This window comes from Emys orbicularis, chromosome 8, assembly GCF_028017835.1.
Source record: "Emys orbicularis isolate rEmyOrb1 chromosome 8, rEmyOrb1.hap1, whole genome shotgun sequence".
Lineage (NCBI taxonomy): Eukaryota > Metazoa > Chordata > Testudines > Emydidae > Emys > Emys orbicularis.
Genome location: NC_088690.1, coordinates 38,789,879 through 38,934,057, shown reverse-complemented (window position 1 = coordinate 38,934,057; position 144,179 = coordinate 38,789,879). Strand labels below are relative to the sequence as shown.

Sequence of the window (144,179 nt, the reverse complement as noted above, 5' to 3'; positions counted from 1 at the left end):
AAGTAGGTGAGGTAATACCTTTTACTGAGCTACACAGAGCTCTTCTGATCTGGTGAAGGAAACTGAGCTAAATGCAAGTTGGGACACATTGTGAAGCAGAAGGGGTAACACATGTTGGAGGTGGTCACTTGAAATGAAGTGGGAAATTGGGGGTTAGATGTTATGCATAGACCCCAATTGCCCACTTCATTTCAAGTGACTGCCTCCAAGTTCCAACATGTGTTACCCCTTCTACTTAACAATATGTATCATCTTGTATTTAGCTCAGCCACTCTGCTTCCTTCCCCAGAGCTCTGTGTACCTCAAAAGCTTGTACCTTCCACCAACTGACGTTGGTCCACCCACCCTGTCTCTCTCATAGTCTGAGACCAACACAGCTACGACAACACTGTAAATTGCTTGTTTTAGTATGTTATGAGTTGGAGGATTCTCACCCATTGTTGAAATTTGCTTCCTCTTTTAAGGATGGAGAGAGAGAAAGTCATACATTTTTTAACTTTCCAAAATGCAAAATTTCTTCAAGTTCCAACCATCCCTAGAGAAGGTGGAGAAGAGCTTAAACCACCTCTGGGTCTTCAATAAAAGGCTGCTGTTGATCACTGTCTGGAAAAAGGAATAATGTCAACTACATCCCAAAGTTGGTCTACACAAGAATAAGATCCTAACTATAGGGCTGGGTGAAAAATTTCCACCTAAATAGTTTTTTAACAACACATTTTTTAACTAAAAGTGTTTTTTAACCAAAAGTTTTTGTTTAAAAAATGAAGACTATAAATTTTTTTTGGCAATAACTGAAAACTTTCAGCCCCAAACTTTTGGTTTTCAGCCATAAAGTTTGTTTTTCAACAAGTCAAAAAAAATTGTGAAAAGACACCCATTTTCTAATCAGATCTAATCATGATCAAACCAACACATCAAGTTAAAATAAATTAATGGACTGAGGCAAAGAGACACTTCACATATTAAGTTGATTGGGCTGTTCGTTTTACAGTAATTTAGGTTAAGGCTTGTCTGACCTCATGTCTAATAATGTATTTAATCAAAGAGTATTCACCAGTGACCTCAGTGTAAGACAAATTAATACTTACCAATGTGCAACAGCGGATTTGGAGGAAACTTCTTACTCTGCTTCTTTCTCAGGCTTTCTCGTCTCTTCCCAATTTTCAGACTCTAATGAGGCAAACTCACTGCTTTTGGGTTTGGGATAGAAAGTAGGTAAGTATATTGGTTGGTTAAGGTGGACACCACCTTAGGGAGAAACTTAGGATGTGGTCTCACGGTGACTTTGTCTTTGTAGAAGATTGTGTAGGGAGGATAGGCCATCAGGTCGCTTATGAGGAGAAGCTGAGGTAACTGGGATTATTTAGTCTGCAGAAGAGAAGAACGAGGGGGGATTTGATAGCTGCTTTCAACTACCTGAAAGGGGGTTCCAAAGAGGATGGATCTAGACTGTTCTCAGTGGTACCAGATGATAGAACAAGAAGTAATGGTCTCAAGTTGCAGTGGGGGAGGTTTAGGTTGGATATTAGGAAAAACTTTTTCACTAGGAGGGTGGTGAAGCACTGGAATGGGTTACCTAGGAAGGTGGTGGAATCTCCTTCCTTAGAGGTTTTTAAGGTCAGGGTTGACAAAGTCCTGGCTGGGATTAGTTAGTGAGCAGGGGGTTGGACTAGATGACCTCCTGAGTCCCTTCCAGCCCTGATATTCTATGATTCTATGATAGACATCCTAATTTCCAGTCCTGTGGCTTAACCATGGATACATGTTTCCTATAATGAACAAGGAAATGTTTATGAACAGTGAATTGTAGCTACAGCCGGAAGACAGAAGCTGCCGCCGAATTGCCGCCGCGGGCAGCTGAACGCAGAAGCTGCCACCGAATTGCCACCGCCGCGGAAACGCACGTGCCGCCCTAATGGCACACGGACTGCCCCCGCCGTCCACGGCGGCAATTCGGCGCACTGCTTGGGGCAGCAAAAACACATGGACTGCCGCCCCTTGCAGATTGTCGCCCCAAGCACCTGTTTGGAATGCTGGTGCCTGGAGCCGGCCCTGCCCACATCTCTCTTCATGCCTCCTTCCCCAACCCTCATCCCTCTCAAACCCTGAATTGAGCCCTAAACCACTAACCTCTCCTCCCTTAAATCCCTGCTCAAGTAGGGTTGCCAACTTTCTACTTGCACAAAACCGAACACCTTGCACCGCCCCCTGCTCTGCCCCTCCCGAGGCCCAGCCCCTTGTCCGAGGCCCCACCCTCGCTCACTCCATCCCCCTCTCACTCTGTTGCTCGTTCTCCCCACCCTCACTCACTCGCTCATTTTCACTGGGCTGGCTCAGGGGGTTGGGGTGTAGGAGAGGGTGAGGGCTCCAGCTGGGGGTGCGGGCTTTGGAGTGGGGCTGAGGATGAGGGGTTTGAGGTGCAGGAGGGTGCTCCGGGCTGGGACTGGGTTCGGAGGGCTGTAGGGGGATCAGGGCTGGGGTAGGGGGTTGGGGGATGGGAGGGGATCAGGGGTGCAGGCTCTGGGAGGCACTTACCTCAAGCAGCTCCTGGAAGCAGCAACATGTCCCCCCTCCAGCTCCTATGCGGAGGCGTGGCCAGGTGGATGTGTGCACTGCTCCATCCTCAGGCGCTGCCCCTGCAGCTCCCATTGGCCATGGTTCCTGGCCAATGGAAGCTGCGGAGCCAGCACTTGGGGTGGGGGCAGTGTGCAGAGCCCCCTGGCTGCCTCTCCACATAGGAGCCAGAGTGGGTACATGCCGCTGCTTCTGGGAGCAGCGCGGAGCCTGCCTTAGCCCTGCTGCACCGCTGACCAGACTTTTAATAGCCCGCTCAGCCGTGCTGACCGGAGCCACCAGGTCCCTTTTTGACTGGGCGTTCCAGTCAAAAACCAGACACCTGGCAATCCTATGCCCAAGACACACTTCTCTTATCATTCCTATAAGAAATCCATCAGAAAATGTTGGAGAGACTTGTGCATGGGATGCACATGTACATATTTTATATAAATGTGAACAGCCCTTCATAGTCTCTATGAGGGCTCTGAGATTCTGGAACAAACTACCTCCCTTGTTCTGAAGTAGGCCGAATTTGGGCATGCTCCAAAAGACACCTGATTGATAGGGTTTTTGGAGAGGGTTGAGGGTGTGCTCCCCACCAGGATGAATGGGCAGAAGGGAATTTCTGTAGGTGTCTGGCTGGCGGGTTCCTGTTGACATTATTATTTGAATAACACTAGGATTAATTGAATCGTATAATTAATGAATGTGTTTGGGTGCCTTGAGTCTTAGATAGGCATCTTTTTTATCATTTTAAATCTAAATAAATAAAATATGATGTATGTCTTCTCAGACTGTAAGCTCTTTGGGCAAAGACCATATCTACCTGTGTTTTTGTACAATGTCTAGCACAACAGGGCACTGATCCTGCATGGGGCTTTTGAGCACTACTCAAATAGTAATAATGCCGAGAAAGGGGAAAGTACTGCAGAAGATTCAGAAGGGTGGTACCCTGTTTCAAGCAGTACTACAGTAACACACACCAGGGAACTTTTATTGCTAACCTCCTTGGCATGCAGCAATTATTACCAAACCAGAAGGTTTGATCTGCCGCATTCCACAGGTAATAATCCCTCTCCCTCCTCCTCTGTTTAGCCAGAGGAGAGGGAGGAGGAGATGGCTGGGTGCTGTTACTGTCCTCAGCACAGTCGGCCCAGCTGCAGATTCCTATTGGAAGAGTGAAGACAGAGGCAGCCAGATGTTGCTAACTATTGAGTGGGGGAGTGAAAAGCTCTCCATAGGTGAGGGAAGAGAAAGTGGCAGGGCAAGATCTGAAAGCCAGGTTACAGCATCCCCCTGCTGTAGGAATTGTACATACAGCCCTCATACAATGTTTGTAAGAGCTGTACATAATGAGATAATGAAGACAGTTACTGGCACAAGTTAATTGCGTCCCATGACACACTTGAGGTCCTGTGTTCTAGAGTGGACTTTGGTATTCTCAGAAGGGTTGCTCAAGCCAAGATTTCCTTCCATTTTCTGATTAATATTTGTAGACTCATGGCTGGATGCTACACACCCCAATGATAATTATTTGTTGCTTCCCTCCCCATAAGGAAGTGTTGTTTTTCTAAAGCTATGTAATGGTACCTCCATACATTGATATAGGTGTGACAGATATTGCAACCCTGTGCAATATCTTTGGGGACTGTATTGCATTCACTTTATGAATGGTTTATGTATCACTGTGAGCCAGGGATTGTATGCAGTTCCAGCGGGGAGGGTTACCACAGCTCCTCTAAGAACCAAAAACAGTGGGGGGATGATTAAGGTGAATCGCTTAGGTTGTATTCCTCTCTAGAGAGGTACCATCCCTGGGAAGGCTTGCATATTCTGGTTCAAATTGGGTCTTCCAGAGACCCACAGAAAAAGAAAGGGATTTTGATATAAAAAGGCTGGAGTTAAATTGACTCAGGACCTTCTTTCTAATCCAGAAAATGGACAGTACCTTCTTGTGGAAGGGTTGCAAAGACTTTGGCCTACTCAGGCCCCATAAGACTGATGGTCAACTCTTGCTATGTTGAGTGTGTGTTTAAATCTGTTTATTGTTTTTATGTTTTCTGTGTAATGCTTTTACCTTAAGAATAAATATGCTTGCTTAGTAACTCCTGACTGCTGGCAATACACTGGTCATAGCCCTTAGAGATAGAAAGCAATGCACAGGCACTAGCTGTTAGGCAGACTGGCTTTCTGGGGACATCACAGTGTAAGGCAAGGTGCTATGCAGCCAGTCAGAAGGGAATGGGACAAGGGTCCCTGCCCAGATACAGGTGATGGCTGGAGACCTGAACGGCATTTGTGGAGTGGACCATGGAGGGGGCCGGGGGATACACATGCAGTTATCCTGAGACTATGACAGTAGGCACCTTAGAAATGCTAATAATACAAATAAAATAATCACTATCTCATTTTCATGGGTGGAAGGTGGAACTTTACAATGGGTCTGTTCTTTAGGGCAGAGACTGATAAGTGATGCCCAGACACAGGAGATTTCTTCTTATTTTTTAAAAAAATCAGTCACATGAACACACATTCTGTTCACCCTCACAAAGATGGCAAACAGCAGCAAATCTGCACACCAGCTGTTCTACTTTCTAATCCAGCCAAAACACCTATATCCCAGCCCTTCATCAGCAGCTTCACAATCTGATTCTGGGTCTGGATCCTGCTTCCAACATTTCTGATCCTGTGTCTTACTTGTCTGTATCTCAGTCACCACCAAATACACACACACTAAGGAAACCGTCTGGCCTAGCACTTAATTTTCACATAGGGTCATGGATGCGTTGCGTAAGTTGGTTTTCCCAGTTCTCTTGGGTCAGTGCTGGTTCACCTAGGTCGTCTTGCTGACAAAGAAGGACCCATGTCAATCTTTAAGGCACTGCCTGCACTAGCCTTTTCCTCCTGAATTTCCTACTGTTGCTATGACTTGTGGACTTGAACTAGTGTAAACAAGGAGCTGCCATTATATCACCATATCATCGAATACCATTCAGAGCAGGTCTAGATAACATGTATATAACAGGGCTCTCATTCAGGGAGCTCAAATGGTGGTAGCAAAAAGTGGGGATTGTTCTGGCAAGAAATGTAGCATAGTCAAAGCCATCCAACATAAAGGCCTTTGTACATATTTTTGCCAATAGGTTTGGCCATTAATACAAGTAACAAGCACTCCACCCAGTACCCTGAATGACCCCCTTGATGACTGCTGTGGCCAGGTCATCTTGATTCTGAGGTAAGCTTGTCAAACCCTTTTATGGAGCACTTCATACCAACTATTCATCTAATACACCAAGTCAATGGCTCAAACTTTGATGTGATCTGCATTATGAAAGAAAGATTGTTTGTGGACACCTCCCCTCCCATTCATGAGTACATAACATAACCACAACAATAACTTATACTGAAAAACGGCATTAGGAAAATAACTAATGCATCTTTTAATTAGAAATAGCAGCTGGAAACAAGTTGGAGACCTAACACCAAAGTGACCAGCTGGCTAGCTGGCAACCACCACCAAGTATGCTGTTGACCCTCCGTGGTTCACAGACCAGGGGTTTGGGAACCATTGCAATAACTCCAGAAAATACATTTCATTACCACATTGGCCATAACAATATAATAGTATTGTTTGCACAGCCTACATCTAAGGATGTTTTGGCACTTTTATTATATTCTCCTTTATTTTCAAAGGATCAAACAATGGTGACATACACAGTCCAGACTATGAGTAGGTGTGGCTCAGCATGGGTTATTGCAACCATTCATTCAAATAGAGTACCACAACTGGATGGAAAAAACAATAACAGCAATTATAACTGTAGCCATAAGTCTGAGACGAGGGGCATGACAAATGCATCTATACTGTGCAAATGTGGGCCAAATTACTGGATATGTAGAAAAATCACGATCCGTACTTCTCCCGAAACAGTAACAAAATTCTCAAAGAAAAAACTGAATATAATTCTGTGTTTCATGTAAGAAAGAAGTGAGTGAAAATGTGCACATGTCCCATAATTTAGCATTCCTGAGAACTCAGCTTTGGGATCAGCTGCATTCAATTCAGATTTGGGTTAGTGGAAAGGCATCTTACTTCTTGGATTTTAGGCCTCTGTCACCTTCATAGTTCTATTCCTTTCCCCTGATTGTAGGCATAAAGCAACATCATTTGGGATCATTTAAAAATTCATTTTTTCTTGGCATGGAAATTAGAAGTACGGTGCTTTTGTTTTTAAAGAACTACACATTATAAACTTGTTCTTTAGATATTTGGATAACACCACAAACCTACTATTTGGCTAAAAAAAATAATACAGTGGTAGAGACACAAGATGCGGGAGGTAATTTCTTTTATTGGACCAGCTTCTGTTGGTGAGAGAGAGAAGCTTTCGAGCTTACACAGAGCTCTTCTTCAGGTACTTACCCAGAGCTCTGTGTAAACTCAAAAGCTTGTCTCTCTCACCAACAGAAGTTGGTCCAATAAAGGATAATACATCACCCACCTTGTCTCTCTCATATCCTGGGACCAACATGGCTACAACAACACTGCATAAAACAGTTGTATGCAGTGATATTGCTTTATTATCTCAGCAGTGACAAAAGGGATAATATATTATTGCATAAAAGCTGCAATCCTATACATTCCATAAAGCCATTTTTCATCCAAAGGCCTATAGCACGATAATCAATGGGTTCTTCTAAGTCTAAGGTACATTGTGCCATTCTTTTGATAACTGTTTTTAATATCTTAAGTGTTATAAATATATTTCACCAAAAATTCAAAAGTATCCATCATGGGCCAAATCCCATTGAAGTTCAGTGGGACCATTCATATGAGGCAGGTGAGCAGAATTTGGGCCCTATATACATTCTATCCAGTAGATGACTATATAATATGGCTTTACACAACTGAAGGTTATGGACTAGTTAGCCTGTTTTGAAACCTGCTTTATTATTCATCATATGTACATTGCATTATAAAACTACAATCAAATATAATTAATAAAAAAGAAGCTTATATAGAGTACATCATGGGTTCTGGGACCTTTACAATTTTCAAAACATAGCTACATTTTAAAGTTTCATTGTGTAATCTCATGTTCCTATTTTCAGACTAAAAAAGAAAGTTATGAACATTTGAAAACAGGGAATTATATTAGAAATACCCATTAAATCTGAACAAGCATGAACACAGCCAGGCACTGACTATAGGTCGGATCCTGCACCATGTAAGTCAGAGGGAGTTTTTTGGTTGACATCAATGGGAACAGAAGCCTACAGTAGTCTGGGAATATGTCTGCACGGGAGCTGGAAGGTATAAATTCCAGCTCAAGGAGACTTAGCTAAGCTAGCTCTGAGTAAGCTAGCATGCTAAAAAAAGAAGTATGGCCACTGTGGCATGAGAGCGGCATGGGCTAGGTGCCTCAAGTACGATCCTGTCCAAGACCATATGTATGTACTCAGTGTGGCTACCTTGTTCTGCTGCTTGTGCTGCCATGACGACGCTTCTGTTTTTTTGAGTGCTAGCTTGATCAGAGACAGCATAGGTCTATCTCCTTGAGCTGGAATTACACCTTCCAGCTCCTGTGTAGACATGCTCTGTGGCCCTGACCTTGTACTGGGAACCTTGCCGATGGACCTCTGAGCCTGCACTGAGCCTCACTGAAATCCTGAAGCCAACAGGACTCTGGTGGGCACAGAGATTTGCCTGTGCAGTTCTCAGTCTAAATTAGTCATATGAAAATCAGGTCCTCAACTTTCTTTTCTCTACTCAAACAAATCCTCTCTTGTTAAAGATGGAAACATCGACAAAGGTTAGAAAGGAGTGTAATATGAAACAACTGTGAACACCTAGCATTTATATATTGCCTTCTTACCTTTCACGTCAGAAATAATTATCTGCATCATACTATACTGTGTAGAACATCTCCAATAAGTAGCTAATGGAATCTCATTTATAAAAATTATTTTCAATTATTGTGTAGAAAATGATAATGTGTCAATTAGAGAACCTAAAATATTATTTATAAACAAACAAAATTAAAAACTTGCTAAAACATCTATTCAGTGTTCATTGTTTCTTTGTATTTACTCTAGAAGTGTCTCAAGATAGGAATAATCTTCATTCCTCCAAGATAAATTCCGTCCATTTTAGGATTTTCCAATTCCCACAAGCAGTGCTATTAAAAATGCCAGGTTTCCACATGTATATATTAAAAATAGAACCATTTCATTTTTTATCTAGAAAGGATAAAAACATTAAAAGAGCGTTATTAAAAGAAATATAAAATTAAATTCTATTTGTACATCAGTTTTAGTAACAGCCCAAGTACGTACTAAGCAGCTGTATCAGTTTTCTATTTGTTGAAAATTAAATAGAATTGATAAGTTCAATACACACTTGGCAACACTAGAAGGAATTTAGAGAAGGAGTCACTCTGAAGAAGACTGGGAAAAGAGAAAAGAGCAGAAGCTGTGTGTCTAATTGAAAATGCTTGAGGGTTTTAAGTACAGGTAACCAGATTGTAATTATCCAAATTAGAATTTGAACAGGGTACTGGGGTTAGAAACTCTACACTTGCAAAAAGTTTCAAGGGATATTTTGGGATCACATCACAGTTTGCCTCTCATCTGAAAGAGAGCACCTCCAGCAACAGTGTCCCCAGCTCTCATCACTGTCACTTATTCAGTGCCACTTCACTGCCACCAATTGAAAACTCAACCCAAAGAGAAAGTTAAGAGGTGACCTGACCACAGTCTATAAGTACCTATATGGAGAAGATTTATGATAGTAGAGTGCTCTTTAGTCTAGCAGACAAGATATAACAAGATCCAATGGTTGAAATGTAAAGCTAGACACATTAAGACTGAAAATAAGGTGTAAATTTGTAAAAGTGATTGTAATTAATTAATGGAGCAACTTACCAAGTGATGTGAAGGATTCTACATCACTTGAAGTCTTTAAATCAAGATTGGAGGTCTTTTGAAAATATGCACTAAGGGCCTGACGTAGGAGGCTAAACTAGGTGATCATAATTCAGGCCTTAAAAAAATAAATCTATGAATTCATCTTCCTGCAGCACCCTGGGTTTTGTGTGGTGGTTTCCCATTTGAGTATTGACTCAGCTTTACTCCAGTTAACTCAAGAGATCTGACAAGATCACATCCCAAAGTGATGCAAAACGTATTTTCAGCGGTATGAAAAATAAAACATTTTACACCTCATTAATGTTTTAAAATGTGTGATATCAACATTACCTTCCTATGTGAATCTTCATATTTCTCTGAAAAATATAACCAAGAAAATTGTGAGTCTTCATTTTACTTCTTGCCTTTGCTAAAAGAAAAACATTTCTTCATATGAACTGTGGCTGATCTTTACCTTTCTTTTTCAACCAAGCATTTGCATCAAGCATTATGTACACTAATGCCTCCCATCCTACAAATCCTCCCATAGTTTTGACCATCCATCGGCTGGGAGAGGGGTCAAGCATCTGCAGTCCCAGAAATATGACAGCAACTAAAGAGCAACAAAACAAAGCAACACACACTTGATATAAAACCATTGATCATTATGGACTCCATTCACAATTTCAATAGACATTTTCATTTTTTAAGTGTGATTGTTTGATCTGGAAATACTATTCAGAAGCTTGGAAAGCAGCATTAATAATGGTGATGTAACCCACTAGTAGGTGGCCAATCTACAGAGGATATGAATCAGGTACAGCTCAAGCTGTAGAAACTTCTGCCCCCGGCCCCCATTTAATTCCCTGTGTGTCAGCCAAGATGATATGCCGTAAAAGCAGATAGTTAGCTCCTGACCTCAGTGCTTTGATCCTATGGAGATTGGGTAAGTGAATGCCACAAGTGGAGTGGCAGGGCATTGCACTTGGAAGAAAGAGAGAAGAGCTGATGGGAGTCTCTTCTTCATTCAGGAAAGCACTTAACCACTAAGTGCTCTGAGTGCAGCATGTGGAGCCAGGGCATGGGGAGTAGGAAGGGTGCTTATTCAGCATTTCAGAAGTGCCCAGAGGCCCCCCCGTCACACACAGATAATAATGACGCTTCTATTTCCAGTTCATGGCACTCCCTACCACTCCTGACTCTCTGTAATGGCCCTGTGAGGATGACGTGTACTGGTTACTGTTAGAAAAGTAATCACTTCCATATGTAAAAGCATCCATATGCTCCAGTTTCATGCCAATGCAATATTTGGTAAAACACAAATTCAATTAATGTTCTAAAAATGTTTAAGGTGTTATAGTTTCTTTACTTTTGCTGTGTTTTTTGTGCTTAAAAATTCATGACTCAAGTTGAATCCGTGCATTACCTGTACGTTCAAAATATAATTAAGGCAAATAAAATAGAGAATGCTAAGAATTAACTTTAGATGACACAAGAACCCACACTAATTATTAGTCATAATTATAATCATCATCATCATCATCATCATCATATTTTTCACTATTATTGCACTTTACATCGGAAGACCTTTCAATGCTAATTAAGTTTAAATACTTGTGAAGTAAGAGCTTGATATAGCACCCATTGTCTTTCAATTGACCTCAGTGGACTCTGAATCAGGCTCTTTGTAATATTTTAAGCAATTTGCAATGGGGCAACTGAGAACAGAGAAATTAAGACACTTGCTCAAGGTAACACAGCAAATTGGTGGGAGAGCTGGGAATAGAATGCAGGAATCCTGACAAATGGACATCCCTCCTCTCCCATGGAAAATGTCAATGTAAATGACAAAAATTGTTTTCGTTGAAATTTTCCACTAATAGTTTTGACCTACTGGTAAAAAACTGAAAACTGGCTGAAAACCACAATAGTTTAATTTGGAAATGCACACCTCACTGAAGTTGTACTTTAAGTTCTTCATGTCCCCATTCTCCTCTCCAGACAGGATTCTTTGGTCAGACTGCATCTCCTGTGATGCACCAAAATCTCTCATCTTGATGCATCAGTGGAGTCCCATGTCTGTGGTGTACCATGGGAGATGTAGTCAAGTTTGGGAGCTTGGCTGAAAGAGGAAAATGGGGACATTAGGTAACTGAACTACAACTCTGATGAGAACTGTGGTAGCATTTCTCAATTGAATTATTTCATATTTTAGCCAAAACTGACAACTGAAAACTTTCAAAGTGTTTAAATGAAAATTTTTCTGTAGGAAGCAGATACTTTTCACAAAAAAGTTTAATAAAAAAAACAAAACAATTTTCTGTCAAACACAGTTTTGATGACATTTTTTCAACCAGTCCTTATCCTGACTCCCAGACCTGCCTCCTCTGAAAAATTGATCAATAAGATGAATAATATTAAAAATGGAATTGTAAACTCAGTTCAATAGTTCTAGTCTGAATATATGGGCACTCCAAAGGGGAATCTGTAGTAGTTATATCAACATTATTTAAATATTAAAACAACAACTCACCAGCCAGGACTTTTATGACAAAGGCATTTAGAGCATGAAACCAGTTAAAAATAAATCTCCTGTTGGTACAATAGAAATGATGTGTTAAATATTATTGTTCTTTTATGTGACAGTAGTGCGACGTAGTAAAATTTTACTTCAAAAACACAGACAGTGAATAATATGCCAGACTAGTTTTTCAAAACTCTTAAGAGATAATAAATCCCTCAAGGAAACACTCTAGGTTCTTAAGGGTATCAGATGCCTTTAGATCATTTTTCAGCTGAACGCCAGGAAAGAAATGGCAGATGGCTCACACAGGAGGGATTTCCCTGTAGAGAACTGCAAAAGGCACTTCTCATTAAAAAAAAAATTGTTTTTGCAGTCTGTTACTGAATGCTTATTATGCTGTACACAAGAAGTAGCCTTTTCAAGATCCTCTCATCTTCTCCCACTTTCTGCAGTTTCCTCCTGCTGCCCTCCTCATCCTTCCAGACACACTCACGCTCTCTCTCTTTACCTCCCAAAGATTGCCCACTTGCCTTTTACAATCGGATTCCAAATTATAGTTCTTATCTGGTAGGTACCGGTAGAGAATGTCCAGAGTCTGATAAATCCATCACATATTACTTGTTGTGACCCTAAAACTTCCCAAGACTCATTGTTCTTTCAAATGCATGAAAAAAAATTAACACTCCCCAAATTTCAAGGGTGTCTGAATACGGAGTTTTGTCTCTGACTCATCTGTAGTAGAAAGATGTATTAGCAAGAGTGGACTGGAAGAGAGCTAATGCAATGAAGTGAGATGTCAATTTTTTGTAAGTGAAAATACAAGACCTGATGAATCTGAGCTATCATTCCAATTTGTGGTTTAAGTGAACGAGCCAATCAACACACTTGAGTCAAAATCTTTTATGGATAACAAATAAGTTGTTGCAGATCCTAAAAGGCTCACAGAGCATTTTTGGTCTAAATGAAAACTAATATGACCTTGTATCCAAAGGTAGGTACACCGATGACTACTTCAGCTACCACCCATTAGCATTGCTTAAAACAGTGACATCAAAATCTTGGGTAAGCTGCTTTCCTAACATCCAGAAGCAATCATCAGTCATGCAATAGCTTGTTAATTCTGCATGGGTTGGATTTATCAGAAGAAGGCCATGGGCAGATCATGTGCACCAGCTTGTCGAAGTGCGCCACTTGTTCTAGGGAGAGGCCACTGTAGTAGCAATCTGGGTTTAGGGGTTATGTTCCCACAGCTCTTATCTGGTCATGTAGAAGGGTAAGGGAGAGTCAGACCCACCTTAATCCTCTGTCATATTGAGACTCTGGCCACATTGGAGTGGCCAAGTCCCATTGGGGGGGGCAGGGTGAGCCTTCTGATATTGATAAGCAAGCAGGCATGGAGGAGCGGAAAGGTACACAGAATGGGACAAGCCACACTCACCAGACAGTGTGGTGGAGAGGAAGATCATCCTCAAATAGGGGGAAGTATCTTATTGCCACCACACAGACCCTGGGTGGAGCAGGGAGGATATTTTTAATTGGACTGGTTTCCTTTCCTTTCTTTTTAATATAGAAAGAAGGCTGGTAAGACTTAGTATTTGTTTCTGCTGCTTGGCTTTTAGGGTTATTTTGTTTGTTTACCATGTGCTAAGTCTAGCTTGCCCCCCTAGTTTGCTGGAGGACCTCCAGGCTGTATATGGAAAGGATTGGATTGTTGCATCTTTAACAAAGTCTCTCTTTCTCCAGAATAGTGAATTAATCGTTGAGTTCTGTAGGTCTTCACAAAACCAAACAATAAGAGTTTTAAACAGTCTCAGTGAAAATCTCTTCCTTCCCTCATTGACTCTTGTGATAGCACCATTCCACTAGTTCTCCATTCAGTCTTCCAGCATAGACAGGATGTGAATTTCTAATAGCAAAAAGTAGCAGAAAACACCCACCAAACCCCAAGCATACAAAACTCTTATGTAGATCACCTTTAAAAGTGAGTGGAAGCCATAGTGACTACACTTATTTTTCTATTTTGTTGCAAAGAAGCCCTACATAAATCCCAGAAGTGAGCAGCTGGATTCAAAGGACTGTCTCCTCATGCCGTTGCACGCTTCTTTGCTCCAACTAACTTCCAGCAAATCATCACCTCATGATTTGGCTTTAAAAATCCTACATACAATATGTGCTCCAACTTGACATATCTACAGTATGACAACTTTGTAAGTCTTTTTAATAAATGACCAGGTTTAAAAGTCCATTCTGTTGGATCGCTTAGATGTACATACCTTTTACTTTGAGGAGAAGGCCGAAAAAAAGCTATCACTGGTTGAAAGAAAGAAAGAATCATGACAATGCATCCGATGACAGCATGGGCTTCTGCATCCTGTGGAAGAGAACAGCACATAGCATTGATGTCTGGGATTTGGTTTCTTAATCGCTACTTTTAAAGATGCTTCCTGACAGCTTAGGGCCGAATCATGCTCTCAGTTATACCAGAATAAAACTGGAATGACTCCACTGAAGTCAAAGAAGTCACTCCAGATTTATTCTGGTCCAACTGGAAGTAGAATCTGGCCCTTAAATTTCACTGTAAATCCATCAAAGGGCCAGTGTATAGTAATGAATCTTTAAATTTATTTTTCCTTGCAGAAATCTATAGTTTTAGCTCCACATTATGTAAAGTATTGAAATAAGTTCCACTCTCCCCCACAAAGATGGGGAAACAAAGCAGACTGATAATGTAAGTAATAATAATAATAATCAGAATAACAATCAGAACCTCTTATCCTAACCCTTTTCCTCCAAACTTTAGGTAATACTGGTTATGCGGAGCAGCATTTTTTGTTAAAGGAAAACTGTGTTTTGATAGGAAAAAGTAAAAATAGGGTCATGTGTTACAGTATGTTACATGGTGAGATAAGAAAAACATTACAGACAGGGAGTTAGGTAAGTAGCTATATGGCCCTGATCCTGTAAAGGGATCTGCACGTGCACACCTTTACTCCCACAGCAGTCCCATTGCCATCAGTGGCACTCTGCTCAGGAGTAAGGAGTGAAGTAATCCCTTTGCAGGATCAGGACCTGTAATTGCAACATGAATTACACAACCTGGATTCCAGATCTGAAGCTTCCCAAGGTTGTGAGAAGTTCTGATTCAGGGTAATTACATAGATAGCCCCGTCATAGATGTGACGTTTGGACAGAAACTTTCCAAAAGTTTCAGGGTTTCAGAGGGTTTGGCTCTAAGCCTCTGATTCAGGCTGATCTCTGACAAGAATAAGGGAAGCAGATTTCCATGATAGGGAAAGAAGGCATGTATATAGCTGAGATGTGAAACAAACAAGGAGAGATAAGAGGTGAAATGTTGAAGACAGAACAGGTAGAGAAATTACTTCATCAGTTACTCAGTACATCATAATGGCAAGAAATAAAGGGGATCATAGAATCATAGGGTTAGAAGATACCACCAGGGTCATCTAGTCTAACCCCCTGCCAAAATGCAGGATGTGTTGTGTCTAGAATAACATGACAAGAGAGATTATATTGCATAAGAACAATTTTCTTAAACTAGCAAAAGGGCATAACAATCTAACAGCAGTGGGTTGTACACTGGAAGGTCTTAGTGAACACTCAGTTCTGTGTTTACATTTGAAGGCACAAAAATGAGAAGGAAATGTTTTCTATAATGTGTTAACCAAGAAAGTTGGTGGGGAGAAACTGGGTAAAACTTACACTAGCCCATCCCATTACTTCTACAAAGGCCAGTACGAAGGCAGTTATTGTTTCTGCGACAGTTATCACCATCAGAGACAAATGAATCTAAGTAAAAACAGATTACAGGTTATTAAACTCATCCATAGTATATATTAATGTGTTTGTTATTTTGTTGCAATAGTACAAGTTGAAGAATTTTTGTTAGTATACAACTGAAAAAGTTCACAGTTTGTTAGATATTGGAAATTTGTAAGATGTTGTAAACCTGTTAACCTTAATATGTATGGTTAGAGACAAAGTTGGTTAAGGTTCACTTAAAGAGGTGAAAAATATTATTCTACTTTTGCCTTTGATTATCCATTGATTCATGCAGCTTCACATATCTGTGTGTCTTGTCTGAACATAGAATTTCTTTCATTTTTTAATGGCACCACTAAAAGACAGTGTATTGGTTAGTGTTTGACAACTAGCTTCTTTATAAACAGTTTGCAAAATGTCTATCTGCAGGTCAATGAATTAACTCCTTTTATTGCCAATATTTGAATTTCTAAAAAACTCTCCCATACAGCAGGTCACACGATTAAGTAGCAGAAATGGAATTTTTGGGTTTACCAGCCTATCCCAAACTATTAAAATAGCTGTAACTAACATACTTCTTATCAAACCAAGGGCTTACATTTAGTTAATTAATAATTTCAGAAATCTACACAAAGCAAAAGGAGAGAATTTTGCCTCTGAGGAGGAAGTAAAGATACTAAAAATGGTCAGCCTACTTTCTATGGAGACTTCCATTATGAGCAAAGGGGAAAAGAGAAAATAAAACTCTATGCCATGGAGTATGTTACATTCAAAACTAAGGTCAACATTTTCAGATCAATGGGAGTTGTGGAAGATCAATTTTGAACCTCTGAAAATTGGGTCAGTAATTATGCGATAGATCCATAGCTGGTGTAAATTGTCGCAGCTCCTTTGATTTCAGTGGAGCTCTGATAATTTTCACCAGCTGAAGAACTGCCCCAAGATGTCCAACTTTGGGTACCAAAGGGCCCCACGGATTGTATACCCTCATGCCAAAGTCACTGGGACCATCTGGGTTGGTGCTTTCCTGGGTGAGTAAGGGTTGTACAATCTAGCCCCAAATTAGAACATTTTGCTTTAAGTGATCTCTGTGAAACTGAAAACTGTAGTGTGAGAAACCAAACAGCTTAGTCCAGCTGGTGAGAAGATAATCCCCAGCTGCTGGGAGACAGGGAGGAATGGGGTACAGTTCAGCTGCTATGGTACTCTTTGTAAAGTTTATATATTCTCTGTCTCCATCTGCTGGTAGCACTATGTAACAACAACACCCTTGGTTAGCATATCAGGTTCTGAGGCAATTCAGTCTACTCAGCAAAAAATATAGCTAATGACGCTATACAACAGGGGTGGGCAAACTTTTTGGCCTGAGGGCCGCATCGGGTTTTGGAAATTGTGTGGAGGGCTGGTTAGGGGAGGCTGTGCCTCCTGCAACAGCCAGGCATGGCCCGACCCCTGCTCCCTATCCCCTCCCCCGCTTCTCGCCCCCTGGGACTCCTGCTCCATCCAACCCCCCCGTTCCCTGATGCCCCCCCCCCCCAGGACCCCTGCCTCATCCATCCCCCCCGCTCCGTCCCCTGACTGCCCCTGAAACACCCACCCCTGACTGCCCCCTGCCGCCCCATCCAACCCCCCCCTTCCTGACTGCCCCCCAGGACCCCTGCACCCATTCAACCCCCCGTTCCCCGCCCTCTGACCACCCTGACCCTTATCCACACCCCCACCCCAAACTTCCCTGCCCTCTATCCAACCCCCCCCTGCTCCCTGTCCCCTGACTGCCCCCCACCGCCCCATCCAATCCCCCCTCCTTCCTGACTGCCCCCCCGGAATCCCTGCCCCCATTCAACCCCCCTGTTCCCTGCTCTCTGACCACCCCAACCCCTATCCACACCCCGAACTCCCCTGCTCCCTGTCCCCTTACCGCGCTGCCTGGAGCACCGGTGGCTGGTGGTGCTACAGCCGCACCGCCTGGCTGGAGCCAGCCACGCCACAGCACAGCACAGAGCACCGGGTCAGGCCGGGCTCTGCAGCTGCGCTGCCCGGCCGCCCAGAGCATTGTGCCGGCGGCGCGGCAGGCTGAGGCTGTGGGGGAGGGGAAACAGCGGGGGAGGGCCTGAGGGCTAGCCTCCCGGGCCAGGAGCTCAGGGGCCGGGCAGGAGAGTCCCGCGTGCTGGATGTGGCCCGCGGGCCGTAGTTTGCCCACCTCTGCCATACAATGTTCAAATTATCATCTTCATCTCCCTGTTCACACCATGTCATACATATATACCCCAAGCAATGCACCTTTATGGTTTCAAGATGTGTATGGTTTTCTAACCAGAGAAACACTTTTTGACTGCTATGTCAACTGCACGAAAATAAGCATATTTCTGTCTGCACCATTTTCCAAAAAAGGGAAAAATCTGGTTCCAATACACAGTAATAGCATGTAGAACGGAAGTGTCACATTCATTATACAAAGAATTATGTTTAACTGTGCTCCACAGCAAGAGCCTACAAATTTAGGGTGATATATTGGCCTTGACTCACGGCAGAACTCCCACTGATGACAACTGACCACTTGGGTGTGCAATCGCTCAATTTCTATGACAATCATGGTAACTACATGTCCAAATTAGGCATGAGATGGCATGGCTACATTTGAAAAATATGGCCCTTAAGTGCCATTGTTAAGCTTCAGAATCAACATAAGTTAAATAAATAAGGCAGTTCATGCCTGTCTTAGCTGCCATTTCAGGCTGACTAGAACAGCACTACATTGTTCTGCACTGGGAAGGCTATCTTCTCAACCACATGGACTTGGGCTGGGACTTCCATAGACTCCTTTGAAAAATCCCAGGTTATGAACTTTTTTTTTTTAATGAAAGCTTCCATTCTCAAGAATCTGAATCTACCATGAACATCAAATAAATACATTCAATGGTCAAGAGTCTGACCAACCCCCCTGGGATTAAGAGATCCTCCAGGATAACAGCTTCTTGTGAATTATGTCAAGTAAATGCATCACTCTGAACACTCCGGGCAGCACAGTCACTGTGTATTAATTTTACTACACAGAGGTCTATTGCACCGAGGAGGAGACTTTCAATGAGACTTCCCATAGAACTGCGTGACAAACTTTTGATAGCAGTACCTTCCATTGAAGAGTTGTGAATAGCCATAACTTAGACACATGAAATACAAAAGAACTTATAACAATTCAGCTAATAGTTGTGGTCGAACCACCAAATTAAGGCAATAAATTCAGAGCTTGTTCTTAACTTCCATGCTTGCGACGAGGCATTACAAGTCATGTGGTGTCTAAGATGACCCTCTTTAATTTCTTTAGTAATAGTGTGGAAATTCACACAAAGTTTTTGTTAACAGTGATTATTTTACAACTTCTTCGATCCAAGCTTGGCGCCACTGCAGGAAGGGGAGGCAAAGGTGGTTCTAAGCTACCTGTTATACCTTCTCTAACCCTGAGACCATATGGGTGCAAAAATGGTTCCCCAGCAAAAATTAGAGCAGCCACAGGGGTGCTAGAGTGCACTGTCATCCAGCTCTACCCCCTCACACTACTGACATGCCTCTTCCTTACCCTGGAATAAACCCTACAAAAAGAGGAGAGCAAGAGGTGTAAACTGGCATTCTTTACATCATGCAAGAACTTTCCTGTGTTGGCCTTTTATTTCCTATAGCGTATTGATCTCATTTTCTCCTTCTTGTTGTTAACCAAAACAATGTCATTCATATGATTGTGATGTTCTGTAGTATTCAACATTGTTTAAATACTCTCTTCAAACATTAGAGCTGGTCAAACTATTCATAATGAATAATATTTGCTACACATTTAGTCTCTTTGTAGGCTAGTGAATCATTCTACTTTGTTTTGAGTGCTACCAACCCTGGTTTTTGTTAATATAGTCATTGTTCATAACCATTTACTGAATATAAAAGTTCCAGATGTTTTTTCTAATACATGGGATGTCCTATGCATTTTGTGAGTGTGTGTGTACACATACTTCCCTTTGATCAGTTATTGTTTAGAAACGGCTTCTCCATTTCCACTGCAAAATGATAGAAGAAATAGAGAAAACAATCTTATCAGAGTTTTTCTTTTTACTCGTTTGCCCATTGTATCATTTCATTTTGCCAGTGATGCTGTTATAGTCATTGATAAAAACAACGAGGCGTCCTTGTAGCACCGTAGAGACTAACAAATTTATTTGGGCATAAGTTTTCGTGGGCTAGAACCCACTTCATCAGATGAATGAAGAGAAAAATACACTCTGAAACTAGTAATTGATAGTTTTTGTTCCATTTATTTACATACCTGAAACCAAATATCTTTGCCAAGGAGAGTTTTTCCGATAGCATTCTTCAAATACCTAGCAAATATCATTCCTATACTTCCTGTGGTCATCCAGGCTATCAGCATCAGGGCCCCTTATGAAAAAGCAAGACAATGAATAGATGATATGTTCAAATTCTAAACAGTAATTCCAATCCACTCCAAATTTAAAAAAATCGAAATCATACCTTCAGGCAGTACTAAGCAAGTAGAAAACACGGGCAAGTGTATTTGTGTTAGCACAACAATAATGCTGCACTTCAAGCTTACAAGGTGCTGAGCACTCTGGCCACAATCCAGCAAAGCCTCAAGAACGTGCTTAACTAGAAGCATGTAGGTAATTCCATTGACTTCAATGAGACTGCTCAAGTTTTCAAGTGCTTTGTTGGATAGAAGCCAGACTACTTAGGTCTTTCCCTAAAGGATTCTTTCTTTTAGTGTAATTAAGCTAGTGTGCTAACATTCTCTCTCTCTCTTTCTTTCAAACTAAATAATAAACACTTGCTTTTCATTGCTAAGAGGGAAGCTCCACAGTTCTGTTTCTTCCAGCAATAACACGATAGTACACCTCTACCCCGATATAACGCGACCCGATATAACACGAATTCAGATATAACGCGGTAAAGCAGCGCTCTGTGTGTGTGTGGGGGGGGGCTGCGCGCTCCAGCGGATCAAAGCAAGTTCGATATAACGCGGTTTCACCTATAACGCGGTAAGATTTTTTGGCTCCCGAAGACAGCGTTATATCGGGGTAGAGGTGTATTACTAAGGCTGTTAGAGAGAGGTGTGTAACAGAACAAACTTTATTTTAAATGCTAATAATATTCCTTTAACACTGAAACTCTCACACTAGGGGTTGTCTACACAAACAATTAGACTTCAGAAAGCTGTGGTTTGACTCTAGCCCTCACTAACCTGTACAGTGTAACTTTGTCTACCCTGGGGATGCATGTTAACAATTCGTTAGAGCACTTTGATCTAGTCTTCTTTGAAACAGAACTAAATCAAAGCACATAGACAGATTGTTAGTTCCCATCAGCAGGGTGCACACGAACAGTTACACTGCAGCAGGCTAGTGCAGCTAATGTCTCACCCCAGCTTGGAGTGAACTAAACATTTGCATAGACAAGCCAGAGGTCAGATGCAGATAAAAATGAGGCTTTACAAATTGTCAAAAACTCTAGTTCCTTTAGGCTGCACTTGTAGCCAAATGGCTTATTTTGCAAAAGTGGAAACACAGTTCATCTCTAGAAGTCAGAGACTGGTATAAAACGTATCAGAAATTGCAGCCCTTGAAAAACTCATACAAATGGCAAGAACTCAAAAAGTTGCAGGACTGATGCACTTTCTTTTAGTTACAGACTTTGCTATGTAATTGTATTTTATATACAAGTCTTTACTTTTGGGGGAATTCTGCGCCACTGCGCAATGCAGAATTTTGCAGAAATTAATGTTGTGCACGCAGAATTTCCTTTTCCCCACAGAAATGGGCTGCAGTGCTGCTGGCTGCCACTAGGGACTACTGGACCCAGCAGAGCCCAGCTGGCACGTAGAAGACACTGCCAGGGGGGGGGGAGGGAGCTAGAGGGTTCCTGACAGCTGCAGTTCCCAGCACACCCTGAGGGAAGGAGACAGCGGTGCGCAGGAAACTCTGTGCAAGCCTGGGACCGAGCATCAGGCTGTTTCTCCCTCTGGATCCCTGGGCTCTGGAGGGTGGCAGTGAGGAGGGTGAGTGTCTGGGCTGGGGGGGCCTTGGCTGGGCTCTGGGGTGTGTGTGGATATCTGGGCAAAGGGGGGCCCATGGCTGGGCTCTGTGGGGGGGGTGCGGGTATCTGGCCTGGGAGGCCCCTGCGACTGGGCTCTGGATGGGGAGGGGGTTCAGGTTTATTGGCTGGGGGGGGGTGTCACATGGCTGGGCTCTGGGGGGGAGGAGTTGTGGGTGTCTGGCCCCCTAGCTGGGCTCTGGGGGTGGAAGTGGGGTGAAGGGGGCAGAGAAACAGGAGTTGTCATAGGGGTTTCTTTAACTCTCTACTCCTGGGGGAATTTTTGTGTGTTTCTGCATTGTTACAGACATACTTTTTGACAGGTATTTTGAAATAACTTACCAAGATAAATATTATGTAGCATTATTTTGACAAATAAAATTTGCAGAATTTTTAATTTTTTCGCACAGAACTTTTAATTTTTGGGTGCACAATGCCCCCAGGAGTAACAAGTATAAGTGATAAATAAGTCACCTACTGGGTCATTATACATTTCTAACCTCTCTCTTTCTCTCTCTCTCTCAGTTCTTTTCTCTAAACCTGTTTCTGAGCCTGAGTCTCTGTAGGGGGATCTCTCTCCTCTCCCTGGTACTCTCTTCTTTTCTAAGCCTCTCTTTATAGCCATCTTCTTTCCTACACTAGACATACACAGCAGTGATTTTTACTTGACAATGTCACAAAATGTGTCTCTTTGTTACTCTGTAAAAATGAAGAAAGATTTAATAACAAAAATCGAGGTGATTAATATGACCAGGTACATTATCATGAAAGAACCATGTAATTTTCCTGAATTTAAATCCAGATGTACAGTTAATGTCTAGAACTGTGCCATTCCTAGGAAACAGTTAGATATCTTTTGTTGTAAATCTGTTATTGTCATATATTGTAACATACTGAAGATATTCTGTATAGAGAAATCCAAGTTGTCAAGATCAAAGCTCTCTGTGGAGCATAAACCAGAAAAAACAAATGTTCAAATATATGGATTTTAGATATTCCAAAATCTATTTCTATTTTGTATCTTTTAGTTAAAGATTAATCTTCTTTTTATCTTTAATGACTGCAACTGATCTTCCTTGAAACAGACTGGAAGTGTATTATATACACCCTTTAAAAACTACTGTGCTCTATATTACAAAATACTTCTCCCAGAACTAAAACTATCATGTTATTTTTGAAAGATCACACAAGAAAGATCAGATTATGAATGAGCTCTGGAAAATTAAAGGTAATCTGTTGTGTGGTGGAAAATCAATTTTCAAATTTTCTAGATCACTGTAAAATAACTCATAATTGATACAGAGGATTATCAACTATATAATATGAATTCTCTTCTCTAAGTTTCTTGTACGAGTTCCTGCTCAACTTTATTATTATTTAGCCTTTTTTACTGTGTCAGCTACAGAAGATAATTACTTCCCATAATATAGACACAGAACTTCAATAAAGCCATGCTAATTTACATCTGCTCAGGATCTGGTTCACTACATATGTGTGTGTGTGCAGTTTATACGCCCCCCCCCAAACATGTGGAGATAAATACCCATGTGATAAATTAGAGAATCATATGATCAGTTGCAGAACAATATAATAAATAAATTCATCGTGCACCTTTGGCTTCCTCTCCTATCCCCTTACCCCCAACTCAGTAATCCATCTACTCTAAGACTTATTCTAGTAGTCCAATCCACTGAGCAACTTTAAAAAATGGCAGCGGTTTGATGTCCTCCTTCTCCCAAATGTGGAATTTCCCCATCCCACCCCTCTAAGATGGGTACAATTCAGCACCAGTGACCGATTTTCTATACATAAAAATAAATGACTTTAAAGTCCAATATGATTTGAATCTGCAGGACTAGAAATGGGAGCCTTATTTCATAAGAAAGGATGTGAGTGTGAGCATATCTATGAAAAACCATACACTTTCCCCCTTACAAGGAAGGAATGGATAGTTGAGTCATCCAGTTACTTTCTTTAAAATATTCTTACCGTGAGCCTTAATAATAGAAGGTGTAGAACTGGTGCCACCTACTGCTTCATAGCTTGAAATGTTCACTTTCTGAGGAGTGATAAGGGGTGTCCTAGGATGCTTCTGTATCTGTCCTGAAAACATTAAGCAACCATTATTCAAGCTATTGGCTCTTTAAGTAAATTAAATTAATGGAGATATCCTATCTCCTAGAACTGGAAGGGACCTTGAAAGGTCATTGAGTCCAGCCCCCTGCCTTCACTAGCAGGACCAAGTACTGATTTTGCCCCAGATCCCTAAGTGGCCCCCTCAAGGATTGAACTCACAACCTTGGGTTTAGCAGGCCAATGCTCAATAAAGAAATAAAAAAAAGATTATTCACTGGCCAAAAGTAAGCAGTAAGTATTGAATTTGCCACAATACATGCTGGCACATCCCAGGAACCAAGAATGTGTGGCACAACAGCAGCTTAATATTTTTGTTTTGGCATGTCTCCTACAACAGATACCTCAAGATGAGGCTTTTAGTTTCAGGTTTAGATTTTCTTTTGAATGTTTGTCCACAGAATGCTAGGAGAGCCAGAAATCAGTTTCATGTCTACGGGTTCACCTCAGATGTGCTACTTCCAAATAATTATTATTCAGACACTTACCGTCATCTCTGGCATTTGCAGAACATGTAGCCCGTGCTATCAGAATTGTTAAACATTTTATCATTTGTTCTTTGCATATAGAGCACTTAGACCAACATTTACAAACTTGGATGCTTAAAGTTAGGCTTCTAAATCCATATTTATGGAATTAAACAAATAGCTTAATTTTCAGAGGTGCTGAACCCCTGAAAATACCATTGTAGATTAGGGCATTGGCCACCCTGCAGGATCAGACCCTAAATTCATATTCAAACTAAAGTACTTTGGACTGGATTTAATGTTGATTTAGGGTGGCCAAATAAATGTCTATAGTGATCTTTTGGAGTCACTGAGGGTATGTCTACACTACGGGAGTACTTCAATTTTAGTTAATTCGACTATGTGGAATCGATATTACAAAGTCGAACGTGTGTGTCCACACTAAGGACAGTAATTCGACTTTGTGAGACTTTGTGAGTCCACACTAACGGGGCAAGCGTCGACATTGGAAGCGGTGCACTGTGGGCAGCTATCCCACAGTTCCCGCAGTCCCCGCTGCCCATTGGAATTCTGGGTCGAGCCCCAAATGCCTTCTGGGTAAAAAAATGTGTCGAGGGTGCTTTTGGGCGCCTGTCATCATCCGTCCGTCACTCCCGCCCTCCCTCCCTCCCTCCCTGAAAGCGCCGGCGGGAAATCAGTTCGCGCGCTTTTCTGATTACTGACAGCGCGGACGCCACAGCAGTGCGAGCATGGATCCGGCTGCGACCATCGCTGCAGTTGTGGCAGTTCTCAACGCCTCGCAGCTTCTCCTCCACCTGTACCAGAGGCAGCTGCACATAAATCAGGAGAGGAGGCTACGGCACCACCGTGACGGCATGAAGTCGGACACTAGCTCCGACCTCTCAGAGAACATGAGACCCAGCGCCCAGGACATCTCGCTGTCACTGGGTCTTGTGGATACTGTTGAACGGCGATTCTGGGCCCGTGAAACAAGCACGGACTGGTGGGACCGCATAGTGCTGCAGGTCTGGGATGAATCCCAGTGGCTGCGCAACTTTCGCATGCGGAAGGGGACTTTCCTCGAACTGTGTGAGTTGCTGTCCCCTGCCCTGAAGCGAAAGGACACCCGGATGCGAGCAGCCCTGACTGTCCAGAAGCGAGTGGCCATAGCCCTCTGGAAGCTTGCAACGCCAGACAGCTACCGGTCAGTCGCTAACAACTTTGGTGTGGGCAAGTCTACCGTGGGGGTTGCTGTCATGCAAGTAGCCAAGGCAATCGTCAAGCTACTGCTATCTAAGGTAGTGACCCTGGGAAACGTGGAGCTCATCATAGATGGCTTTGCCGAGATGGGATTCCCAAACTGCGGTGGGGCTATAGATGGGACTCACATCCCTATCCTGGGACCGGACCACCAGGCCAGCCAGTACATCAACAGAAAGGGATACTTTTCCATGGTGCTGCAAGCACTGGTGGACCATCGGGGACGTTTTACTAATATCAACGTTGGATGGCCTGGCAAGGTTCATGACGCTCGGGTTTTCAGGAACTCTGGTCTGTTTAGACGGCTGCAGGAAGGTATTTACTTCCCGGACCACAAAGTAACTGTTGGGGATGTGGAGATGCCTACAGTCATCCTCGGGGACCCTGCATACCCGCTAATGCCCTGGCTCATGAAGCCCTACACTGGCGCACTGGACTCAGGGAAAGAACTATTCAACTACCGGCTCAGCAAGTGCAGAATGGTGGTGGAGTGTGCTTTTGGCCGTCTCAAGGGGAGATGGAGAAGTCTACTCACTCGCTGTGATCTCAGCGAGACCAATATCCCCATTGTGATAGCTGCTTGCTGTGTGCTCCACAATCTGTGTGAGAGCAAGGGGGAGACCTTTATGGCGGGGTGGGAGGTTGAGGCAAATAGCCTGGCTTCTGATTACGCCCAGCCAGACAGCCGGGCGATTAGAAGATCCCAGCGGGACGCGCTGTGCATCAGGGAGGCTTTGAAAGCCAGGTTCCTGACTGAGCAGGGTCTCCAGTGACTGTTTACTTTGTGGACACAGATGCTGAACCTGCCCCCGTTTCTTTACCCAGTTACTGTGGACTATCCTTCCAAGTTACATACCCCCTTCACCACCTTCCCAACAAATAAAATCTGTTCCGTTTTGTTAATGAACAAGGTTCTCTTTCTTACTGTTTTCGCGGGAATATTTTAAACCCGGGACGCAGACTGTGGCGGGGGGCGGGGGGCGGGTTTAGTGTTCTGATGCAAATGATGCTTCTAAACTCCGGGAATGACAGGCTCCGCAGTGCTGGATTGGTTGTTTCAACGCAGCCTGCCAGCAGTCCTGGGCGGGACTGCGTGTATGTGTCGGCCAAGTGACTTTCTGGCAGGGGGCGGAGGGTAACAAGACCCCCTGCTGCGTGGCTCTGTGATCCAGGATAAGGACCGCGGCATAAGATCTCTAACTGCCCTCCCCCGCCACAAAGTCACAGATCAACCCCCTCGCACCACAGAACATGAAAACCGCCTCCCAGACTGACCAGGGTAACTGGTGACTGCACTGTGTATGTGTCCTGATGCTGGACCTGCCCCCGCCTCTGTAGCCTGCTAAAGGTGACTGTCCTGTCCCAGTAACAAACCCCTTCCCCCCCTTCAGACAGAATCCCCTCTAAAAGACACTCTCGGAAACAGTACTTAACAGAAACAGATGTTTTATTATGAACCGCACATGAAAAGGGGGGGGAGGAAACTTGGACGTGGGCTAGTGTGAGATGGGTAGGAAAGGACTTTTCAAACTTTGTGGAACGAGAGCCTTCCATTGCTGCAGCAGTGTGCAGGGGCTGACTGAAAGTTTTAACGGCCCTTGCCGCCCCTCCTTCTTTGGACTTTTGGTGAGGGGGGTGTGGGACTTGGTGGCGGGGGAGGGCGGTTAGACATAGACAGCAGCAGGGCTCTGTCCTCCTGCCTCCGGTCTTGCAGAACATCCACTAGGCGCCGGAGCGTCTCCGTTTGCTCCCTCATTAGTCCAAGCAGGGTTTGAGTAGCCTGCTGGTCCTCCTGGCGCCACCTCTCCTCCCGTTCCATGACTGCTCTGTGCATTTGTGACAAGTTCTCCCTCCACTGTGTCGTCTGGGCTGCCTGCTCTCGTGAGCAGTCCATAAGTTCATAAAACATGTCTTCACGCGTCTTCCTCTTCCTTCTCCTAATCTGCACTATCCTCTGGGAGTGTGATGCCAGGCTGGGTTGGGAGACAGTCGCAGATGTGTCTGTGGGAATGGGAAAAAGGGAGTGAATTCCTGAGACAGATAAATGAAGTTGCTAACAAAGACCATAGTCTTTCTCTGTGAACAACACCATGCACTGGACCTTTCACATGCGCACTCAGGACAAGGTCGAATTTTCGGCCCTCGCCTTCAGTGCCTGGGGTCTTGCATTTGCGATCAGAGAAGCGTGGCAGGACACCTCTACTTTTGTTGCAGGAAAACATGGTAAGCCGTAGACTTGTGGCAGCTTAAAAATGTAATAGTAGCACTGGGCTCCTTTCGCACTGAATGCAAGGCCACTCTCTGCTGGCAGCAATCAGGGAAGCATGAGCTCTGCCCCTGTCCCACCACCTCGCGGCTGTCCCCGGGAAAGCTCCCTGTATGCTGCCCCTCTGCCGCCTCCACCGCGTGGCTGCAAAGCAGTCCCAATACTAACATTCCCCTCCCTAATTTAAAGCAGGGCGTCATGTGCGATATAACTCTGATGAGGATCTCGGAGACCGAGAGGGGAAGGATGCTTCGGGAGACCATGCAGAGGCCAGGGCCGTATGCCGCCATGCTGTGCCGTGCCATGATCCCGGACTACTTAATGGACTCATGGCGTGGGAACGTGTGTTACCACGGTGGACCGAACAAGATCGCCCTGCCACGGAACCTGATGCGCATGCTTGAGCGGTACCTCCAGGAGAGCTATGCCGAGCTATCCCAGGAGGACTCTCTGTCCATTCCCGGGCACATTGACCGTCTTTTCCTTTAAGTGCAGTATAAGGGACTACAGAGTGGAGCGTCCTGTAGTGGCCTAATCATGAATATCCGGACATTTTTTGATTTTTTATACATAGTTAGGACTCAATAGTTGACTAAGGCAAATAAATCATGAACACCAAATTGCTAATATAGTTAATATTCCTGTTTTGTTATAAATAAAAGTTTCTATGTTTAAATGAGTGAATGAAAAGCCCATTCTTAACAATATAAATATTCCAGTTATGTTAAAATGAAATGTTTAGATGTTTAAAGCACTCACTGCTTGATCCTTCCCCTGATTCGGTGTCCGGGGTAACGGCTGTGGACGGTTGGTAGGGGATCTCGGTAAGGGTGATGAAGAGCTCCTGGCTGTCGGGGAAATCAGCGGTGCAAGCACTGTCGACTGCCTCCTCCTCCTCCTCTCCTTCCTCATCTTCCCCGTCCGCTAACATTTCCGACGAGGAACCGGCCGTGGACAATATCCCATCCTCAGAGTCCACGGTCAGTGGTGGGGTAGTGGTGGCGGCCGCACCTAGGATGGAATGCAGTGCCTCGTAGAAACGTGATGTGTGGGGCTGGGATCCGGAGCGTCGGTTTGCCTCTTTGGTTTTTTGGTAGCCTTGTCTCAGCTCCTTGATTTTCACGCGGCACTGCGTTGCATCCCGGCTGTATCCTCTCTCTGCCATGGCTTTAGAGATCTTCTCGTAGATCTTTGCATTCCTTCTTTTGGAGCGCAGCTCTGAAAGCACGGACTCATCGCCCCACACAGCGATGAGATCCAAGACTTCCCGATCAGTCCATGCTGGGGCCCTCTTTCTATTAGATTGCACGGCCATCTCTGCTGGAGAGCTCTGCATCGTTGCCAGTGCTGCTGAGCTCGCCACGATGTCCAAACAGAAAATGAGATTCAAACTGGCCAGACAGGAAATGGAATTCAAATTTTCCCGGGGCTTTTCCTGTGTGGCTGGTCAGAGCATCCGAGCTCGAAGTGCTGTCCAGAGCGTCAACAGAGTGGTGCACTGTGGGATAGCTCCCGGAGCTATTACCGTCGATTTCCATCCACACCTAGCCTAATTCGATATTGCCATTTCAAATTTAGCGCTACTCCTCTCGTTTTCGAGGAGTACAGAAGTCGAATTTAAGAGAGCTCTATGTCGAACTAAATAGCTTCGTGGTGTGGACGGGTGCGGGGTTAATTCGATGTAACGGCACTAAATTCGATATAAACTCCTAGTGTAGACCAGGCCTGAGTCACAGTTTCTACTGCAAATGCAATGTCATTTGTTCTAATTTGTCACTGTTTCTTGGGGTTTAACTACAAAATTACTTTTTATTTTAATACAAAAATTAGAGATTTAATAAGGACTACAGGAAAGCGAAAGGATCCATGTTGGTTGATTCACTTGCAGAGTTGGAATCTTAGGAGTCTATATGGTGGGGTAATGTGCACTACAGGGGTGTGATTTCTGAAGCGCACTAATGTGTTGGGCATTAATTTGTCCACATAGTCTCTGCTGGTGTACACTGAATGGTCCCTATGGCACTTTGATGTAGTAGTGTTTCAAACAGCACTATGTTAAAGTGCATTAGGAAACTTTTAGTGCACACCAGCAGGGTCTACACAGACAAGTGAGTGTGCAACACGTTAGTATGCTTTAGAAATCACACCCCCTGAAGTGCACATCACTGCACCAAATAGATAAGTGCACAGTGGCAAACCTTAAACAGACTGTAACAAACCTTTCCCCAATCCGCAGCACAAATATTTTAACAGACTGTATTAATCATGATGGTAACAGAATGAGCCAAATCCCGGACCATGCCAGAGCTGAATTTAGCACAGCTCAAAAAGGTGGGCACAAAAGGTACCTTAAAGCCTCCTTTACATCCCTATTTCTGTCCTGTCCTGGTGCCAGGTTGTCCCCTCAACACGGCAGCCTCTGAGCTGTTTTAAGTTACACCTACCTGTGCACGGTCTTAAAGGGACGTTCTATTAGCTGGGATAATAGAAGTGCAGGGCTCCTTTCCCCAGCCATGACCCCTATATGCCAAGGGGTAAAGAGGAAGGGAGCATAGGGTCACCATGGGAGCTCTAACAAACCTGGGGATTTTCCTGTACCCCAGAGGATTGCTGAGTGGAGCCAGCTAAGCCAGCCTTCCAATTGCTTTGCATTGCCTGAGTGGCACAAAGTCCCTGGAGTGTAGGTAGGGTGACCAGACAGTAAATGTGAAAAATCAGGACAGGGGGTGGGGGGTAATAGGAACCTATATAAGAAAAAGACCCAAAAATCGGGACTGTCCCTATAAAATCGGGACATCTGGTCACCCTAAGTGTAGGAAAGGGTTGGGACAATATTTCTTTATATTTTTGTACATATTTTAACTCAGTAGCATGACCCAGTATGTACGGCCATGGAATGGGACTCAGGAGTCCTGGGTTCTATTCCTAGCTCTGCCACTGATTTGCTGTGTGACCTTTGGTAAGCTACCAACTTCTATTTCCTCTCCCACCCTGTCTTGTTTATTTAGACTGTAAGCTCTTTGATGCAGAGACTGTCTGTTCAATGCCTATCACCATGGGGCTGTCATCTTGGAGGTGGTCTCTTTGTGTTGCTCTTATACAAGCAATAAAAAAAAAAAGACAAATACACTTGGAAAGAATATATTTCTTTCCAATAGCGTAAGCTTCACATGTATCAAGCTGCTGCCATCACGTCAGCATGTTATCTTCTCAGACCAAAAAAGATTTGTTATCCTGATCACATTTCAAACCTCTCATTCTCTGTGCCTCCTCTCCTCCACAAAATATATATGTGTGTGTGTGTGCACGTATGTATGTATATATGCGCACACCTCCGCAATTGTTAGTCTTCCATTTGGACATTGCATGATAAGGCAACACTCACCAGCTGATGATGGTCCCTGGGCCAGAAATATGAAGTACAAATTGCTGGCAGCTTTTGACTGAGTCGATATGGGATTTCTTGTAATGAAAGAGCAGTTGATGATTCCATTGTTAAAGGAAGTCATTATGCTCTGAACATCACCCTAAAACCAGAATATCTGTAATTATTACATAGAACAGGGGTCAGCAACCTTTGGCACATGGCTCACCAGGGTAAGCACCCTGGCGGACTGGGCCGGTTTGTTTACCTGCCGCGTCCACAGGTTCGGCCGATTGCAGCTCCCACTGGCCGCGGTTCGCCGTCCCAGGCCAATGGGGGCTGCGGGAAGCGGCGCGGGCCGAGGGATGTGCTGGCTGCCACTTCCCGCCGCCCCCATTGGCCTAGAGCAGCGAACCGCGGCCAGTGGGAGCTGCGATTGGCTGAACCTGAGGACGCAGCAGGTAAACAAACCGGCCCGGCCTGTTAGGGTGCTTACCCTGGCGAGCCGCGTGCCAAAGGTTGCCGACCCCTGACATAGAACATTCATCATACAGCAATAAACAAACAGTATTCTTGCCAGCAAGTTAAAGAAGTATGGGCTGGATGAATGGACTATAAGGTGGATAGAAAGCTGGCTAGATCATCGGGCTCAATGGGTAGTGATCAATGGCTCCATGTCTAGTTGGCAGCCGGTATCAAGCGGAGTGCCCCAAGGGTCAGTCCTGGGGCCGGTTTTGTTCAATATCTTCATTAATGATCTGGAGGATGGCGTGGATTGCACCCTCAGCAAGTTTGCAGATGACACTAAACTGGGAGGAGTGGTAGATATGCTGGAGGGTAGGGATAGGATACAGAGGGACCTAGACAAATTAGAGGATTGGGCCAAAAGAAATCTGATAAGGTTCAACAAGGACAAGTGCAGAGTCCTGCACTTAGGACGGAAGAATCTCATGCACTGCTACAGACTAGGGACCGAGTGGCTAGGCAGCAGTTCTGCAGAAAAGGACCTAAGGGTTACGGTGGACAAGAAGCTGGATATGAGTCAACAGTGTGCCCTTGTTGCCAAAAAGGCTGTCGGCATTTTGGGCTGTATAAGTAGGGGCATTGCCAGCAGATTGAGGGATGTGATCATTCCCCTCTATTCGGCATTGGTGAGGCCTCATCTGGAGTACTGTGTCCAGTTTTGGGCCCCACACTACAAGAAGGATGTGGAAAAATTGGAAAGAGTCCAGCGGAGGGCAACAAAATGATTAGGGGGCTGGAGCACATGACTTATGAGGAGAGGCTGAGGGAACTGGGATTATTTAGTCTGCAGAAGAGAAGAATGAGGGGGGATTTGATAGCTGCTTTCAACTACCTGAAAGGGGGTTCCAAAGAGGATGGATCTAGACTGTTCTCAGTGGTACCAGATGATAGAACAAGGAGTAATGGTCTCAAGTTGCAGTGGGAGAGGTTTAGGTTGGATATTAGGAAAAACTTCACCTAGGAGGGTGGTGAAGCACTGGAATGGGTTACCTAGGGAGGTGGTGGAATCTCCTTCCTTAAAGGTTTTTAAGGTCAGGCTTGACGAAGCTCTGGCTGGGATGATTTAGTTGGGGATTAGGTCCTGCTTTGAGCAGGGGGTTGGACTAGATGACCTCCTTAGGTCCCTTCCAACTCTGATATTCTATGATTCTATGTTCAGCAGAAATAGCATCTACCTCATCAATTGCTAATTACAAAATTATGTGCTATTAGTAAAGAGTCATTTATGGATTTGCACCACGTTACAACTTTAAGTAAACAGTGATTCAACAATGCTGGGTTTTTAGTTTTTCTTTACTAGTGCTCAAGGGCCTTATTCTGAATACATGCACCTGAGAAATTTTAATCAAGGGAGAAATCCCATTCTCTTCATTGGAAATACCCATGTGAATATGGGATTACTCATGTGAGCAGGTATTCACATGCACAAATATGTGCAGGATTAGACCCAAAACTATATGATCATTTAGTTAAAATGTGTCATTTCTTTAACTTGCCACAAATAAAATATGTATATTGCTCTTCCCCAATGTGTTAACTATGACATCAGAGCTTAGAGCAGTGGCGGGCAACCTGCGGCCCATGGTCCGCAGATTGGCCCATCCGGGTAATCCACTGGCGGGCCGCAAGACAATTTGTTTCCATTGACCATCCACAGGCACGGCCGCCCGCAGCTCCCAATGGCTGTGGTTCGTCAGTCCCAACCAATGGGAACTGCGGGAAGCGGCGTGGGCTGCAGGGGCATGCTGGCCGCTGCTTCCCGCAGCTCCCATTGGCTGGGAATGGTGAACCGTGGCAACTGGGAGCTGCGGGTGGCCATGCCTGCGGACGGTCAATGTAAACAAACTGTCTCGCGGTCTGCTAGCAGATTACCCTGATGGGCCATGTGCGCCCGTGGGCTGCCCACCACTGGCTTAGGGTCTCATTCCCCTGGACACTCATATCAATGTAAATTAGGAGTAACTAGAAAGAAGTCAGTGGGGTCAACTAGAGTATAGTTAATAGTAGATATTCATAACTGATATACAAAAGCATGACATCTCTGATGTAGCATATTCCAGAAGATATATTGATTATTCCTTTGCTAATAATTTTTTTTCTGATATAAGTACTAAAAAAGTAAAACCAACATTTATACACTTGTCTTAATTTTTTTTTAAATGTACTTTTTCCCACTCTGCTGCAGGAGGCATAAACAACATGATTCTGTTTACTAGGCTTACATTTTTGATTAGTTAAATGTTTAGCAGAATATTACTTGATTTAAGTTTTACTGCATAAATCAATGGCTGATCCACTTTTTTTTCTCTCCTGTCTATCTTGGTCTCTGACTAGCTATTAGTCTTTGCTAATACCAACTCAGAGCAGAGCCAGGAGAAAAGCTAATGTAGATGAAAATATGTAGATGGTCCAAATCAATTTTAAGGGATAAACTCTGTTCAGAGCAAAGTTATACTGCTAGCTTTCGATACGATAGTTCACAGTTTGATGATCTTATCATCCTGTCTGGAATTCAGCACTGATATTGTAGCTCAGCAACAACTCTGGAATAAAAAGCATGCAACAGTAAAAAATATGAAATAGCGTTATTCTACACATACATACAACATAATCTGGAATTAAATTACCAGAGACAAACCACTGGGACTAGTTCGTCCAGTTGAAAAGGCATGTTGAACTTCTATTTGTCCTGTTGCATTCTTACCACAGATATAAATGTCGTCATTCCCCTGTAAAAGCACAGATTTGCCCATGTCAGTGGTGATTGAGTAAAGCTGCATGCAGATCTTACACAGGGAACTCTCACACAAACTTTGACTGGAGTTTCAGGTGCACCAAGACTATGGAACTGAGCACCATCATAGTAATAAAATCAAAACCCAAACGATATTTGAGGGTACCGCTACATTAGAGACAATTGGCATATGGTCCAGTAGCTTTGCACCTTAAATATAATCTTCCATTCAGTTTCTTGCAAAGGAGCAATAGTTAGAGCATGTGTATAGCATGTTCCACTCTCATCACACAAGCCTTTTTTCCACTGTAGCTCTAAAGAAGCCACTGCAACAATGATCTCCCTTTACAAATAACCTTTCATTCCAATCTAAGGCACCTATGCTTTAAAAGATCTCTGTAACTAAGGCCTGGTCTACACTACGAGTTTAGGTCGACTTTAGCAGCGTTAAATCGAATTAAGCCTGGACACGTTCACACGAAGAAGCCCTTTCTTTCGACTTAAAGGGCCCTTTAAACCGGTTTCTTTACTCCACCTCCGACGAGGGGATTAGCGATAAAATCGGCCTTAGCGGGTCGGAATTGGGGTAGTGTGGATGGACTTCGACGTTATTGGCCTCCGGGAGCTATCCCACAGTGCTTCATTGTGACCGCTCTGGACAGCATTCTCAACTCAGATGCACTGACCAGGTAGACAGGAAAAGGCCCGAGAACGTTTGAATTTCATTTCCTGTTTGCTCAGCGTGGAGAGCACAGGTGACCACGCAGAGCTCATCAGCACAGGTAACCGTGATGGAGTCCCAGGATCGCAAAAGAGCTCCAGCATGGACAGAACGGGAGGTACGGGATCTGCTCGCCATATGGGGAGATGAATCAGTGCTAGCTGAACTCCGAAGCAGTAAACGAAATGGCAAAATATTAGAAAAGGTCTCCAAGGCCATGAAGGACAGAGGCCATAACAGGGACGCACAGCAGTGCCGCGTGAAAATTAAGGAGCTACGGCAAGCCTACCACAAAGCCAGAGAAGCAAACGGAAGGTCCGGGGCAGAGCTGCAAACATGCCGCTTCTACGTGGAGCTGCATGCCATGCTCCACGTAGAAGGGTGCAGCCACCACTACCCCAACCCTGTGCTTTGACTCCATCAATGGAGAATCACGCAACACGGAAGTGGGTTTGGGGGACGAGGAAGATGAGGATGGAGATAATCCTCCAAGGAAGCGGAGAAACCGGTTTCCCCAACAGCCAGGATATGTTTATCACCCTGGACCTGGAACCAGTAACCCCCGAACTCACCCAAGGCGTGCTCCCAGACCCTGAGGGCACACAGGGGACCTCTGGTGAGTGTACCTTTGTAAATATTACACATGGTTTAAAAGCAAGCGTGTTTAATGATTAATGATTAATTTGCCCTGGTAATCGCAGCCAGTACAGCTACTGGAAAAGTCTGTTAACGTGTATGGGGATGGAGCAGAAATCCTCCAGGGACATCTCCAGAAAACTCTCCTTCATGTACTCCCAAAGCCTTTGCAAAAGATTTCTGGGGAGAACTGCCTTATCCCGTCCGCCATGGTAGGACACTTTACCACGCCAGGCCAGTAGCACGTAGTCTGGAATCATTGCATAACAAAGCATGGCAGCGTATGGTCCCGGTGTTTGCTGGCATGCAGACAACATCCATTCCTTATCGCTCTTTGTTATCCTCAGGAGAGTGATATCATTCACGGTCATCTGGTTGAAATGGGGCGATTTTATTAAGGGGACATTCAGAGGTGCCCCTTCCTGCTCTGCTGAACAGAAATATTCCCCGCTGTTAGCCACGCGGTGGGGGGGAGGGGTGAAGTGATCATCCCAGAGAACTGGGTGTGGGGGGGGAGGGGAGTTAGTTGGGTTTGTGCTGCATGTTAACCCGGAAACCGCAGCCCCTCCTTTTACATTGCAAACCCATTTTAAATGGCCAACCCAACGGGTGCTTGGTATGGGAAATGAGAGCGCTACATGTTAAGAAGGTTAAAAAAGCCAAAAGACTGTGTCTTACCGTGGCTGCCTGCAAGCCAGAATCTGTTGCCTGGCACTGCGTGAGTGATCTCTCACACCAAACTGGCAGGCCCTCAATATAAGAGGAAAAATGCGACCTTGTAACGAAAGCACATGTGCTGTGTAATGTGAACAGCAAAATTTAACGTGAAAGAGTGTACCCATTGTTCTCTAAAATGTGTCTTTTTTAACCACCTCTCCCTTCTCCTCCACCAGCTGCAAATGTTTCTCCTTCACAGAGGCTAGTGAAGATTAGAAGGAGAAAACGGAGGACGCGGGACGATATGTTCACGGAGCTCCAGATGTCCTCCCACGCTGACAGAGCACAGCAGAATGCATGGAGGCAGTCAATGTCAGACTACAGAAAAGCACAATATGAACGAGAGGAGAGGTGGCGGGCTGAATCGCGGGATGAACAGAGCAAGTGGCGGGCTGAAGATGATAGGTGGCGTCAGCTTGCAGACAGAAGGCAAGAGTCGATGCTCCGGCTGCTGGAGCATCAAACTGATATGCTCCAGCATATGGTTGAGCTGCAGGAAAGGCAGCAGGAGCAGAGACCGCCGCTACAGCCCCTGTGTAACCAACAGCCCTCCTCCCCAAGTTCCATAGCCTCCTCACCCAGACGCCCAAGAACACGGTGGGGGGGCCTCCGGCCACCCAGTCACTCCACCCCAGATGATTGCCCGAGCATCAGAAGGCTGGCCTTCAATAAGAGTTAAAGTTTTAAACTGCAGTGTGTTCTTTTCCTTCCCTCCTCCCGCACCCATCCCGGCTACCTTGGCAATTATCCCCCTAGTTGTGTGATGAATTAATAAAGAATGCATGAATGTGAAGTAACAATGACTTTATTGCCTCTGCAAGCGGTGCTCGAAGGGGGGAGGGGAGGGTGGGGTGGTTGGTTTACAGGGAAGTAGACTGAACCGGGTGGGTGGGGGCGGAGGGTTCATCAAGGAGAAACAAACAGAAGTTTCACACCGTAGCCTGGCCAGTCACAAAACTCGTTTTCAAAGCTTCTCTGATGCGCACCGTGCACCGTTTTAAGGTCACCAGCCTGACCTTAAAAACCTTTAAGGAAGGAGATTCCACCACCTCCCAGCACCGTGCCCTGCTGTGCTCCTCTAACCGCCCTGGTGTCTGGCTGCGCGTAATCAGCGGCCAGGCGATTTGCCTCAACCTCCCACCCCGCCATAAATGTCTCCCCCTTACATATTGTGGAGCGCACAGCAAGCAGCAATAACAATGGGGATATTCTTTTCGCTGAGGTCTGAGCGAGTCAGTAAGCTGCGCCAGCGCGCTTTTAAACGTCCAAATGCACATTCCACCACCATTCGGCACTTGCTCAGCCTGTAGTTGAACAGGTCCTGACTCCTGTCCAGGCTGCCTGTGTACGGCTTCATGAGCCATGGCATTAAGGGGTAGGCTGGGTCCCCAAGGATCACGATAGGCATTTCAACATCCCCAACGGTTACTTTCTGGTCCCTTCCTCCAGCTTTCGAAACAGAGCAGAGTGCCTGAAGACGCGAGCATCATGTACCTTTCCCGGCCATCCCATGTTGATGTTGGTGAAACGTCCCTTGTGATCCACCAGGGCTTGCAGCACCATTGAAAAGTACCCCTTGCGGTTTATGTACTCGGTGGCTTGGTGCTCCGGTGACAAGATAGGGATATAGGTTCCGTCTATGGCCCCACCACAGTTTGGGAATCCCATTGCAGCAAAGCCATCCACTATGGCCTGCACGTTTCCCAGAGTCACTACCCTTGATATCACCAGGTCTTTCATTGCCCTGGCAACTTGGATCACAGCAGCCCCCACAGTAGATTTGCCCACTCCAAATTGATTCCCGACTGACCGGTAGCTGTCTGGCGTTGCAAGCTTCCACAGGGCTATCGCCACTCGCTTCTCAACTGTGAGGGCTGCTCTCATCCTGGTATTCTGGCGCTTCAGGGCAGGGGAAAGCAAGTCACAAAGTTCCATGAAAGTGCCCGTACGCATGCGAAAGTTTCGCAGCCACTGGGAATCGTCCCACACCTGCAGCACGATGCAGTCCCACCAGTCTGTGCTTGTTTCCCGGGCCCAGAATCGGCGTTCCACGGCATGAACCTGCCCCAGTAACACCATGATTTCCACATTGCTGGGGCCTGTGCCTTGTGAGAAGTCTATGTCCATGTCAATTTCCTCATCACTCTCGTCGCCGCGCTGCAATCGCCTCCTCGGCTGGTCCTGGTTTTGCTTTGGCATGTCCTGGCTTTGCATATACTCCAGGACAATGCGCGTGGTGTTCATAGTGCTCATAATTGCCGCGGTGATCTGAGCGGGCTCCATGATCCCAGTGCTAGCTATGGCGTCTGGTCTGAAAAAAGGCGTGAAACTAGTATTTGACGGACCAGGGGAAGGAGGGAGGAAGGGAGGGGCGAGTGACGACATGGCGTACAGGTACAGGGAATTAAAATCAACAAAGGTGGCTGTGCATCAGGGAGAAACACAAACAACCGTCACACAGAATGGCCCCCCCCAAAGATTGAACTCAAAACCCTGGGTTTAGCAGGCCGTTGATTTCACGGAGGGAGGGAGAAGCAAATGAATACAGAACAAATCTATTTTTTACATCTTAAGCTGGCAGCCGACGGTGCAGCATGACTGATAGCCACTGCAGTACGATGACGATGGATACCAGTCGTAATATACCATCTTCTACCAAAAGGCAAGGGGCTGCTGCTGTGTAGCAATGCAGCCCCACGTCTGCCAGCCCCACGTCTGCCAGAACCCAGATCGCCCTCGGCCTCTTCTGGGTGCTTAGCAGAAAATACTGGGCGCTTGGCAGAAAATAGCATACTACGACTGATAGCCATCATCGTCAAGACAGTTCAATAGGACTGAGCATGTCTGCCCAGGTGCCTCTGATTGAACCGCAATATGACGACGATGGATACCAGTCGTAATATACCATCTACTGCCAAAAGGCAAAAGGCAAGGGGCTGGTGCAATGCAGCCCTACGGCTGCCAGCCCCACTACCAGTCATGCTGCACCGTCTACCGCCAAAAGGCAGTTAGCTGCTGCTGCTGTGTAGCAATGCAGTACCACGTCTGCCGGCACCCAGATGACATATGGTGACGGTGAGCTGAGCTGAGCGGGCTCCATGGTTGCCGTGGTATGTTGTCTGCACAGGTAACCCAGGTAAAAAGGCGCGAATCTATTGTCTGCCGTTGCTCTGACGGAGGGGGAGGGGCCTGACGACATGTACCCAGAACCCTCCGCGACACTGTTTTGCATCATTCAGGCATTGGGATCTCAACCCAGAATTCCAATGGGCGGCGGAGACTGCGGGAACTGTGGGATAGCTACCCATAGTGCAATGCTCCGGAAGTCGACGCTAGCCTCGGTACTGTGGACGCGGTCCGCCGACTAGAGCACTTAGAGCATTTTATGTGGGGACACACACAATCGGCTGTATACAACCGATTTCTATAAAACCAGCTTCTATAAATTCGACCTAATTTCGTAGTGTAGACATACCCTAAAGTAAGTCAGTGTACCTGGAGGAACTACATCATCAGCTTTTCATTTTGGGGGAAAAAATGCCAAAAAGATGTTTTTATATTTTTTTCCACCACTTTTCACATGTCTGTGTTAAAAATGCAATTTATTGATCAAGGCCAGATTTTAAACCATGGAAGCTTAAAGTTAGGTTCCTAAATCCATATGTTGGTACTTATATAAATGGCCAAGCACCCAATGAATTCAATGGGAGGCAGCTCAGAACTTCTGAAAATTTGTCTACTCAGAACGTGATTTAGCAAAACACTTGAGCATGTTAACTTAAGTGCTTTGCTAAATTGGAGTCTTATTTAGGTGCATAACTTTAGACTCCTATTTTTGAAAATCTTGTCCCGCAGCTGTTTGAGTTGCAGATGTCCATAACACTATACTTTAACAAAAAAAGAAAAAAAAAAGATTATTGGGATGTATCACTTAAAGGATGTAGTTCCACGTCAGCACACAGCAAGCACAATGGTAATCAAGTTCCCTAATAGTAAGATATGAGTTACGTTTAAAGGCCAAATGCTGTATTGACTCAGACTGATACCCCATTCAAATTGACTTCAGAGTGTAAGTGCTGAATTGGGTGATAGAATTATAACTATGGAGCAGAAAAAATATCAAGAAAAATGAAATCTCATAAACAATGCCAGTTAACTGGAATTTGTATCTGGGGTGCACAGAACTGTAATATTATAACAGTGTTTGTTATTCAGGTAATGTGCTTACCGTGCTTCATGATTTCTTAGAATTTTGAAATATTATAGATGACAATTTCCTAACTCAAAAAAAGTGATGCATCCAACATGGGGGAATTCCATACTAGACCTTATAATGACACATAAAGAGGAACTGATCACAGAATTAAAAATTAATGGTAGCATAGGTACAAGTGATCATAAGTTGATCACATTAATAATGTGAAAAAAGAATAAAGTACAGACCAATAATATATATACTTGGTACTTTAAAAAGGCCAATTTCACAAAGTTGAAAGCAATTATGGGCCAAATCAGCTAGGAAGAAGAATGTTATCAGAAAAAGGTAAATGATAATTGGGAATTATCTGGATTAGAGGGGAAGTGAAGGCAGCTATAAAATCTAAAACAAATGGAAGAAAGGGGAAGTTGATAGTAATGAATATAAATCAAAAGCAAGGAATTATACAACACTGAAAAGGGAAACAAAGGGACACAGAAAAATATGTAGCCATTAGAGTTAAGGATAATAAGGTGTTTCGTAATTGAATTAGGAACAAAAAGAATCCTAACAATGATATTTTCCCATTGCTAGATGGAAATGGTAGAATTATCATTAATAATGCAGAAAAGGCAGAAGTGTTCAATAAACATTTCTGTTCTGTATTTGGGGAAAGAATAGCTGATGCAGTTATATTAGATGATGATGACGATGATAATAATAACACTCTTTCCATTCCATTGGTATCTAATGAGGATGCTAACAGAAGCTACTAAAGTTATACATTTTAAAATCAGCATGCCCAGATAACTCGCACCCAAGAGTTTTAAAAGAGTTGGCTGAGAACCCTGCTGGACCATTAATGTTGATTTTCAATAAGTCTTGGATCACTGGGAAGTTCCAGAAGCCTGGAAGAAAGCTGGTGTTGTGCCAATATTTAAAAAGTGTAAATAGTATAACCCCAGTAATTATAGGTCTATCAGTCTGACACAATCCAATGACTAGACAAATTGAGACTGGAAATAAAGTATAAATTTTAGGTTAATTAACCACTGGAACAATTTACCAAGTGTCATGGCGGATCCTTCATCATTGACATCTTTTAAATCAAGATGGAATGTTTTTCTAAATGATATGTTCTAGGAATTAATTTAAGGAAATTCTATGCCCTGTGTTATACAGGAGGGCAGAAGAGATGATCAGATAGGTCCATTCTGGCCTTGGAATCTGAATAATCAACACTCTTACAAGCTTTGCTAAACATAGTGGAACTCTCCTGCTCTACAGGTCTCCCCTTTCTCTCCACTGTAATCACTGAATAGTTTGTTGTCAAGTTTCCGCAGTTTGCAAAACAGAACTTTGTTGTTGTTCCAATAGTGTATTCAGTGATAGTATCTTACCATTTGTGTATCATCAGAAAACCCAATGGCTATATATCCATCAGAAAGGCCGCTCATTTCAAATTTAAAAGCGTCACCACCTAGTGACTCAGAAGACATGAAATAACAATTTGGATCATCCAGATTACACCCAGTGGGACTGATGAAACAGAACTTCTGTGTGCCACAGCCTTCACGTCCAGAGGTCTGTAATTTGTAACAACATGAAAAACTATTAGATTGTAAATTAATTTACCAATATTAATTAGGCAATATTATCTAAATGAAGTTACAGTCTCCTATTTACCAAACCAAAACCTCACTTTCAACTCTTCAGCTGTTAGGAGAAAGAAAATAGGTGGATCTATATGTAGAACTGTTGCCACCTTAAAGAACATTAAATACCACCATATCCCCCTATGCTTATGCTTGGGGGGGAATAGCTCAGTGGTTTGAGCATTAGCCTGCTAAACCCAGGGTTGTGAGTTCAATTCTTGAGAGGGCCACTTAGGAATCTGGGGCAAAATCAAAATTGGTCCTGCTAGTGAAGGCAGGGGGCTGGACTCAATGATCTTTCAAGGTCCCTTCCAGTTCCAGGAGATGGGATATCTCCATTAATTTATTTTAATTTATTTAATAGGGAGTAACTGTGTATCTCAGATATTTTGTTGTTGTAACTCTGGGGAGATGCTGGCTTGTGGATTGCCACCAACTCTTCAGCTGTTTGGAACATTTCCCTCTTTTTTATTCTCTTCTTCCTTGCCACTTCCTTATTCAGGGTTGGCATGACCATATCTATTGGACAAGCTCCATGTTTTATGGAAATATGCTTATGAGTGTGAATATAATGTAACTGGAATATGCTTTATGCAAAAGGTATCTTGTAAGGTATCATTACAAAGCTTATAATCTACTGAGTGTGTTCATCCTATTGGTAGGTATGTATCATTCTTGTATCTGAAGCTAGAAATATGAAGTATAACTCTGAAGTCCTATTGTAATTATGCAAAGCATGGGCCATTAATAGTGGTTTGGAAGCTTGATACAACCAATTGTCCTAGTCAATGGGAGCTAAATGGCTCTGTTTAGTTGCAAACCTCCCTGGGTACATGCGGGCCAGCCCTGGAAGAATGAGGTCTCACAGGATATGTGACCAGGTCACAGGATACCGGAATCCATCTTAAACCTGGTCCTTTTCCATTTAGAAGGAGGGGCAGGGATCCAGAGAGACAAAGGGTTCCTGCCTTGTGCCAAAGCTATAAAAGGGGGTGGAGCAGAACAAGGGGGGCTGCCAGTCATGAGAAAACCCCTAGTGACCACCTGAGCTGGAACTAACAAGGACTGTACCAGGGGAAAGGATTGGACCCAGACTAGGAAGGACTCTAGTCTGTGAAAGAAGCTTACTGGAACATCTCTGAGGGTGGGATTTACCTGTAACCAGTTTCTTAATGTATTAGGCTTAGATTTGCGTGCTTTTGCTTTATTTTGCTTGTGACTTACTTTGTTCTGTCTGTTATTACTTGAACCATTTAAATCCTACTTTTTATACTTAATAAAATAACTTTTGTTTATTAATTAACCCAGATTAAGTGATTAATACCTGGGGGAGCAAACAGCTGTACATATCTCTCTCTCAGTGCTATAGAGGGCGGACAATTTATGAGTTTACCCTGTATAAGCTTTATATAGAATAAAATGGATTTATTTGGGGTTTGGATCCCATTGGAAACTGGGTGTCTGGGTGCTGGAGATAGGTGACCTGCTGAGCAGTTTTTGGTTAAAGTCTGCAGTTTTGGGTGCGTGGACCAGACCTGGATCTGTGTTGCAACAGGCTAGTGTGTCTGGCTCAACAAGGCAGGGTTCCGGAGTCCCAAGCTGGCAGGGGAAACAGGCTCAGAGGTAACTTCAGCACGACAGGTGACAGTCCCAAGGGGGTCTCTGTGACCGAACCCGTCACACAACCATATTTCCCTATGCTTAGAATAGGGAGAAACTGTGTATCTCAGATATTTTGTTGTTGTAACTCTGGGGAGATGCTGGCTTTTGGATTGCCTGCAACTCTGCAGCTGTTTGGAACATTTTCCTCTTTTATCCTCTTCTTCTTCCTTGCCACTTCCTTATTCAGGGTTGGCGTGACCATATCTATTGGACAAGCTTTCCAGGTTGGCTGTTCAAGCCTGACATCCTTGGTATGAAACTGGAGTTTCCCTGCTCCTAGGTGAGCTGCCTACCAAACTCCACTTGCCCCAGCAAGACTTGTTTTCAGGCAGTCTTTATTTGCCTTGATGTCTTCGTCATGGGACCTCTGTGGCATTTTATAGAGGTAGCCCCGGCACCAGTCACCTCACCACACCCTGTTCAGAGATGCTGCCAGTTGGTCTGCAACTGCTTATTGGATATTTGCATCTGTCCTGCATCTACAGGATGTTCCCCTAACTGCTACCTGGGGACATGCCTGATGGGAGATGATTGCTCCTTCACAGGTTCCTACATTCTATCCGTAACCCCTAAAACAAATAATTTTTAGACAAGAATTTAACACGCTAGAAGTGGTTTTGATACACCTTTTAGTTTATGCTATAGATTTCAGTCTTGGCAAGGGGCAGGCATGGGCCAGGAGCAGGCTGTCACAGCCTGCCAAAGAGCAATGCAGGCTCAAGAGCACCTCCATGCCCAATGCCTGCAGGATGGAAGGGGTTCCTGAAATAGAAGGCAGAGCCTATGAACCAGCTGCTAAGCCAGGCTACATCCTCTGGAACCCATCTACCCCCTGCCCTGGTAGAGGGGAATGGTTCTAGTCCTCCTTTAAATGAGGAAGGCTAATGGATCCAGGGGAGATGGTTCCCCACTCCCTTCCTTAATTTTTATTTCTTATTTTTAAAAGTATAAACATAAAAAGTTGTTAAATAGTAATGTGAATATTCATGTTAGTTTTATTTGTCTGTTGTTCTTTGGGGCCTACAGTATTGCCAACCCCAAATGTTCAAAAATCATGAATCAGGCTCATCAAAAATCATGAGATTGGCTTTAAAATCACAAGATTACATAAAAATGATAGATCTGGAGTTCTTTTTATTTTCCTTCTGCTTTTTGAGTCTTTAGGGTGCACTGGGATCACATTACTCCATAGCCAAAAGAGCTAGAAGCAGGGCCGGTGCTACCATTTAGGTCACCTAGGCGGTTGCCTAGGGCGCCAAGATTTGGGGGTGCCAAAAAGCGGTGCCCCCATTTTTTTTTTTTTACAGTGGCCGCTGCACTGGGAGGGAGAGGGAGTCTGAGCCGCCGGCAGGCAGCCCAGGGGTTCCCCGGGTCAGAGCTGCCGCACAGATCCCCGGGCTGGGGGGTGGGGAGCTGCCACACGGCTCCCCAGGCTGGGGAGGGGAGCTGCCGCAGGGGGGCGCCTCAGGGCAGGGGGTGGAGCTGCCACGGGGGGGCGCCTCAGGGTGGAGGGGGGGCGGGGAGCTGCCGCAGGGCTGGGGGGGGGGGCGCAAGGTGGAAGTTTCGCCTAGGGCGTGAAACTTTCTTGCACCGGCCCGGGCTAGAAGCTTACTTTTTCTTTAAGAATGAAGGCTGAAATAATCAGAACTGGGGCTTTAAAGAAAATAATTATCATGAGACTTGACAAAATCATGAGAGTTGGCAACACTGGGCCTAGAACACCATCTCCAACATAATTGCCCTGCATTACTAGAGTATGAAGATGGCTCTTAGCCACACACATTACAACTCTGTGTGGCTTCCATGTATAAACAACACTGCTGCCACATGGCTCATTTAGCATCCTGCAGAGGCCTCCTTTCTGCTCCCTAACACTGTGTGATGCTGCTGCTGACTCCTGACTGCATACAGTATTCACTTGCATTGTGTGTGTGATATTACTGACACCCACAACTGCTACACTTTGCTTAGAGTCTTTTCCTCCTGCTTTGGCCCGTGGGGGCAGGTGTTCCCAATCCCTGCTCATCACTCCTTCATTATGCCCCCAAAAACAACTTAATGAAACTGTTCTAGAGCCAACCTCTCATTTTAAACACACCTTTGTTTTATTTAGGAAACTGATTTCTAAAACAACAAATGGGAAATTTCAACCATAAATTCTACTATTGATCATGGGCTCGTACAGGTGATCCAAAATCCTCCCAGTACATTGCACCCACCTACTCTGGGGTTTCTACACTGAAACCAGTGCCAGACCAGATGTGAGAGAAATTAAAAAAAACTGTGTTGACTTGTTCTATGACAGGCACTCACTGACTAATTTACTAATCTAATCTAGTGGGATCCGACCCATGTGTGGTTTTCAGATTCACTTTGTTTTTTAAATACAGTAACTCCTCACTTAACGTTGTAGTTATGTTCCTGAAAAATGCAACTTTAAGTGAAACGATGTTAAACTAATCCAATTTTCCCATAAGATTTAATGTAAATGCGGGGGGTTAGGTTCCAAGAACAAATTTTTTGGGGGCAGACAAAAGGCATTATATACTGTACAGTACTGTACTGTGGTGGGGAGGTGCCCCTGGCTTACCCCTGGGGCTCAGGGCTGGGGGTGCAGGGTCTGGGAGGGAGTTAGGGTGCGGGAGGGCGCTCAGGGTGCGGGTGCGGGAGGAGGCTCAGGGCTGGAGCAGGCAGGAGGTGCAGAGCACTTACTTGGGGCAGCTCCTGTTTGGTGCAGGGGGTGTGCAGGTGGCTCTGCCCAGCGCAGCACCGCCCCCATGGCCATGATTCTGGGAGCTGTCCCCTCCTCCCTGTCAGGCAGGGCCACCCGGAATGCAGGGGCTTTAGGGGCTGCAGGGCCCTGGGCTAAGGGGGCCCCGGGGCCCTGGCCTGCAGCTCTAAAACCCCTTTCGGAATGCAGCCCTGCAAGCACGGGCCGGAGGACTCAGGAGGAGCAGGGGCAGCCACGCAGCCAGCGGCCGGAGAGAAGTGGCTCTTTTCCCTCAGGGTCTCCCCATCAGGATGTGCTTCTGGGGAAGCCAGTTTCTATTCACTTGGATGAATGATAGTCTCTCCTCATTCCCTGGGGAGAGTCGTGTACCTGTCAGAGACTATACTGCCCGGTGCACTAAAGAGGTGCTCCAAATGCCGGCGTGATGGTGGATAGGAGAGGTGGGCGACAGCCAGCTGATGCAATGCTGGTCGCACATCCCTCTTCAACTGCCAGCAGTGAAGAGTGTCGGAGCCTCCTGGTGGGGATGATGCTGTGGCCTATGTTTTGGAGAGCCACAAGCAATGACTTCAGCCACCATGCTTCCCAGGTGATTTTTAAAGTAGGTTATGGCTGCCTCAGCATCCCTGTTATCTGAGATGAAGGAAGCCATGGTGCTTTCAATCAGGGGTTGAGACATGTTGCCATCAAATACTGCTGCTTCTCCTTGATGGCTTGGAGATGGCAATTACCCAGAAGAGCAGACAGCACGACTCCCCAGTGCTTTTGCTCTGTTGATGGAAGAGGGTCTCCATGTGTCAGTTCTCTCTCCAGCAGGCACAGCAAGGGAATTTCTTGGCTGATTCCCACATCACTCCCTCTGACCAGCTATATAGCCTCACCAAAATGCCATTGGATGTTGATTAGCTTCTAGAGCAGTCAGCAGAAGGGTGACAAGTGGAGGCTGGTCTCTGTCTATGCTTGTGTGGGCCCATGGATGTACAACACTTGCACAGCTTCTCAGTGCTTAAAAGTTGGGGGAGGTTGCCAGGGGTCAGTCCCTCGGCCAAAAATAAATAAGTAAATACAAATTGAGCCAGGCCACTTGAAGCACAGTCTTACCAAAACTGCTGCTCCCAGATTGTGATGACTCCCCACTTTTAGCATGGCTTTTCTCTCTGCCCATACAGATATTCTAGCAGGTAAAAGATGGCGTTCCATCTGGTCACCACCTCCTGCTTCATCTGGTGGCCTGGCAGAAAGAGTGAGCCTGTGGCTGTGTAAGGTTGTGTCACACTTCCCAGAATCGGCTGATGTGGCTGCAGATCTTCCTGGTTGTTGAGAGCAGTGCCTGGACTGGGCATCCTCTTTCAGAAATTCCCTTACGAACCAGACTGAGGCAGAGAGCAAGGCAAGGAACATGCTGGAAACTAAAATCATGCACAGCCTTTGTGATATTTAATTCACTGTTTGCTGCCACAACTTCAGCAGAGAGAGCGAGGGGCCTTAGCCACTCCTCTGAGAGAGCACACAGGTTCTCCATGTCCCTGCAAGTGTGCGGCTGTTCAAAATCACCCCCCTACAGTGAGGTATGCTGCTGACTGAGGGCATACCTGTTGCCTGTGCTGCTGCTGCTTCTGCTAACATAGTCAGTTGCCTGACCACCGGTCCACATATCAATGGTGAGATGCAACCCCCTACCTTCAGAATTACCCAGGACATGCTGCACTAAAAAAAAAAACAATGGAGACAGATGACTTGAAGCTTTAAAATTCAGCTGGTGCGACTATATGGTCACACTAAGTCCTGTATGTTTGATTGCCTTCTGAGGATTAGAGAGAGAGTAGAGACAGAAGAGCCTTTAGCAGGGCCCGCTAATCTAGTTCTGTACTGAATGGATGGCATTGGTAGAAATGGACTGGAGGTTCCGCACATCAGCTCTGAGTATTAAGGCAGCAGTTTAAAGAATAGACCCTCCAGGTGGACTGTGACAGCGACAGAAATCTGAGGGAATGCCATGAGTGCAGACAGGAGGGTTTCTGTACATGAAAAGCTAATTTAATTGGTTTGAGATAGGTCTGGTTCAGACAGAGGCTATACAATCTTTCCTCATGTAGCTCTATCAAATCACCTCAATCCTGGTCTACAACATCTTTGCTATTACCCTTCTCGGTCTCTCTTAAATTAAGACCGACAATTGCAGATTTTGCCCAAGAGGCAACTGCTATAATAGTTATATTTACAATTAAGTAAAACTACCATCATTATCATAAAGGTATTTAAAATGGACTAAAAGCAAATTAAACATCTAAGTTTAAATATAGTTTACAGTATTTGATTAGAAAACATAATAATCTTTGAAGGAGTTTAGCTCTAATAAAACCTCTCACCAAAAGTTTCCTGGAAAAATTGCCCCAAATTCATTCATATGATTCACTGTTATGTATATTTGTGAAACAATATATTCACAATAATATCAAAATGAAACAACTTACTGAGTCAACGGAGGAACTGGAAGACACAAGAGTTTGACTTCTGACATTAGCCCAGAAAACACTCACATTCTGAACAACAGTTGCTCTGGAAACAAAACAAAACAAACACCACACACATCGTTTTGAACCATTATTTGGGGAAATGTTCTGATAAGGCACCAGTAATGTTTCTAGATATATGATAGACATCTTGCTGGCAGTAATCAAGACTGACTTTTTCAAATAGATAGAGGCATTTACCTTCAGAGATGGAAGTGGGATTTAATTTTAAGGGTGTTCATTGTTTGGGAAAACATTGTTCAGTAACTACTTATGATAAGACAAAACTATGAAAAGATGAAACCTCATCTTGCCAGCATATCTTAAAAGTATTAGAAATGAAACATAAAGGCCAGGAGGTACTAAAAATGATGGGCAAATCTCAAATCACTGTCAGTACAATATTGCTAAGGGTAAGTCCTTTGCAAAATCTAACAGATTTTATTCCTTCTGCAAATTAATTTGTTTATGAAATGTTAGTATATTAGGAATCATAAATGTACCTGAATTGTACATTTCCTGTGCCTGATGGTGCTACCCAAATTGCTGTTACATTTTGCTTGCTGTTGCGATCTGTGTGACTCATTGAAGAATTCTGCAATTAAAAACCAAGGCGAATGCTCAAATGAAAGAAAGTAATGCACTTTTCCCCCTGAAATATCATGAGGTCCTCCTCTCATTGAAGCAGTGATCCAGGATATTAACTGGTTCAAGCTGGCTGACTTTTAGAGCTTCCACTCATCCTTTCATTCTGAGCCAGCTATTCCCTTTGAACAGTACAGTGTTCTTCCCATAGGGGGACCAGACAGCAAGTATGAAAAATCGGGACGGGGGAGGGGGGGGGGAGGGAAGGGGAAGGCAGGCAGTTTCCTCTGACACCATTATATTGCTGAGTGAGCAGCAGCTATTGGGCTGGAAAGAAAAATACAAAGTCCCCTGTCCAGTGGCCAGAGGGGCAAGAATCCTACAGTGGCTCCCAAACATTTATCTCCTCCCTTGACAGTAAAAACATCTAACCCAAACTGCCTTCTCTTTGAAGATAATCCTTAAACTCTTTCAATTGCAATTGCCTGAAATCAAAGATAAGTAGGTGGAATCACAGGGGTATGTTCCCCATTAATGCTGTAACACCTAGACCTGGTAGCTAAGTTCAAAGAAGCACTTTGAATCTGAATGGAGGCCATAGTGCTAGAAAACAAGACTAGCTACATACCTAGTAATTGTGCTTTTTCACAGAAATAGGAAATAACATGCATGATTTTAATATGCAATTGTTTACACTCACTCTGAAACATGACAAAAAAAAATACTCCGCTTGGTTCTCTGGGCCCAGATGATTTGCAAAGCTGGCTGTTAGAACAAACTAGGCACATTTGATGCAGAAATCACTGAGACACAAATCTGGATCCCCAAGATGCAGTTCTCAGGGCTTGTCTACACTTAGGGTACGTCTATACTTACCTCCGGGTTCGGCGGTAAGCAATCGATCTTCTGGGATCGATTTATCGCGTCTTGTCTAGACGCGATAAATTGATCCCGGAAGTGCTCGCTGTCGACACCGGTACTCCTGCTCCGCGAGAGGAGTACACGGAGTCGATGGGGAGCCTGCCTGCCGTGTGTGGACCCACGGTAAGTACCTTGTAGTTCGAACTAAGATACTTCGACTTCAGCTACGTTATTCACGTAGCTGAAGTTGCGTATCTTAGTTCGAACTGGGGGCTTAGTGTGGACCAGCCCATAGAGTAATTATTCCTGAAAAACTCCACGGGTCAAGTTTTTTCAACAATGACAAAAGGCTTTTCAAAGGCAAATACCAAAAGAATTTTTTGATTAAATGAAAAAAAAAATAGTTTTGTTTTAAATCAAATAGTTTTGTACTTTGGTTTCATTTTCAACCCTCCCCCCATCAGTTTTTTTGTTAGTTTGTTTTTTCCCCTGTCCCCTTTTTTCCTCTTATAAGGGAAACAAAAAAGGGAGAGGGGGAAACCAAGAAAGAGGAGTGGGGGAGCACTCAAACCCAGAAACTTTCCTGCTTTTCAAAAACTGAAATTTCTGTTTTAAAATTTTGAAATATTTTGAAAACATTTAAAAAGTATTTCCCACAAAAACTGTTACCTTTGCAAACCAGCCCTATTTGTTATTACTTTCACAGACATTAGTCTACATCACAGAAAAACTAGCATATATCTTTTATTTTTAAAGTGATTTAGCACAATTAAACACTTTTTAGAAAACATGAAGCTGCCTCCAGATCACATTTAGTGTCACCTCTAATGCAAAAAGAAAATATTTATCATGTCTTTTACACAATGCAAGGAAAATAACTTATGAGTTCAACAAACTAGTTTAAAATGTGACCACATACCTGAACTTGGTTACACAAAAGACCTTGCGTGTTTGGATCTATGATTTGAAAAGTACCAACAATACCATCTCCGCTAACTGCTCGGGCCTGCAGTAAAAATCCTTTAAAAGTGGAATTGTCAATTCCTTGTAGAGTCACTGAGGGAAAAAGATATGGAAGTTACTTAAAATAATCAATTTAAATATTAGCTACTTGTCACTCACTCTCTGTCATGTCATTGTCTAATAATGATGATGACCTGAAGAAGAGCTCTGTGTAAACTCAAAAGCGTGTCTCTCTCAGCAACAGAAATTGATCCAAAGATATTACCTCACCAACCTTGTCTCTCTAATATCCTGGGACTGACATGGCTGCAACAACACTGCATACAACGTAAGACAGTGACAGTAATAACCACTTATAGCATCGTTCAGCTTCGTATCACCTTTCTAAGAAACAGTATGGCTTGCTTCCACACCTCTTACTAGACAGACAGACGGTTTGATTCTAGCTGAATTTTGTATTGTTTGTGAAAATGTGTATTGCATTCTGAACATATGAACCTTGATAATGAAGGAAATAAGAATTGCAGACTGAGGATTGGACCCCTTAATTCTGTATTATCAGTTACCTACAATAGCAGATTTCCTGCAAGCAGAATGTTTGTAATTTTGTGATCTACAAATACAAAGAACTATATATAAAGGCCGAGAGAGAGCTATGTGCTTTTACTTTAGTTATGTAAATACACCTAAAGACCATGAAAGGCACATTTTAAACCTATCTAAAACCAAAAGCAATAAAATAGGACACATGGCTAAATCAAACAGAGATTAACTAGAGGCTTGCAGGAGGTTGTTCCCCTGTGAACAGGGCTCAGTCTTGTCCCATGTTGTTGGAATTCTGAAGGCTAGACTACTGGGGGAGAGCACAAGACATTGTAAAAACTACAGTGGTATTCTGGTTCTGCACAGCACAATGTAATATCACTGAAACAGCCACAGTCAGTGAGCTGAAATAACGAGTCTCTTTGATATTTCTTTAAAAATTTTACATTCATTTAAATCCCATCCAGACACTCCAAATTATTCAAAGTTCTAATTTACCTGTGATCTTGTTTCCTGGGTCAAATGAAGTGCTGGATATGGAGATCCTGTAAGGTGCTGAGGTAGTTTGTGAAACAAAGTAACCATGACTAGGTAACATAGAATCACAAGCTGGGTTGATTTTTCCATCTGGAAAACCAAGGACTCTTGCAGAAAACACCGCACAAAAAAGAGAGAGACAGTAAACCCAGTCTTCCATCTGTAGGGAAGAAGAAAACAATTAAAAAACAAACAAACACAGGTACTTGCTAAAACAACAAGGAGTCTGGTGGCACCTTAAAGACTAATAGATTTATTTGGGCATAAGCTTTCGTGAGTAAAAACCTCACTTCTTCGGATGCATAGAGTGAAAGTTACAGATGCAGGCATTATATACTGACACATGGAGAGCAGGGAGTTACTTCGCAAGTGGAGAACCAGTGTTGACAGGGCCAATTCAATCAGGGTGGATGTAGTCCACTCCCAATAATAGATGAGGAGGTGTCAATTCCAGGAGAGGAAAAGCTGCTTCTGTAATGAGCCAGCCACTCCCAGTCCCTATTCAAGCCCAGATTAATGGTGTTGAATTTGCAAATGAATTTTAGTTCTGCTGTTTCTCTTTGAAGTCTGTTTCTGAAGTTTTTTTGTTCAATGATAGTGACTTTTAAATCTGTAATAGAATGACCAGGGAGATTGAAGTGTTCACTTACTGGCTTATGTATGTTACCATTCCTGATGTCCGATTTGTGTCCATTTATTCTTTTGCGGAGGGACTGTCCGGTTTGGCCAATGTACATGGCAGAGGGGGCATTGCTGGCACATGATGGCATATATAACATTAGTGGATGTGCAGGTGAATGAGCCCTTGATGGTGTGGCTGATGTGGTTGGGTCCTCTGATGCTGTTGCCAGAGTAGATATGGGGACAGAGTAGGCAACGAGGTACTTGCTGAAAATCTACTTGCACACCAGTAGTCGCATTGCAATCCATAGGAATTTTGCATGTGCATCACTTGCTTTTAATGGAAGTCATTAAGAGTTTCATATTAAGCAAAAAACCCAACTTAATAACATTTTATCAATTTTTCACTCCTAGGTGGCTTCAGACTTCTGATCCTACCTAAATAGGACAAACCTGGAAACACTTCCATCTCACAAGATGTGAGACAATATAGGACAATATTTTTAAACGATTAAAAATCATTATTCTAGAAAGGAATACAATTACAATAATAATACGAATATAAACTTGTTGAAGCAAGACCTTTACACCAACTAGATATCTCATTTCCAAAGTAGGCTTGGTAACACTCTTCAGTCTATATCCGCATTCTCAAACAACCACTGAATACTATAATTGGTCCATCAGTTTGGTCAGAAACATATTCTACAGAAAAAACCAACCAACCAATATTCTGTAAGCAGTCCTAAGTGAAGTGGTTTTTGTGACGAAGTGGGGGATTTTCTTATCTTTTCGTGGTTTTCCAATGGTTTGCATGCAGAGGGAGTGGGACTGAGCCCCGGGGTGTTACTGGTTTAACGAGGTGAGGGGAGAGGGAGTTTGTTGTTGCAGAGGACCGGAGAGGGAACTTGGGACCCCAGCCGATGGCCTAGAGGAGGGACACCCCAGCGACGACCCTCACCGGAGACCCAGCTCAGGAGTCGCAGCCAGTTCTGACCAGTGGGAGGACAATGGGCTTCGAAGAGAGGACCCCATGACCTAACCAGCCGGTTCCAGCCAGAGGGGGGCGGAGAGGAGAGGAGGCCCAGAGGACCCTGTTTATCTGGAAAGAAGACAATGGACAGAGGCGGGACCTGGGGCCGATGATATCAGATGCCCAGCTGGGAAGCAGGGGGGCTCTGGGCTGGAGAGGGGGAGCAGGCAGAACCCACCTGGATGCAGGGGAGACTGGGATGTGCTGTGCTGAGGGAGGCCAGGCCTGAGGGTCAGAGAGTTTCCTGTGCTGTGTTCAGTCGCTCAATAAACCCTCCTGTTTTACGCTGGCTGAGAGTCACTCCGGTCTAGAGAACAGGGTTGCATCAACCCCTTCAGGGGGTGGAGGCCCCGGGGGTCCAGAGCGAGTGGACTCCCTGAGGGGGCCCCCGGCGAGAGACAGGTGTGCTAAGGCTCAGAGAGGTGTGGCTCAAGGAGGTGAAGGGGCCTGACCCCGAGAGAGAGTGGACTCCCGAGAAGGGCTGTCTCACTGAAAGGGGCACCCCCCACGGACTGCATGGGGCCAAGAGTGGGCATGATCTATAAGTCCATGACAGTTTTAAAGAAAAAAGGACACACTTGTAGTTAAATCAGCCCCACCGGGGGAGCAGATACACTACTGGATGTTTTGTTAGCAGCTTAATTCCAATGCAGATCACAGTGTCTTTGAAAAGACTGGTTTCAGTGGTAGCCGTGTTAGTCTGTATCAGCAAAAAAACCAAGGAGTCCTTGTGAAACAAATTTATTTGGGCCTAAGCTTTCATGGACTAGAACCCACTTCATCAGATGTATGAAGTAAAAAATACAGGAGCAGGTATAAATACATGAAAGGATGGGGGTGCCATTAATTTCACACTATCCGGGGCTCGTTCACCTGCACATCTACCAATGTGATATATGCCATCATGTGCCAGCAATGCCCCTCTGCCATGTACATTGGCCAAACCAGACAGTCTCTACCCAAAAGAATAAATGGACACAAATCTGACATCAGGAATCATAACATTCAAAAACCAGTAGGAGAACACTTCAAACTCTCTGGTCACTCAATAACAGACCTCAAAGTGGCAATTCTTCAACAAAAAAACTTCAAAAACAGACTCCAACGTGAAGCTGCAAAACTGGAATTAATTTGCAAACTAGATACCATCAGATTAGGCCTGAATAAAGACTGGGAGTGGTTGAGTCATTACAAAACCTAAACTTAATTTCCCCAGTACTAATTTCTCCCTACTGTTACTCACACCTTCTTGTCAACTGTCTGTAATGAAACACTCTCTTACCACTTCAAAAGTTATTTTTCCTCTCTTGGTATCCTGCTGTTAATTGATTTATCTCGTTAGACTGACCTAACACTTGGTAAAGCACCCCCACCCGTTCATGTATTTATAGCTCCTCCTGTATTTTTTACTTCATACATCTGATGAAGTGGGTTTTAGCCCACGAAAGCTTATGCCCAAATAAATTTGTTAGTCTCTATGGGTATGTCTACATTACGGGATTACTCCGAATTTACAGAATTCAATTTTTGGCAACCGATTGTATAAAGTCGAGTGCACACGGCCACACTAAGCACATTAATTCGGCGGTGTGCGTCCATGTACTGAGGCTAGCGTCGACTTCCGGAGCGTTGCACTGTGGGTAGCTATCCCTTAGCTATCCCATAGTTCCCTCAGTCTCCCCCGCCCATTGGAATTCTGGGTTGAGATCCCTGTACCTGATGGGGCCAAAAATTTGTCACGGGTGGTTATGGGTAAATGTCGTCAGTCAATCCTCCCTCCGTGAAAGCAACGGCAGACAATCATTTTGCGCCCTTTTCCCTGGATTGCCCAGGCAGACGCCATAGCACGGCAACCGTGGAGCCCGTTCAGCCTTTTTCCACTGTCACTGTATGTGTACTGGATGCTGCTGACAGAAACGGTACTGCAGCGCTACACAGCAGCATCCCCTTGCCTTTGCAAGTTAGCAAAGACGGTTACCAGCCATACTGTACCATCTGCTACTTTGCAAGTTGGCAAAGACGGTTACCAGCCGTACTGTACCGTCTGCTGCTTTGCAAGTTGGCAAAGACGGTTACCAGTCATACTGTACCGTCTGCTGCTGTCATGGATGCTCCTGGCTGGCCTCAGTGAGGTCAGTCAGGAGCGCTTGGACAAAATTGGGAATGACTCCCCAGGTCATTCTCTTCTTTAAGTTTTGTCTAATGGAGAGTCAGTCCTGCCTAGAATATCAGGCAAGCCTACTAAAGAACCAGAGAGGCAAACGGCCGCTCTGGGTCAGAGCCCCAGACATCTCGCAGAAATGATGAGCTGCATGCCATTCTAGGGGGTGCCCCCACAACAACCCCACCCGTTGCTTCCCTCCTCCCCCACCCCTCCCGGGCTACCTTGGCAGTTATCCCGCTATTTGTGTGATGAAGTAATAAAGAATGCATGAATTTGAAACAACACTGACTTTATTGCCTCTGCAAGCAGAGATCAAAGGGGGGGAGGGGAGGGCGGTTGGCTTACAGCGAAGTCGAGTGAACTACCATTCTGCACTTGCTCAGCCTATAGCTGAAAATGGGAATCTGTGATAAGCACAGGCAGGACTGAATCTCCATTTGAGTGTGGGCTTTGGTTGACACTGGTAAAATACAAAATGTCCCAGGATATGTATGTTGGGGGACAGTTCTAAATGGCAGCTTTATTTTTTTATTTGCAGCAAAATGTAGAGGTCTAAGTATCTGATTGTGAGCCCTGGGAGCAAGGGGTAGGCTGGGGTAGGTGCGACCGCGTGGTGCTGCCGACTGGGAGAGCAGTCTCAGGCAGAAGCCTCCAGCTGGCATGATATTCCAGGTAGGACTGAATCTCCATTACACAAAACTTAAAGAAGAGAATGACCTGGAGTCATTCCCATTTTTGTCCAGGCGCCCCCGACCAACCTCACCAAGGCCAGCCAGGAGCACACATGTCTGCCCAGGCGCCCCCAACCGACCTCACCGAGGCCAGCCAGGAGCACCCACGGGACGACGATGACGGTTACCAGTCATACTGCACCGTCTGCCGTCCACAAGGCAAGGCAAGGGGATGCTGCTGTGTAGCACTGCAGCACCGCGTCTGCCAGCAGCATCCAGTAGACATACAGCGACAGTGAAAAAAGGCAAGAAACGATTTTTTTCCTTTTGCTTTCACAGGGGGCGGGGAGGTGCCTGACGACATATACCCTGAACCACCCGCGACAATGTTTTTGACCCTTCTGGCTTTGGGAGCTCAACCCAGAATTCAAATGGTTTTCGGAGAGTGCGGGAACTGTGGGATAGCTACAGTCGTCAGTCGCCCTTCCCTCCGTGAGCGTCCATTTGATTCTTTGGCTTTCTGGTACGCTTATCTCAGCTTCTTAAGTTTCACGCAGCACTGTGTTGAGTCCCTGTTGTGGCCTCTGTCCATCATGGCCTTGGAGATTTTTTCAAATGTTTTGGCATTTCGTCTTTTGGAACGGAGTTCTGATAGAACAGATTCATCTCCCCATACAGAGATCAGATTCAGTATCTCCCGTACGGTCCATGCTGGAGCTCTTTTTTGATTCTGGGACTGCATGGTCACCTGTGCTGATGAGCTCTGCATGGTAACCTGTGCTGATCAGCGCTCCACGCTGGGCAAACAGGAAATGAAATTCAAAAGTTCACAGGGCTTTTCCTGTCTATCTGGCCAGTGCATCTGAGTTCAGATTGCTGTCCAGAGCGGTCACAATGGTGCACTGTGGGATGGCTCCCGGAGGCCAATACCGTCGAATTGTGTCCATACTAACCCTACTTCGAACCGGCAATGTCGATTTCAGCACTACTCCCCTCGTCAGGGAGGAGTACAGAAATTGATTTTAAGAGCCCTTTATGTCGACAAAAATGGCTTCATTGTGTGGACGGGTGCAGGGTTAATTCGATTTAACGCTGCTAAATTCGACCTAAACTCATAGTGTAGACCAGGCCTAAGGTGCCACAAGGACTCCTCGTTGTTGTTTTTTTAAAAGACTTCTTCCTTCCCTTTTCGATTTTGGGAAGATATTATCTAAAGAGAAAATTGAATTAAAAAATAAAATCTTCTCATAGTGCTAAGTAGTTTAAATTGTATGTGCATATAGTCTCTGCAAAACAAACATTGGCTGCAGTATTTTATTCATGGTTCATGGAAGCAGAAATTTTAAAACAAAGGTACAATGTGCCTATCGAGCATGTTGTTGTACACTAAAACAACAGATAGCATGACCAGTTGCTGAAGAGTAATATAGGATTACTCTTCAACCTTCCCTTCACAGATCTGCATATTGTTACCACAGTCCTGAAATTCCCAATCCAATTATTGTCTCAGTGTCTGAAATTATTAGAGAATGTAAAACAGTGTTTGTACTTAATTTAAAAATATAAATGATTTTTTAATGTTCTTTTCTGTAAGGCTCCATTTCTCTAGGATACCGTCCACTACAATGTAAATGGGCTATGTACCTTATGATGGCACCTGTATAAGAACATAGTTTGTCAAATTTTGTCTCCCTTGCTTTTCTTCCCACTATGTCTCTCCTGACAGCCCAAGATCTCCATTCTCAAATGTATTTCACTAGCTCTAGATTTCCTTATACTTCCTCTTCACAAAAAGATTAGAAGAACGTATTCTGACATTCCTCCCAGGTTCCGAAATACCAGAGTCCTGCTCAATTTCACCTCCATTCTAGATTCAACCTGCAAATTTTAACTCTCTCTTAGGTGCCAATTTCTCAGTAATGCTTCTCCAAACTAGAATGTCAACTTACCCGCTCTCTAGAACTGCTTTTCATTAGAAAATGTGAATTCTTCTGTGTTAAAACATTCTTAATGACAATATTTCACAAGTTCCTTTTTGATTTCATGATTTCTCAGTTCAGCCTAGCTAATCTTGCAGCAAAGTTTGTAAGATACACATTTGTAATATACTCCACTACAATCCTAAACAGCTGCTAAATAGGACACAAATACAGCTCATCGCACACACGTCATACACAACTTAGACATGGCTTCACTCCTTGAGACTAATGCAGCCATCCCAAACTCAGATCAATTATATGGTGGAGGGGACAAAGAGTCGATTCCAACAATGACCTTGATCCCGTGACCTACATTTACATTGCTATGTCTCAAAATAATTACTTAAATAACACAATAAACTAGAGGATCTCAATGCGTCACTTCTCCAGGCCGAGCTTATTGCACAAACCAGGGGCTCCTTGCACACCCCACAAGCTGCATCCACAACCCTCCCATCCCCCTCTATTTCAGGGACTCCTTGCAGCTCCCCCATGTCAGATGTTCTGTTTTGTCTCCCATTCTTCCCTCATCCCCTACCAGGGTCCCCCATTTTCGCCTGTATGCTAGTGGCTCAGTGTGCACCCCCACAATTCCTGCGGTGCCCTCCATTTCCCTCTCCTGAATCCAAAAGAAGGGGTTTTATGTTCCTTCCCACCTTCTCCCCCCATGCCAGGGGCTCTGTGTGTCCCCCATTCCCTCTTCTGTGTATCAAGGTCCCACATTTCCTCTTACCATGAGTATTTGTCTGGGAGATAAGTCATTCAAGGTGTCAACATGCTAAACTCTATTGGATGATGAACAGGGATATTGTTATGTTGGAAGGTGTTAATAGGTGCATTCAAGCGGTTGTTTATCTGTAGACAATTTCAGGGGTGCCTGAAGCTGTGGCTGTGCTAAACAGATGGCAGAGGCTCCATATGCCCCCCCCCGCCCCCATTTTGCCTCTTTCAGTTTTCCTCAAAGTCAACGAAGTTGTACACACTGATGCATAGAACATTCCCTGAAATTTTGCAATTGATCAGATGCAGTGTTCAGAAGTTATTGCAATTACAGACAGAGAGAGAAATGCCAACAAGCTGAACGTAAGCCAATAATTAAGCCTTATAGGTGTGCATGTATAAATACACCTCAAACTGATTACCGATCTGTGTTTTCATAAAACACTTTTGTAGTATGTGTATTATTAGCAATAATATAAATATTTAACTTGCTATATCTCTAGGCTTGGTAGGATTAGAATTTTATGGTAAATGTCAGGAAACATCAATTTCACCGTACATACACACAGTGATGAAAAAACATTTCCACCAGTAATAATCAAAATGTACATATAGATAAAATAATGCTGCTTGAGAACTTACTAGAGTTTGATTTAAGGATATTTACTTTGTATATCTTGATATGGGATGTTGACAAGTTACTTTACTAGTTATAAAGCTTTCTCTTTTTGAATCTCAGTGTCTACTGTTAATAATTATTGTGTGATCCCCATAATTTTGCATAATTGTGAAAATTTTAAATCAATAAAAAATAAAAATTGCTCAAAAATAAACATTATTTATAATTTTGACTGATAATATCAAAAATTGAATTCTGCCAACCCCCCATATTTCCTTGTGCTTTTGGTCTGTTTCCTTTTCCCCTGCACTTTTCCTTTCCCTTGTTTTTATATCTTTGGTAGCTTTTCCTACATTAGTGTCTATATTTCTGCTTTCTAGTTTATCTATTTTTAAAATGGTTTCTTTCCCTACCATCATTGTCTTCAGAAAACGTTTGCCCCATTCAGTATCTCTCTTTCTATTTTCCTGATTTTCTTCTTTTTTCCTTTCCCCCTCTTGAGTCTCATTGATCTCATTTCACTTCTTTTTCCAACCCACAAGCCAGAGGGGAAAAGGGGGCTCTAGCCCCTCCCCGAGTTTTGTACCTGAGGTCTGCTCACAGCACACATCCTAGCCCCACCCAGAGCTCTTAACTACAACACAGCTTGAGTGTGATATGTGATGAGTTCTGTGCTGCTCCCAGCTTCTGCCTTTGGGGCAGGGAGTTTGTTTATAAACAGGTTTCAGAGTGGTAGCTGTGTTAGGGTATGTCTACACTACGAGAGTAGTTCGATTTTACTTAAATTGAATATGTGGAATCGATATTACAAAGTCGAACGTGTGTATCCACACTAAGGACAGTAATTTGACTTTGTGAGTCCACACTAACGGGGCAAGCGTCGACACTGGAAGCGGTGCACTGTGGGCAGCTATCCCACAGTTCCCGCAGTCCCCGCTGCCCATTGGAATTCTGGGTCGAGCCCCCAATGCCTTCTGGGGAAAAAAATGTGTCGAGGGTGGTTTTGGGTAACTGTCGTCATCCAACCGTCACTCCCGCCCTCCCTCCCTGAAAGCGCCGGCGGGAAATCAGTTCGCGCACTTTTCTGGTCAGTGACAGCGCGGATGCCACAGCACTGCGAGCATGGAGCCCGCTGCGACCATCGCTGCAGTTATGGCCATTGTCAACACCTCGCACCTTATCATCCACCTTTCCCAGAGGCAGATGCTGAGAAATCGGGCGAGGAGGCTACGGCAGCGCGGTGAGGACCTGAAGTCTGAGAGTGGCACAGACTTGTCACAAAGCACGGGACCCCGCGCCGAGGACATCATGGTGGCAATGGGTCATGTTGATGTTGTGGAACGCGATTCTGGGCCCGGGAAACAAGCACGGACTGGTGGGACCGCATAGTGCTGCAGGTCTGGGATGAATCCCAGTGGCTGCGAAACTTTCGCATGCGGAAGGGGACTTTCCTGGAACTTTGTGAGTTGCTGTCCCCTGCCCTGAAGCGCAAGGACACCCGGATGCGAGCAGCCCTGACTGTCCAGAAGCGAGTGGCCATAGCCCTCTGGAAGCTTGCAACGCCAGACAGCTACCGGTCAGTCGCGAACCACTTTGGCGTGGGCAAATCTACCGTGGGGGTTGTTGTCATGCAAGTAGCCAACGCAATCGTTGAGCTACTGCTCTCAAAGGTAGTGACCCTGGGAAACGTGCAGGTCATCATAGATGGCTTCGCAGCGATGGGATTCCCAAACTGCGGTGGGGCTATAGATGGAACTCACATCCCTATCCTGGGACCGGACCACCAGGCCAGCCAGTACATTAACCGAAAGGGCTACTTTTCAATGGTGCTGCAAGCACTGGTGGACCATAGGGGACGTTTTACAAACATCAACGTCGGATGGCCGGGCAAGGTTCATGACGCTCGTGTTTTCAGGAACTCTGGTCTGTTTAGACGGCTGCAGGAAGGTATTTACTTCCCGGACCACAAAATAACTCTTGGGGATGTGGAGATGCCTATAGTGATCCTCGGGGACCCAGCCTACCCGCTAATGCCCTGGCTCATGAAGCCCTATACAGGCGCCCTGGACAGTGAAAAAGAACTCTTCAACTACCGGCTGAGCAAGTGCAGAATGGTGGTGGAGTGTGCTTCTGGACGTCTCAAGGGGAGATGGAGAAGCTTACTGACTCGCTCTGATCTCAGAGAAACCAATATCCCCATTGTTATTGCAGCTTGCTGTGTGCTCCACAATCTGTGTGAGAGCAAGGGGGAGACCTTTATGGCGGGGTGGGAGGTTGAGGCAAATAGCCTGGCTGCTGATTACGCCCAGCCAGACAGCCGAGCGATTAGAAGAGCCCAGTGGGACGCGCTGTGCATCCGGGAGGCTTTGAAAGCTAGGTTCCTGAGTGAGCAGGGTAACCTGTGACTATTAAGTTTGTTTACAGAGAAGCTGAACCTGGCCCCGTTTCTTTACCCAGTGAATGTTCACTATCCTCTCCAGTTACATACCCCGTTCACCCCGTTCCCCCCCTTCCAACACACGTTTAAAAATAAAATCACTTGAAATTTGTTAATGAACACCGTTTTCTTTATTACTGTTTTCACGGTAAAGTGTTGAACCTGGGACGCAGACTGTGGTGGGGAGCGGGTGTAGTGTAGTGATGCAAAGGACGCTTCTAAACTCGAGGAATGACAGGCTCCGCACTGGTGGACTGGTTGTTTCAACGGAGCCTGACATCCCTCCTGTTTGGGACTCTGTGTGTGGGGGCTATGTGACTTTGTGGCAGTGGGAGGACGGTTACAGATCCCCTGCTGCGTGGCTCTGTGATCCAGGATAAGGACCGCTGCATATGATCTCTAACCGCCCTCCCCCGCCACAAAGTCACATAGCCCCCCCCCACACACACAGAGAACATGAAAACCACCTCCCAGACTGACCAGGGTAACTAGTGACTGCAATGTGTGTGTGCCCTGCTGCTGAACCTGCCCCCGCGTCTGTACCCTGGTAAAGGTGACTGTCCTGTCCAATTACCAACCCCCTTCCCCCCCTTCAAACAGACTCTCCTCTAAAAGAACATGATGGAAACACTAATTAACAGAAACGTATTTTTTATTAGCAACTACACATGAAACTGGGGGATGAAACTGGGACGGGGGCTTGGGTGAGGCGGGAAGGAAAGGACTTATCAAATTTTGGGGAATGAGAGCCTTCTGGTACTTGAGCGGTCTACAGGGGTGGAGTGAGAGTTTTCACGGACTCTGTCGCCCCTCCTTCTTGGGACTTTGGGTGAGGGTGGTATGGGACTTTGTGGCGGGGGAGGGTGGTTAGAGATAGACTGCAGCGGGGGTCTGTCCTCCTGCCTCCGGTCCTGCAGAACATCCACAAGGCGCCGGAGCGTGTCCGTTTGCTCCCTCATTAGTCCAAGCAGCGTTTGAGTCGCCTGCTGGTCTTCCTGCCACCACCTCTCCTCCCGTTCCATGTGTGATCGGTGGATTTGGGACAAGTTCTCCCTCCACTAGGTCTGCTGGGCTGCCTGGGCTCGGGAGCAGCCCATAAGTTCCGAGAACATGTCCTCCCGTGTCCTCTTCTTCCTACGCCTAATCTGCGCTAGCCTCTGGGAGTGTGATGCCAGGGTAGTTCGGGAGACAGTCGCAGCTGTGGGATGGGAAAAAGGGAGTGAATTCCTCAGAAAGATAAATTTTTGGGTGAACAAAGAACATAGTCTTTCTCTGTGAACAAGACCATGCACAGCACCTATCACATGCGCACTCAGGACAAGGTCGAATTTTCGGCCTTCGCATTCAGTGCCTGGGGTCTTGCAGTGCAGATCAGACAAGCGGGGCAGGACAGCGGAATTTGGGTAACAGGCTGACATGGTAAGCTGTAGACTTGTGGCTGCTTAAAACTTTAATAATAGCACTGGCCTCCTTTCACGTTCAAAGCAATGCCAGTCCCTGCTGCCAGCAATCCGGCAAGCATGAACTCTGCCCCTATCCCACCCCCTCGCGGCTGTCCCAGGGAAAGATCCCTTTATGCTGCTCCTCTCCCGCCTCCACCGCGTGGCTGTAAACCGCCGGTTACAGTTCTGTAAAGGAACAGGCAAGCAGTCCCAATACTAACATTCCCCTACCTAATTCAAAGCAGGTCACCATGAGCGACATCACTCTGATGAGGATTTCAGAGACGGAGAAAGAAAGGATGCTTCGGGAAAGCCTGCAAAGACCAGGGCCGTATGCCGCCATGCTCTGCAAGGCAATGATACCCGAGTACTTGATTGTCTCCTGGCGCGGAAACGTTTCCTACCACAGAGGACCCAATAAGGCTGCTCTCCCCAGGAACCTGATGCAAAGGCTTTCCAATTACCTCCAGGAGAGCTTCGTGGAGATGTCCCAGGAGGATTTCTGCTCTATCCCCGGACATATAGACCGGATTTTACTGTAGCTGCACTGGCAGGGACTAAACAGTAGAGCGCCTAGGGCAAACCAATCATGCTAAACCGGACATTGTTAGATTTTTTTTCAGTAGTTGCACTGCCAAGGACTGAAATGTTAAGCGCCTAGGGCAAACTAATCATGAAAAACCCATTGTTAATATTGTTAATATTCCTGTTCTGTTAAAAATAAATGTTTACATGTTTAAAACACTTACTGACTGATCCTTCCCCCGATTCTGCGTCCGGGTTAACGCCTGGGGACGGTTGGTAGGGGATCTCTGTAAGGGTGATGAAGAGATCCTGGCTGTCGGGGAAATCAGCGTTGTAAGTGCTGTCGACTGCCTCATCCTCCTCATCTCCTTCCTCATCTTCCCCGTCCGCTAACATCTCCGAGGAACCGGCCGTCGACAATATCCCATCCTCAGAGTCCACGGTCAGTGGTGGGGTAGTGGTGGCAGCCGCACCTAGGATGGAATGCAGTGCCTCGTAGAAACGGGATGTCTGGGGCTGGGATCCGGAGCGTCCGTTTGCCTCTTTGGTCTTCTGGTAGCTTTGTCTCAGCTCCTTGATTTTCACGCGGCACTGCGTTGCATCCCGGCTGTATCCTCTCTCTGCCATGGCTTTTGAGATCTTCTTGTAGATCTTTGCATTCCGTCTTTTCGATCGCAGCTCGGAAAGCACGGACTCATCGCCCCACACAGCGATCAGATCCAAGACTTCCCGATCAGTCCATGCTGGGGCCCTCTTTCTATTCTGAGATTGCATGGCCATCTCTGCTGGAGAGCTCTGCATCGTTGCCAGTGCTGCTGAGCTCGCCACGATGTCCAAACAGGAAATGAGATTCAAACTGCCCAGACAGGAAAAGGAATTCAAATTTTCCCGGGGCTTTTCCTGTGTGGCTGGTCAGAGCATCCGAGCTCGGACTGCTGTCCAGAGCATCAACAGAGTGGTGCACTGTGAGATAGCTCCCGGAGCTATTACCGTCGATTTCCATCCACACCTAGCCTAATTCGACATGGCCATGTCGAATTTAGCGCTACTCCCCTCGTTGGGGAGGAGTACAGAAGTCGAATTTAAGAGACCTCTATGTCGAACTAAATAGCTTCGTTGTGTGGACGGGTGCAGAGTTAATTCGATGTAACGGTGCTAAATTCGACATAAACTCCTAGTGTAGACCAGGCCTTAGTCTGTAACAGCAAAAAGAACAAGGAGTACTTGTGGCACCTTAGAGACTAACAAAACAGAAGTGGGTTTTAGCCCACGAAAGCTTATGCTCAAATAAATTTGTTAGTCTCTAAGGTGCCACAAGTACTCTTTGGTCTTTTTGTTTATAAACAGAAGCAGGGTGATTAAGATAACAAAAGGCTTGTCATTAAATTAAATTAAGGATCATTAGATGATCCTGAAAGCATTGCCAGGCACTCCAGTTAAAAGGTAGGAAACAAAGGGTAGGAATAAATGGTGAGAATGGAGAGAGGTAAATAGGGGTGTTCCTCAAGAGTCTGTACTGGCACCAGTGCTGGTCAACACATTCATAAATAGGATGACCATATTTCCCTATCCTGAATACGGGACACCGGGTAAAATTACTCATATTCAAGCAAGTTCAACAGCAATCAATCAGAACTATGCAGTACAAAAGTTCAAATTAACATCAAGTTGACTGAGCCCGTTAAAAAGAAATACTGAGTGTGATGTTCCCCTGGTGTTATCTGGACCGGTGATCTACTAGGTCACTCTAATCTTCGATTCTAGGAGCCAGCATTACCCTGCTCTGCGGTGAGAACCCCCACTCCCGGGCTGTTCACGCACAGCCTCTAGCATGTAAGCTGCTCCCAGCTACGTGAGTGAGCACTTTTAGCCAGCTGCTGCTTGGATTATGCAACTGAATGGCACTAGCCAATATCTCCAGTCCCAGACACAACCCTAGGAACCTCTGTCTTGCAGTGTCCAGTTATGCCCACTGGACGCTGCAAGCTTATATGAGTTCGTCAATTTAACAAAGAAATTTATATGTACCAAACTTGTTATCTCAAGGGGAGTCTCTGACACACTTCAAACCAAATGCACTGCTTCAGGTAGAATAAACAAACAAATTTATTAACTATAAAAGATAGATTTTAAGTGATTATAGGTCAAAGTGCAACCAGTCAGAGGTGGTCCAATGAAATAAAAGCAAAACGCATTCTAAGCTGATCTTAATACTTTCAGTGCCCTTACAAACTTAGATGCATCTCACCACAGGCTGGCTGGTTGCCCTTCAGTCAGGCTCTCCCCTTTGATCAGCGCTTCAGTCACTTGGTGGTGGTATCTGTAGATGGAGATGGCAAACGTCTCTCCCTTTTATCATGTTCTTTCTTCCCTCTTGGCTTTGCCCCCCACCCCTTCAGAGTCAGGTGAGCATTACCTCATCGTAGTCCCAAACTGACCAAGGGAAGGGGGATGACTCACTCAAGAGTCCAACAGATCCTTTGTTGCTGTCTAGGCCCATGTCCTTTGTTCCTGTGAGGCTGGGCTGGGTTTGTCCCATACATGCCCTGATGAGGTGTGAACTGCCCCTCTGATCCTGGAGAGTTTTGCCTGGGCTTGTTTTAAGCCATGAGGACACAATTTCAGCCTCATAATTTACATAAATTACAACCTATAGCATTACTATAACAGTGCATCATGAGCCTTCCGAAGACACCCGACATGACAAACTTTGCATTGGATACCACACAATCATATTATAAGGATGAACATGGGGGTGAAGGGTATTCCCCTGAGGTAAAGAGTGTCACACTGAGTAGTTGGATTCTTTTTATTTACCTTATCTTTTTATCTTTAAGGTTTTAGGGTTCACACGGGGAGGGGTGACACACACACACACACACCTCTTTCACACGGGGGGGCTGACCGACTGACCCTCCCCTCCCTTCCCAGCACTTTCCACCCTCCATGCCTGCCTGGGCCCCTGGGACGGACCCATCTCTCCTGTCTTCCCGAGGCAACGTGTGTGTGTGTGTGTGTGTGTGTGTGTGTGTGTGTGTGTGCGCGCGCATGCGCACATGCAGGATCACATGCCCCCTCCCCAGATTTCTGTCAGGTTCAAACCAGAATGTCGCCAGCAGCAGCCTTTTGGCACTGTGTGGGAGGGAAGGGACAGGAGCTGCTTCCAGCTGCAGGGGAGGAGGAGGTGGAAGGGATGACCTGGCTCGTGTCTTTGCAGAGCTCATCTCCCCCCCGTGGCTGGATGCAGCTTGTCCCTTCCTGCCCACACAGTGTGGAAAGGCAGGTAACCCCTCCAGGGTGCTGCTGATCATCTCCTGTCCCCCAGCTATAGCATGGGCAGGAAAGGGTTAAGCCCTAAGGATGCATTGTACACTAGGGCTCAGGGAACCTGACTGCAGGGGCTTCAGTGAACTGGGCCAGAGAGATGGCTCAGCAGGTGAGGGTGCCTAGGGGTTGGAGCAGCCCCATGCTCCCTGGAGGGCAGGACCCGGGGGGGGGGGGAGGGGCGGGTGAAGAGGGTGCTAAGCCCCTGCCCAGGGGCCTGCTGTGGAGCTTGCAAGTTCAGGGCATGAACAGGCTGGAAATCGCCCCTCCCCACCCGTCACTCCAGAACTTAGCTGAGGGGTTGAGAGGCTTCCCTGTGCCAGCGCTGTGTGGGGTTTGGCACATGCAGGGCTCGCCCCCTCCTGGCCAAAGGGTCTTGGGCTTTCCTGGGGTGTAAGCCCAGCCAGAGGCAGTGGAGGAAGGAAGGAAGGAGCATGCCAGCCAGGCTGTTGGTGAGCTGAGCACTCCGACCAGGGGCCGGTTCTCTGCACAGCACTGGGAGCGGGATACGGTCCACCTGTTGGCGGGGGCGGAGGGGATATGGAGGAGCAGCAGGGCTGGTAGGGGGGAAGGGGCAAAACAGGGAGAGGACAGCGAGAGGGGGAGCATGTAAAGGGCCAATGAGTGGGCAGCAGAGACGACATGTAACTGGCCCGCTGCCTGGTGCCTGCCCGCACTCATCAGCCACCGCAGCTCACAGCACGCAGCCAGTGCCGGCTGGAAACAGGACAGTGGTCAGGGCCCTGCTGGCCAACAGCCGGCACGCAGCGGGGGCTGCGCTGACAGACCAGCATGGGGGAGCGGCCAGCCCTATGCGCTGCATCTTCGCCCCACCACTAGCCTTGCACACCCACCCCCATCAGCATCCACTGGACCCCCCCACACACACACTCATTGCTAGTGGGCTGGTGAGCAGGGATCCAGCAAGTAGCAGGATGCTCCAGTACTGATGGAGGGAGACAGAAAATACAGGACAAGTTGCCTGTTTTTAAGAAAGTTAGGACACCTGCAGGAGGGCTTAAATAAAGGACAGTCCCTTTAAAAATGGGACATCTGATCACCCTATTCATAAATTATCTGGAAAAAGGGGTAAACAGTGAATTGGCAAAATTTGCAGGTGATACAAAATTGTTCAAAATAGTTTAATCCAAAACTGACTGCAAAGAGTTACAAAGGGATCTCACAAAACTAGGTGACTGGGCAACACAATGGCAGATGAAATTCAATGTTCATAAATGCAAAGTAATGCACATTGGAAAATATAATCCCAACTATACATATAAAATGACAGGGTCTAAATTACCTGTTACCAATCAAGAAAGAGATCTTGGAGTCATTGTGGATAGTTCTCTGAAAACATCTGCTCAATGTGCAGTGGCAATCAAAAAAGCTAACAGAATATTGGGAATCATTAGGAAAGGGATAGATAATAAGACAGAAAATATCATATATTGCCTCTATATAAATCCATGGTATGCCAACATATTGAATACTGCATGCAGATTTGGTCACCTCATCTCAAAAAAGATATATTGCATTTAGAAAAGGCACAGAGAAGGGCAACACAAATGATTAGGGGTATGGAACACCTTCTGTATGAGGAAAGATTAAAGAGACTGGGACTTTTCACCTTGGAAGAGATGACTAAGGAGGAGGATCTGATAGAGGTCTATAAAATCAAGAATGGCGTGGAAAAATTGAATAGGGAAATGTTGTTTACTCCTTCACATAACCCAAAAACCAGGAGTCACCCAATGAAAGTAATAGGCAGCAGATTTAAAACAAACAAAAAATATTTCTTCGCAGTCAACCTGTGGAACTCCTTGCCAAGGGATGTTGTGAAGGTCAAAACTATAACAGGGTTCCAATAAGAACTAGATACGTTCATGGAGGATAGGTCCATCAATGGCTGTTAGCCAGGATGGGCAGGTATGCAACACCATGTTTTGCGTGTCCCTAGCCTCTGTTTGCCAGAAGCTGGGAGTGGGCGACGGGATGAATCATTTGATGATTCCCTGCTCTGTTCTTTCCCTCTGAGGCACTTGGTATTGGCCACTTTGTGCTAGATGTGCCATTGGTCTTACCCAGTATGGCCATTATGATGTTCTTATATAGAACCCAGATTTATCTGCCTTCTCCCCCTCCTCCCCTTCCCCGACTGTAACCCGCTAGACCCCACTCCCCTACCAGAGCTGAGAGAGACCCCAGGAGTCCTGATGGGGTCTCTCTCTCTCTCTCTCTCTCTCTCTCTCCAGAGTTATTAACAAAATAAGAATATACATTAACATTTTAAACCTAACCAGTGTCCCTTAAGTGACTTGCCACAAGATGTCAGAACATGGTAGTATTAGAGCTGAGTGGGTCTAATATTTATTTATTTTTCTTTCTTTTATATAGGAATTAGATACAGTGCTCCTATCAGCTAATTGCTAAGTTATCTGCCAAAAAACTAGAGTTTTCAAGTGCCTAAAAGTATCCCCTGGAATCATGGTTAAAGTCTCCCTCCCCCCAAATCTGAAATGGCATCCCTGCCACAAGCCCTCTCCACTTTCACCTTTCAAAAGAAACGGAGTCATGCATGGATTTGCAAAACTGCAAGTGACCCCTGAAGAGACAGCATCAAAACAGCTCTTAGGGTCAATCCAACAACAACCAAAGCTGTTCAGGAGCCCAGTTTCCCCCCCTCAGTATTGCTCCCACAGTGATTTTCCCACTTGCTATCAGCAAGTTTGCTTCCTTGCTTGTTCTGTTGTGTACTTGAACTTGCCTTGTGTGACATCCTGGTTACTAAAGTGAACAATATAAAAGTTATAATTAGCCGGAAGCACCTGTACCTTACACCCAAGTAGTGTTTTAAAATTAATCTTTTTTTTTCCCCATTAGAAGTGGACTTTGCCACATTGTGAGACGAGTTTATTCCTTTGATCTCTGATGCACACAACTGCACTTGGATATACAAACTGGAGACTCAACCAACCCATACACACACTTCAGTTTTAACATTTTAGTGAGCACAGGCCTGATCCTGAGGTACTGGGCACACTCAAGTCCCACTAAAGTCAACAGGTAAGGAGCGCCCTCACCTTCCAAGAGCCACTCAGGACCTCCCAGGATAGAGCTCTCAAGCATTCAGAGGAAAAGCCCACAAGCTCTGAAGCTGGCATCACAACACAAGACAAACCCAGCTCCCCATCCTCGAGGTTTAAACAAGACAAGCTGCATCTGCTTTCCTCACAGACCCGAAATGAGTCTCTGGCTGACAAGCACCTAGCCCGCTGCTGCTGCCTAAGCACACAACGCGTGCTCAGATCTACACCGGTTCATGGACTTGCGTTCAAACCGGCCGGTCTAGATGCGAATCCAGATGGGTGGACCGCTACTCATTCAGATCCCTGCTCTCTTCAGGAGCCCTCAGATACCACAGCTGTGAGGGATGGATAGACAGACCCCACTGGGTCTTAGCAGCCCCGTATAGTGCTGGACTGGCACTAACCGCTGGGGTTGCCACCAGCAGCCCCTCTCCTGCCCGGGGCTGGCCCCGCGCCTCTTACCGCTGCCCGGCTGCGTCTCTCCCCTTGGTTGCCGCGGGCTGCAGCCTGGCACCGCCCGTCTTGGGAGGACAGACGAGGGGCCCCAGGGCGGCGGAAGCTCCGCGAGCGACAGGCGTGGCCGGAGCCGGCGGAGCCGCATTCCAGCCGGTGAGGTACTGCCCCGCCCGGCCGCAGGGACCGCAAGGAGCCGCGCCTCGTCGGCACAGGCAGTTCGGGGGTGAAGGGCGCGGAGCATCGCGCCTTACCCCAGCCCAGCACGCCCAGGCCCGGGGAGGCGGGAACACCGGGCTGCTGGGCGCAGCGTCAGCCCCGCAGGGGCAAATGTGGACCCGAGTCCCCCGCTTGGCGCGGGGAGAGATACAAAACCTCTAACCGGAGGGGAAGGGGATAGGCTGACCAGACAGCAAGTGTGAAAAATGGGGACAGGGTGGGGGATAATAGGCACGTATATAAGACAAAGCCCCAAATATCGGGACTGTCCCTATAAAATTGGGATATCTGGTCACCCTAGCCAGGGAGCCAAGGAGGGGTGGGGGGGAACCAGTCTACCCCCACCGCGGCAGAAAACCCTCCTGCACCGTAGTGCTGCCGCATGGGGGCGCCACCACCCAGGGTAGGACTAAGAGCTAGGAGGAGGAAAGCACAACGCTAGTGCAGAGGCCCTGTCCTCCAGCCAGAGGGGGCCCCTGCTGCGTTCGTTCCAGGGGGCAGGGGAGGACCCCTCCCTTCCGGCCAGACAACCAGGCTGGGGATATAAAGGAAGGGAATGGATGCCACATACTAGTACAATACAAACAAAAGGGAAAACGCCTTAAGCTAACCTTGCCTCAGATTACAGTCCGCAACCTCGAGGATAGACAATAGGAACGAATGATTAGAAAGGTCATTTCTTTAGGGAACTTGTTATAACACATTTGTTAGAATTTACATGGACAAAATTGCTCAATACTAAACCTAGCCATTATTTTGATGTTTATTACAAATTTAGCAGGAGCTGGACTATACAAAAATGATCTTTGCTCTAATCCCAGTTCCCCTCTTTGCTCCATCTGAGCCAAGTACTCTTATCAAGTACTATTAAGATAATAGGCAAACACTTTGAAACAGAATAGTTGATTAGTATCTATTTATGAACTATGCCAGATTTTTCAGGCACCTATTTTCAGATTGCTATAAACCTGCAAAAGGTTTAGGAGTGCTGCCGCTAGTCAAGGTATAGCCTACAATAACTTAATGACAAGAGCTGGATAGACAGTTTTCTGATGGAAGATATTTAAAAGGGTAAGCATTCCACTGGAATGTGACAATTTTGTGAAAACCTGATGGGAACTAGGCAAGGTTTCCCTGCACACCTGCTAGGAGTCTGGGGTAGCATAGGGAGACTCAGAAAAGTTTCAGAAAGGTCAAAAAGTGGCACTGGCTTTTTCCAAAACAAAATTTTGAGATTTCATTCCAATTTGGAACTATTGTTTCTGAAGTTTCAGAATTTCTCAAGGAACAGGAATCCCAGTTTCTGCCTGCTCTATTAGTGACACTTTGTAAAGTAGAAAGGCAAACTCAGTTTGCTTAAAGCAATTGCTTCAGTACAGTTAGAAAAGACTGAAAAAAAATCACCTTTATGAATTCACACGGAGGGGGCAGAGTCTAAATAAAAACCTTGAGATATTGAGGCAGGCTCTATGTAAGTCAAAACTATCCACAGTATGAAATTTCCCTTATCAAGACATGCAGGGGAATAAAATCTATTCCCATGTCTGTGTTTCAATGCGAAGGCCACAATTTTAGGGTACGTTAACACCCCTTCCCCTGGCCCCCCGCCAGGGAAAAAAAAAACCAACCCTCCAGGCATTAGCACTATCTGTAAAATGTGGGTAATGATACCTTCTTTGGAGGAGTACCTGTACTTTGAGATCTACTATTACATATATTTAGGTCCACTGTGCTGTTAAAAGTCTCCATGTCAAATAACCAATCTTCAGGGTTGGCCTTTCAGCCTAATGCCAAGGATTGAGCCCAACATTACAAAATTTTGGTAGCTGAGCAACGGCACTGGAGAGGCGGTGGGAGGGAGAAATCACACCGAACTCAGATAGGTATGTTGGCAAAAATCCTTATGTTGGCACAGCTTATAGCAGCAGGAATCTTTGTGCTGGCATAGGTTAGGGTAGTTGGGGAGATGATTTAACTACACCAAATAATTCTTGCTGCTGGTATAAGCTGAATCTACACTAAGGGTTTTTGGCAGTAGAGCTGTACTGAAAACTAGTGATTGGTCAGACCACAGCATCTTAGAAACAGCTCAAACTATGTCTCGATTATTCAAGTGGGAGAGTGGGGCAACAACCACAACAGAATGGCTGCTGCCTCCCCTGAGGGCATAATATACAAGAATGGGGCATGAGTAGGGCCCTACCAAATTCACAGCCATGAAAAACATCAGAGAATGAAATCTAGTCTTTTGGGTACTTTTATCCTATACTATACAGATTTCACCGAAGGAGACCAGTGTTTCTCAAATTGGCAGTCCTGACCCAAAAGAGTTGCAGGAGGGCCACAAGGTTATTTTAAGGGGTCACGGTCTTGCCACCCTACTACTGTAGGGGTATGCTTCCCCCCCCCACAAAAACCTTGTGACCCCCCCACTCCTTTTTGGGTCAGGACCCCTATAATTACAACACTGACCTTTCAGATTTAAATAGGTGAAATTGTGAAATTTACCATTTAAAAAATCCTTTGACCGTGAAATTGACCAAAATGGACCCTGAAGTTGGTAGGGATCTAGGTATATCAACTCTTCTCTCCCTCTTCCAACAGCCTCGTCATAGGTGGTCTTTCCCCTGCTGGTCCAGCTGAACATTCCCCCCAGCTGAAATGGGGGGAGGGGGGAAGAAGGTAATAGGCACGTATATAAGACAAAGCCCCAAATATCGGGACTGTCCCTATAAAATCGGGACATCTGGTCACCCTAGCCGGGGAGCCAAGGAGGGTGGTGTGGGGGGAAAACCAGTCTACCCCCACCGCGGCAGAAAACCCTCCTGCACCGTAGTGCTGCCGCATGGGGGCGCCACCACCCAGGGTAGAACCGCCCCTAGGGCTAAGAGCTAGTAGGAGGAAAGCGCAACGCTAGTGCAGAGGCCCTGTCCTCCAGCCAGAGGGGGCCCCTGCTGCGTTCGTTCCAGGGGGCAGGGGAGGACCCCTCCCTTTCGGCCAGACAACCAGGCTGGGGATATAAAGGAAGGGAAGGGATGCCACATACTAGTACAATACGAACAAAAGGGAAAATGCCTTAAGCTAACCTTGCCTCAGATTACAGTCCGCAACCTCGAGGATAGACAATAGGAACGAATGATTAGAAAGGTCATTTCTTTAGGGAACTTGTTATAACACATTTGTTAGAATTTACATGGACAAAATTGCTCAATACTAAACCTAGCCATTATTTTGATGTTTATTACAAACTTAGCAGGAGCTGGACTATACAAAAATGATCTTTGCTCTAATCCCAGTTCCCCTCTTTGCTCCATCTGAGCCAAGTACTCTTATCAAGTACTATTAAGATAATAGGCAAACACTTTGAAATAGAATAGTTGATTAGTAGCTATTTATGAACTATGCCAGATTTTTCAGGCACCTATTTTCAGATTGCTATAAGCCTGCAAAAGGTTTAGGAGTGCTGCCGCTAGTCAAGGTATAGCCTACAATAACTTAATGACAAGAGCTGGATAGACAGTTTTCTGATGGAAGATATTTAAAAGGGTAAGCATTCCACTGGAATGTGACAATTTTGTGAAAACCTGATGGGAACTAGGCAAGGTTTCCCTGCACACCTGCTAGGAGTCTGGGGTAGCATAGGGAGACTCAGAAAAGTTTCAGAAAGGTCAAAAAGTGGCACTGGCTTTTTCCAAAACAAAATTTTGAGATTTCATTCCAATTTGGAACTATTGTTTCTGAAGTTTCAGAATTTCCCAAGGAACAGGAATTCCAGTTTCTGCCTGCTCTATTAGTGACACTTTGTAAAGTAGAAAGGCAAACTCAGTTTGCTTAAAGCAATTGCTTCAGTACAGTTAGAAAAGACTGAAAAAAAATCACCTTTATGAATTCACACGGAGGGGGCAGAGTCTAAATAAAAACCTTGAGATATTGAGGCAGGCTCTATGTAAGTCAAAACTATCCACAGTATGAAATTTCCCTTATCAAGACATGCAGGGGAATAAAATCTATTCCCATGTCTGTGTTTCAATGCGAAGGCCACAATTTTAGGGTACGTTAACACCCCTTCCCCTGGCCCCCCGCCAGGGAAAAAAAAAAAAACCCTCCAGGCATTAGCACTATCTGTAAAATGTGGGTAATGATACCTTCTTTGGAGGAGTACCTGTACTTTGAGATCTACTATTACATATATTTAGGTCCACTGTGCTGTTAAAAGTCTCCATGTCAAATAACCAATCTTCAGGGTTGGCCTTTCAACCTAATGCCAAGGATTGAGCCCAACATTACAAAATTTTGGTAGCTGAGCAACGGCACTGGAGAGGCGGTGGGAGGGAGAAATCACACCGAACTCAGATAGGTATGTTGGCAAAAATCCTTATGTTGGCACAGCTTATAGCAGCAGGAATCTTTGTGCTGGCATAGGTTAGGGTAGTTGGGGAGATGATTTAACTACACCAAATAATTCTTGCTGCTGGTATAAGCTGAATCTACACTAAGGGTTTTTGGCAGTAGAGCTGTACTGAAAACTAGTGATTGGTCAGACCACAGCATCTTAGAAACAGCTCAAACTATGTCTCGATTATTCAAGTGGGAGAGTGGGGCAACAACCACAACAGAATGGCTGCTGCTTCCCCTGAGGGCATAATATACAAGAATGGGGCATGAGTAGGGCCCTACCAAATTCACAGCCATGAAAAACATCAGAGAATGAAATCTAGTCTTTTGGGTACTTTTATCCTATACTATACAGATTTCACCGAAGGAGACCAGTGTTTCTCAAATTGGCAGTCCTGACCCAAAAGAGTTGCAGGAGGGCCACAAGGTTATTTTAGGGGGTCACGGTCTTGCCACCCTACTACTGTAGGGGTATGCTTCCCCCCCCCCACAAAAACCTTGTGACCCCCCCACTCCTTTTTGGGTCAGGACCCCTATAATTACAACACTGACCTTTCAGATTTAAATAGGTGAAATTGTGAAATTTACCATTTAAAAAATCCTTTGACCGTGAAATTGACCAAAATGGACCCTGAAGTTGGTAGGGATCTAGGTATATCAACTCTTCTCTCCCCCTTCCAACAGCCTCGTCATAGGTGGTCTTTCCCCTGCTGGTCCAGCTGAACATCCCCCCCAGCTGAAATGGGGGGAGAGGGGGAGAATGTATTGTCAAATGAAAGAGTGCTAAATAAACCAGGTCACACAGACTTCGAAAACTTTTCACTGAAACATCAAAAAGCTGGTTGAAACCCCCCCCAGCGAATTCAATTTGACTAGCTTTAACAGTAACAGGAATGTCACATGATTTACGTTAACACTGAATTTTTGGTGTTTTATAGGTAAGATTTTGATGGAAAGACTACTGAGTTCAACATCATCACAATAGCATCCAGTGCTTACTAAAAGTAAAGACCTCACTATTTATAGGGAGATCGTGAACATATTAAGGCCTGCACAGGGGTTCTGTGGGGAACTGTTTTCTTGATCTTTTTGCAGGATTGGAGGCTTAGCTGAGTAGAATTACTTTTGCAGCGCTGAGTGTTTTCAAGATTCCAGTCATCCATTCAGAAGTGGTCCTATTCTTACTTGAAGTTATTCCTTGCATGTGTCCTCTGTTTAGACTGCAAAGTGATATTATTTATGAAACACTATTTTCCAACAGATATACTGCAGGTCTGTAGTGAATGCAATAATAAAAAAGTTGTAATATGAAATGGTCAGCACATCGGAATGAGTTAAGGCTGCAATAACCTTATTCTTATCCCTATTACTCTTGCCTTTGCAGCATGCTTATATTTTGACTTTACAATGTATCCGTTTACATTGTCTCACTGCAAAGGTACACAATAAAATATGAATTTTAGTTGATCGGTTTCTATTAAGACAAAGATTTTCACAAGATAGGGATCTTAAAGATGTTCTCTCAGGGAGAGAAAGCACAGCTAACTACACCTATTGCCATAGTCAGTGGATGCGGAGATACACAAAACATATACAAATGTTTCATCATGGAAAACAAAGTACTAACCCTGGTTTGAGTTTATGGTATAAGCGTGTAATCGCATGAGCATTTAAAGTGAACTACAGAGTGGCATATTTCACATTGCTTACTAACAGAACATGTAAACGAAAAAGATCTCTAGTATTTATAGCTGATACCTAATCTCGTTTGTATCTGTTTTTTGTTTTTGTTTTTTTGCCTCTCCAAAAGAAAGTACTCGCGGCAAAGCTTTTGCCATGCCATACAATTTTTCCATCATTAAGGACCAAAGAATAATATTTTTACATTTGGTTCTAATTATAGTCACTTACATATTATGTATACTGTAAGCCACTCTCAACCACTACCTGTATATTCAAATGTGCAATAAAAAGTTATCTGCCCTTATGAGTAGTATGCCCAAACTTTAGTCAACAATACAAAACTTACACATATAATCAATTGTACACATTGTATTTTTTTTTTTGAAGGGCAGAGGGGTATTTTGTTGAAGGGTGTAGGGGGGCAAAGAGGGAAAAGGGAGAAGGAGAAATACAAAATTCAATGGTCAAATTTTTTTAAATAAATTATATCTATTGCGTGCCCTTCAAGCAAAAGACAAAGTGAGAGGCAAATACTCTCAGAAGCAAATGGTCATTTGTGCTATCTTCCAGAAGAACTGCGAAATATAGTTAAAGAAACCAATGCACAGCATCTAGCAGGATACAGTTCACAGGTTGGGAAATATTCAAGAAAGGAAGTACATTTACTGGACAATGCCTAAAGGTGATACAACTAAGTCTGCATAGATGGCTCAAAAATAATAATAAAAAAAAAAGAAAAAGAAAAGACAAAACCCTCTTGATATTTAGCTTCAGTCAGGAACCAAAACTGTGAGGTTCTCATCAACCTTAAAAAGGGATTCTGCTTCCATTCCTTTGCCTCTCCACTTCTCTGTTAGAGTTTACTAAATGGAGATAGTGACTTTTACCTCACAAAGCTTTGGAAAACCATCTTTCTGATGGGCTGAGAAATAAGGCTGAAATGCAAGATAAACCAATGGCACATGTTTCATGTAGGCTTATTTCCATTTACTTGTGATTTAGGATTTGAATCACAAGTTTCTATATATGAAAAGACTAGTTAATAATTGTGCTCTTTTGAAAAACTATTAGTAACTGGACACCAATTCATACACAGTAATATGTTTTGACTATTGGTATAAGACTATTGTACAATATTTCCTGGATTCTCACATTCTAGCAGAAGTCATGATATAAAGAAAACTGTCTCCCAATTTAGCTTAATTACCGTATGGTAATCTTGCTTAGTTTTAGGGAAAGACCTCAGAAGGTTCATCTAACCTGTATCAGAAACAAAAACCCAAAGAGAAATTAGTTTCACCAACCACACAATTCCTACACTTCATTTTAGTGGAAATCTTCTTTTCTTTAGGTCAAAAGCTTATGTGACTGGGTATTTTCTTCCTTGGCAAAAGAACCTGAAGTTCAACACCTTCATTTACCATTTGAGACTTCACACAGCAACTTACATGGTGAAGATGTGTCCATTAAAGGGTTTTACAACAGCGTATGTGACAGACTGCTATCCTCATTGTTTTTTGGTAATTTGTAATAGTGTTGTTTCAACTTAGATATTTGGATTCAGACTTAATGCACTTAAGCACATAGGCATAATGGGTCATCATTAGCTAGATATTCATACGTAGCTATGTGTGAAAAAAGTGAACTACAGAATGATGCTTTATATCTTCAGCTTAAACAATGGAAATAAGCAGTTCATTTCTGCTGTTAAGTAAGAGGATTTCAAGATTTTCAAACAGCAACAATTGTAAAAAAGATTTTCCATTAACAGTTTAAGATCTAAAAATTACTGTTGTGGAACTCCAGTGACAAAGTAAGAAAAACACAACTTTGTTAAATACTTTTATTTTATGCTCTTCACAGACAAATGAAGAATTACATTTTTCTAAATTCAGTAGTTGCTATGCTAGACAGACTCAATCTTTTTATTTTATATTACAACATGCAGTACTAGAATGATTCCTTGTTTTAAATATTTTCTCAAATTATCCATTTTTGATCAGTAAAAATCTATTAAAAGAATGAAAACATTAGAAATAATGCACATTACTTGAATTGACAAAAAAGATCTGGTGAAGCAATGCCAGTAGGTCTCTGCTCCATAGCATACAGACCAAGAAACAGATTGGTACATGGTAGAGGTACAAAGTTCACATTCAGTTTACCTACAAAAATAAGTATTTAACTGACCGTAAGTTTGAGTGATTAAGTTTTACAGTATATTATACCACGGTGTTAGTGTCACTATGGTTCAGGATCAGTCAACATTTCTACATTACAACCAGCTATTTTTAAAGGTGTTTATAACTTGGCTGTATACAGTATCAGGGGGTAGACGTGTTAGTCTGTATCCACAAAAACAACAAGGAGTCCAGTAGCACCTTAAAGACAAACAGTTTTATTTGGGCATAAGCTTTTGTAGGTAAAAAACCTCACTGCATCTGAAGTGAGGTTTTTTACCCACGAAAGCTTATGCCCAAATAAATCTGTTTGTCTTTAAGGTGCCACCGGACTCCTTGTTGTTTTTTGGGCTGTATACAGTTTACTTGGTGCTGAAGCCCAACAAAATAAAATGTTAGATCAACAGTTCTTCTCTCTTCCCTCTACCCCCCAAAATTAAATATAAGTCATACACTATTCATTTTTAATATGTTCAGAGGAAAATTCAAGAAATGTTGCCTATGACTTCCTCACTTCATTCTTAAGTTGTCCAGTCTGACCAAAAGCATCGAAAGTGTTTGAGATCAAAGCAAGAAGGATTGAATAGTAATTTAAAATCTAAATGTTCTTGTTTCCATGGGCAAAACCAGCCCATAATATATAATTTTACCTACTTTATTCTTAAAAGTATATATGTCACTAGAATTACATTTAGTTAATCAGTGCAGAAATAGCATTTTAAACATGCATCTATTTGCAAAATTCATAATTAGCATAATGTATATATCTGTGTACATCTCTGTGATTTCTCTTTTTAAATATTTTAATATTAAGTTAAAAATAAACTAGCAATGAGAAATGTGTATTATGTTCATGTCAACAGTGCAATTCACAAAACTTTTTAAAGTTAGCCATGATAGAATGGAAAGTTTTGAAGCATCATTTCTCCCAGATATTTCTTACATTTAGAGATTGTTATTGCAGTTAATATAATCCCAATCTATTTACAACAATAATAGCTCTTCAAACTTCTTTCCAATTTCAAGAGAGCCTTACTGAATAAATCCTCCTCTCCCAAAGTTATCCCACTGTACACTTTCCAATTCTACCCAGAGTAATGAAGAGCTAAACTAGAAATAAACCCATAATTTTATGGGAAAGCAGTAACTTCTTACGTTCCTTATGTATCATTATTAAATGTTTCAATAATAAAACTGTCTGAATTTCCTCAAATGCACACAGAAACACGTAAAATAGCATGCTGATTTATGACTGCATATAAATGTTCCTTTACTGGGCTGTTGCTGACTTTTCAACAAATACAGTTAGTCAAAAAACTGTATTTGAGAATGAAAATAATCTGGATCCTAATTTTGAAATCCTGATTACGAAAGGTATAAAGAAAGAGATATTCTTTAAATAAACAGAACAATGAATCATTTTCCTTTCAACTTACATTTTTGTCTCATCTCTTATGCAATCTGTCAGGCTAGAAGACAGTTTCCTAAAGAATCCATTTCAAACTGCTCACAACCTGAGCACAATAGAAAATCTGAACGAGAAATTTCCTTTAAGCATCACTTCCAATTATTTGAACCCATATTAAGGAAAGTCAATTATATAAAAATTTAAGAACACCACACTAATAATACAGAGTGACCTATAACCAATTACTAAACTATGAGTTCTATTCAACTAAAAACTCTATATCGGGAAAGCATGATATTGCCTCATGTACCCGAACTAGCATGTCACACAAATAAAAAACAGTGGTTAGATTAAAGAAGTGAATATGACCAAGTGATCTGAGTAGTGCAACTGTAACCAATGAAGTACCATAAATTTAAATGATAACCTGAACAAAATTAAACTCTGGCTTCTAGAAAATAAATCTCTGAAATCCATCACAAATAAAACTGCACTGGACTTTTAGCTTTAATCCGCTTGCCTAAATGCTTCTCTCAGCAGTTTGTTCTTAAATACACCTGTAACTGTATATTCTCATGAAGTAAGTAGATATGTGCAACACCACATTTTAAATGTGTTGGGTAAATTTTAAAACATGAATGTAAACTATATATGAATGACAGAACAATAAGAAGTAGGGCAGGTTTGTATTTTCAATCTGTATTGTCAGCCCATTTCTTCTACAATGTAATGCTGTACTTCCTTTTGTGATGTTGAGGACATTACTGGTCAATCTAGCTGTTGTCTATTCATTATTTTAGGGACCGACAGAAGATTCAAATGGATACATTTCCCACTCCATCCATGTACCCAAATTTTTGAAAAGGTTGGATTGAGATCAGGTAAAGGTATTTGTGTGTCTATATATTACAGAACAAATGCTTTTATGGAAGTAACATTCAAGGGAAGAATAGCAACAGGCAGCTGTCAGTACCCTTGCTCTTATTAGCATCGCATCCGAAGACTTTGGAATCAGACTGCCCCCTTTCTGCAACTGGGGTGAAACCCTGACCCCGCTGAAGTCAAAAGGAGTTTTTCAATTGACTTCAGTAGAGCCAGAATTTCACCCCCCAGGGAAGAAGACTACTCGAAGCAACGGCTGAAATAAATTTACAATTCTTTCAAATTCATCATTAAGTCAGCACCCAACCTGTGGGCTCCTGGATCCTTTGACCTCACCTGATACATGTACAGGCCATTGCATGATAAAGTGTTTCTTCTGGTTTCCTACTGGTGGAACAAATTTGTTGACAGATGTACATTATTTTAAACCAAATTAAATTCAAGAAATACAATTTGGCCATACGGTCCACAACACAAAAAATAACCTATAAAGTATCTCACACAGGATACATCCACGTCATTGCTCAGAATTACAGTCTTCAAATTTCATTTAAAGTTTGTGAAGATATTAATTTACTACCATTATCTGTAAAGAGTGAAAACTTTATTTTTTTAATGGAGTGTTCAGTTGAACATGGAAGAGAAGAAATTGTTAGGAAAAGCCACACAGTTCATCACAGAGGGACAAAACACTAATGAAAGTGCAATCTATGAAATGCATGACTGTGGCAGAAAACACATCATACTACCTATACCTGTACAATCTATTCTCCCCCATGATGAGCGTGCATAGCATCTACTGACTAAGAGAAAATATGGAAAAGAGAACCCCATGAGTTTAAACTCAGATTTTTGGAACCACTTGGCATTCATATTCTAATTTGGAACTAGACTATTCTTCTAACATCTTGCTATACAGGATATAGTTTAATTTAGTATGTCTACAAATCAAAAGCTATTTTAAATGCATTTGTGTACATTCTCCAAGTTGCTGCTTTATAAGCTTTTCTGTATCAAGTGTATATATATTCATACTAATGACCTGATTTTCAGAAGTGCTGAGCAGCACTCTTAAATACCTCTTCTGTGAATGGGAGATACAGATACTAAGCACCTTTGAAAAAAAATCAGACCATAGTTATTTAAGTGACTGTGCAAAACATTTTCACTACAGTATGAGCAAACTGTTCATTTGTACCTTTTGAATACAAGTACATAGCAAATTTTACCAAGTAATTAAAGCCAACTTTTACAAATCATAAAGAACCTCAAGGATAACAGCAATTGACCAGGCTTGTGATTCACAGCTGAAAGGACAATATTGCCCATTTTCATTTGTCAGCTCTGGAAGCCCCTTCCAGGATGACCTGACCAAAAAAAAAAAAAAAAAAAAAAAAAAAATTAAAAAATCCCAGTGTAAAATATGATTAATACTATATTTCATAACAAATTAAAAGAACATTTCTCTTGTAGGATTATACTTCTAACATGTTTTAAAAGTATGAGTCAATTAAGCCAAGTGTACAAAAGAAGAAATGCCAAACACAATGAAATAAAAATAAGAGAGCATTAACATATGACAAGGTACACGGTAATACTAAAACATGCGTATGTTGCAGGAGCTTCCTGAGACTCCAGGCGGGGGAGCCTTCAATAACCTGAGAAGTACAGATTATCTTTGCAGTGCGACTGAAATAATACCATCAGCATGATTTTGTGCATGCACATAAGGTTCTTACTAGCCTGACTGGTGTTTTTATCCATGCTATTTATGAAAGTGTATTTCAAGCTGTTATAAGATTTCCAAATTAAATGGTAAGTCTAGTTGTTTTAAATAAACTTCTATTTTTCACTTCTCCCTTCAGTTTTTCATTAACTGAATGAAATAAAGCAGGGGTCGGCAACCTTTCAGCAGTGGTGTACCGAATCTTCATTTATACACTCTAATTTAAGGCTTCGCGTTCCGGTAATACATTTTAACGCTTTTTAGAAGGTCTCTCTATAAGTCTATAATATATAACCAAACTACTGTTATATTTAAAGTAAACAAGGTTTTCAAAACGTTTCAGAAGCTTTATTTAAAATTAAATTAAAATGCAGATCTTATCAGTTTAGTGTGATCCTTGCCCTTGCTTTTCCTTGCTGAGTTTTCCAATATCTGGCACGTATTTGGATACTTTAAACTGCACACAGGCTTCTGAGTGATCAGTTGTTAACCGGCTTCGAGAGGGACAGAGGACAGATTTCAAGTGTGAAAATACCTGTTCACACAGGTATGTGGATCCAAATGCTGAAAGCATTGCAAATGCAATTTTCTTCAAACAGTTAAATTTCACTGGCAGGGACGTCCAGCAGGTCAGAATAGAGGCCCCATGATCTCTCTCGGTAGCTTCAAGTGCGTTCCACAGATCCACAAACTTTGATGTCCACAATTCTGAGCTTTTTAACTGAGTGAGTTGCATTTCGAAATCTTCAACACCCATCCACTGAAATACAGACAAATCCAAGTCGCTTTCGTTGAACTTTTCAGGTTTAATTAGAAAAGAAAGCATTGGGCCAAATCGCTGGAAATCTTGAAATCTGTCAGAAAATTCTGATTCCAGTTCTTGCATGTACTTTCCAATCTCATCGACACTGACAGTGCAACGTGTCTATAGCTCTTTTATGTGTTGGAAGTAGCAGAAAGTAGAAGTTTGAATATCCCTAGAAAAAACTGCTAGTTTCACTACAAATGCTTTCCAGGCTTCATAAAGATCCAGAACTGTTTGCCCTGCACCCTGGAGACAGAGGTTGAGTTCGTTCAGGTGAGCAGTGATATCAGTTAGGAACATGAGCTTACACAGCCATTAGTCATCATCCAGTTCGGGGTAGTTTTGTTCTTTTTCCGACAAAAAGGCCTTGATTGCCTCAAAACAGTTTACAAAGCGCATCAAAACCTTGCCACGACTTAGCCACCGAATGTTGCTGTGAAGTGGGATGTCATTATAAGCACTGTCCATCTCTTCTAGCAGTGCTTGAAATTGTCTGAGTCAAAGCAGATCGAGCAACAAGGAAATTCACAATTCGCACCACTGTATTCATCACATTATTAAGCTCTGAATTAGAAATTTTTGCACACAGGTTTTCTTGATGGATGATACAGTGAAATTTGACTGTTGGATGGCCAATTTGATCTTCAAGTCACTTTACAAATCCCTTCTGTTTTCCAACCATGGCAGGAGCACCATCTGTTGTCACACAAAATATTTTTCTGATGTCAACTCCTCGTTCTTCAAAAAGGTTTACAAAACTTTCCAGTATATCTTCCCCCTTTGTTGTGCCATGCAGGGATTTTAGGCAACAAAGTTCCTCTTGGATTTCATCGGAAGCAAAGTATCTTGCAACAATTGCCAAACGTGGAACGTCATTTGTATCCACGCTCTCATCAACTGCAACACTAAACACTGCTGTGTCTTTCAATGCAGTCGTCTGCTTTTCCTTAATGTTTTCTGCCATTTCACTTATGCGTCTCTCAACTGTTCTGGCAGAGACGGGCAGTTCTTTTATTCTAGATATGATTGTATCTTTATTTGGCAAATAATTGAATAAAATCTCTGAACGGCTGAGAAAATTTTTTTATATATTCCCCATCTGTAAACGGCTTTCCGTTTTTTGCAATGCACTGTGCAATCTTGTAACTTCCTTCTGTAGCTTGATTTTTACTTACACTTAAGCTTTTAAAAACACTGCTTTGCTTCTCATAGGCTGCTACTGCCTTTTTGATTGATTCAGTCTTGTCTGCTTCATCAAGAAAGGTTTTCTCGTGCTTCGTTTCAAAATGTCGTCGAACACTTGATGTGCGACAAACAACACTTTCATAACAGAAAGCACAAATAGCACTTCTTTTCAATAAATCCAAATGCATCTGTCCAAGCAGGCTGAAATGATCGGACATCTAGCTTTGCTTTCTTAGGAGCTGCCATTTTGTCAAATGTTCCCTTCAACTCTCAATGGGAAAAAAAATGGCAATAGAAGGCAGGCACAAGGTCCAAGGCAGTGTGGTCTAAGATAAGCAATTTTAAGATGGGGTGCTGAGCTGCACCCTCTCTTGCCTGGCGTGCAACCCTCACTGTCCCAGGCTGGGGACAGTGGGCCACAGCAGGGAGGCTGAAAAGGACTGATCCAAGGCCAGGAGCAGATCCCAGGGTGGCCTGCTGGGACTCCAGGCCCGAAAGCAGGCTGAGCAAGGGCTGGAAACCAAGATTGGAAGCTGAGGTGAGTGGAGTAGGTGGCTGGTAGGCCTGAGCAGGGCTGGAGGCCTGGACCCTGCCTGCAAGGGAGCCTCCAACCGGAAGCAAGGTGAGTGGAGCTGCGCGGTAGGGACCCCTGCTGGCGAGGGGCCAGCAGCCAGAACCCTAGAGCAGCGACTGGCTCGGCCTGCCGCCACTCTGGGGTTTCTGCCCCCAGCTCCTGCCAGCTGAGGTCTCAGCCCGCTACCAGCCTGGGGTTCCTTCACCCAGGCCGGCAGCGGGTGCTGAGTTGGACCCGCGGCGGGACCCCAACTGGCAGGAGCCGGCAGCGGGAACTCCAGAGCGGGGCGGGCTGAGCGGCTCAGCCCACCGCAGCTCTGGGATTTTCACCAGCGGCTCCTGCCAGCTGGGGTCTCAGCCCGCTGCCAGCTTGGGGTTCCTTCCCCCCAGGCCAGCAGCGGGTGCTGAGTTGAACCCGCAGCGGGTCCCGCAGGAGCCGGCAGGGAACTCCAGAGTGGGCGGCTCAGCCCACACCGCGTGCCAGGAAAAATCGGCTCGCATGCCAACTTTGGCACGCGTACCGTAGGTTGCCGACCCCTGAAATAAAGTATCTGAGAACCAAAGGAAATGTTGAGAGCTGCTTTTAGACATTAACGATAACACAGGAAAATAAAACTATAGATTGCCCATCATAGACATCCCAAGGCCACAAGTTTCGGCACTACCAATTCTACTTTTTGTTTGGTCATTGGATTTTGAGGTTGAGGATGGTGCTGGTCCTTTTGGCCTTTCATCTGCACTGGACGCTAGCCGTAAACTATGATGAATTAACCATTCCTACAAATTCCTAATATTAGATTTTTTAGGTGCTATTCCTATGTAACCTAACTGCCATCATGATGCTATGAAAAAAAACTTCCTAGGCCTCAGCTAATTTGGCCCCAATGTGAAAAATTGCTTCCTTCTCCCTAACACAGGCAATTGGTCAGACCCACAGGATCCTCAAACACAGTTCTTATACTACTATATGCTTCTATATAACTACAGGAAGGAAGAGTGGGTTCAAATAAAATGGAGTAAGAGGCTTGAGAAACCCCATGCAAGGGTTTGAATTGATAATGGTCGGGAGCAAGGAGTCAGTTAACTCCCATCTCCCTCTGGCTGGCCAATGGGTGGCAGAGCACACATGGGGAGGGAGAACACTCCCCCCATTTTATTCTAAAACTGTCCAGAATGTTGCAGGTCCAATCAAGTCTCCCACCCATTAAACTGGGTGGGTGGCATATTGAAGGATCGCTGTATATCTAGAAATGCTTTGCGAGGGGTGAAAATGGGAATTATTCAGAATTATAGTGGAGAAGAAGAAGTGTATAGAGAAAAAACATTGCAGGAAGAACAGGGAAGGACTAAAGAGCGGACAAGAGAATAAAAGACCAGGGGAAAGATTAGAGAAGGCCATATGCACTGTAGGAGAGTAAATGCCTTTGTTTTCTTAATGAAGTAATATTTCCATTGTGCAGTGAAGTGATGAGTTTCTGAAATGCAGTTCTATAGTAATGATTAATTGGCACATTCACGTGACCTACCCAATCAACTTCAGAAGTTATGTAATCCCATTTTATACAATTTAACGGTTATTTCCTTACATTATTTAACCTGTTGTGATCAGCCCTCAGACTGTTGAAAAATATAGCTCGAGCAGTTTTGAAAGTACACATCCATATTTTTTCTTCTGCATCACATTTTTTGTAAGTAGTCTTGCAATTTAGACCTCAAATTCTGTTTTCTCTTAATAAATATTTTCTATTTATTCTTCTCCATGACTGATTTTAAAATTGCTCTCACTTTGTGATAGGGCAGATATTAAATATTTCAGATAAAAAAAAGCAGTAATGTTTAGCCTATTTTGAAGGCTGATGTAGGATTTAAATGGCACACTGTATAGTGGTGACTTTTACACTCAGAAAACACCAAATCACTGGTGCTTATTTTGTAGGTCTTAAATGCTCAAAAACATTTTTTGAAGAAAGTTTGTGTGTCTCTATATCTTTTATATGCAACTGGACATTGGACACCACTAGTTTGGATTAATATTTTAACTGTATGATGACCTACCTCTCAAGATGAACATAATGGCGAGAGAGAACATTCTTAATCAAAACCACAGTCTTTGCGTACATCTCTGGACCAATTAACCTGGAAAAGTACAACTTTGCACGAAGGAAATATCCAATAGGCCAGAGCCATTCCTAAACAAAAAGATATAAGAGATAATAGAATAGCTATCAATTTGAGATATCAACTGACTTTAATTTAATGTGAAACTCAGGAATTTTAGAGCTTACAGGTCCTTGATGGTAATTAAAACCTTTGGCAACATTGTAGTGGTCACTGTCCAGGGCATTATCATATACTCCACAGTAAACCATATCACTGTAAGAAAGTAAAGGATTTAGACAAGGCAACAAGTTAAATAAAATTTATGCAATGCATTAGAGAAATAACTCAAAATAATATGAATTCACATGGTTAGATGGTACTCAGCACAGCACAAGGGAGACAGTAAGGAAGGACCATTATATCGTTGCCCTAACAAGATAATTATAGCATTAATATTCTTCAGTTGTTAGTTTATGCAAGACCTATTGCATTAATACTATGAACTCTATGTTCAGTCCATAACTATAGTATATTGGTCACAATACTGTCATAACTTATGCTCAAAATTCTATGTGCTGCCTTTTTTCAAACTAATATTAATACTGTATTGCCAGTTTTATTCGAAGTTTTTGAAAATTTAATGACCAATGGGAGCAAAATAGTAAATAAAATGGTGATTTTGTAAATAACTAAATGAATCTGAACTGGCTTTAGAACAGCTAAATAATCTTGACTAAAATAAATATATTATATACTGTAATTAGCCAGTGCATTTCTTGAGGTATTCTTAATGAATGAAACATATCAAAGTGAATTTTTTACTGTTAGTCTGGTTACATGATTAAAACTATGCATACTACACATAATGATCTCTAATATGCTTACTCTGGATCCAACGTTTTCATTCCCAGTGGACCAAGCAGCTTTTCCTCTGCTATCTCAAGAGCTTTCCAAGCTTTCTCAGGACTGAATATCTCAGGGGCCTGGCAGAATAATAGAGATTTAATCAATGAACTTTGCATTTAAAAAATTAGTATTTTTTATGAAATCAACAAACTGCATAGTGCATTTCAAACATTTCTATTACTTTTCAATATGCTCATGGAGAAAACTACAAAAAATTATATAAGAAAATTATATAATAGATATAAAATGTATCAGGACTCCTCACAAATTCCATAAAGAAATTAAACAACACAAAAAAGGCAATTTTCAGTAGCACCGTGCAAACGCATCTTCAATACAGGAAGTTCCTTTTTATATTTATCCTAATGACACATTGGTTAGCAGGCCTAAACATAATTAGGCAAGTCCTTTGGAAGAGGTTCTAGATGGGCTGATGCTGAAAGTTTATTAAAACAAACAAACAAACAAAAAAAACCACCACTACTCCATTAAAGATACAAGTGTATTCCAAGCAATGGGTCCCTCCCGGTTTACCCCATGCAAGTGAATCCCCTCAAGTTTAGTTCAATTCAATCAAAATAGTTAAAGGAGCTGTGACTATGAACATGTTTTTCCACTCACCACAACCATTGCTATAGTAAAATTTGGCCTGAGCTGGTAATCGCACCAAGGACTTGAAGCTCCATAGCTGTCCTTGTATATGCCACGCTTGTGAACCAGATTTGGATGTTTTTCATTAGGATCTGCTGGGTTCTCAGAGACAAAGAACAGCTTTTCAAAGTGCCCTTGAATCTTCCTGTTCCACTCGTCATATGTGATGGTTTCTTTTTTTCCTGAAAAATGTTAATATACAGGATTTGTTTTCTAGCAATAAGTCTACTCCTCTCCTTAGTTTTGTAAATATTACTGACTCTTGCATACTTGAAGTCTTAAGAAACTTTTATCAGCAGCCGTAGAATAAGGAATGGCCATTATAACGTGTAGATTAGTACACCTCTCCCTTGATATAATGCTGTCCTCGGGAGCCAAAAAATCTTACCGCGTTATAAGTGAAACCGCGTTATATCGAACTTGCTTTGATCCACCGGAGTGTGCAGCCCCCCCGGAGCACTGCTTTACCACGTTATATCCGAATTCGTGTTATATTGTGTCGCGTTATATCGGGGTAGAGGTGTATAAAAGTGAAAATTGAAGGTTATGCCAATGGCCCCCAAAATGCTTTCAAGGATATCCAGGTTATCTAGATTCAAAAGCTGGCGTGGGAAATTCTTTTCCCTTTTCCCGAGATAGTGTGGACTGAAATCTTATCAATATTGGGAATAAAACAGTATTAGGGGAGTAGATTTTAAACATGGCTTAATACTGGTTCAGGCCCAAAGGGTTTTGCCTGGCTAGTCTGGATGGGGAGTAGCCATTTTAAGAAATGGTGTAGTTAAACCAGGCTCTACTAGTTAGCTTGCAGTCTAGCACATGGTTATGCCTCATTCAGACTAACCAGAAAATAGTGTTTAAACTGTTATTATGAACTAGTTTTTAATGAGAATTTAAAAAATAGTTTAGGTTTTTTTAAACTGTTGCATCAAGATGGACAAAAGCTAAGTGAATCCAAGGCCAGGGGCTGGGAGGGGGTAAATGTTGTATTTTTTGCTGAAAAATGAGATGTAGAAGATCTTGTTTTATATCGGTTTATGCCTAGTCTGTCTTCCTCTGGGGTGTGATTTAAACATAGACCAACTATGAATGCATCAGATCAGCTTGGTTTTTTAGGCTGGGTTTTCTCCTTAGGTGAAAACTAATAGTAGTAGCCTCTGTTATATATAACAATTGTTAAACTGCTCTGTGAATAAATCTCTAGTTTTTCAGGACACATTTTGACATGGCAACAGACTACTTCTTTTACAACAACTAGCATAGATACCTGTCAATGTTTAAGAGACTCCTTAAGGTTAAGTATTTATCATTTTCCCACCCTTGTCCCTCTAAAAATCTCAGTTCAATGAAGCTAAAAGGTGTTCCTATTCTCCACAAATATCCCTTTTAAAGCCTTTCAGTGCTGACTGGTACCCACCGCAAACTGACTAAAGGATAGATTATCTGGTCTGCTTGGTGTTCAATGCAAAAGGTGTGGACAAGGCCACAACTTTCCACTTGGAGATTATCCTGAGGTAAGGGGAAATAGAGTTTTGCTGAAGTAAGTACTACTGAATTTGGTTCAATGTCACTTTGACCATGTCACCCCTCTCTTTGCATCTCTCCACTGGGTCCCTCTTCTCTACTGTATCAAACATAAGATACTTGTTTTCACTTTTGGGGCCCTTCGTGGCCAACTCCCACCCTATCATCTCTCATTCAGTATTGAAATGTCAACTCCAATCAGCCCCAGAATACCAGCCTCTGTCACCCACTTGTCAAATTTTCAAACAAGTATTTTTATGCTTTCTCCCATGCTGCCTTTTATGCTTGGGAGGAGCTCCCTGTAATCATCTGTAAAGCCACTTCACTGTTCTTCTTCAAATATATCTTTTCTTTATCCTCCTGATCTCTTAGGTGCATAGGGCATCCACCAGTTTCCGCCATTTAATTTAATCTTTGCTGGCCTATTCAGGTTTCTGAGATTCATGCTGATGGATTTGGCTTCTCTCTCCATTGTTCCATGTAACATTTCTCTAGGTTGCCCTCTTTTCTCTTTCCAGATAGTGTCCATATTATCACTTGACATAGACGTTGTGTTGGTGACATCCTTAAAGTGTGTCCTAAATATGCCCATCATTGTCTTCTTACCACATTTGATACTTTATATTAGAAATTCTAAGGAGAACAAATTCAATGCTTTTGGTACATGGATAGCCATTTATTTTCTGTTCCCCTTGTTGCTGAACAAACCAACTTGCTTTTTGCTGTATCTGCCAAAAGCTAGGTCTTTTCTTCCTTTAAGCAATGTATTGAACTAAGCAGGACGATGTCATCAGCAAAACCAGCGTCATTCAATTGTGCTTTATCATTTGTCCATAAAACTCCTCAATTGCTTTCTGTGGCTACTTTCCTCATAACATAGCCAATGACCAGTGCAAACAGTGGGGATATAATACACTCTTGCTTTACTCCAGTTGTCACTGCAAACCATTGGCCAATGATGTCACCATCTCTGATGGCACATTATCATATAGATCCTTGATTATTCTAATTATTTTTGCTGGTATTTCATAGTATGCCATAATTTTCCAAAGACTGCCTCTCTGGATGCTATCAAAATCCTTCTGGAAATCTATAAAAAATTTATCACAAGGTGCTTGCCACTCCACACTTTGTTCTATAATATGTCTGAGAACAACAATATGATTTGCACATCATCTCAATAGTCTAAAATCTGCATGTTCTTCTCCAAGTTGGAATATGTTTGTTTTTTGATACATTCCAATAGAATGTTCAAATTCCTCCTTGAAACTCTTCTTTGCCATGGTACCTACAAAAACCTTCAAACTGTTAGGCTGCTGAAGTGCGGAGACTACAAACCATCATGCTAACTAATATTATCTCATGGTTTCCTTGTACTCTCCCATCTATCTGTATCTGATGTTTCATTTTATAAAACTCCTTGGTGCAGAAAGTGTATTTTGTTCTGTGTTTGTACAGCACCTAGCACAAAGGGGTCCTGGTCCATGAGTGGGCCTCCTAGGTTTACAATAATACACAAAGATCACAATAAAATAATAATAATAGAAAAATGGCACCTTCTTACTCAACAGAACAGCTGCTTTTATATATCTATATATACACATATACATACACACACACAAATATCTGCTTGTTTTAGTGACCTAAAATAAAAAGGTCATTCGCTACTTTTACTCTGGCTAACTTTACAGAGCCCATGTAACGATGAGCTAGTTTGATTCTATTCTGGCTAATATATCACCAACAGAATAGTTAATAAAAAGTTCTGCTGTTTAAATTTAGCTTCAAATCACGAAAAACAAGCTAGAAAGAAGACTGTTTAGCTTTTAGATCCCATGCTGAGTTTTCAGTGCTGATGGAAAGTAAGTCTTTTTATTTGAGAACTAAGTGTTTGGTATGGAAAACCGTGGTAGCCCAAATATATAATCGTTTTTAGTCTCTTAAAAGAGTATATAAAATACTTTAACGTTAGGAATCAAATGTTGTGCTTTTATTTAAATTCTGTACTGACTGAAACTTGTACAATCCCACTTAACACCTGATCTTCTTCTACATGTACTACATATAATCATTTGTAAACACACTGCTTATCTAAGAGCCATTCCAAAAATAAATACAAAATGGAGGCACAAGTCTTTGGGTGGACATAGGAATGTAACCAGTGTTCCCTCTAATTTTTCCCACAAGCGTGCAGAATGAATTTTGTTACGTGCACCAATATGGAGGTGATGGGTCACACATCACTTCCACATTGGTGCACATAACAAAATTCATGTGGCGGGAGTGGGGCTGAGGGGTTCAGAGTGTGGGAGGGGGCTCAGGGCTGGGGCAGAGGGTTGGGGTGCAGGGGGGGGTGAGGGCTCTGGCTGTGGGCTCTGGGGTGGGGCCAGGGCTGAGGGTTGGGGTGAGGGCTCTGGCTGTGGGTGCGGGCTCTGGGGTGGGGCTAGGGGTGCAGGCTGCCCCAGGGCTACGGCAGGGAGAGAGGATTTCCCCTAGTTCTCTTTCCCTGCAGCAGCACCTGGACTGGGGGGTGGGGGGGGAGAGAGGCGCCTCTCCCCCAGCTGCGGCAGGTCTGGGCCAGGGCATCTCTCCCCTGGCCATGGCAGGTCCGGGCCGGGGCCAGGCTGCGGCGCCTCTCCCCCAGCTGCGGCAGGTCTGGGCCAGGGCATCTCTCCCCTGGCCATGGCAGGGCCGGGCCGGGGCCAGGCTGCGGCGCCTCTCCCCTGGCTGCAGCAGGTACGGGGTTGGGGGAGGGGTGCCTCTCCCGTCGGTGGCAGGTCCAGGGCTGGGGGAAGATGCATCTCTCCCTGCCGCAGCCCTGAGAGCCTGCAAGGTGCTTAATAGGCTGCTGCACAGCTGCGCAGCTTAGAGGGACTTAGAATGTAACACCAATAAAGCTTTTTCCCCCAACTATGTGGTTTATCAAAAGCATGTTACGAATATAGTTGGTTGTTGTGTAGAAGATCTTTTACTTGTAAGAAATCAGCCAAAAGAAAGCAAAAAAACAGAAGGGCAACTGAAGCCATATGTTAGATTCCATCTGCAATATTTCTATTTTTGTAGTATTATGTTGTAGGCAATTTCTAGAAACTAACCCTTGACATGAATTAAACAAGCAGACAGGCCAGAGATTGTGGATGGAAATTAAGGCTAATTTTAAAATAAATGTGTAGGTCATCAGGAGCTGCATGCACTTTAAGCTCTTGTCAGTGATTCAAGTTACCTACAACAGTAGGGTGAAGCATACAAATTAAACAAACTGGGCTCTGGGAACACAGCTATGTGTGGTACCTGAGGCAGCAAGTCAGGGAAGGAGCTGCAGACATTATAAATCAAAATTGTAAGCAATTTTTATCAAGTACTGAATCATAAACAGTCCCACTCAAGCCATGGATTAAAAAGTTTAAAAGAAAAATGAGTCAATTACATGATTAAATAAAAGCTGAAATATCTACGATGACAGATGCTGATGGCAGTGTTTTTTCTGTATTTTGTAGTACTGCATAAAGGAACAGTTAAAATAGTTGCTTCCCAAGATTAATCATTATTTTGTTAACAGGTTTTAAACAGCTTACATATTCAGTTTCAGTAATATGTACTGAATTCTCCCCAGAAACTATCGTGAGAAGAGCATACAGTACAAACAACTAAAAAATAATCTTTCACTTAACTCTTAAGAGGTCTTATAACTCCTGTCATAACCAGCTCAAACTAACAAGTGAATTCATAACCATATCGGTACCCTACAGAAGCAGAAAGCTGGGCTAGTGAGGTTTAGTTATATACTCTACAAAAAAAGTGTGTTTTGTGGGCTTTGCATAGATTTTGCTACTTAGATGCAAAACAACAATTAGCCTTATCCAGAGTTTTATGAACACCCATTCCCCAAACATAATGTTTAATAAAATGTTCACAAGGTAGACAGATTGCAAGACAATATTGACCCTGGTTCAATTATCATGGTTCTACACTGATCACACATTTGTGAGATAAGCCTGCTTACCATGCCTTTTTATGTTGACTCCCTGATAAGGAAACACTTTTTTCTTTGACAACTCCAGCAGCCAACGAATAGTTGATTTACACAGGCCAACAATTTCCACAGCAGATCCATCTCTAAGATGAAAAAAGAACAGCTACTCATTTTAAGAAGAAACTTAAATGAAGATATTAGGTCACAGACTTTTTATGCAGATACCAACATTTGAGGATTTCCCCCCCCCATGAATATATTCAAACCTCTAAAAAACAAGGATTAATTACTGTCAGTTTAAACTCACATTTGATGCTCTAGAAAGTGAAACTTCTTGACAAATCATTAACATATCCCCCTTCCATATACAGAGGCAGATACCATTCCTGATGCCCTTCCCAGACACTTTCCATTACCTCCCAGCATCTGTGATGAGCCCAACCCAACTTGCTCTAACTGAATACTTCAATCTTCAATTTCTGCCAAAAACTGGAAACACAAATGACTATTGTGGGCAAAAAGGAGATTTAGCTGCCAGTCATCCAAATATTGACAGCATCATATCACTTTCAATTCTCTCCTAGTGGCCTCATGTACATATTAAAATAAGTTGGGATGGGGAGAGCAACAGTCTCACCAGACAGGCCTGAGGAAGAAAAACAAAATGTCCAACATGATTCTCTAAAAGCAGAGAGCTACTCAAATGGCATCCCATCTAACTCAGCGAGAGTCCATCTGTGGAAGGGCTTGATGCGCTCCAGGTAGAAAGCCAGGGTGCGCCTGACATCTAGAGTGTGCAGCCGCCTCTCCTCATTGGTCATGTGAGGCTTTGGACAGAACACTGGAATGAAGATATCCTGGTTAACATGGATGTGCGACACCACCTTTGGCAGGAAGGCCGGATAGGGCTGCAGCTGGACCTTGTCATTGTAGAATACCGTAAATGGGGGCTCCGAAGTGAGGGCTTTAATTTCAGAGACATCTCTCCGAGGTCATAGATACAAGGAATGCAACCTTCCATGATAAATGAGAAAGGGAACAAGTCATAGGCTCAAAGGGCGGACCCGTGAGCCTGGAGAAGACCAGGTTGAGGTCCCATTGTGGAACTGGATTCCGGATCAGCGGAAAGAGTCTTCCAAAGCCTTTCAGAAACCTGATTGACATCTTATGCGAGAACACCGATCTACCGTGGATGCGAGGATGGAAGGCTGATATGGCAACCAGGTGCACCTTGATCAAAGAGAAGGCAAGAAACCCTGATGCTTTTAGTGAAGCAGGTAATCCAGGATGGACTGAAGAGATGACTGGGTCGGGGAAATATTCCACTCCGACGCCCAGGAGGAGAAATGCTTCCACTTTGCCAGGTACGTTGTTCTGGTGGAAGGCTTTCTACTCTCCAAGAAAACCTGCTGTACCTGACCAGAGCAAGCTTGTTCCTCTGGATTCAACCACGCAGCATCCAAACTGTGAGGTGGTGAGAGGCGAGGTTTGGGTGCAGGAGTCGACCATGATCCTGCAAGAGTAGGTCTGGGAGGCTGGGAAGTGGCCACAGGGCTGCAACAGCCATGTCCATGAGCACGCCGAACCAATGCTGGTGAGGCCATGCTGGGGCGATCATAATGACCCGTGCCTTGTCCATCTTGATTTTTCGAGAGGACTTTGCTGATGATCAGAATTGGTGGGAAGATGATCATCAGGTCTCCTGACCAAGACAGGAGAAAGACATCGGAGAGTGAGCCTCTGCCGAGGCCTCAAAGAGAAAACTGATGACACTTTCTGTTCTGTCTGGTGGCAAACAGGCCCACGCGGGGAGCTCCCTACTTCTGAAAGAGCATTCTGACGACCTCTAAACACCTGCACCATCCGACCGGACAGCTGGGGCAGTGTACCGAGATGCGCTCCCCAACCGAGGTCGGACGCATCCGAAATCAGGGAGACAGTGGGTCGCAAATGGCACACCTTCCAATACCAGAATTGGGTCAGACCACCCGAGAGGCAGAAAGGTAAGTACCCCTGGGGGGGGGGATCGTGATGACCTTGTCTAGGTGATGTCTGGCTGGGGAATAGAGCAATGCCAGCCACAACTGGATGAGACGCAGCCTGAGTCTCGCACGTTGGACAATGTACGTGCATGCTGCCATGTACCCCAATAGTCTGAGCCAGACCCTGACCATGGTGAGCGGATGGGCGGGGATGCTGGCAATCAGATTTGACATTGCCCTGAACCTGGCCTCTGACAGGAATGCTCTGGCTCGGATAGAGTCGAGCACTGCTCCGATAAAAATCTATCCGTTGGACCAGGATCAATGTTGATTTTTGTTTATCAATAGGCTGAGAGCTTGAAAAGGAACATCTCAATGCTGTGGTGGACCTGGACCCTGGAGCAGCCCTGGATGAGCCAGTCATTGAGGTATGGGTAGATCTGGATACCCCGATGTCTAAAGTAGGCCGCCACTACCGACATGAATTTAATAAACACCCTTGGCACCATTGCTAGGCCAAAAGGTAGCAGTGCAAATTGGTAGTGGGCAGTCTCAACTACGAAACGTAGGAACCATCTGTGTCTGAAATATCAATATGTGGAAGTAAGTGTCTTTCAGGTCGAGAGCGGCGTACCAGTCTCCCAGATCCAGGGAAAGAATGATGGAGACCAAGGAGACTATGCGGAACTTCAATTTCTTAAGATACTTGAGGCTCCACAGGTCGAAGATGGGGTGTAGACCCCCCTGGGCTTTTGGGATCAAAAAAATAGCGGGAGTAAAACCCTTTCCCCCCCTCAAGTGCAGAGGGACTTCCTCCACAGCTCCCACCTGCAGAAGGCTCTGCACCTCCTGAGCGAGCAGATGCTCATGAGAAGAGTCCCTGAAGAGGGACGGGGAGGAAGGGTGGGATAGAAATAAACTGGAGGGCATATCCCCCTGCAACTGTGCTGAGGACCCACTGGTCCAATGTTATAGAGGCTCAGGCGGGGAGGCAGGATCTAGGACACAGGCAGAAAGGTCGCCCTCACGCGCACCCTCAAAATGCCTGCTTGTTACCCGGTTGGTTACGGGTGAAGCTCAAGTGAGCTGAGGGTGTCAGCTGCTGGCCTTGCCAGTGCTTATAGCTTTTTCCTTCTTGCAGAAGGGCGCTGATCAAGGTTGGCTCCTGAACCTGTGTGGCTGTTGCGGCTTAAACCACTTCCTTGCCGGCCCTGGCATGAAAAGGCCCAGGGAGTGCAAGGTAACCCTCGAATCTTTCAGGCCATGTAATTTACTGTCTGTTTGCTCTGAAAACAGTGCCAGGCCATCGAATGGGAGGACCTGGATAGATTGTTGAACCTCCATCGATAGGCCTGATGACTGCAACCAGGATGCGCGCCTCACAGAAATGGCTGAAGCTACGGTCCACGCCGCAGAGTCTGCCACATCTGAGGCTGTTTAGAGGGCTGCCCTGGCCACAGCTCTGCCTTCATCTAGGATAACCAGGAATTCCTTCCTGGGCTCTTCTGGCAGCAAATCTGCAAACTTGGCCATAATATTTGGCAGTCCATAATCATAATGGCCAAGTAAAGCCTGACGGTTGGCCACTCTCAGCTGTAGACTAGACGTAGAATAAATTTTTCAACCAAAAAGATCGAGCCTCTTTGCCTCCTTGTTCTTAGGTGTCGATCCTGGTTGGCCCTGTCCATCATGTTCATTGGCTGCCGACAACCAGTGAGCTTGGGGCAGGGTGAGTATAAAAATACTCATACCCCCTAGCGGGGATGTAGTATTTTCTTTCCATCTGCTTGGAAATGGGGGCAAGGAGGAGGGTGTCTGTCACAGGGCCTTAGTAGTTTTTACAACTCCTTCGTGCACTGGCAATGCCACCTTGGGGAGGGCAGCTGCACTTAGAACATTGAACAGGTAGTCTGAGGACTCCACCAGTTCCTCGGCTTCCAGCCCCAGGTTTGAGGTGACCCTCCTCAAAAGCTCCTTGTGGGCCCTTGCATCATCCGAACTGAGTGAGAGGGCCCTGCTATCGCCTCATCAGGTGAAGATGATCAGGAAGCAGGTCTGCCAACTCCACCACTTCTGCTAGGGGAGCCTCGGCCGAGGCTGGTTGACCCCAACTCTGCATCTGAATCAGGGCAGGAGACCGTTGCAGATTGTCTTTGCAGATGTCCCTGAGACCGGCCCAAGCCCTGCGATGGGTGGGGAAACCCCCAGGGGTTCCATAGTTGCAGGGGGCTGGCCACTGGCATTGGGGCCATGCTGCCACTGGTGGCCCAGAAGGGAATGCCGATGCCCTTGGTGGGTGGCTGTGGCCTGTGGGCAGGTTCTCCTCCTCGCTGTCCAAGGGAGAGACTTGTCTGGGGGATCAGGACAGTACCGAGGCCACCTGTCTACCCCGATCCCGTCGGCTCTGGCCATGGACCTCCATTGAGGACCTGTATGGGGGCAATGGCTCTCGGCGCCGTGAGCCTGGTGATCGGTGGCTCATCCTTAGAGAGCGATGCCGCTCCATAGATCGTGAGTAGGAATGGGAGCGAGAAGACCGACGTCATGCCCGCAGTGAACCATACCGGCGATCTGGCGACCAGTGATGGGGCTCCAGGGACCGACGTCTTGACCCTCCGGAATGGTGCTGTGAGAGCGGCTCTGGTGCTCCTGGCACCAGGGCTCTAGGGGTGTCATGCCTCTGTGGGTCTGCGCCAGACCGCTGGCAATTGACACCTACAGCCTGAGGAATGCTGCCTAGAGTCTGGGGTCAGAAACTGGCAGGTAAGCCGACCCGGTGGCACTGTTCCGGTGAGCACTGGCTGGGCACCCCGTGCAGCGAGGAACAGTGCCGCAGTAATGGTGACCGCTGGAAGGGTCCCAAGGAAGGTTTACCCCTTGAATGGGGTCTCTCAGTGGCTGGCGTGGGCAGCACTGGAAGGGACAGATGTCCTTAGTGGCCTGAAAGGCCTCTGGTGTAGACAGCACCGCCAGGTGCCGAGTGCCTCTGCCCCTTTCCAAGGTGGTAGGTAGGTCTTGAAGTGGGCTTGACAGTTCAGTGGGAGTCTGAGCCTGGCCACAGTCCGGAGGGGAAGAGCTGCCCCAAACAGGTCTTTGCTCTCCTCCAGCTCTCTCTTTCCCTTTACAGGACATAGGAGAACACCCCCTCCCGGCCTTTCTTTGCTTTTTAGCTGGTACCGGGATGGGGATTGGTGCCAGTCAGAGGTCGCTGCTGGCAGCGCGTTCCGCACCAAGGCCACAGTGCTCAGAGCAGAGTCCAATCTCATCGGCTCCGAGGCCGGTGCGAGGGCCGACTCTGTAAGGAACACTCGGAGACGAATGTCCCGCTCCTTTCTGGTCTGTGGCCTGAAGATCTTGCTAATGTGACACTTGTCGCTCACGTGGGTTTCCCCTAAACACTTGCAGCTTCTATGGGGATCACTGACTGGCATGGGCTTTTTGCAACAGTCACAAGGTTTGAAGCCTGGGGACCTGGGCATGCCCCATCCCTAGGCTGAGTCCCATATGGGACTAATTATTTATAATTTAACACTAAGGGAATTATTAACTATACAACCTTAAACAACTATATACAACAAATTCACTACTAGACACAATAGAGACAGGAAATCATGCCGAAGCAAGGAGATGTTCCAGCATCATCACTGGTGGAAAGAAGGAACTGAGGGAGGATGGAGCCCGCAGTGCTTCTTATTACTGGTGCAAATGCATGCCACTCCAGAGGGTGCCAGAGCTGGTCCCCTACGGATATTACTGAGGGAAAAATATCTGGCACCAGTGCATGTAGCGAGCACACACACCAACAGTGTAATGGACATGAGCAAGGACTCAAAGAGCCACCAAACAGACATAGTATTCGATTTTGTGGAAAGACACTGAAAGCTTTGCAATAATAGTTCAAATACCTTTCCTTGCCTTGCACAACGGCAACTGATCTGAGCAACCTTATTTCTCCTGTCCTGTGTCAAAGCCAGAGAGTCTGCACCAGTTTACAGGCATATAGTAACGTTTTTTTTAAAAATGTTTCATCTATCTAAAATTGAATAGATGTTAGCAGAATACAGAGCTTTCACTGACAACATTTTAATATTAGCAGTAGGGAAGGAGGATAAGAAAGAAACCTTTGCAAATATTTCAAGTTCTACATATGGTAGCACTCAAATCCCACAACAAGCATCAACATAGAATATTACTGGGTATTTTCTCAACATCTAAATAGTTAACTTTGCTAATTATTTAGTGCTACAGCAGTGTAATTTACATCAGACATGAAGAGTTAACATTATATTTGACTAGCATATTGAACAGAGTATGTCAACAGATTATATGTTTTGCAATGTTCTTTTCCTCTGAATCTGCATGGTACACAGAAGGTTTCTGTTAATGTTTTATAATAGTCAAATAGAATTCAGAAGGGTGTGGAATATTTCACATATCATTCTTCATGTTTTATTACTGGTGGCATAGGAACCAAGAGCAAGGATCTCGCCATGCAAGAGGCTAAACTTTGACTTATTCTAAAGTAATACAATACAGCTTATAGTTTGTACCTTGGAGTAGCTGGAATTCCTTTGTTGCGAGCTCTATCACTCTCTCCCATTTTATCCATCCATGTGCCACAATTAAAGCGGTTCCCTCCAAAGACAAAACCAGTTTCATGGTCGACACCTACAGTCACATTAAAACCTACCCAGCAAGAAAATCAGAATGAAGTCAGCTTGTTTCTAAAGAACCATTGAAAGAAAAAGACGAAGGTCTTCCTAGAACCACCACGTACATTTTTGTAATGGATATGCTAATATTATTTACAGAGTACTCATGCCAGAATAGCTGAAATTAAAGTGTTAACACGTATATTTATAATATTACATTGTTAGATGCACTGAATGTAAAAATAGTTTTGCAGAAATTAGCTTAACTAAAAGAAAAAAATCTGTACAACAATTTTACTCACATATAAGCAAGTTAAGTAACACGAGTTACTTACCTTCATCCCTCATATTTTGATCTAACTGTGGACCAGCATTCCTTTCTCGGAATTCTATGCCTTGCATGTGTTGTTGCATAGCTTCCTGTATTACTTCATACAGTGGTTGGTCCTGGTTTGTTTGTTTGTGTGACAAGGGAGAAAGACAAAGAGGCTGTATGTAATATTCAGATAAGTACTTAAACTTTTCAAGCAATCCAACAGAAATTCAATCAGAGTTGGCCAATTTTTTTTTTTTATTGAAATTTCAAATGTTGAAAAATTGGAGAACACTAGAAATAAAACTGGTGACTTTTTTTGCCCTTGTTTCAAAAAAGTTTTATTCTCCACCATCCATGTGCTTGATACGAGTCATCAAACTGTGTGGCAAATAACCAAAAATGTGGAACATCCCTGTTTTACTGCACATTCCACCATAAATGAGAGAGAATTTTTATAGCTATAAAATCTTCCATGAAGCCCTCCATTAATAAGCAAACACTGTCCCTCAAAATACTACGAATGCTGTCCCCAGTAAAAGCTAACCTCTGCAAAAATATTTCTTTGAGTAGGAGAACGTGCTGAATAGTGATTCTTTTGTTTTTTTAGGATTTAATTTACTTATAATTATGTTTGTAGTATGTAAACAGCTTATTAGAAATTATCTTTACCAATGTGCCTGCAGGCTGAGCAGGAGAATCATCTGTAGGATACATTCTGGAAACAGGACACTTGAGAATGTCTGTGCCATTTGGAACAATTTTACAGTAATCCTGTATACACTGAAGCCACCACCACACAGCATCACGGCAATTGAATCTGGCATGGGTCCCTTGGCCAAGCAGATTGGGAATAAGACCATGTCTCATGGTACTAGCAAATGCTAAAATTATGTTCCTTAAAAACAAAAACAAAAAAATCCGATATACACTGTATTGGCTTTCAAGGTAGTGAAAGTTCCAAGTAGTAAACTAAAAAATACAATATATTTTTATACCAAGATATGTTGGGGGGGGAAATTAGGATTGAATGGCAAATGTCAACATCCTGGTGTTTCATGGTACAAAGGTGACTACACATAATACAAGCTTTTAAAAAAATAACCGTCCATATACTCAGTAATGCCAACCAACGCAAACATGGAAGGATATATTTAAAGGTGTATGCTCAACCTTTCACACACACCCCTCCCCAATACCTTCATTATATAGCAGAGTTCTAAACAGAACTGTGTTTTGGAATGCTTAATATTTCAGCCGCATTTTATATCGACTTTAAAATTAATATTGAGTGCTTGATCCTAAACGTATTTTTCCTGTATTTGTAAATAAACAGGAGATTAGGAATCTCATAACTGAATAAAACCAAGTTCCTTAGCAAAGTTCAAAAGGAATGCCTGATTGTGTATGTGACACTCTCAAGTGGTATTGTCTTCTGATCCTTTCAAAAAGGGAAAGGAGGCAATGGGGGAAAAGAATTTATCATATATATGAGAGAATTTCTGATTACAGGGATCAGTCTCGGACTCTTTACATCAGGCAAAACCTCCATTGACTTTAGTGGGAGTTTTACCTAAAGGCATAATCCTGTAATGGCATTCAATACTACAGACCCTTACATTACTGGAATCCTATTGTCTTTAAGAGGAATTACAGGCTGGTATAAGGGACCATACTAGCAGATCCCTTTGCAACAACAGAATCTAAGAGAGTACTGCAGAGTGAGGCTAGTAGTTACTTGACCCTTTCATTGGTTTTATATTTCCATAACCAAAAGTAAATACATACACAAGTTTTCATTGAGAATGAGTTAATTTGAGAAATCCATACTTTCATTCTCAGCTCACTTCAGTACCAATATTTCATGGCAAAAAAATTAAAACTGACTAGTGGAAAAGACATGCCCACAAACTTATGTTTATTTGTTAGGTTTTAGACTTACATTGCACATACAAAATTTAGTTTGCAATGACCCACAAAACACTGACTTCCAGCTTTGATAGCTGTATTAGGGATCTCCACAAAACACAAAAGACACCTCCCCACACCTCAAATCTGATTGCAAAGAGATTCTCAAATCCGCTGTTCTCCAATACTGATACAAGTATTTTATATCGAAATAAAAACCCGTAGCAGATACATTTCATTCAAACTTAGTATGAGCACTATAATGTGCTGGAGAAGAAGTTATGCATATAAAAAAAATGGAATAGGCGCTTCACACCAACATTTAAAAACAACTGAGATGCATGGTAAGTATTTTGTAGTTCTATCTGCTAAGAATTCAAAAAAGGCCTAGTGCCACAGTAAATAAGAGAGCATTTCAATTGTTTCAGAAAAAAAAGTAAGCTTTCTTCCAGTTATATATAGAAAGCTGGATTAATACCTATGAAGACTGGTATACAGTCATTCTTACCTTGCTTCTAAATAACGCCCAGTAATCAACATTAGACCTCTCAGTGCAATAAAGGTATCCCTTCCCCAGCAGCGGAAAATGCCAGATGAAAAATGTGGTAAACCTAAAGAGTAAACATGATGAACTAAGTCATTAGACTGTTTAATATGAAAATTCTACACATGTGCACACACACACCCTGGGCCAGCAGCAGCAGCAGTTTGGGTGTGTGGGAGAGGGCTCAGGGCTAGGGGTTGGGGGATGCTTACCTAAGGGGGGGGGGGGCTTGCCAGCTCCCATTGGCATGATCCTGCAGCTCCTAGGCGAAGGGGCCAAAGAGCTCCATGCGCTGCCCGTGCCCTCAGGCCCCACACCCGCAGCTCCCATTGGCTGTGGCTCCTGGACAATGGGAGCTGTGCAGCCAGCGCTTGTGGCAGGAGCAGCGTGTGGATCCCCCGGCCCCTCCACTGCCACGGAGCTGCAGAGACACACAGGGTAGGGAGCCCCAGCCAGCCCTGCCAAACCCCATCCCCCCAGAACCAGCAGGGGTCCTGGGCCACCTCCCCCAGCACCTGTGTCGCCCTGGACTGCCTCCACCCCCAGAGCACCCATGGGCCTCTGCCCAAGTTTTAGTTAACTTAAATTAGGAAAAAAAATCTTTCATTACTTGTCCTTCTAGAACGAAGAAAAACCCATTTCAATAAGGTTTAAAACCTATAAAATGTAGAGAGATGTAAAAAAGAAAATCCAAAACACTTTTATAAACAGAGGTGAAACTTTTATTGAAAGAAACAAAGGCAAAAATATTTCCCAGAATAACTGTCTTTATATATAGAAACTGTCAGATTTTAGACATTCTAAAATATACCAGACAGACAAATATATCTGGAAATATGTAAATTACGTTCATTCAGAAATTGCACATACTACTCTATGCTTTATTCTTCTGAACACGTATATTTTTAAAGATTGCTTGTAACTGCAGCAAAAAGTGATCCAAAATCAGGAACAGTTAATCTCAATTTAGTAGAAATTGCACTAAACAATCTGCCTCTACCATTCAACCCTGGTCCTCTCTCTCAATTACTTTCTAGGCAGCTAACTAACTTAATTAGTTTGGAAACCACATACTTACTATCTCCTCCTAAAACCAGGGTTACTGTCTTGTTGAATGAGTTTTCTGGAGCTGAATGCTGGATTCTGCCATGCTCAAGTTCTAATTTTTGTCACAGACCTGCAATTTCTGCATGACGATTTAAGGAGCTATTTTACCAAGAATTTCCATATCTATTTCATGTCCAGCTGGGGAAAGTCAGTTCTCTAGATATTTGGTGGAATTAGTGACCACTTGAAGGCAAGATCAAGTGTGGCAATTTTTTAACAACAAAAGCGAATAAAGATTATACTGTTAGCAAGAATGTTTTTAGTTCAACAGGGGTTAAAAAAAGTTCTAGAGGTGACAGTTGAGGAAAATAAAAACATAGTTAAAACGATAAACTAGAAAACTTATGAGAAGTGTTCCACAACGTATTTCAACTGCTGAAGAGTTACAGGGAAAGAGAACATAATTCTGGAGCTCAAAAGGTCTCAGAATATGACAGAGTATCTCAAGTTGCTTATAGTTCAAGATATAGCAAAAGTGAAATTCTTCACAAGCCTTCCTTCAACAGCAATAGCAGAAACATTGCCTGGTTATGCTTCTCTCAGACACAAACAAAACAAACCCAAGAATAAAAAAAACCTTCACATTAAACAGAGCAGATTAAGGCAGTGGAAAGTAAACAGCTACTGACAAAGAAACAGTATTTTTTATTTGGTCTCTAAACATCATGGTCCCGGCACATTGATCTTGCTGTCTACACATTTCTAAGTAGTTGCACTGTTTTGTAAGACAACCTGCTTCCACAATCATAGAATCAGCCCTTACTTACCAGCTGCTAAGGAAACACAGCACTGTTCTTTCTCTTTTGTGATTTCATTCATCCTATAGGGGACATCATGTAAAGCAGGAGACAGATTTGGCAGAGAAGGGTATTTTCCTATCCCACACATCTGGACTGAACCCAAGGAAAGGTGTTTAACAAATGTTGATCCATTCTGAACAAAGCTGTAATCAAAGTAGTTGAATTGAAAAAAACAAAAACAAAAATCTCTTTTCAAATTCAGCAACTTCACTGTTAAAAGTTCACCCATTTCCCCCCTTGCCATAGTTTAAAAACCCGCTTCATAAGGGTGCTCCAGTTGCAAAATACTGTAATCATTTTCAAAAGTGAGTTCCTAAGATTAAGTCATAAATTATTAATGCCAATGGGAGCTGCTGAGTTCATAGCACTTGAAAATCAGGCCATTTATTTAGGTGCCTAAAGATAAATCTGAGCCCCTAATTTCAGGTACCCATTTTTTTTTCTTCCAAATCTTGGCCTTTACTTTTATGTTAATTTAAAAAAAATTATTTATATTGAAAGGAGACGATAAAACATTCTGGTATTTTATTACCTAGTTGATCTTAAAGCAAAGAAAAATCTCAACTCTACACAAAGTATTTAAAAATTCAACTATATTTAAAAAGATGATACATTTAAATGATTTTTATTAATTTGTGCCTGGGTCTACATGCTTGACTAGTACAACATAAACAACAACCCCCCTCCCGGAAAAATAACAAAACACCAATATCAGATATCAAAACTGTTCCAAGATGGAGAGGGTATCTGTTTTTACAGGAAATTAATGTTAGCCATGTTTAAAAACAGAAAGAATAGAAACAAAACAAAACGAGAAAAGGGACAATTACAAAAAAAAATGAAGAAAAGGCAGCCTTTCAAGACTGGAAGACGGACACTTGTTTAATGTCTCATTCCCTATTATTGCACTGCCAGCATTAGCTGCAAATCCAAGTCCTGGAGCAACAATAAATTACTGACCTTCTAGTCCAATGTTCATAATTTTCCCTTGGTGAAAACTATATGTACCTTCTATCAGCTTTATGCTTTTCCATTGACCAACATGAATATTTATTTTTGCCTTACACCAGTGTATCTTCTAGTACATCAGTACTATTATGCAGGCGGCCATATAGTTTAGGAATTGTGTTAGGCAGCTGAGATAGACCTAACAGAAGACACTGCATTTGTGCATTTAACATTTGCAATGGATTGAAAGATTAATAAGGAGAGCACCTTTTTTTGGATTCTAATCAGATTATTGCAGTTTCAAGGAAGACAAAATTTTGGCCAGAAAACTTTTAGTGCCTTTTAAGTAAGCATATGTAAAGTGTTTAAATGACTATCCTGATGCACAAATGATAATACAACACAATGTAAACATACACATACATTTCTTTCAACACTATTAGACATACCTAGACATCTGACTCCATGCCAGATCTAGAAGAGTTGTGTATGCACCCACTAATATGGCATCAAAGTAACATGGGATAAGGTAACGTGGAATCTGCTTTAGGTAGACGAACATGGCCTTCAACCATTTACCGACCTATTAGAATAATATTTTTGTAAGTTAACAACTCCTGAATGCAGCAAAGGCTACTTTCAGGGAATTAATACTATGGCAATCATGTTTTGCACTGGAAAACAGGTAGAATTCCTGTTACAGTTTGCATACAAAAAACATAATAGGGGCCTAAAAAGTGTATTATAGGCAGGACTGGTAGCACCCCCTATTCCAGTTGGCAGAAACTTCCCATCATAAATCCTGCTTTCAGTTGCTTGTAATCTTGCCTCACTTTAACCATTCACACTGAAGTTTTCCATGCCACACGTCTTCCTCAGAATGAAATTTTTTTTTGTATGTTTCAGCCAAATTGGTTCCGCTGTTTCAGAGAATGAGGCTAGGGAAAATTGTTGCTTTGTAATGTTTTAAAAAAATTCTGGACACCTTTTATTTGAGACGCTTTAGAGACTGTGCTTTGGAGCAGGAACTTGAAATTTGGCAGGGAGTGGCCTTTCTGTCAGGGATGTGCCCTTTGCTGTTCCTGTGAAAAACTGCCCAAATTTGGCCAAGTTATAAGCCTTTGAAAAAAAAAAAAAATCTCAGTTTGCACATGCGCACTAGAGACTAAGAATTTAGCAGTGCATCCACAATAAAGCATGCTCAGGCCCCTCACAGGTCCTAGTGCTGACCAAACTGCGCATTCACCAGCCCACAGAGCGACTGAGAATGTTCCACAGCAGGTGTAGAGAGGTTCACTTTCCTTGTAATTGCTGCTCTGGTTCAGGTCAGGGCACTAGAACCAAGAGAAGGGAGTGCTCTTAATGAAATCAGTTTAACTTTAGTATCCTGAAAGATTATGAAGCAAATAATCAACCAATTTGTAAACACCTAGAAGATAATAAGGTGATTAGTAAGTTAACATGGATTTGTCAAGAACAAATCATGTCATACCAACCCAATGACTTTCTTTGATAGAGTAACAAGCCATATGGATGGGGGGGGGGGGAGTGATAGATGTGGTATATCTTGACTTTAGTAAGGCTTTTGATATTGACCTACATGATCTGCTCATAAAGAAACGAGGAAAATATAACCTAGATGGAGCTACTATAAGGTGGGCACATAACTGGTTGGAAAACCATTCCCAGAGAGTAATCATCAGTGTTTCACAGTGAAGCTGGAAGGGCATATCAAGTGGGGTCCTGCAGGGTTTGTTCCTGGTTATGGTTCTTTTCAATATCTTCATCAACGATTTAGATAATGTCAGAGAGTACACTTATAAAGTTTGTGGATGATACCAAGCTGGGAGGAATTGCAAGTGCTTTGGAAGATAGGATTAAAAATCAAAATGACCTGGACAAACTGAAGAAATGGTCTGAAGTAAACAGAATGAAATTCAATAAGGACTAATGCAAAGTACTCCGCTTGGGAAGGAACAACCCATTGAACACATACACAGTGGGAATTTCCTAGGGAGTCATGAGTACCGTGGAAAGGGATCTGGAGGTCATAATGGATCACAAGCTAAATATGAGTCAACAGAATTACTGTTGCAAAAAAAAGCAATCATCATTCTGGGATGTATTAGCAGGAGTGTTGTAAGCCAGACACGAAAAGTAATTCTTCCACTCTACTTCATGCTGATAAGGCCTCAGCTGGAATAGTGTGTCCAGTTCTGGGCATCGCATTTCAGGAAAGATGTGGACAAATTGTAGAAAGTCCAGAGGAGAGCAACAAAAATGATTAAAGGTCTAGAAAATATGACCTATGAGGAAAGATTGAAAAAGTTGGGTTTAGTCTAGAGAAGAGAAGACTGATGGGAGATATAACAGGTTTCAAGTACATAAAAGGTTGTTACAAGGATAAGGGTGAAAAATTGTTCTCATTAACCTCCGAGGGTAGGACAAGAAGAAATAGATTTAAATTGCAGCAAGGGAGGTTTAGGTTGGACATCAGAAAAAACTTCCTAAATGTCCATGTAGTTAAACACAAATTGCCATGGGAGGTTGTGGAATCTCCGTCATTTGAGGTTTTTAAGAACAGGTCAGACAAACAACGGTCAGGAATTGTCTAGTTATTACATAGTCCTGCCTTGAGTGCAGGGGACTGGACTAGATGACCTATTGAGGTCCCTTCCAGGCCTTCACTTCTATAATCCCCCTGCTGGTGCCCAGGCAGCATGGCAGAGGAAGAAGCTGACAATCAAATGCAGAGGGGACAAGAAACGAACTGGGGGAAGAGCCAAAGGGAGTAGATTGGGACAAGGAGCCTGGTAGAACTGGGACTGAAGACTGGGAGGGAGGAGAGAAACTGTGACCTAAGGGGGGGGGGGAGAAGAGGAGGGCTGATTGGGCAAGGACACCAACGAGAGCCAGTCAGGGAAATGGGGTTGGGGAGAGGAAACAGATTGGTGAATGAGCTGTGGGGGACGATCAAGGTGAGAGTAATGGGGAGACAAATCTGACAAGGAGCCAGGGTTTGAGGAGAGAACTGGACTGACTGAGCAAAGAGACTGGGCCTAATTGGGTGAGACGCCTGGAATTGGGAGTCAGTGTGTGGGGGCAGAGGAGAAACAGATTGGATGAAGGGCCGGGAATGTGGGGGAAATAGATTGGGATAAGAACCCTGAGGATTGGAGACTAGGATTGGGTAGGAAAAGAGACTAGGACTGGGACAGGGAAAGATTGGAGGGGATGGGGCGGAGGGGGGGAGTCAATCTTGTAGTGGTGCAGAAGGGGCTGTCACCACAACAGCATGCTCTTTTCTAGAGCCTGGACTGAACTCAAGATTCTTGGGGCTCATCATTCCTCTGCGGTCAGCAAGTATCTGTGAAACCCACTGGCAGAGTGTCTCTCTCACTCCCCCTCTAATGCTGGTCAATACAAAGGATGACAACCTACTACTGCTATTAGTTACTCCATGAGCTCAGGTGGCAGAGGTCTGTGAAGTAGATCTAAAGGTTCCAGCCTTATAGATAAAAAACACATTGGTATCAATATGATGCACATAATGGAATTTGTTTTTTCAGTTGGCTTTTATAAAACTTTCGATATTAGGCATAACAAACCCTATGTTAAAACAACATTAAGGTTACAAAATCAAGCACTCAAAAGTTATGCCAGAATTAAGGTTATGTGTATGCATTATGATAGTCTTCAATTATATGATCATGTACTACTTTTTCAATGAAGTAAAGTGAAGGCTAGGATTATAACAGGGTTTAAAAGAGAACTAGATAAATTCATGGAGTTTAATTCCTTAATGGCTATTAGCCAGGATGGGTAAGAAATGGTGTCCCTAGCCTCTGTTTGTCAGAGGGGGAGATTGATGGCAGGAGAGAGATCACTTGATCATTACCTGTTAGGTTCACTCCCTCTGGGGCACCTGGCATTGGCCACTGTCGGTAGACAGGATACTGGGCTGGATGGATCTTTGGTCTGACCCAGTATGGCCATTCTTATGTTCAATTGGACTACTAACTCATTCGGTGCATAGGATGGATAGTGGTCAGTTAATGAGCAGCTATTCAATATTTTATTTTCTCCTCATTGTTGAGTGTGTTGCCCTATGCCTTATTTACTGCACACTATTCAACCTTGTTCTGAAAACAGAATTATTAATTTCCACTTGACCTTTTAATGATGCTCATCAATATGGTATCTGAGTATGTCACAAAATTATTTTCATAACACTCGTGTGAAATGAGGGGGATAGTATTATGAATTGAGTAACAGGGATTGAGGTAAAAATATCCACTAATTTTGGGCATCCAATGGTAGACACCTAGGATCTGATTTTTTCAGAGTACCTAGCATTATAACACTTTGAATATATAAAGCACAGGGGTCCAAAACAGACCCTAGGGTCTGAAGTCTGGAAACCAGAAAATGAGGCACACAATTGTGACCACTTGTTTGGTTTAAGTGACTTGACTAGCACCACATAGCAACTCTGTGGCAGAGACAGAGATAGACTCCAATTCCTCTGGACAATATTCAACTGTCCTAACCATCCCTTTTCTTACTGCAATCCCCTGCCACATTCACTACAATCCTTTCAATTTCTTCAACAAATGAAGTAGGGATCCTACAGATGGCAGCCTCCTTTCACTTCACAAATTCGTTCACTGATTCATCCCCAAAGCAGGTCCCCTGTTAACCTTCATTCTGGCATTTCTTATCCGTTGAGTGATTGACTTTGCAATGTTCTTTTAACATAGTTTGTTTGTGTGAGATATTTATATATTTAGGCCCTGACCCTGCAGATATTTCCCTTTAAGCTTATGTTTAAATTTATTTTGAGGCAGAAGGGGTGGGGGGAACTTTCAGGCCTTCTTTATACAATAAAAAAGGAACAAACGTTTTCCACTCCCTCTTCGAAGATTTCCTTTAACTCGAATGGGAGAGACATATCAGTGCTCCATTTCCTCTGTGGTCTAAATGGCTACCTAAATGAAGATGCCTGCACCAGGAGTAGTTTTTAGATAAGTATGATTGATATCAGGGGTGGCCAAACCCTGGCTCGCGAACTGCACATGGCTCTTTTACTGTTAAAGTGCGGCTCGCAGAAACACTTCCCCATTCTCCACCTACCAGACTGGGGTGGGGTGGGAGGGAGCTCAGGACCTCTGCGTTGCAGCAGGATGGTGTAGTAGGGCCTTTTGCCCAGTGGTGAGGGGGGGGGTCTCGGGGCTTCAGCAGGAGCGGGGCTGAAGCCCCAAGCCCTGTAAGGTGTGCCCCGGCTCTTGAACTTCTGAAAATTGTCGTATGCGGCTCAGAGGGTCAGTAAGTTTGGTCACCCCGATCTATATGGCAACAGTTACCTATCAATAAGTGAAAGGAAAATCACCACTTAATAAATTTACTTACTTCTGCACAGGCTCCTGCACGTGAAATTAGACGGTCACCGACGTAGTCAATCATCCAATCCCCGGATCTCAAATTACCACAAAAAGGATGACCCAAATCATTCTTTGGTCTAATGTCTGCCATCACTGACATTAATCCTGAAAATCAAAACATACAGCACACTGTATTACTGGCCACATGATGATCACAACCTGGAATTCCAGTTTCAAGGAGTAAATCCAACGTTGCAGGTCTGAAAAATTATGAACCAGAGCTGGACCAGCAATACATTTTTTAACCTGATGTCATTTTTCTTCATATGTTCTAAAGGCTAGATGGAGCTTTAGGGCCCAATTCAGCAAAGCACTTAAGCATATGCTTAACTAACTTTAGGCATGTGCTGAAGTCCCACTGGAGTTCAAAAATATTCAAGCCTATGCTTAAGTATTTTGAAGAACTAGGTTTGTAAGCTGCTGTGCACTGCTTAGCAGAGACAGAGTGGGTGAGGTGATATCTTTTATTGGACCAAATTCTGTTGGTGAAAGAGACAAGCTTTCGAGCTACACAGAGCTTTTCTTCAGGTCTGAGAAAGGTACGCCGAATATCACAGCTAAATACAAGATGGAACAGATTGTTTAGCATAAGTAGTTAACACAATTTTCTAAGGCAGTGTTGTGCAAACTGTGGGGCACGCACCCCCAGGGAACATTGGGGGGGGGGGGTGAGCAGAGATGCCAGACAGCTCATGCCAGCCCCACACGGCAGGGCCCAGGTCAGCCCCCTGGGGGGGACAGGGAGGGAGCGTCACCACCACACCAACTCATCTCAGGGGGCTACCCAGCCTGTGGGTTAGTGTGATGTGCCGATTTACGATCCTGACAGCCTCCACGCCCAACACTGGCTCTGTTCCCAGAGACCATCACACGCACCTTCCTCCACCCTGAAAACCTAAGGGGGAGAAGGGGCAGGTATTGGCCCTGCCCTACTGGTGCAGCCTGGCTGTAAGATTCAAGCGGCCCACTGTTGAGAAAGTCTTGGCTGTGCAGTAATGGAGGGGGAGCACAGACAGATTCCGTTACCGGTGGTGGGCGGGGCGCAAACAGATTCCATTAATGATGGGCAGGGGAGCTTCTGGAAACATTTGTGCACCACTGTTCTAAAGGACCATTTAAGGTGAAGAGGCCAGTTAACACCCCTGAAGTCACAGGACAAAAAAAAAAAAAAAAAAAAAAGAGGGGAGTTAGTGGGTTACAGATTGTTGTAATGAGACATAAATCCAGTTCTTTATTAAGAACATGAGTTTTAGTTATGGATTAAAGCTCCAAGGCCCGTTAGCAGAAACAGAACATTCTGAGACAGGAAATAGATTGGTAGGCTCCTTCAGCTGTGCGGTAGTGACTTGCAGCTCTAGCCTGATTGTACAATGAGAAGGAGCTATGGCTCAGTGGACCTACAGTAAGTTTGAGACAAAATACTGTGTAATCACAGAGCCCATGCTTCTTTATGGCTTAAAATCTAACTCAGATAATTATAAAATACATCACAATGGCATTCAGATGTTAAAATGACAGCTATTACTGACACTTCATGTAATAGGTAATATTTGTGGATTTTAGATAAGGTCGTTTCTGACTAGAGGTGTACTTAAACAGGTTTTAAAGTATTCTCAAAGGTCAGATTACCACAGTTTGACTGTAAATTAAATATTTAAACACATCCTCTACCCCAATATTAAAAGATGTTTCTTGATTCAGTATCTTGCCTCCATTTGCTTGTTACTCTCTTTCAAGTACATACTGCATAGACCAAGCAGAAGCAACTTGGTCTTTTCTATTTGAAAAGCAAACATGCACAAAATCTAACACTATTTGACTTTTTAGATCTAGATTGAGATGATTCATTCTCCTCTTTTTCCTCCACCCAAGAAAGCACGCATGAATTTTTACCTTGCAAGCCTGCATACTTAAGGGGTGACCAGTTTGGTATGTTATAACATCCTCCACCATCCTCTTGTTCCTCAGCATCACACCGATACAGTACTTGATTCAAATCAGCCAAGGTTAATTTAGAAGCAATACTGGGAAAGGGAAAAAACCCAACATTGATAACTAACTATATAACGGACATCAATTTCATGAAGAATTGTGGTTTTGGTCTAGGCCAAGCTATTTTTAAAAAGGGATGCTTACAGTTAGACTCCATGTTTAGGCTCCTGAAAACAGGGCCTGATTTTCAAGGGTGCCAAGCACCTTGCAGCTATCACTGACTTTAAAAATCTGGCCACTTATTTAGTAACCATAGCATGGATTTAAGAGTAACTATGGGCTCCTTTAAAAACAAAAAACAAAAAAACAAAACAACCCCCTCCTTTTTGTCCTTATTCTTTTACAAGATTTAAAATTAGCTTACTTCTTTCCACAATGTTAACTATACACTAGATCTCTTTTTATCATTGCAAATAAGTAAATGATCACAGATTTCAATATTATTCAACTAAAAATGATAAATCTTTTCTCCACAAAAGCATAATGTAGTATCCACTGGTTTTTGGATTGCTATGGGAGTTTCTTTTAAGAAAGCCACTTAGCTGGAATTGGTAACCTATGTAGCATGTTGACAAAGTCATCTGAACACCTTGCTGCATGATGTAAAATTTCCTGGTATAAAATCTACTGCCAGCAGCAAACACACAGAACTACTCATGTGAAAGAGGAGGACTTTTTAAAGTCTGAACCACTACTTTCTGTATAGAGCAGTAAGATGGCTAAACAGTTGTTCATACATTAACCAAAACAGACCCAGAATTTGGCAAAGAATTGTCACTCATTAGCATTTGCAGGCTGATCTCTGACTCTAATCCAGCTCTCTACTATATGTACTCTAACAAGGCATACTTACGAAGAAAAAAGATTTTTTAATATAGGTGCTGAACGGTCATCGGGAAGACTTCCAGATTTAAAATGAGGACTGAACTGGATCAGGTGATTACGGAGTACACCGACAGCCTCTTGTGCCTTTGGGTCGAGACTAACTCTGTAAATATCAATGCACAAATTGTAGAAGTTAGCACCTCCAACCACTATTTTTTGAAGTAACAGAATTAACAGACTGAAAAAAACCCACCCCTCCAGTGTATTTAATTTAGTGCAGCCAATTGACACACATTTAGTAAGTTGATAATCATCATCATATACCTGAATATTATCACACTTCCTGGTGTTAAGTTTTCAAATTCTATTTCTTGAACAAATTCATTGGGACCTTTTATGGCAGTTCCAGCTTGCTTTATAATTTTACTTTCTCGGATCTTAGAAAAGAAGAAATAGTTGAAACTATAATGAATTCAGTTTTCCTTCTCTGAAAAATTGTTGCATCTACTGGTATAGAGAAAAGATTGTAGTTACCTGGATGTGTTCTCTGATTTCTACTGTGTAATTAGGTAATCCATTGATAAAATGCTCATCTTTTTTATAAGGACTAACATTTCTCTCAATAGTTCTAGCCTCAAGCACTACCTCTTCAATTTTGCCTATAAACAGTTAAATCACATATCATAACTCTTAAAATACATACACACAAACAAAACTATTGATAGTGAATGAATATGAATATATATATATATATATATATATATATATATATATATATATATATATATATATATATATATATATATATATATATATATATAGGCATTCTTGGTTTTAAAATAAGTTTAAATCTTGCTTGAAACACAAACTAAACAAGATTTTTGAGTTTAGCTATAGAAAATGCATGTCTCAATTGCACAGTTAAATTACTAAATACATTTGACAGATCTGAAAGGGAATTTTATATATTTATCTATCTATCTACTCTGTACATTACAGTGACTCAATCTTGATTGATTAAACATGTTCACTATACACTTATTGGCCATAATGTAATCTAAGATAGAACTTTCCTAACTCACAATGAGTTATGGGGATATCAGTCATGAAATTACAAATAAGGGCTTGACCCTGCAGCATTAAACCCAACAGGTGACTTGCTAGATATGACTATCTATTTGGGGGTTCTGAATTGGGCAAAGCTCTGCACCACTTCCCAAACAGCAGTCACAGATCTTATTTTAAACAGAGGACATCAGTTTTTAAATACACAGAGCAACCACATTGACATTCAAGACCTTATTTGCTCTATCCATTCATGATCTAAAAACTAAGCCTTCAATGCTGCAACCACTTACGCATGTGCTTAACTTTAAGCATTTTAGCAGTTCCATTGACTTCAGTGGAACTACCATGTGAGAAAAGTCAAGCAAGTGAAGAAATGTTTGCAGATTTGGGTCCTTACTAAAGGTTAATACGAAAAATTGCAATGTCTCCTTCAAAAATGTTACACCAGGTCAGATCAAATATCCACTTCAATGCAGAATGCTCAATTATCTAATGCTGTCTACTGTAAGTCTTATGGACCTGCAAAAATACATATCTACAATTTATTGTGCCAGTTCTTACTCACTTGGATGCTTCTTTTTAAACTACCACTTTCAACCAGCTTAAACCCACACATCGAAAATTCTTTACCTATAACTACTAGTAACACTTAAGAATACTGTAAAATGAGATATTAAGATTGCTGTATACAGACAAAAAAGAAAGAAAAAAAAAAAACACTTTTCATATAGTCAGTCCCAGTGGTTTTCTGCTACAGTTAATTAGTTTTCCCTGTTTGTTTGGCTCATTCGCAAAGAGCAAGAAAGGAAATGAAACCACAACATTTCCGTGGGGATATTGGGGCAGATGACGTATCTTTTTTTAAGTCAAAAGTGATTTCTTCAAGTTGGTGTCCCTTTAACTATTTGTGATGCATAGATATTAAAGCATATAAAGGTACCTAATGTTGCGTACTAATCACATAACTTTCAACAACTAGACTCATCCTGACAAGTATGGAGTCTGTCAATCACTCAGAGTTTCAGCTTTAAACTTAAATTTCCTTGATATTGTCAACTCTTCAAAAACAGGTTTGAATACCTGGGATGCACATTTGAGGCACTTCTTTGCTGTAGGAGGAGGTTTTAGGATCTCTGAAAGCAGTACGAGACACAGCCACTACAGATTGGTGTGTGTTAGGACAATGCCTAGTCACTGCTACTATATCTTCATCAACTTGATCCACAAACACCTACAAAATACATAAATTAACACATTCTTATTCTGAAAATAAATTTAAATGAGTGAAACATTTTACTTCAATTTCTTGCCTGAATGAAGCCTTTGGCTCCCAGCTCTTGGTGCAGCCTGTTCATGGCCAGCCTTCCTGCTATAATTCCAGTTTGGAAATTAACTTCACCAGGAGTAGAGGGTGTTGCTGCTGGATTCCATTTGGCATAAAACCTCTCTTCAGAGACTACAGAAATCTGCAAATAAATTAAACTTTAGCCATACATCAACTATTCTGAAAAATAATTGGAAATGCCATATTTTACTCACACACACATTATATTACAAATTCATTTTTCACTGATATAGTGAAATAGCTAATAAGCTATCTACTTGAAATTTTAAATGAGTAAGTCACCCAAGTTATTGTATATACTTTAATATGTGTGTTCCAGTATTATAGTAGTGATTCACTTTAAAAAAAAAAAAAAAATTAGTCCAGTTGAAGTTTTAAAGAGAGACAGACCTGGTGTGGTACTAGCTCATCATAGCCTTTGGTGCTTCCTGTAGCACAGCATGCCATGGACACAATCATTGAGCTGGGAAGAGCATCATACTCAGATCGGTGCTATTGATAAGAATAAAAACAGTAAAATGAACCTAGTCTATCATCTTCTTATTTCCTTCCAAACACATAGATACAGCACATAGAAAACCCAGTTTTACAGAAGAACTCATTGTTTATCGATGTGCTTATCACACTGTAATCACAGATTAAAACTTCTACAGGCTTTTATTTAAAACAAACAAGCAAATAAAATCATCACGAGGCTTAAAAGAGCAGAGCTCCTAACAATGTCATCCCAACCCCCAGCAATCTTCCTCTGATCCTCCCACTATTACCCATTCTATCCTTCCCAGGATAAGTTTGAGAGAACAGGTGAACAAGCAAACATTATTAGGTTCATAATAGCTGGACATGCAAGAGACAAAACAGGATATATTTAGTAGCTTTTATGCTTCTCTCCCAAAAGGGACAGAAGGTTGAAAGGCAGTGGGAACTACTGTACAATTCCACTTATTTCATGCAACCTTTTAACTACAGTCATGTCTTTCCAAAACACCATTCAACAGTAATTTCATTTTACATAACCCTTATGAATTGGCATGACTGAATCACAGTACAAAAAACATGTATTTAACATGAAAATCTAACATAACTTAAGTGCTCACCTGAATAGGACATTCATTATCATGTGTAACATCCATGAACAGTGCATGTGCAATAGCTGGCATTAAAGGTCTCAAACGCGGCTGAACAAAAGACCCAACTGGTTCTCCTCCAAAGCGGTAAACTAATCTTCCCTCTTCATGACTGTTATATGCACTCATTGCCTCTACAGAACAAAACTTGCATGAGTGTTTACAGGAGAATTACTACCATAACTAAAGGATATCCAATAAAGAGATTATAATAAATGGTTTTACATTTGGCATGTTAAATAATCAAAGATATTAATGAATAATATGAATAGAACATTAAACTTTAATTATAGGCAGTGTGTCCATAATTTGAGGGCATCCACTATGTAGTTTATCATCGTGTGTTAGGGTGGAAGAGGGAAATTTTTTTTTAAAAAGTTAGGATCCCCTTTCCAAGGTCCACCAGGCTTCAGAGGAGGTGATCAATTAATTTAAAAAAAAAAAAAAAAAACAAACCCCACCAATCAGCAGGAAGTATGGGAAAGCTATGCCACAAATATTCCTACCTTTCCCGATTGAGATATATATTACAATTCCTTTTAGGCCTCTTAAACTGAGAGATGCATCCCAAGTGTATGATGCAATAACATACTTAAATAGATAAATATAAAACAAACCATAATATTAAATCTTTGAGCACTTGTTAAATACATGAAATATGATAAATTGTGCACGTCCAATACATGACATTTTCTTCATAAATGGCATACCATACATGCAGTGTCAGAGGTGATGGGGAACCACACACATAGCAAGCCTACCTCTTATTAAGGAGCTAAGGCCCAATCTAGTCACAAAGATATTGTCCAACTCCTCACTTCCTGTGAACAGCTCAGCCACTACATACAAATCAGCACGCAGTTTTCTAGCTGTGTCCAGCATGTACTGCAAAAAGCACAGCCAAGGAAGCCACAGAAAAGGAAAAGGCAGAACAGAAAAAAAGAAAGGATAGAAGGCTAGGCATGGATTGGGCAGCAGGGAAATGCCATGCAGCAGAGACAAAATGGAAAGCCAAAACAGGAAGAAACCAAACAAGTTCAATTGTACAAGTTAACAAATTGAAAAAGCCGAATCAGGAATAGAAGGATACAACAGATGGAGGAGTTAAAAGAAAAAGGAAGAAGGAAAGATGTTTGAATTTGCAAAGGACAAACATACAAGAAGAATAAAAAACAAACCAATGTTAGTTTCACATTAAAAACTTTGAACCATATGTAGCAATCCTATATGGCTTTCAGGTGTCTATTGTACCTCTAATAAGACTGGTAATTCCCAGGCGGTTGACAAAGACATTGTCAATGTGCTCACTGCCCGTGAAGAGTTCAGCTATCACATAAAGATTAGGTCTGACTGACCTGGCTGCTGCTAGCATCTCCTATAGATCATAATAAACTTTTTAATTATCTTCATCAAAAGCCCCTTGAAACCTAGGCATATACCATAATATATTAATATGCATGCTAACCATACATAGTTGAGTTCTTAAACAATTTTGTTCAAGAAAACAAAAATATACTGAATTCAATAAATATACAGTATTTATTGCAAAAAAGCTAGACCCCCATGGTGTGCTTGTGAACATTTACAAGATCTGATATGGTTTTGATAAAGATTTGGAACGCCTCCTGAATAATTTGAAAACTCTCACAGGATTTTTAGTCAAACTACTTCAAACTTGAGGGTTTTTTTGCTTGTTTTTGTCAATACCTTTTAAACTCAATTGCATGAACAAACATTTGGGAGGAAAGATCTCTGTTTAAGATACAACACCAATACTTAAATTAAGGGTGAGAAAGTTCCCATTCTAGTCCTCTGCACCTTCAAGGACCAAAAGCAGAGAAAATGAGACTTCATATTTCTAAGGCCCAGTCTACAGCTAGAAACTGTACTGATTTAATTTAAATAATTTCTAAACTGATTTAATTCTGTGCAACACCTGTCTGTGGACATTCTGAAATCAGTTTAAGAGGGCCTCATATTAGTTTAGCTTAATTTAATAAGAAACTGCATTAACATCTAAGCATGTCACACAAAGGGGTTGCATCCGCTTAACTAAATTGATTTAGAAACAAATTTTGTTATATTGGTGCAGCTGTTTGTGTAGAAAAGTCCTAAGGTAAAAAAAGAAAAAAGAAAAAAAACACACAACAAGCAGAACCCTTAAAAATAACCCTTTCAAACTATATTGTTGTAGGTTATACTTTACCAATTGTGAAAGGCTATGATGAAACACAGTTTAGGTCGGCAACAAGAGTTTACATTATAGGAAACACTAGCATTTTCAATAATATAGTAACTATGAAAAGTTGCTGAAAACCAATTCATGGTCATTTGCACCCACTGTTGCTGGTGATGTTGCTGAAAAATGACATTTGTGACACTCAGTACTGGACTTGATATATCCATGTCTACTCTGGAGAAATGTGCAAAAAAAAAATTCTCATCAGTTCTACCGCCATTTCAGCTAAACCAGAGGTAGGCCTGGTCTATGCTAGAAAATTAGTTCAGTGTAACTACGTTGCTCAGGGGTATGAAAAATTCACATTCCTGAGCGGTGCTGATAAGTCAACCTAAAATCCGGACTAGATAGCACTAGGTTGACGGAAGACTTCTTCTGTTGACCTAGCTACTGCCTCTTGGAAGTGGATTAACTACACTGATGGGAGAACCTCTCCAGTTGGTGTAAGCAGAATCTTCAGAGAAGTGCTACAGTAGCGCAGCTGTGCCATTGTAGTATTTTAAGAGTAGACATACCCTTATACAAGAGTCTCATGGCTATGCCTTCTTTTATGAGCAGTTCAGTTAAACCTGCTGAAAAGCAGGTCTAATTCAAATGGTGTAACAGCACGTCTAGCTGTGGGAGGCTTGTCTGCACTATGGCTCCCAGGGGGGTGAGAACTGGTTTAACTGAATCAGTATTTTGTTTCCCCAAATGCAGAAACGACTTATAGATCTGCAATTAGTTTCAATCCTGCTTTGATACAGTCATCAGAAAAATAACTATTGTGAAAATATTCATTAACTAGACTTTAATTGGAAAAAAAATGCATCTGGGAGAACTAGTTGGATAGTCACTCACACGATGCTTGATCAGACACAGCTTTGAAAAAAAATATTTTCCATAGTAATCTAAAACAAAATAATTAGATTCAAGTGTCAAAATATTAATTCACTGTGACATTGTGTAGTCTATATGGTTTTATAAAAACATAAGTGAATATAATGTAACTGGAATATGCTTCATGCAAAAGGTCTCTTGTAAGGTATCGTTACAAAGCTTATAACATACTGAGTGTGATCACCCTATTTGTATAAATGTACCACTCTTGTATCTAAAACTAGAAATATAAAATATAACTGAGAGCCTATTGTAATTATGCAAAGTGTGGGCCATTAATGGTGGTTTGGAATCTTGATGACTCCCATTAACCAGGACCATTGTCTGCAGATGGCTGTGTTTTACCTGCGAGTCTTCCTGTATATGTGTGTGCTGGCAAGTGGGTAATGAAGTCTTGCAGTGACATGTGATGTCACCTGAACTGGAATCCATCTTTAACCTGGTGCTTTTCCAGTGGGGGGGGGGGGGGTGGAAACCCAGAGGGACAAAGGGTTCCCGCCTTATGCAAAAGATATATAAAGGGGTGGGAACAGAACAAAGTGAAGAGAAGAGCCATCATGAAGAATCCCCTAGCTACCACCTAAGCTGGAACAAGAGCTGTACCAGGGGAAAGAATTGCGCCCAGGCCTGGAAGGTGTCCAGTCTGAGGAAAAAATTTACTGAAGCATCTCTAAGGGTGAGATTATCTGTATTTAGTTTGATTAGACATAGATTTGTGCATTTTATTTTATTTTGCTTGGTAACTTACTTTGTTCTGTCTGTTACTACTTGGAACCACTTAAATCCTACTTTCTGTATTTAATAAAATCACTTTTTACTTAGTAATTAACTCAGAGTGTGTATATTAATACCTGAGGGAGCAAACTGTGCATATCTCTCTATCAGTGTTATAGAGGGCGAACAATTTATGAGTTTACTCTGCATAAGCTTTATACAGGGTAAAACGGATTTATTTGGGTTTAGACCCCATTGGGAGTTGGGCATCTGAGTGCTATAGACAAGCACACTTCTGTGAGCTGTTTTCAGGTAAACCTGCAGCTTTGGGGCAGGGAATTCAGACCCTGGGTCTGAGTTGGAGCAGACGGGAGTGTCTGGCTCAGCAAGACAGGGTGCTGGAGTCCTGAGCTGGCAGAGAAAACAGGAATAGAAGTAGTCCTGGCTCATCGGTTGACAGCTCCCAAGGGGGGGTTCTGTGATCCAACCCGTCACATTCACAAAGGACAACACCAATTACAATAAGTTAGATAGGAGTAGCCTGTATTGTTTAAGAGTGATTTTGTCTTGAGGAGAGAAGGCACTCATCAGAAAGTAGAAAAAAAAAAATAGATAACCTTCAAGGAATTTGATACCACACCTAAAACAATATTCTCTGACAAAGCTCTGTGACAGGAGATACAGAGGGTATGGCTCTAAAACACTTGAATCCAGCTAGCACAAGTAACAACAACAGTGAAGACAATACAACCATAGGCTTCAGCACAGGTAGTTCAAGCCTGGCATGGACCCTAGATATGCACTCAGCTCACTAGTCTGTTGTGAACCCTGTGCTGGCTTTCATTGCTATTGTTATCTGCATTACCTGGATTCAAGCTAGCTTGGATAGGCTAATGCATGAGCAATTTTTGCTATGCGGACATACACAGGTTTCCATCACAAACAGCACTGTGAATCTTATTTCACAGACAAAAACAACTTTATGATAAAAATGCCTAGTCTTTCCACACCTCAGCTACATGAAGAGGGGTTGAGTGACAGTTGTCAAGACGTACTCCATGGAAATATTTGGCAGTAATTTCAGTGTATTTTTTCATGTGTGCCCACAGATAAGGGCAGTCTTCTGGTTTATTTCCATAGCGCAGTTTGGCACTGTCTCCCCAGCAAATAAGTTCTCTTCTTAGGTAAACATTTGAACCTGTAAAGAAAAGAAATTCATTTAGCTACAATACACCACTGGTACCACGTGCATATGACACATTGAGTTTATGGCTAGAGAAGTAAAAAAATTAATATTAAAACAAGATTCCTAACTATACCATATCAACTCCCAAATTATGTACTGTACACTAAATTACAGCTCCCCATATCAGATTATATTAAAGGTGCATTTAAGATCTCTACTGATATTTATATAGTTCTATAAACAAACCAATTTGTATTTTAAATCTCAAATAAGGTACAACAATGGTACATTAAATGGAATAAAAGAAAACGGTGCACTGGGCATTAAAATTAATAGCACTTCAAACTCCATTAAAGGTCTCCCTTTCTCTACAATCTTTTCCATATTTTCAGTTATCTACAAAACAATAATTCAAATACTGACAGCAAATATTGACAGTGAACAGGTTCATACTGGCATCTCTGTGTGTAATATAAACAGCCTCAATTTTAAAATTTAAATCTATTTTAGCAGCAGTTTCTATTCCTATTAATCTAGGGTTACATTTTGAAAAAGCATCTATGTCACTGAGATGACTTTGAAAATTGTACTCCTAATCGGTTTCATTTATTCACTTATTGCAGTCTTTTAGATGTGATCAGTATAAATTTTAAAATCACAATGTATCTGTAAATGATGCTCCACTCCAACGCAAAACATGAGATTTTCTACTATTTTAACAAGGCACAGCCCTTGAAGATTTAATTACAAGTATTTTGTCAGAGTCAGACAAGGAAAAAGGGGTTTATGATCTACTAAAGACATCCAAGAAGGCTACAGAAACTACTTTGATATTCAGTATTGGCTGTCAAGTCAGTTGGGTAATTGCTTACAATCATGCACAAGGAACATATTGTTCGTCAAATGCAGTCATTTGAAATAAGGAGTTCTGATGGTCTGATGATTGCTTTCATTCTACAATAACCTCTTCTTATTCTCACTGTTCTACTCAGTTAGCGAAGTAAAAAATGTTGAGTCATGAACCATAAGGAAAACTTTCTGCACACACTTGAGAAACTAATGCTGCATCACTTCAAACATCTCCTTCTGCTATTTCTGTGGTTGTGCCTCATTGTGAATTTTTTCCCCTCCAAACATTTCGGTCCTAGCAAGTACCTGTTAACTGCTATCACAGAAAAAGGAGAGCTATGACACACTGACAGCCTGCACTGCAGTTACCTGTGCATCACCACACAATGTCTGATCAATGGAAGTGTGCAAGTCATGGGGTTAGTGGCCCCTTAAGGCAAACTGGTTTAATGGAGAATACAAAGGATTGTCATATATTGAGACACAAGTATCTTAAAACACCCGGGTGAAATCCTGGAACCCCCAAATTCAATGGTAAAACTCCCATTGATTTCAAATGGGGCCAAGATTTCACCCATTTAGTGAAAACTAGACAATGGGAGACAACTGCACTAGCCAAATACGTGTATATTTGCCAACAGGAAAGGTCAGCCAACTGAAGAATGAGTAAAAAAGAATTAATTCCACACTGGACAAACATGTATTATCTTCAACTATGCCTTGACTTTTAAAGAGACTATATACAGAAAAAAAGGAAGTCAATTATTCTGCAACAATTAAGAGCTACATACTGAAAGTGCCGATTGGCAGAGCTCTGACAGGCACTCAGTAAATTTATGAGTCTCCCTTTAAGAGTGAACAGTTGCCGTGATGTTGTCCATCAGCTAGATTTACGGAGCTTCCCCACTCCTTCCTTTAGCACTGACATCAATGTTCTCAGTTTAGTCGTTAGCAAAACTTCCAGAGGGGGTAGGGAATAAGAGAATCCAAGATCAGAGACCAGACTGTGCAGGTGAAGATACAGTTTGGTTCCTGAATTGGAATTAAAACTCCATTGCACTAGACAAAAACTTTCACTGCTCTGAGTTTTCTCCAAATAAATTCTCAGATCACCTGTAGCTTTTATTTTAAGACAATTGTGGGGTAGAGGGTACCTTGAAGGCAAAACTGAGGATCTGGCCCTCAAAGTTTGAATGTATTTGAGTTATCTATATAGAAAAATGCAGTCAGAATAAAAAAGTGGGGGGAAATATGTTCAGTTCTCCTATCTCAAATGCCAGGAAAGATATGTTTAAACTTAAATTGCATCCCTTCAAGTAGAGACACTAAGCATAGAAAATTTCATTTAAAAAAAGTGAAGGTCTCAGAAAATCACGATCATAACATAAGCCCATTCTTACCTATTCAGAAAGTAAAGTGTTTTGCAGCTTAAACTATAATAGGTACTACCAGTGTTTGCTATAAACATGGAAAGATAACAGTCAACAGCACCCAGAGAATGAAAAGTTATCTACATTGAAAGACTCGCTCTCTAAATCCGGACGAATTTTTAGTGTCACTAGCATGCTGAATGGGAACACAAATGCTATATACTGGCACAATTTTCAATTAAAATTTGGAACTGTGTTGAGATAGATCCAGAAAAATGCCCTTTTTGCTTTGTTTATAAAGTGATTTGAAGTTCAGTTCACAAACCTGGTTCAGCAAAGTTTCTCAGAGGATCATCTCCCATTACCCAACCGTTATGAGCCAAGAAGTGACAAGCTTTATCAGGCTGATGCATCAGAAGTTCTTCTTCTTCCAAGGCCATCTCTTTAAATGGGTAAGTAAAGTATCTAGAGATTGCACAAATACTTATTTTAAAGTGCATTTTAGTTTGTCTTAATTTTTGAAGACAACTGAAATACCTCCTCCCTTATATCAACCAATAAGTTGCATGAAGACCTAGTTTTTATTCATTGTAAAAAGTATCTGCTATTGCTAGAACATAAATGAAGGGCTGTTTTCTGTTTTGCAACATAGCTGGATAACTTGGGATGACAAGATAAACTGCTGAAATGTGATAGTTCACTGAAGGCCCATATTTTTAAAAGTATGTAGGTGTTTACAGACAATGGAATTTAGGCTCCTAAATGCCTAACTCTCTTTTGAAAATTAGATTTAGACACCTAAATCAGTTATGGATTGCACCACTGAGCACAGCAATGCCTAAATACCTTTCAAAAATCTGGATTTAAGATCCCAAACCTGCAAACACTCATGCATAGCCTTAATTTTATGGATGTAAATAGTTCAATTTAAGTTTTATTCCATATTCCAAATTATGCTCAATAAGTAGGGATTTTGGGTCATTGTATCCTCTCTACTGTACTGCACTGTACAGCAGTACTGCACTACTTCCACACTAATGCAAAGATTCTAACAGCACCACACAACGGATCCCCTGCACACCCGATTTCCCTCAGGCTGCACTTCACACCCTTGCAAAGCTCCACTATGCAGCTTATGTGGCAAGGGCAACATGGTGTAATTTTCCCTGGTCCCCTCAGATGAGCGCTATATGAACACCATGCAAAATCCCTTGGATTTCAATGGAGTCCTGAACACTATACGGTCTTCTATAGAGCCATCTGATGCCCACTATTTTGGGGGTAGGATTTTACCCAAAATTCTTATCAAGTTCAGTCATTGCTAACGAAGTTGCTAACAAAGCATTATCAGTGCTTAGTCTTACTAAGTGACCATTTGTCCATCTGTGTGGGTAAGGGAGGAGGGGAAAGATGGGGAAAGAGCTGCGAAGGCTTACAGTGTAGCTCAGAATGTGAACTACTGGCCTGCAAAATTCCATTTTCAAAACAGAAGATTTTAGTCTTAAAATTAGAGTAGCTATGAAGCCAATTACTATAAGTAAGGCATCCGATGTGGTTATGATAAAAAGGTGAGGTTTAGTTTGACTGAATTTTGCATTCACCTCACCAGAGATGGTCTCTCCTCCATAAGTGCAACTTGCACAAGCAGTTTACAAAAGAAACACTAACTCTTGCTGAAATAAAGCTGAAGTTCCAAATTCATACTTCCTCAATTAAAATAAGTTCCACATAGTTTGGTTTCTAAGATATAAGGCCCGATTCTTCTCTTCTTACACAGTTGTTACTCCATTGACCTAAGGGGAGTTACTCCTAACTTATATCAGTGTAAAGGTCAAATCCTGCAAGGTGTTCAGCAGGACTGCTGAAGTTCATGACAGTGATCAGTTCCATGTAGGACCTGGCCTTAAAGATGATCAGAGTCAGGCCGATAATATCGTATGGAACATCAAATCTAGAAGTTCTAGTCAATCGAAGAAAGTAGAAAAATTTTTAAATGGGTTTTTGAGAGGAAGACAAAGACATAATACCTGGTAACTAAAGGGTATTTCCTACTAACAGAACCCTGTTTAGGACCATGGTCAGCCAGTCTCTCATAAACCACAGTCTCCAGAAGACAAGTGACTGCCTGGAAGTACATTAAATTACGTGTTATTTCAATAAAATATAATAAATTATTATTTATAATAGAAAGCAAGAATTCAGCATTTAAGTGCAACATTAATAAGACCTGCTCTTGATGGTAGGCAGTTTGCTGCAACTGCTCAGCATTTAATTCTTCAATTTTCTTTTGGAACCAGTTACAGCATTCTTCTATTGCAGCTGGCCCATTGCTAAACAAGAGAAAAACAGCAATTAAAAGCCATTAGGTTCAGATATCACTATACACCTGTCTAAAGCTCCTAAATTTTAAAAATACATATATTTATAATCAAAGGTAACTCAAATATTGATGAATGAAAATTCTAATTCCCTCCCCGATCCAGAGCATATCATCATACTAGATTTTTCAGTTTAAAGTTAAGGTTCAGTTTCTCTTGTACAAACCCAATATTACAGTACCTATGTGGTATGAATGTTGCCAATGCGATATTCATGTCTACAGTACAGCCAAGTCGCTTATATTCAGGATCCTGAATTATTTGAAGATGTTGGTTTGGATCAGATTTAGTTTTCCTGTTACCTGAAGAAAAAAAATTGAAAACAAAATGTTGTAGAGTGGAAGTTTACAACACACAGAATAAATCTTAAACAAAGAATACAGTTTTTGCTGTTCCAGTTTACCTAGAAACGGAAATATAGACAATAAGGGAGAAAAACCAGGTCTACTGAAGTTAATTGCAAAAACACGCATTGACTTCAGTCGGGTCAGGATTTCAGCTCAATTCTTAGACAAAGTAGTCTTTAAAGTACTTGTCAATTGTGAATATTGATGAAAGATACAAAAATAAAGTTTGTCAGAATTGATAGTGTTCAAGATGAATACATGCTCAGATGCAAACCAAACAGAAAACCAACACCAAAAAAAGCATCCCACACACACCAACAAAACCAAAACAAAACCAAAACCCACTATATTCTGTGGGTTTCTTGCAATACTCTCCACTAACTACTACTAACCTGTCTCATATGTTGTACTATTTTAGATAGTATCCATATTACAATACAAATATTTCAGAAGAATTATATATCTAATTTTCCATGCTCTAGCATGAATTAAATTGTGGAAAACACACACACACACACACACATTTTCAATTCCTACTTTCTTCTACCAAAGCTTTTTTGTAGATGAATGAGCTGGCAAACTATTGCCTTCAACACATCGTCTAAGTTAAGACTTCCCACATTGTTTTTTCCTCCCCACCCCACTGTGTTTATCGTTTACATACAAGGTTTGCCCAACAGCAGATAAACATAACACACTGAAGTATAAGGATTACTTATGTGTAACAGGCATGTTTTTACCTTGAGTCAGAAGGGTTTTAAATTGCTGCACAGCTTTGTTAACATCTACTTGGAAAAATTCCCATAGTTTTATCTTGGGATAAATATCCTCCCAAATTATTTTACGGATACACTGTTTAAAAAAAAAAAAAAAAAAAAAAAAAAAGTTACTTTTACAATACGCAAGTCCTATAAAACTATTAAATGTTGCCATTAAAAAAATAAGCTCTTCAGGGCAGGAACTGTCTTCCTATATGTTTGAAAAACATCAGCACATTTTAAGTACTACCACAATATAAATAACTAAACATTTCTTCATCCAGTTACATTGTTTATTATTACAAAGTAAAATGCTATATTTCTCATTTACTTACACTCAGGTGATGGTCATTTTCAATTGAAGGAGGCAGCCCCTTATCTCTGTATTTCCCTTCAGCCACACTACAGCTTAAATGCCAGAGAGCCCTGTCTAATATCCAGGCTGGTTTCAGGTGGGGAGAATTTACAAGATTATAACCACATTCTGGATGCACCCTAATCCATTCGCTGTTAGCAGCTTATTTAAGAAGAGGAGAAAAAAAAATAATTAAACAAGATGAATTATTTAACTGTTTCATACAAACATCTTAGGACCAAAACTTTAGGATAGCACAGGAGGTAAAATCAGTTCCTTTTCCAATGGAAGGTTTGACTTTAGTTAATGCAGAATCAGGCCATGTGAAAGCTTGCATTCCACTAACATCTTTGATAGGACTATAAAAAGTCAGTAGACAAACAGGTATCACTTCTAGTATATCAGAGAGAATTTTACACTTTTTGTTGCAAAATAACACACACACTGGTTGCTGGGCATTATTTCTCTCAGAATAGCCCCCTTGATATGTTTAAGATCAAGAAGATCATTTCTCCCCAAGTACGGTGCTAAAAATGGCCTAAAGATACAAGATGTTCCAAAAAAACAGAACCTTTAGAGTAGTGATTTGGATGCCTGGGAGGGTAGAGGAAAGGTGAACCCAGAGTAGAGGATTTATATATGACCCTATGCTGTAAATAAACTTATCAGGCCACTGGGTGATGGGAAGGGAGGCAAATCATAAACCTTCATTACAGAACACTGCTACAGAGTAATAAGCACATCCTTCCCTCTGGTGCATGCAGCAAGCTGAATGACAGTTCAAGTAAGACTCCTTCATCACCACTCCTGTTTTCTAAGACAAAGCTATGCAGTAGCATTCTGTGGCAGCATAGAGAAAAACACTGATTTTTCTTTTAAATAAAATTAAAAATGAACACAATACAGAAATCAAGGAGTCATTATCACAGAATTTGAGTGCAACCCACTGCAGTATACACAGGGCTATGCCTGTAGTAACAGTGGGTACACTTAAAGGGTGGAAGAGATTATAAATCACTGGCAGAATATGGAAGAGGAGAAAAAGCATCTAATTCCCATTTCTTCATTTCTCTTTCCTCATGGAAAAGTCCTAGACCCAGCTTCATAGAAAAATGATTATTTTCATGGGATCTTTTGAACTAGTCTATGTAATTTAACAGAGCATTATAATTGCTATAGAATGGCTCAACAACCAAACAAAAATTATCACTATTAAATTCTACAGGGTTTTTCTGGGAGCAATTTCATTCAACATTATTGGTTTCACCTCTGTATAATGCTTACAGGACTTTTAGATGTGGGTTTTCTTAGCACTGAATTGTTTTAGTAGAGTCATGGGAGACTGAAGTAAATCAAATGTGATACCTAACTCAAAGAAAGAGGAAAAAGGGATGGTGTCAGTTACTATCCACAAGTAATTTTCTAACCTTGGTAAACAAGTGGAATAAATATTAAGGAAGAGTCAAAATCCCCTACATCACAATGGAACCACAAACATGGGCTGATTAATAAAAACTACTAACTGTTTTTGAGGATTTGTTGGGGTTTTTTGGGGGGGAGGTGACCTTGCACCCCATAATGCTTTATAGAAATACACTTATGAGTGTAAATATGACATAACTGGAATATGTTTTATGCTAGATATGCCATGTAACATATCTTTGCAAAGGTTAGGATCTACTGAATATATTCATCCTATTTGTATGCATGTATCATTTTTATATTTGAAGTTATGAATATTGGCTATGTATTTGTTTACTTCTAAGTAGCCTCAGTGAAGCATTTGGTCAGCTTCTTGAGAAAGGACTATTCTCAGTAAGTGCCCAGTCAAGAAACACTTAACTGACAATGGACTTTGGGAGATGCCAATCCACATCTGAGTTTTCCTGGGAACATTCAAACTAACATGTAAACAATGATTCAGCTTTTTGCAGGCCGACGCCATTCATACACGTGTGATTTGCCCAGGTGGCTACAGACTCCATCCTGTTACTGTGATTTAGCACAGGAGAACAAAGGGGTTTCCGCCCACAAGAGATAGAATATAAAAGGCCCTGGAAACCCCTCCATTTTGTCTTCAGCTGGCTCTCCACTCCAAAGAGATGTTTGAAAGAAACTGGAACAAAAGACAGTAACTACGGGGGGGGAGGGGGGGAGGTGAGTGATTGCTGGACCCAGACTAGGAAGGAGTCTAGTCTGTGAAAGAAGGTTAATGGAACATCTGAGGGCGAGATTTACCTGCATTTAGTTTCCTACTGTATTAGGCTTAGACTTGCGTTTTTTGTTTTATTTTGCTTGGTAATTTACTTTGTTGTATCTGTTATTACTTGGAACCATTTAAATCCTACTTTTTATACTTAACATCACTTTTTGCTTATTAATTAACCCAGAGCAAGTAATTAATACCTGGGGGAGCAAACAGCTGTGCATCTCTCTCTATCAGTGTTATAGAGGGCAAACAATTTATGAGTTTACCCTGTATAAGCTTTATACAGAGTAAAATGGATTTATTTGGGGTTTGGATCCCATTGGGAACTGGGTGTCTGGGTGCTAGAGGCAGGAGCACTTCTTAAGCTGTTTTAAGTTAAGTCTGCAGCTTTTGGGGGGACGTGGTTCAGACCTAGGTCCATGTTTGCAGCAGGCTAGCATGTCTGGCTCAACAAGACAGGGTACTGAAGTCCCAAGCTGCCAGGGAAAATGGGCTCAAAGATAGTCTCAGCACATCAGGTGGCAGTCCCAAGGGGGTTTCTGTGACCGAACCCGTCACAGGGGGTTGGTTTCTTTTTTATATCAAAGGAAAAGAAACAGAACTACTGCTCACCCTATAGTATGTATAGTTTTTTCTTGTTCAAAGTGACCTCTACCATTTCATCTCAATATCATTTAGAACTTGGCATTGACTATTTGACCTTTATAAATATGGAACTCTGCCATTCACAACTAAAAGCAGCCTGCTCACTTGAAAGTACCACAAAGCAACATTACCTCGGGCCTTTAAAAACTTCACTTGTAAATATTTTATTCTGGGTTTTATTCAACATACATACATACTACCTCAGACATCTGTATGAAAAATATTTTTTCTTTAAAAAGCAAAGTTATCCTATTCTGCATAGATGAGCAAAAAGCATGATAGATGCTTCTAAAAAAGACTTCTCCTTTTGCCTCAGAAATGGTTGATTCTTTCCAACAAAATATAAGGCAGCAAAAGGACAACTTTTCACTGGATTCTGAGAAACTGCCTTTCTAGCCTACAGAGGGGAAATGAAAACATTTCTAATCATTGCGATAAAGGAATTGCTTTGAAGATTAATCCTCTCAATAATTGGAATTTAGTGAGAGAAACTTATTTCTAGAGAAACACTAGACACACAGCATTATGCTTGACAAACTATTCTTGTTTTGTGAAATGAAATAGACGGGAAAATATACGTATATCTGATTAGAGAAATTCACAGATGTAGTAGTATATTCACCATAATATAAACTTCATTTTAAAAAAAAAGGAAGGAAGAAAAGAAAAGAGGAAGGAAGAAGTTTACTAGCCCATTTTGTTGTGAAGATTAGTTTCAGAACTGAAATTAATGCAATGTTGTCTTTTTGAGTGTGAAGCCAGATGCACAAACAATAGCACTCAGACTTTTCCCTTTCATCTCAAATAAGAGTTGACTCTGATGACTAGTTTGATTTACCACAAAAATTTAAGTGCTACTGAAGACATTCTGGCTATAGGGAAATGGGAAACATTTCCCTAAACTGCAATGCACATACACGCTAGGCAGAGAAAGAAGACAGAATTGATAAACAGGGCTGGTAGCTAGAGAATGGTGCAGGAGAACTGTGGTTACAGCTGTTAAAATATAAAATTCTCATCTGGTGTTGTGAGGACATTATAAGGCCCCAGTCCTGCAAACACACAAGTTACACACATGCATGAGAAGTTGTAGAATCAGGGCCCAAATTTTTAATCTATATTTGTAAAAAAGCTTATTGTGGCAAGAATACCAGACTAGGCCAGTAGCATTTGTTGTGTGCGAGGATAGCTAGCTCAAAAGAAATAAACTGCAAGTTTTGTTTGCTTTACACAGAGCTGCATTTCATTTAAAGAAATGATTGTGACACTAACATGTTTAACCATTTTACTGCTGATCCTGTTATCAGACATTCAATTATTTAAGAGTACTGCATGGAACTAAGCCTGCTTTTTTTGAATATGCAAACAGCTAAATAGTCTATCAAATTATTTTAGTCAAATAATTATTAAGAAGCTTCCTAAAAGAGGCTTAGAATTAAAATATTTCAACTGAAATCTTTTTCACCAACTTATATAAAAAAAAGAACCACCACCAATATTAGTTTATCAGCAGCAAACAAAATAAAATCATGGAACCTTTTAAAATGCATGTATATCTAACCAAGCAAAGTTTTTAATGGCTGAGAAGATATGATCTATTTTTGCACTATTATGTGGAATAATTAGACTTTATAATTATTGGGATACAAAATTGATCCTGTTACTAATGTCGAGATCATATTCCTTGAACGTGTCTTCTTTTAAAAGTATTATATGGACTTGTTCCATACCTTCTCTCACCATCACCCCCATTCACCCCCACTTCTGCTTTTCTTTCTTCCTCCTCTGATAATAGTATCCTAAAGTTGGTGTGGTTTTTTTTAAATAGTGAAGAACATTACATTGTTAAACAGTGTAATCCAGTGAATTTATGCCTGAACAATGCCCTGCGGTATATATAAATACAGTTAGTATTATGAAAATATAGACATGCAACTTGGTGTTCTATAGATATGTATGAGGATCTCCTTAGATTTTTAATGTTTTAAGCACCGAAAAAGAATTCTCATTTTGTCATTTTAATAGACACAACTCTCCCTGACAGACACAAGAGATGCCCTAGACTTAAGGGGTTCAGAAGGCAGATAAAGAAGAACAAGTTCCTTAAAAAGCCTTTTAAAAGGTCTATTCAAGGGAAAAAATCGTGGAATAACCAGAATAGCTTTGACCGTGTTACTGAGTTGGCAATAAAAAGCACCAAGATAGTATAACAAAAATCATACCAGTATGATTGTAGACTACGTCTGTTATACAAAGCATATTCCATTCATTTTTCATTTTTTCCACTAGGTTTCCTATATTGCTCCAAGTACACTTTTTATTTGGGCTTGAAAAGTCAGGATTTACTTCTAACTGATCAGCCAGAGAGTAGCATGATCTAGATAATCCAAGTTTTTGCAATGGCGTAAAATGAATCATGTTGTAACCTACAAAAACGACAAGGAAACCATTTGTTAATACAAGAAAAACGTTACAATGAAGATGAGGAAATTCTATGATAAACTGTATAATCATAGTACGTACTGAAAACAAAACTTTTCACGTAACTAAGAAAAGTTTTAGGGCGGGGGCAAACTACGGCCCGTGAGCCACATCCGGCCCGGCTTCCGAGCCCCTGGCCTGGGAGGCTCGGCTCGGCCCCTCCCCCGCTGTCCCCCTCGCCCGCAGCCTCAGCTTGCTCGCTCCGTCGCAATGCTCTGGGTGGTGGGGCTGTGAGCTCCTGGGGCAGCTCAGCTGCAGAGCCCAGCCTGACCCTCTGTGTTGCGTGGTGGCAGCGGGCAGCGTGGCTGTAGTGCTGCCAGCCACCGGTGCTCCAGGGGAGTTCGGGGCGGTGGTCGGGGGCAGGGGTGTGGATGGTGGTCAGGGGGAAACAGGGTGTTGAATGGGGGTATGGGTCCCGGGGGGCAGTCAGGAAGGATGGGGGGTTGATGGGGCAGCAGGGGGCAGTCAGGGCAGGGGTTCCAGGGGCAGTCAGGGGACAGGGAGAAAGGGTGGTTGGATGGGGAAGGGGTTCCGGGGGCAGGCCATCAGGAATGAGAGGAGGGGTTGGATGGGGCGGCGGGAGTCTGGGGGCAGTCAGAGGACAGGGAGCGGGGTGTGTGTGGATTGGGCAGGGGTCCCAGAGGGGCCGTCAGGGAACGGGGGGGGTTGGACGGGGCAGGAGTCCGGGGGGGGGGGGCAGATAGGAGTTGGGGGCCGGGCCGCGACCCCCTCCCTTAACCGGCCCTCCATACAATTTACGAAACCCGATGCGGCCCTCAGGCTAAAACGTTTGCCCGCCCCTGTTTTAAGGTAAGATTTAAACCACTCTTCCCAGCTCAGATTTATCCCCACCTCCTGTCCACTGTTCCAATCAATTCTACCAACTTCACATCTATGTGAAACAAATTAAACAATCTAAAAATTTAGATCACGTTTTTAAAGATAATTCCCAAATACTTGTCTTTCAAAGCAAATATTTTAGTAAATCAGACTGGTTTGCGCTATTATATGTTTAACATTGAATTCAGTTTCATAACTATTTTCATAACTTAAACTGGAAACTACAAAAAGATATATGAACTGTGTAACAGATACTGGTAGAACATAAACAGTATCCCTTAAAAATTACCTTTACAGAGTATGTGGTTATTACCTGATTCTTTTGCAACTTTAAGACGATCTTCCCATTCCTCAAATGGTCCCAGACACTTAGCTAGGAATGTCTGGAGTGTAACACAGTCCAAATGCAATACTTGATTATCAGCTCCAACACGCAAAATAGGGTCCACAACTATGTAACCTCCACCACTTTTCTCATTTCTAAAATAAATTGAGTCTATTAAACACTGGAAAAGCAAATGCTCATTGCACCAGCCATTTCTAACACCAGAAGCCAATCCACAATCTGGTAATTTAAAGTCATCCCATTTTAGCCACAAAACAGTTACCAATCTTTCAAACTCAGAGTAGTTCCCACCATTTCCCCAATTTATGGATGCATTTAGACTCAAATGTACTTCATGTTCTGCCTCTGAAATTTACAACAAGGCCTTTTTCTGGAGAAAGAACATACAAAAGACCTGTCCTGCAGTTGGAACCATGGAAGTAGACCTTTAGGACTGTTTGAAGTCCTATGGATTTCAATGTGGCTTTGTGAATATCTGACAATCAGCCTGCATGGATTGGATTGGGGTCAAAAACAGTGACTGAACCTATGAGGTGCCAAGTATTCTTAACCCCTTCCCCCATTCCTCTACTCAGCAACTTTTTAATAGAATGAATACGAGTATTCTCAAAACATGATTAGAGGAAATATAGCCGATGGTGAAAAATTATAAACAGGGATCAAAATTTTTCCTCTGATTACTGGTCCAGGCTGAGAACCTGGAAGATTTTGATGGTCCTGATCAGCCAGAATGGTCCCAAAGCTATCAGCTCTTAAACAATGGTAATAGGTGAGGTACAATACACTACAGATTGATTGATTGCATTAGACTTTATAAAAAAAACTGAATTCTGATTACCATCTTACTTTTAGTCTTACACTGTCTCAAGACCTCAAAAAAAAAAAAATCACTGAAGTTAGAGATGAATGGGTTAATGTTGCATAGGTTTTGAACATAATGATTTCTAGCTCTGGTAGCAGCTATAGGTCAGAACTGAGTGGAACAAAACCTGAAGATATGCAAGAAAGACTACTTATTTTAATGTCTGATCTCTCACAACCTTCCAAGTCTATTAATAAATTATTTGTACTATTAGAATGCTGACTTTGAAACCTTGCAGGCATGGATTGCCTTTCCAAAATTCATAAACAAATAGATGACTAAATTTGTTCCGAGTACTCCCCAAAACACTGCAGCATCAAAAACTACATCTTGCATCCTTTGTGGGCAGTCCTCTGCAGAAGCCAATGACTGCACTGATATGGAAACTGAATTATCCTCTTACACCTCATAGTTCTCCTAGGTCAAGACTGAGATACATGGAGTAGTGAGGGGAAGACTGCAGTTTTTCATATGTAAAAAGCTCCACTTACTCATGACTGAAATAATACTGGTATGATCCAGAAATTTGGAGATCCAGTTTACAGTATTTGTCAGAATCATCTTCTTTTCCTGTTGGGTTGTGCCATGACAGTGCCCTGAACTTGCGGCGATAGAATAATTCTCCAGAAGCTGGGTAATTAGTGTACACTGTAACATGCTTGCCTTGTAATGTTGGGCCCAGTCGGAATTGCAGTTCAAAACCTCAACAGAAAAGAGAATGGGTTTAAAAAAAAAAAAATCTCATTTATTATTAAAATTAAAGACTAAATCTTTTGGTTTATTATTGTGATTCACAATATGAAGATTTTAAGTTAATAGATGGGTACTATAATTCTAAATAGGTGTATTGGGTGTAAAGTTAAGAGAATGTTTTTATTTTACTGCCATTTCTCATCAACAGATAATGATGCTGTAATAATTATTTCTGCTTCTCTGCTGGTGTTACCATTCAAAACCAACCAGAACCCTGAAATGGGAAACTAATTATCCCGCTTCAGAGCACTTTATTTCTACTTCTGCTCAAATACAATACAGTAACAAAAAAATGCCTGGGAAAAGTTATTTATTACAGTTTTGGAAGAATTGTGAGGTGACAGGAGTACTACAAGCTAAACAGACACCTCATTTTAATACATAATATAGAGAGATGGGGTACACACATTTTTTATTTAATTTAAATGTCAACTTAAAGCCCATATTTTACCTATTATTTGTTACGTGTAACACCCAACATTACTATAATTGACATGAAAAACAAAGTAAGGGAAAAAAGCTATTTTTCTCTAGTCTGTTTCTCTTTGTGCACTTGAAAGCATTTTCTGTCTTGTCAGTTTCTCATATTTATGTGAACCTTTCACATAACAGAGAAAGAAAATAATTCTTAAATATAAAAGCACAACAGGAAAATATGACTCTCAAACCACATACACTGGCACAGGAACTTGGGAATACGTAGCACCTGAATTTAGTTTTTTTTTTTTTTTTTAAACTGACAAGGTTCTAAGTTGACACTCATTCTTTAAATTTAACTGAACTGGGAAAATGGGTATTTGTGAAAAGTAGAAGACCAAACTTGAAAATGAAAATATTTTAGATATTTTTACATTTCATGGAATATTCAACTAAACAAATCCAAAAACCTTTACATTTTTTGAAAATATAAATGAAGTTACAGACCAAGGCCCCACTCTTGCAATTTACAGCTATACTTGCATGGAGCCCCACTGACTTCCATGGGACTCTTCTTGGGTGCAACAGCTCATCCACAAATAGTAAATTGCAAGATTGAAGCCTTAATACTCTAAAATGAAAACATTTGTCCCCAATTCTATTATCTAATCCACTTGTTCACATGGAATTTCATTTAAGCCAACAGGTCTCAGTGCATGTGTGTGCCTGAATGAATCGGACTGTAGTATCATGGCCTTAAAAGCCTGGTCTGCTCACATGTGTAAAACTGGACAGATACACTTGCAAGGCAACGACCATTATTGATTGAAGCCTCAACCTTGCAACTGACTACACCCACATACAGCCATGCAACCCTGCAGGGCCACAGTGACTTCAACAGACAGTCAATTGCAGGACCAGGATCTTAGAATCCATGACTTTTTTAAAAAAGTGCTTTTTTATTCATTCTTCAGTTAAAAAGCAAAATACTCTTGGCTGTCTTGTCTTCCTGGTAAGAAAGTTCTACATGTAGTCTGAAGAACAGATAAACCAATCGTGTATGAGAAAAAGAGAGTTTAAAATTGTGCTGTAACATGTAAAAAAGTTAAACAACTGAATCACACTATCCTGATTAAATAAAAAAGTTGCTCAACAAATGGAATTGTGCCAGCACAACCAAATATCAGAGTCCAGCTATCCAAGTACATTTAAATAGCCCATGCCAATGAAAGTTTACAGTACATTACTTACCCCATCATCCACTAAACATAAAAAAAAGAGGGGGGGAAAAATACCCTCCAAACACATAATAGTGCAAAGGCTTAACAATACACCTCTACCCCTATATAACGCTGTCCTTGGGAGCCAAAAAGTCTTACCGCATTATAGGTGAAACCGCGTTATATCGAACTTGCTTTGATCCGCCGGAGTGCGCAGCCCCGCCCCCCCGGAGCGCTGCTTTACCGCTTTATATCCGAATTCGTGTTATATCGGGTCACGTTATATTGAGGTAGAGGTGTAGTTTCAGGATTTGGGTGCCTATCAACTAAAAACATAGCTAACTTGGTTGCAAAAATTGTACACAAAAATCACTCTTGGGGCTTGTCTACACTGGCATTTTACAGTGCTGCAACTTTCTTGCTCGAGGGTGTGAAACCCCCCCCCCCCCCCCCGAGTGCTGCAAGTTTCAGCACTGTAAAGTGCCAGTGTAGACAGTGCATCTGCGCTAGAAGCCGCGCTCCCAGCACTGGTAGCTATTCCTCTCGTGGAGGTGGTGCGACTACACAAGGCACATTAAAGAGCTGCCGCAGCAGCGCTTTAACATTGCTAGTGAAGATGTGCCCTCAGAAAGTTCAGGCAATTTCTCCTCACTATAATCTTGACATTTCCTTATTAAGTCTGCTAAAATTAGATCAGGCTACAGGGTTATAGGCCTTAGATATCTTACTCCCTATAGTAACAGTACTGATACCAGGAATGCTTTGCCTAAATTAGCTACTCTCTCCCTCAACTAGCTATCAACGTAGGCAATTTGAAATGTATGGCTTTCAAATCTTCAGCGGCCTCCAAACAAAGCTTACATAGCTTGAAGAAAAGTTAATAAGGAGGTCAGAACTGACTCTGCACTTTGTTCATTAATGATAAAAGTTTCTGGTAAATTCACATACTAATCATTCAGCAAATTCTGAAATCTAAGTATTTAAGCAGACTTCTAGTTTTATAGAAGGGTAAAAAAAAGTTGTGCTGTTCTGAAAGTATTTTGAAAGTATGGTAAATTCATAAATCAACCATTCTTGGACAATATTTTTTAAATCTTCCTGGTGAAAGTTAAAACTTTTACTGCTGCCCCTTTAAAAAAAAAAAAAAGCAGTATGCAAGAAAGAATAAAGATATCAGATAACATTTTCATCTCATCTATCTTTGTTTCTGGCGCATCATACTTGCGCTTGTAGATGGCTTTTCTGGCATACATCGCTGATCGGGAATATTTCCCAATTCCTCGGGCCAGCACTGGGTTACGGCTTGATGGTGCTTTTTAGGCTTCTTTGCCTTCTTCTCGCCTGCCATCTTCCTTCTAGAACCCAGTGCTGGCCCGAGGAATTGGGAAATATTCCCGATCAGCGATGTATGCCAGAATTTTCATCTTAAACAGTTCATTGGCTGGAGATTGCTGACCAAGATGATACTGGGCAAAATATACCTTTCACTAACAGGTTGATGGGTATACTTAAAAATAAAAATAATTCCAAGTACTTACTAACATGAGAAATCATTGCAAATTACAGCATTGCTGTAATGAATTTAGTACACAAACATGTCTTTCCAAATCTTACCTGTGACCCAAAAAAAAGGATTGAAGATATAAATATAATTCATATCCCTACAACTAAGACATGGGATTTGTACATAATAGATTTAGTATTGCACAAAAAAAGCTGGATTATGAAAACTTTTATAAATAGCAAAGACAGGGACTGAAGTAGTGATGGATATGGGAGTGCTATAATTATACCATCCTTCAGGTGCGGTCAGAAACTAGGCTCATATTTAATTGGAATAGTGATTTTGCTAATTTTTTTTTTTAAATATACAATTTGCCTTTCAGCCTGAAAGTGTTTTACAACCCACACTGACAGGGTGACCAGACAGCAAGTGTGAAAAATCGGGATGGGGGTGGGGGGTAATAGGAGCCTATATAAGAAAAAGCCCCAAATATCAGGACTGTTTCTATAAAATTGGGACATCTGGTCACCCACTGATCCATGATTGTGGTCTCTAAAGCGATCACCATACAAACAATCAACACCATACAAAGAGCACTACAGTGCCAGAGGACAGCAACTAACCTGAACACAGTGCGAGTGTGTGAGAGAGATGATGGGGGAGGGAAAAACTCCAGCTCTCCACGATCATTTTCATTAATGAATGTCAATGCTGGCTTACCTAAGAGCTGCCTAGACTCTCCGTTCGGTTACTAACCAGCGCTGCGCACAGCAGAGCCGTTACATGTCAGCACTGACCTTGCTGAAGCCTGAAGAGGGTCTTCTCCCGCTTTTCCATGGCGTTCAGAAGCAAAACTCGAGTCTGGTTACTGGGGGGCATTTTTGCTACCCGGTGACTTGGCCTCTTTCAAGGGGGGACACTTAATGTCGGAAATACAGGAGCGACCCCTACAAAAACAAACAGCCCCCCCCCACAAGTCAACAGCCACGAAAGCAGGAAGGAGTCCCAGCCCCGCGGGAGCCAGACTTACATTGCCCAGCCTGCAGAGCGCCCGGGGAGAAGCGCGGAGGGAGGCAGCCCCGGGAGCTGGGGGTCCAGTCCCGGCGCGCAAGGCCGAGCCGCAGGCAGAGAGCGGCGGCCGGGGTCGCGCTGCAGCGCAGGTGGAGGGGCTGCGCCTGTCAGTCTCGCTGTGCAATGCGCCCTCGGCCGGGGCGCGCAGGGGGCGGGGGCGTCGCCTGGCAGCGCGTCCCACCCCAGGGGCTATATAAATAGCTGCCGGCGCGGGGCTACTCACGGGCGGCTCCTCCGCGCCGAGCACCGCACCGGCTGCGAGCACTAGGGGCCTCCGTCCGCCACAGGCCGGGCGGCTCCTCACCTCACCGGCACGCACCGCCCAGGCCCTCCCGCCTCGCAACAACTTTATTGGTTCCGCCGCGGCCAGACACTGACAGGGCGGGGGGCGGCGGAGCTCCCGCGAGAGGAGCGGCTGATGGTGGCCGGAGGGAGGAGAGGGGGTTGCATGGGGCAGGAGCGCTGCTGGGAGATGGGATTTGAAATG

General features: G+C 42.8%; 1 protein-coding gene across 1 annotated transcript; it reads right to left on the bottom strand.

Moving 5' to 3' along the window:
- Positions 1-84,023: 84,023 nt before the first annotated feature.
- Positions 84,024-143,974, bottom strand: AGL (amylo-alpha-1, 6-glucosidase, 4-alpha-glucanotransferase). The gene is made up of 34 exons (XM_065408828.1): positions 143,916-143,974; positions 143,419-143,568; positions 139,219-139,429; positions 137,833-137,999; positions 136,421-136,624; positions 131,325-131,506; positions 130,972-131,083; positions 130,066-130,186; positions 129,734-129,836; positions 129,534-129,631; positions 127,832-127,971; positions 125,112-125,299; positions 121,031-121,154; positions 120,240-120,403; positions 119,533-119,634; positions 119,108-119,263; positions 118,878-119,028; positions 117,264-117,388; positions 117,054-117,166; positions 116,758-116,892; positions 115,806-115,936; positions 113,881-114,017; positions 108,921-109,054; positions 107,491-107,666; positions 105,581-105,683; positions 103,837-104,062; positions 103,187-103,298; positions 102,750-102,885; positions 96,248-96,360; positions 90,691-90,902; positions 90,049-90,146; positions 89,349-89,436; positions 89,119-89,252; positions 84,024-84,141 (listed from the first exon to the last, which is right to left on the bottom strand). Exons 2-34 carry the CDS (start codon positions 143,498-143,500, stop codon positions 84,024-84,026), a joined length of 4,596 nt encoding a protein of 1,531 aa, XP_065264900.1. The 5' UTR covers positions 143,501-143,568; positions 143,916-143,974.
- Between the last annotated feature and the right edge of the window lie 205 nt (positions 143,975-144,179).

Bases quoted from the DNA above. Each gene is read 5' to 3' on its own strand.
- AGL (XM_065408828.1), bottom strand. From the start codon at position 143,500: ATGCCCCCCAGTAACCAGACTCGAGTTTTGCTTCTGAACGCCATGGAA. The intron at 130,187-130,971 runs GTAAAAACATGC...TTTTTTCTTCAG, and splicing joins TAAAACCCTTCTGACTCAAG to GTAACAGGAAAACTAAATCT. The intron at 116,893-117,053 runs GTATATGATGAT...TGATATTTACAG, and splicing joins GGAAGTGTGATAATATTCAG to AGTTAGTCTCGACCCAAAGG.